At 38.2% G+C, this 144,179-nt stretch overlaps 1 long non-coding RNA gene and 2 other non-coding genes across 5 annotated transcripts; all 3 read left to right on the forward strand.

Moving 5' to 3' along the window:
* Positions 1-36,283: 36,283 nt before the first annotated feature.
* LOC102152940 lies at positions 36,284-102,729 on the forward strand. 3 transcript variants are annotated; one of them, XR_005361828.1, is made up of 5 exons: positions 36,284-36,511; positions 73,907-74,055; positions 83,749-83,834; positions 93,807-93,921; positions 97,597-102,729. It is a non-coding gene; the product is annotated as an uncharacterized LOC102152940 (long non-coding RNA). The 3 variants fall into 3 exon arrangements; XR_005361827.1 differs by lacking the exon at positions 83,749-83,834 and having other exon boundaries at positions 96,303-102,729; XR_005361826.1 differs by lacking the exon at positions 83,749-83,834.
* Positions 102,730-111,595: 8,866 nt separating this feature from the next.
* On the forward strand, positions 111,596-111,657 carry MIR181A-1 (microRNA mir-181a-1). The gene has a single exon (NR_049352.1). It is a non-coding gene; the product is annotated as a microRNA mir-181a-1 (primary transcript).
* A 124-nt stretch (positions 111,658-111,781) lies between these two features.
* Positions 111,782-111,843, forward strand: MIR181B-1 (microRNA mir-181b-1). Its single transcript, NR_049353.1, has one exon. It is a non-coding gene; the product is annotated as a microRNA mir-181b-1 (primary transcript).
* The last annotated feature ends 32,336 nt before the right edge of the window (positions 111,844-144,179 follow it).

Raw genomic sequence — 144,179 nt, forward strand, 5'->3', positions numbered from 1 at the left:
CCGTCCCGGTCGTGGAGCACTACAAACAAACTCAGAAACTCAGGGCTTGCCCACCCTAACTACTTATGGTTCACATCAGACTTTGATCTGGGGGGCGGGGGGTGCGCCATGTGTTTGCTTTTAGCCATGAATGAGGTTCAAAGGTGCTTCTTCTCACTTTTTATTTTGGTAATTCAGCTGCAGGAATCGCCTTCCTTGGCACGTGGTAGAGGGCACATGAGCAAGAGCGCTGGCAGGCACCTGCTATGCTTTGACCAGCTGCTGTAGCCCAGGGCCTGCATATGAGGAGACTATCACATCCACTCCCATCCAGTGGCCAAAACAAGTCACCAACACTAGTTGGAAGGATGTGCCTCATTTCCTTGGAAGGAGAGGAGTGAGTGAAAATTTGGGAAAAGCAATTCAATCTATTATAGGTATTTAGGAGGCAAATTCTTGGAAGTCCTATCATATATTTAATATTCATGGAAGCCAACAGGACTCCACATATTGATCCCCACATAACAGATCAAGGAACTGAGTCTCAAGTCCATTAAATGACTTGCTAAATGCCAGGGATTCCAACTAACTACCCCTTTCCATAAGAATATTCTTTCAATGTGCGCCATAGAGTCAATGGAATGCTCATTTTTGTATACCCTTTAGTACTTAGCACAGTCGCTTACTCATGGTGCCAATTAGACTTTATGAAATAAAGCTCATTCTCTCATTTAGCCATCAAATATTTATTGACAATTCATCGTGCCTAAGGTTCTCTGCTAGGTGCCAAGGGTAAATCTGTGAATAAGACAAAAACACTCCTTGCCTTTGTCGAGCATTAGGTGAAGTGGAAAATATTCCATTTCTAAAATACAGGATTTGGGGGCACCTGGGTGGCTCAGTGGTTGAGCGTCCACCTTGGGTTCAGGTGATGACCCCAGAGTTCCAGGATCAAGTCCCACATTGGGCTCCCTGCAGGGATCCTGCTTCTCCCTCTGCCTGTGTCTCTGCCTCTCTCTGTGTCTCTCATGAATAAATAAATAAGTAATCTTTAAAATTTTTTTAAATTAAAAAATAAAATACAGGATTTTATCACCATTCTTTTACTCATAATTTGAAGTTTCCTGATGAATTTACGTTAGCGTAAGTCTACTTTTAGGAATGCTGCTTACCATGTTATCATAGGGAATGATAAACAGGGTAAGAGCAGGATATAGAGTATGAGTCTTAGGTAAAGAGCATCATATTCTAGGATCCTCGGGGTTTCAACCTGCAGAGTCATTTTCCTAACCTATGATATTCCTCATGTCTCTCTAGCCCTTCCTATGTGAACCTTAGAAGTTTTAGTCTTTCCGGGAAAGGCGATTAGTATTTACTTCCAGATCGGGACACTTAAAATGGAAAATTAATGATCAATAAAGTAGTCAAATGTTGGCTGTGGTTTGCCTAGAAATATCGTGTCTGTCCTCAGGGAGGCAGCTGGAATCAATGGCTCAGAGCAAAGTGGAAACTCAGGTACTAATCATCACCTTGTTACTAAGGTGCCTCAGGGTCACTTGCTCCATTGTGGAATCCTTAAATTAGGAGGAAAGGAAAGGATGGAGCCCGTGTTAAAAAGATTGCTAAGGATTATGGGTAAAACAAATCACCTTTGTGTGTTTCTACCCTTTTGCACTGTCTTTGTATCACACATTTGCTCCTTTTACATATTTATTTTTACTGCATACTCGACTCCATACTTTGTGTGTATGTACACGCTCCAGAAAGACATTACTCACCTCCATACTTGGTTCTGGGTGGTTAAACCAGCATATTCAAAAATCTTACTAGGAATATTTTTAATAAATATTCAACTTAAGATAAAATGTCTAATAAATAGAGGCGCCTGGGTGGCTCAGTTGGTTAAGCATCTGACTCTTGATTTGGGCTCAAGTCATGATCTCAGGGTCCTGAGATGGAGCCCCGGGTCTGGCTCTGTGCTCAAAGCAGGGGGCTGCTTAAGATTCTCTGTCTCCTTTCTGTCCCTCCTCCCTGTGATCTCTCTCTCTCTCTCTCTCTCTCTCAAGTAAATAAATAAATCTTTTTTAAAAATGAGTAATAAAGAAAAATACCTCCTTTCAAACTCTGAGTAATGAAATAAAAATGTCAGGCAACTTTGAACTCGGTTAGGAGGAATTGGAGAAAAGGGAAGGGCAGTAAGATAGTCTGAAATTTGTTGTCCAAGTATCCCCCACGCGCCTGCAGAGAGCTGCAGCTACTCTCATCTTCCCCTCGCCCCAACCCCAAGGCTAAGGCCCCTCGAGTTCATGCCATGCTAGCCTCTCCACAGAGACTGGCACATTCCCATTCCCTCCTCTTTGCACAGGCCCTTCTCCTCCTTGGCAAGAAAATAAATGTGACCCAATCACTGTCATCCTTTTAAAAAATATGTAAAAAGAGGGAAATTTCAATCCTGCCCATGCCTCTAGTCTCAGTATATTCCTTTCGCATCCTCTTCAGTCCCCTGCAGCCCGGCCTCTCGCCTTGCCAGTCCCCCCTAACAGATCTCACTACTGTCGACAATGACCCTGTGCTCCAGGGGCCTTCACCCCTTCCCACAGAAGTGTGTGGTGCCAGGGATGCGTGCCCAATTACCCCTGGTGTTAGGAGAGGGTTTCCTGTGGCAGAAAGTTTTGCCTTATATTTTTCCCGAGAAGTAAATGGAACTTTTGCATTATACTTACACAGATATCTATGTTTACTTAAATAAAAAGATGATTCACACTCATTATAGAATGGAAAAATGCTGTTAACATTTATTCATCAGACGTAAAAATGCATTTTGAGAACCTACTTTGAACACTCCACTGGAGATTAAATAAAGAGCAACCTCCACCATGGGCTTTGCCTTCATGAAGCTTATCGTCGGTCATAGGGACAAAAATTGACTGATCATACGAGCATAAAATTGCAATTTTAATAAGTACATGAAGTGCTCTGCACAGTGCTATAAAAGCTGTGTCCTTGATAGAAGGTTCTGTGCACCAAAGAGTATTAGTGTGATGCTTTTTTAAGACTATAATTTGATATTAGTTATTACTTAAGCTTTTTAAGCTCATCCTTCAAATTTTATTCTATTTCCAAATCTAGCTAATTTGAAGAGGAATTTTAAACAGGGTCTAAATGAATGGTTTAATTTATGAACTTAATTAATTAAACTCATCTAAACAATTTAAACTCCATTTATGTTTATTGTATCCTACTTCCCTTTAAAGTAGTTCAATTGTATCACCCACAAAACCACAAACAAAATGCTCAAGCACTGAACAGTGTCTTTAAATATAATAAAAAGAGCCTATAAATGCAGTGAACTTTGTTTTCTTAAATGTTTTGATATTAAATAGGCACTTAAACAATTTAATTTTAAAATCCTGTGTCTAAATCAATATTCAATGATACATTTTAAATGGTTACCACAAATCTTTCTTGTTATAAAAATAAGGCTGAAAATTTTAAAATATTACAAGTACTTAAAAACATGTTTAGATGTTTTTTCTTTTAATATTTTGTTGCCCAAAATTAATATACTTGGTTGTGACTATATTCAGCTATTTATTTCTAGAGCAATTGGTGGGGGGGGGGGGATCATATCTACAGATAAGTGAATGCTCTCACCTAGCAGAACTCAGAGCTTGGAAGGCTCAGCAATCTTTTAGTTCTTTGGCTTTTTACCTGCCATGTAGCAAACAGACCAGACACCTAACAACCTATCCATACTTCCTTCTTTGTCTCCCTTTATGTATCTTAATTAATTTCTTGTTTCTTCTCCTTTATAATCTTTCCTTATTAATTCATTGTTTTCCTTGTAGTCTTTGTGATTTTTCTTACCCAAAATTTTATGATTGTACTGATGGTGATTGCCTTTATAATTCTGTATTTATTTTGTGGAATATTTTTTGATGTCTCATAGAATAAGAAAAAGCAAGCTTGTAAGATGGGTTGAGGATGCAGGGCAGGATACAAAATAGAAGAAAACTGTTCGAAGAAGAGATCTAGAGGTCTCCCTAGGAGTTTCTGATGTTCTGGTCCAGATGTTAACTGTGCATGAGCAGGGGGGAAAAATGTGAGGTCTGAAAAAGGATGTTGTGAACTGAACAGAGAGCTCAGAGACCTCACCATGTTGGGAGATGTCAGACTTCCAATGATCCAGCATGGGGGGAACACACGGAACCACCCACACATTTATCTGAGTTCCTAGAATATTTACATTTAACAAATAAGGCTACTCTATGTTTTCCCCAGATTTTATTTATTTATTCACTAGACACACACACACACAGAGGCAGAGACACAAGCAGAGGTAGAAGCAGGCTCCATGTAGGGAGCCCAGTGTGGGACTCGATCCCAGGACCCCGGGGTATGCCCACCCTGAGACGAAGGCAGACGTTCAACCACTGAGCCACAGGGGCCCCAAATAAGGCTACTTTAGTCCTAGAATGACATCTTCTGTAAAAAAAAAAACAAAAAACCTGACAAGCCTCTAAAAGATCTCAAAAAGATCAAGCTCACCTGCCAGTGTAGTAACTGCCTTCCAGAACTAAATTCAACACTCTGCTTGTCTGGAAAAGAAGACAATAATAGACTCTCAACAATGTGGCCACAGCACCAGGAAAAAGTTTTAAATTACTGGACATGAGAAGAAACAGTAAAATGTGAGTCTCTAGCAGGTAATGGTGTTAAAGCGATTTTTATAGTAAATTTAAAATATAAAGAAGAAGATATACATAACAAGCGAAAAGATGAGGAATCTAAATAGAGCTGCGTAAACCATAAAAATGAACCAAATGCAAGTCCTAGAACTGAAAAACACAATCACTGAAATGAAAAATTCACTAGGTGTGCTGAACAGCAGATTGACACTACCGAAGAAAAGATCACAATAGTAATTATGCAGCGCAGTAGTAATTATTCAAATTGAAACTCAGTGAGAAAAAAAAGGCTAAAAAAAGAAAATGAGCAGAGCCTTAATAACCTGTGGGACAATAACAAGCAGTTTAACATACATGAAATTGAATTCACAAAAGGAAAGAAAAGAGAGAATGGAGTGAGAATATTCAAAATATATAAAATATTTCATGTTTGGAATAGAAGTTGCAATAAAAGTCCCTTACCACTTCCTCTCTTGTTCTGTCCATTTTTCTTGGAATATCACCACCTCTTCCTTCCAGCGGAAAGCTTCTCCCTCTAGTTATTGTGGGTAAAGAATTGCCAGACAATGTACTAGGTTTTTTCCCCCTCTTTCCCTTTCTCTTTTGTTTCTCATCATGTGGGTCCTCCTCTCTGGCTCACTTGATAATCCTTGCTGAACTCCTGTTTTAATACACGTAAGGCCAACGTCTAATACAGTAACTGAAATTGCAGTTGCCATCTGATTAAATTTAAAATAGTCTATAACCCATTGCCATTTTCCAAAACTCATCTGTCTTTTTGTACTGGTTAAATCAGAGAATTCAAAATCGATGTGACAGGAATCCCCAACCGTGCATTTTTCAAGTCTCTGAGAGTGTCACTAATCTGTTATTTCCCGAGCTACAGAGAATTGCTTTTGGTTTAATAGTTTGGTGAAAAAAAAAAAAAATTAAAAAAAAAAAAAAAAAAAAAAAATAGTTTGGTGAAGTGTGGGGGTTCCAGAAGCTTCCCCTCAGCCTTGCATACATAACACAATATCCCTCAACCTATGGGTTAGAGAGCCAACGTGAGGATTCTGAAAATATTTCAATTGCTGAAAATATCTAGTTTAACTAAACACTGAAGAAATGAGGATGGGGCTCTTTGATGACCCAAGGAGCTTGCTATAATGTGAGCTCAGATCAAAAGTCCATCATTAAAGGGGCTTCAGAAGTACTGCTGCCTGGGACACGTGGGGGGCTCAGTGGTTGAGCATCTGTCTTCCCCTCAGGTAGTTGATCCTGGGGTCCTGGGATTGGGCCCCCCGCAGGGAACCTGCTTCTCCCTCGGCCTGTGTCTCTGCCTCTCTCTGTGTGTCTCTCATGAATAAATAAATAAAATTCAAAAAAAACTTGAAAAAGAAAGGGAAGAAGAAGTACCACCACCTGACTGAGAGCCCATGGAGGCATTCTGGGTCCTCAGTGATCAATACTATCTCTAGTTTCAATAATATCTGAAAATTTTAATATATTGGTTTTCCCTGTGCACAATTTTCCAGTAATAGATGCCAGTTCATTTGGGGGATACTTGGTGGAAAATCAAGAATATGCACTTTGAATATTATTGGTGGGTCTTCCTTCAGCGTATTTGACTCAAGGAGCTGTGTCCTGTGAATTGGTCTGGGAATGGGATGAGGCGTCCACAATTCTCTATGTTGGTGTCTCATGTCAGGCCTTTACCAAATGAATTTTCCCCTAATAAATAAAACAAAGAGTTTTTTTGTGTGTGTGTGGATTTCCTCATTTGACCCCAGAGACCCTCTAATCAGTTATCCTCTGCCAATGAGACCAGTCTGGTGAGCAGGCTCATCATGATGCCGATCCTGGTTGCCACTTTCACCTGGAATTAATGTCTCATTGTCACTACCTGGCATGACTAACTTCCTGTCTTCTCGCTGAAACCAACTATGGTGTCTATGGTCAACAACTTTGGTATATCAGAAATTTCCATTTAATTATTTTTCCGATATGACAATGCACTCCTCCCCATTTCTTGTCTCTCCTTTTTTTTTTTTTTTTCTTAAGGCTTCGATGAAGGAAAGAACATCGAGTTCTTTCAGGAGGGGATAGCCTCTAAAACCTTTACTCAATAAGTCTCTGGCATCTCAGCTGTATTGCATGTGGTCCACTTTTGGATCAACCCAAACTAGGAAACAATTCAACTACTCGCAACGGCTTGTGCTGTCACGACTGGATTCCCTGGTAAGCACACCAGAGCTCATAAATTCAGCCTTCTTTAAAATTAGTTCTCCCTTCCTCACTCTATCAACTCAAAATTCATTCTCACATGTATTCCTCTGAGATTTGCCTATATAAATCAGCAAGTTCTTGCATTTTTTCCCAAGAAGAACTGAAGACATGACACCGCCTATCAGCTTTAGCATCTACCCAATTTCTCTTCTACATCTTAAAGCCATAGGGTGTCAAAACCCCCAGATTGACACAAATATGTAGCTACAAATGTCAACTATGTCTATTCAGACCGTTTTACGTGCTCTGTCTTGAGACCTAAAGACTGATGCTGTAGGCCTTGCCAAATACACGGTCTGATGCGACATTTTACAGCTCCCTCTTTATAGTTATCAATTGAATAGTTGATCTGGTCTCTGTAAAGCATTTTAGGAGCTATTATTTATCACTATATAAACAGTATAATCACCGTTTTTAGTTTTTTCATGTTTTTATTACCTCAGAGTAAAACACACACACACACACACACACACACACACACACACCAATTTAATCCGGAGTTAAATTGCTCCAACACTGTTTTGCTCAGAAGGATCTATCTGACCAGAAGAGCAAGCGTTCAGAGCTTGTTCTCCCTTAGCCTTCACTCTTTTCTCCATCTTAGTTGAAATGATAAAATCCAACATCAGTGTTAAGACACATGCGTTTGCATCATTTGGGGAAGGCTGCCCTTCTCCGAATCTGGATTACCTCACATTCTTACCCTGTGCTCCAGCACACAGAGCTGCTTGCTGATTTAGGAAAGTCTCAGGCTGCTTCCTGCTTCCTCGCCTTTGAGCATGCTGCCTCAGCCCTCTGGGGACGGTGACGGCCTGTTCCCTTTAATAATCTTACATAACGACATCCCCTGACCACCTCTTAATGGGCAGGCGGCATTGAACACACTCCTTTTATGTAATGCCATGCTATATTTCAATGATTTTGTTTGCAGCTTTGATCTCTCCCAGGTAAGTGCCTATAAGGCTCTCAACATATAGGCATATAAAGAAGTGGCTTAGATAAAGTGGGAAAATAAGGCTAAAGCAAAATTCAATAGGAGAATGAGGATTCCAGCCCCTTGAGGTCTTAACATTATTACAATAAAACCCATCGAAGAAAAATTTCAAGTAGAGTTTACTGAACTTCGGCTCACTTTCAAATCCTGAGATGTGTTTTAGTCTCACTTCCGAAGCCCAGTTCAGCGGGACACAGGTATGTCGGTAAGGTCTTACTATGATGGTGCTTATTCTGTTTGCCCGAGCCCCAGAACCAGACTCTTCTTTCTGTGTAGGACCTTAGGAAGTTGACCTCTAGGTAAGGGCCTCGGGGTTGCTGATGCTTTATGTAGGATAGAACATATATCTATCCCCTTGTTGGCTACTCCCCGTGGGATTTAACCAATGGGCTCCACTGACCAGAGGTTGGAAACTGGAGGGGACACCAGGGTGTTTCTGGCCCTGTCTTGCTGATTCAGGCCATATTTACAGTCAGTGGCTGCGTCCTCCCAGATGACAGCTCTTGTCCAGTAGACTTTATCCCCCGACGTTAGAGTTCACCGGGGTGTTAACATGTCTTCTCCTCAATCCCGTAGGCCAAGGGTGATGAAGTCTTCTCACTTTTGCTAATCTCTGGCTGCTTCAACAAACACTGTTGGTCGTTTTAATTCTGTTCACACAACTTAGTAGAGTCTCTTTAACAATTTTAGGTGTGCTCCATCTCTAGCCTAGACCTTGACTGATACAGAGTGTTTCCAGTCTGCTTACTGCTTTGTGGTTTCAGCTTAGGCTAAAATAAAGGCTAAATATAAGCCTTTACTTGTACTTCCTTAACACTAAAATGCATTATTAATTTATCTCTTTGCTCCTGAAATGGGAGCAAATCTTAATGCAATTAATTTATTTATGATCTAGGGAGATATGAAAATAATTTATAACTTTTCCCAAAAAATCATGACATCTTTCTTGGGATAGGAGAAAATGTAGATGAAGCTTTTCAAAATAATGAATCATAACTTTAGAATGTATCTTTCAAAGCTTAAATCACGCTTCCTAAATCACTTTTTCTCAGTGTTCAGTTATGACATATTTTCCAATTAAACATGGTCAGTGAAGACTCCGTATGCTCTATTACCTCTGTTGATGTTGATCAGTGGCAGGCTCAGTTAATATTCATGTTTAAAAGTCTACATCAGTAATTGTCTTTAATTTTCCAAAATTAAAGTTCCAAAGCATATCAGAACTGTACCTTTTTAAAATAATTTTTTAAAGATTTTATTTATTTATGCATGAGAGACACACAGAGAGAGAGAGAGAGAGGCAGAGACACAGGCAGAGGGAGAAGCAGGCTCCATGCAGGGAGCCCGATGCGGGACTTGATCCCGGGACTCCAGGATCATGCCCTGGGCCGAAGGCAGGAGCTAAACCGCTGAGCCACCCAGGGATCCCCAGAACTGTACCTTTTTAAAAAATAATGTAAGTATGATTAGTGATCATTTAGAAACCACTCAGTACCTGCTACCTGATAAAATGTACTGAACTTGATTCTTGATCACTAGGATCAGGAAAGAAATTGGCACAAGGAGTCCTTGCTTTTCACAATAATGTGGGACCATAAAGACTCACAAACTGAAATTGTACCAAGTGATCTTAATAACCAATGGGAAAATTATGTGTTTTCCATGATGTTCAAACTTTTTTCCCTAAAATATTAAAACCTCTTACTATCAGTAATAAACCTCTTACTATTTCATATTTACTATAAATATAGAAATGAAAACAAATAGTAAGCTTAATATTTATTTAGAACACTGTAACATAAAACATTAGGAACATTGAGAATTTAAAGTATTTTGTTTCATTGTAAACATCTTATTAACAGTAGTTTGGACAGGGCTTGCCTCCTTCTCATAATGTCACGTATCATAATGGAAGATACAGGGTGAGCATCTTTTTTTTTCCTTAGTGAATTGTCCTATTCCTCTCTAAGTTTGGATCAACTTGCAACATTTGATATTTTGAATTTCCAAAATCACGAAATACCTCCAAGAATCCCTTTAATGTGAAGTTTCCTGCTGGTATCACATCTTCTCCCTCCCATCTCCCGACCCCCACCTCTGGTACATCTTTATCTTTTTTGTCATCCTTCTCAGCCTTTCCAATAATGTTGATAAATTCAGCCTATTAAGCTCCTCTGGATGCATGTGTAGAGTCTCTTCTCACAGGTATTTCTTGTATACTTCTGTGTATTCAAATTTCACCACAAGCATTATTATTTTTCTTTTTTTTTTTTAACTGAAATTTCATCTTTGTTGTCTAACTCCCTCTTTTGGTTATTTGTTTTGCAAAATGTTAGGTAAGTTTATCACTAGGAGACAAGGAAGTGGCACAACTGCACACTTTCCTGTCCGTGCATGAACAGAGTAACAAATCAGTGACAGACTGGAAGAGGTAGCATGTTTGGTCACTGAACATAATTCGCATCCATTATTTATGTAGTGACTTGTGAACTAGAGAGCCAGCAGCAAAGCGTGTACTTCATGCAATCATTCACAGTTAATATGCGGTGGTAACTGAAATTCGAACTGCGTCATTTGGAGGTGGATGTTACAACACTAAACCGTGATAACTGAGACCAGTGCATATTGGAACCTTGAAGAATAAGGACTGTCTAGATTAGTTTGAATTTTGTTAGGAGAGGACTCTGTCGCCATTTAACATTGTGTAAGTCCCTAATACCTACCGGGCACAGCTTAGTACAAAAATCACCATGATTTGTGATTTCAAAGAAAATCTCTTTTGAAATAAAAACTAATTAATATGTTTTCTTCCTCCAACCACAGATTTTAGCAGCCTATCCAATAGCTATTCCAACGATAGGCTCAATACCAGGGTAGAACCTTGGCCTCATTTCCTCAATCACTTGCTTTGGACATTAATATACATTTTAGGTGAAAACTAGATTTAAAAAATTGCAAGCATACTTTATTCTGTTCCATAATAATAAACTCAGGCTAAAGTTAGAACGCTCCAGTCACTTGCTAGAACACAGAGAACAATGACTCTCTAAATCCTGAATGGAGGAAAGAAATTTAGTAAGTTGTGAAATTAGGATCACATTCAATCTAGAGTAGGCAAATTAGCTATTCTTTATTGGTCGGACATAAATCATTAAAAATAAAAGCAGATTTCTAAATCAATTAAAGTATAAATGTATTAATTATACTCCCAAACATAATTTAAAACCTAGAACAATACAAAAAATAACTCAGTCAAGTATCAAAAACATTAAAATCCAAGAACAGATGTTGTAATGACATTTTACTTATCGGAGTACGACTATTACATTTTGTAGTTTCACACACTGCAGAAAGAAGTTGATTGCCTGAACCCTACCATCATTGCCGGTGGCTTGTGTTCATGCACGAAAAAGCCAGATGTTAATGAGAAAGTTTCTTCCTTCTTTTGTTAATTCATTCACTTGCTCTTCATTCATTCATTGATTCGTGTATTTATTCATTCCTTTAGCAAATATTGCTAATGCTAATATTCCACATGCCCAATACTGGGAATACAGTAATTTGTTAAAAATCCACAATTCTTGCCCTTCATGGAATGAATAGTCAAAAGAACAGGCAGTCATCTAGCAAGCAAATACACAGCAGTAAATACACAATTTCTAATTCATGTAGGGGGGAATAAAGAAGGAATGAAACAAGCTGAGGGAATAAAAGAGGGGAACAATTTTAAATAGGATATTCACTAAGACCCCTCTGAGAAAGAGACATGCTGAAACCTGAGGAAAGAATAGGACCTGCCTTAACAGTAGGGTGAAGTGCGGTCTGTGTAAGGAGAGCTACGTGAAATTACTAAGGAGAGATTTTAGTGCAGCTAAGAGTATGAAAGGCCAGTTGGCCAGAGGGTCATATGTAGGAGGTAGACTGCTATAATACGAGGAGGGAAAATGGGTCAGGAATCTGAGCTTTAAGAACCCTTGAAGTCATGGATTTAATCATATGATCAAAAGGAAGCCCCGGGTGGGGTGGGGGGTTTCATAAGGAGAATTAAATGCGCTGATTTACGCTGCAGTTACTGGCTCGAGTGCTTTGTAGGGGTGATCGAGAAGTGTAACAAGCATGTCCATACTGAGGAAAGAGGGGACAATGGGGTGCAGGGGACTATGAAGTTCATTCACTTTGGCAAATGTTGAGTTCCATGGGCCAGTGTGGTTTTAGTGGGGAGAGCGACGACGTTCATAATCATTGAATTCAAAACTGGGGACAGTGACCTTGTGCTGAGTTTCTGGGTACAGGTCACATTCTTGCTAGAAGGGAGGATCACTCAAGGTCTGGTCCCTTGTGTTTATCTCTAGATGTGCATGGACCATCAGGTGTAACATTCTCTTACTGTACTAATTGCGATCTATTACCGACTGCCATCTGTGACATCCCTCCCTGACTTGTTGGCCTGTTCCTGTGGATGTGCATGGATGTGCGTGCCTCCTGGACGAGAGCTCTTGCTTCCTGCGGCAGAGTCATGCCTCCCAGTGCCGAGCCCACCCCGGGGACTCTATTGCATCCAGCCTAGTCTTCTTTTTTTTTTTTTTTTTTTTTTAATTTTTTTTTTTATTTATGATAGTCACACAGAGAGAGAAAGAGAGGCAGAGACACAGGCAGAGGGAGAAGCAGGCTCCATGCACTGGGAGCCCGACGTGGGATTCGATCCCGGGTCTCCAGGATCGCGCCCTGGGCCAAAGGCAGGCGCCAAACCGCTGCGCCACCCAGGGATCCCCAGCCTAGTCTTCTTAACTCTTCAATCTGTCAGTCTTGCCAAGCTCTGTCCTCAATATTAGAATTCCCTGTTTTCCTGGATCCCTTCAGAAATATTTTGGTAGGAAGTTCAGCTCTTGCCATTGAACGCTTGGGCACGTTTGATTAAACCCCTTTTAGGAAAAATGTATATTAACCCTATGTACCTTTTGATAGGTCGGTCTCCATTTCTCTCTTTCTCTCTAAACTCTCTGTGGTGATCTTATACTTCTCTGTGGCTTTAAATAACACATAAATATAGATTTTTCAATTTGTTATCTCCAGCCGAGATAATTCTTCTAAGTGCCAGACTCATGTATCTCACTTGACATATCCTCATAAATGCCTCATAAGCATCTAAAAATTCACATGTTTATATTTGATCTTGCTCTCCCTCCAATCTCCCACTAAAAAAGCACCAACTTGTTCCCTCCTGAATTCTCTGTTTCAGAATATGACATCAACACAAGCTTAGATGTTCAGAAGTCAATTCCGACTCTTCCTTACCTTCAGATCCATCAAAGAAAAATTGGAAAAATCTTTTGATAGTAGCATCAGAAATAATCTAGAATTGACGTCTTTTTCACCTTCTCACTCTGGTGTCCTCATAATCTTCCATGGCTTCTTACTCTGTCACTCCAGTAACTTACTAGTTGATTTACCTGGTTACCAGTGGCTTCCCTCCACCAAATGCCAAAGAAGAGAGTGTACCTATGGTGTCAGATCTCCAGAGGCTCCAGCAATCAAACAAAGCAGGATTTCTATTTACATGTAATGCTTTCCTGTAGCTGATTCAAAATGTATTCAATGCTACAATTAATTCAGAGAGGAAGGAGCCACAAGGAGCCAAACTTGAAATTTCAACCATGTGGCCAGACATCCTGTGAGCCTATGAACATATAAACATTTTTACTTTTTTTTTTCCTTGAGTCTATCCAATACCGGCTGAAAGAGCTTCAAGCCCAAGCATAAAAATATTCTTAAAATTACTGCATTTCAATTCCCACATTTCTTACATTTTTGGTGTTTTCAGAGAAGAAAGTGATAAAGTTGAGTATTTTCATTTCCTATCTTCATAGTTTGAGTGAAGCCCCATGTATCTCTATATAAATAGCCAATGACAAAAAAAGGAGATATCTTTAATCTGGAGGCATTATTTGTGAAGATATAAAAATCCAATTATTTGTCATTTACCTGCTAAGTCACAAGCTAAATTTAACAAATCTAAAACCCTACCATCAAAGCCAGATTACTATAAATAAAATTTTAAGGAATAAATTATAATTGGTTAAAAAAGTGGGATAACAGGGGTATTTTAAGGAGATAGAAGAAACCGAGATGAGTCCAAATAAGAACTTGAGAAGTTATCCCCTTCATCTGACACAATAAAGGAAGTTTTTTTTTGTTTTTTTTTTCTGGAAGAGGAGGTGGTTTTATTAATATTTTAAAACATAAGCAGCAGTTCTCCAATTTCTGCTAAAACTCCAAGTGACTGGGTAATCATTACTCTTATAGCCCATTACATTTACAAATAACTCCAATTACTGGAACATTTCTCACCTTTTTTCCCACCTAAAGTTTGTCCAGGGATCTGCCCTCTGGAGCCACGTTGCAATCTGATTCCTCTTCCACATGATCCCTTTTGAGGAAAGCTCTCATTCTGTCCTATTGCACAACTTATCCACCTCAACCGAAGTTTTTCAGCTTCTTTTCGATCATTCCTTGCAGGATCCTTTCTCACTCTGTTTAACTCTTGCTAGGTATTTACTCTTGGCTGCTATCAGGAGCTCGCATCAAATTTGCAAGTCTGTAGTTTCCAGACTCATTTCATTATTTACCCTTCAAAAAATCTGCACCATTACATTTCTTCATTTGTATGGAAACATTTCCACTTTCTCTAATTTTTTCCAAAGTTTATGGAGTCATGTTTGAAAGTTATTTCAAAGCTTTTGTGTATAATTCTTTTTGTTATTTATAATTCTTTTGATCATAAAAATTTGAACTCATTTAAAGCAAGGAGAAACTCCTAATTTCTGTCATAATGCAATGTGAGTTCCAATTCTTCTGTAATGATATGCATCAGCCCTTTCCAGATGAATTTAGATGGATGAAAATCTGAAAGCACTCTGAAACAAAACACGCGCACACGCACACACACGCGCACACACCAAGCCTTTCAACAAGATCACTATCATTGTGCCCTTTGCCCAGCTGAAATTTGAGATATCGGGACAATCATTTTTCTCCTATTATTTTATAAGCTATTTTGCTAATTTGCCCTGCATGAAAATTATACAAGAATGCTGGAGTATTCCAAGTAAGCTGATCCCATTATCATACATTGTTTTCTCTCCAGAAACGAGTGTATGATTTCATAAAACGCATATCCAGATTTTCAAGTAGTTTGAATTGATCCATATTTGCATGGCCTCAACTGTATCCCATTAACAGTGGAAAAGGGGCAAGGCTATGAAATTCATATTAATCTGTAATTTATGACCCTTTCCCATCCTCCATAGAATGAAAACCTGAGATTTATTTTCTTACATGGTTGCAAGAGGTAAGGGAAGTAGCACCCCACAAGTGCAGGCTCATAGTGAATGTTTCACATCACTGGTTAGTAATGCTGCATATTAAATTTAACCACCTCATCTTCTTGGTACAGTCACTACGTGATAGTTTCAACGGTTTCTTTTTTCTTCCCCGTGCTCATTATGGAACAGATATTACAAGGGCTAAAAGGGGTCATACATTAACTGGATGAGATCCAATTATGGGAAAAACCAGAGCAGTACTCTTGGGCAAACTGAAGGCTGTACTAGAGTGATCACATGACTATACATTAAAAAGCATGAAAATGTTCCCTTTTTTTCAAGATAATTTAATATATGTATGTCAGTAAAATTATGATTAAAGAATCCACTCAGTCAGCTATAGATAGCAGGTGACTAGAATTCCTAGAAAAAGGGATTCTTGCAATTAAAAAAGAACCCTTTTCATATTCAATATTTGCTATAGAAATATACATTTGGGAAATGTGTAATTATTTGAAAATAATTGAAGGATGGTTTTTGGCTTTCCACCTATATTTAAAATATTTTAGAATTAAAGTTTCTATTGCTAGCTTCATGGGAAAACCATGTTCTCATACAAACTGTTAGCCCGAATTCATAGAATTTGAGTTTAAAAACTGCACATTGTTTCAGATAATTACCAATAGCTGAATAGCAAAAGAGATGCCCCAAAATATCGATATAAAGATGTATCTGCTTTTGGTAGCAGACACCAGGCATTATTTATATTTTAGGTTGGAAGATAGCATATGTCGAATATGTTATTTCAAGTATAGCATTTCTGAAGTATATTATTTGAAAAAAGTCTCATCGGAGGTAAGTTGTGCTTTACAAACACTATTGGAATCCTTTTATTATCTTTGACATTTCAGATTTTTTTTTCTAGAGTTTTATAGTCAAATAAACAAAACAAGTAGATATTTTCTGTCAGTTTAAAAAAAAATAAAATCTTCATTTTCAGTACTGATTTTGTTATATATCAGGGCGCTATAAATAATACCAAAATGTGTCCTAAGATGTACCTCTAAATTATTTCATTATAAACATTTTTACAAGGAAATCCGAAAGTATTAGGTTGCGACTCCAAAGCTGGTTGGAAATGCCACCTGATGTGATAAGTGAATAACCACAGCCAGATGCACCAAAGCGCTTGAATAAAGCATCTTCTTGGAGTAGATGGACCTGAAAATACCCGAATATGAAGTCGAATTCTCCAGCAGCACTTGGGAAATAGGAAACCCAACATGGGTCTGGGAGACTTCGTAACCACACGTGCATCCCATACCAGTCAGAGAAGATAAAGATACGTGATTACAAATGAAAATCAGGTTGGATAAATCAGTGTGTTCAGCTCACTAGGCGTTTTTGGGCAAACCTGCACCGACTCGATGATAGGATCTCCCTTCCCAGAGAATGCAAAACGTGGCCCTGACTCTGCTGGTCAACCTGAACAACGGCACGAAGAAGGGCTCTTCTGGGCATGAAGAGCTTGTCATGCTCTTCAGCGGGACGTGCCCGGGGTGGGGGAGGACACCTGCTTAGCCGTTCAGGGTCAGTGCAATCACTTGTGACAATGCACAGCCACCTTGCCCCCACATCTGTCGTGTTGGCTAAAATTAAACATGAATACCTGGAGAACATTACAATATGCTTCTAATTAGAGCAATATTGTGATTTCTACATAAAAGTGGTCCCAGTTGGGCAGTATCCTAATCTGTGCCATTGGCTTCCTCCCTAGGGGCAGTCATGTCATCACCTTTTCAAGTTTGGATTTAAGATGTGGGGGTGGGGTGACGAGGGCAGTAGATCCTGACTTGCCCCCCTCCTCATTTTCTCGTGGTATTTCCCAACTGGGAAGTCTATGGAGTGTAGGTCAATTTCAGCTTTTTGATCTCATGTTTTAAAAGCCAGATAATTCTGAACCCTTCCTCCTTTGCTTTGTTATATTCTCTCCATTCTTTTTGGTTATGAAGGAGCTTAAGTACCTGGGGTCTCCCCTGTGTTCCTTCTTTAGCTATATGTATTCTGTTGCTGTGATAAATCTACCAAATCCTTGTAGATGTTACTCAGGGTTTCATTCCGGAACCCTAACAGTGTCTTATTTGTACTAGTGTCTGTCACAACAAAGTACAGCAAAGAGGCAGTGTGTCAGGCCATCTTATTTACCTCCTTTATAAGTTCCGGGCCCCTAAGCCCTTGGCCACTGCTGTGTGTGGGCTCCTGGTTTCCCAGTTCCTCATGTGAGGAACTTAGGAGTCATCATTCTATCCAAGCAAGGAGTGAAAAGCTGAAGGGACTGAAAAATCAACAACTCTTCTTGGACCCATAAGAGCAGGGAGGACACGGTGAACTTCTGCCTCAAAGTTTGGAAAGACAGGTAAATGCAGGGAGTTGCAGCTCATAGAAGCAGGTGTTCACCCCCAGAAATCACCAGGGAACTAGAGCTGGGGTAGGAAACCCTGAACTGTAATTGATGAGCTGCTGGAGGCTCCATGCACCCCACACTCAAGAATCAAAAACTCCAGGGGGAGCTTAGTCATGGCTAGACCCTCAAAATATTGTGTGATTTAACTCCTGGACTTCCACCGGGTTCCCAGAGTAAATATGGAACAGAAATCACCTTGGGCTTCTAGCAGAGGGAAGGGGAGAGGGAACCACTTGAAATAATTCAGGATACCCTGTTCTCAACAAGGATGGCCTTCGGGGGAAACTACTTAACCAGAACTTAACCTGCTAGGGGTTATAGGTGCCTAGCTGACCAGGGAGGTGAAGTAAACAACTCCAGTCCACTCTAGCCATCCCAAAGATGGGGTTGGGAGAGAAAAAAAAAAAAAATCAAAACAGGAGAAACTTGTGAAGCTTACAGTCCAGAGTACAGATTCACCAAAAGGCTGAGACCTAATTATAGGACTATAGAGAGCTTTCTCTCCTCTCATCCTTCACCACCATATCACTATGGGCCTATTTACAGCAGTTCCTTTCACTCTGTACATTATGTCTGGCTATCAAGAAAAAAAAAAAATGACAAGTCATACCCAGGGTGAAAAGCACAATTTGAAGAGACAGAGCAAGCATCGGCAAAGGCATGGCAGGGACGTTAAAATCAGACCAGGAACTGAAAATAGCTATGATTAACATGCCAAGTGTTCTAATGAGAGAGGGAGATATCTAATGGGATAAGGGAGATAGTATGTAAGAACAGATGGGCCAGGTAAGCAGAGAGATGGAAATCCTAAGAAAACCGAAAAGAAATGCTAGAGACAAAAACACTGCATCACAAATGAAGAATGATTCTGATGGGCTCATTAGTAGACTGGACCCAGGTGAGGAAAGAACCACGGTGCTTGAGGATTCATCAATAAAAACCACCAAAATTAAAAAGCGAAGAGAACACTTGAGGAAAACAATTGAGGCAACCACAAGAGGTATGATGTATGCCTAAGGAGGACAACCAGGGGGAGGAGAAGAACAGAAGAAATATGTGAAACAATAATAACTGTGAATTTCCTTAAATTAATGTCAGACACCACACCACAGATGTAGAAAGCTCGTGGAACATGAAGCAGGATAAATGCAAAACCAAAACAAAAAGAAATGCTACCTCAGCATATCATTTTTGAGTTTGAGAATATCAAAGATACAGAAAGAAAAAAAAACAAAAAGAAAAAAAAACCTCTTCTAGAGGAACAAAGGTAAGAATTATATCCAACTTCTACTCAGAAGTCATCAAGTACATAGTGCAGTGACATATTCAAAGCTTCGAGGGAACAAATCCATCAAACTGGAATTCTGTATGCTGAAAAATCATAAGTAAAGGAGAGATAAAGACTTACTTAGACGAACAAAAATTGAGGGAATTTGTCGCCAGTAGATCTGCCTTAAAGGAAATGGTCAAAGAAATTCTTTGGAAAAAGGAAAATAAGTCAAGTCAGAAACTTAGATCTACAAAAAAAGGAAGGAGAACATTGAAGAAGGAACGAGTGAAGGTAAAATAAACCCTCGTTTTTCTCATTTTTAAGTATTCCAACATATTACAGTTGATGCAGAATAATTGCCAATGTGCTCAGTTATGTCTGCTTCCGTGTATATCTTATATACGTGTGTAGTATCTGCATATACCCATGCTGACGGGGCTACTTACATGTATGTAGGGGAAAGGAAGGAGAGTGTTGACACAAGGGGAAAGGAAGAAGGACCTAGGATTGTTTTGTTGTCGTAAGGTACTCGCACTACCTGTTTAGTAGTACAGTGTTATTTGAAAGTGGACGGGGATTAGTTGTAAATACAGGTTGAAAGCTCCAAGGTAACCACTAAAGAAAGTTTAAAAAAAAAAAGTATTACCAATACACCAAGAAAGGAGAAAAATTGGAAACACAAAATGCCCAAGCAAAGCCACGAAAGAGGAAGAGTGAGAGAAGCAATGTGGTTGGCAGGATTTGGTTATTCCTTCGTCATCACAGATGCACAGGTTTTGTTGGCTCGAGTGGCCCTCTCAACTGTATCTTGAAGCGATGACTTTAAGGGGGAGCCCAACTTAGACAACTCTGATGGGTGTACCTCCTCTGTCTTTACCGTCTGTATGCTCAGCACCCAGTGGTAAGGGGTACTTCTGCTTGTTGGAAGTAGTGTTCCTAAAACAGGCCCAACTTCTTCCTTTTAGTGAATCTGCAACTTCTGTCTCTACTGCTGGGTGACCGGAATGTCTGTGTGGGTGAACTTCTGCTTAACTGTGGGATGGGCCCCCAAATTCCCTTATCCGAGGAGGACTGGTCACCCTACATGGATGGAAGAGGGCCATGTGACTCCTTCCCATAGATACATGTGACCAGGACTTTACCTTAGAATGAGGGAGAACTTTCACAAGTGGCCTCATCCCTCTTCTTGTTAGCAGAGTTTTCTTTCCTCATTTTCCCTAGAATGGCTCACGCATCTATGCTCAGGAGCTCGGGCATTCTTCCTGTCATCCATAGGGCATGCGAGAGCTTCTCCAGTGCCTGTTCCACTCTGGTAATAAGCTGTCAGCCTCTTCCTCAAGCAAAGAATTTCCCCTGCTGCCTTCTTTATTGAAGTGAACATAAGCCAGGCTCCACCATTCCCTCCCCTTCCTAACCCACCTTTGGTTCACCTGATAAACCTGCTTTATCGCATGTGTTCCCACGCTCCAACATCACTGTCTACCCTGGAGCAGATAATAGCCGTTCCTGCCCTGGCTTTTCCCCTACCCAGCTACTATAATCTGGACTCTTTGCCCTACCAATTCAGAGGGAGGAGAGCCTGTAAAGCCACACGCTCACCATGGTTCTGTTGACTTACCACAGAAAAGAGATGAATTCAATCAGTTGAGGCGATGTATTCGTCACACAAAAGCAAACGTTCCTGTGGGTTTATGCAGGCAGTAGAGGGCCATCGTAGAGGACCTCTGAGTTTCCTTGACCGAACATTTTTATTTTAAATGAGTTCCAGGGGTCGTTTAGTCAACATTTAATATATATGAAATGTCCACTATGTCACAATACTTAAGAACTCTCCAGCTTAAGGTACCAAACCAGAAATAGAGCTTTCCAAAGGGTACGGACTAGTGTTTTTTCAAAGTAGGTCTGACAATGTCTACAATGCCTCACAACTACTCAGCCTAATACAATACTTCTTCCTACGCCAGCTTAACCTCCACATTGCCACCAGAGCTATTTCCCTAAAAATATGTCAGAAAACTTTGTTTGAATGTCTCCAAGTGCCACGCCCTTCATGCTCTTTATAAACTGCGATAACCTTTTCTCTCTTCTTTTGGATTTTTTTAATCCTGTAGACCTCAATGAAAGATGCCACTTACATGAAACCCTCGGTTAGTCTGCCTGGAAACTTGTCATTTCTTCCTCTGTGATGTCTTTTCAGACAAAAAAATAAACTAAGAATACAAAGTTTAGTTATTGAGTTGTTTTGACATTTAACTCTCTCTGCAAAGCTATATTTGGTCATATGCATTGCTGGAAATTTTTATAGCACATAGATAATTAGTCATAAAAACAGATAACTTGTATGAAAATAAACCCTGAATGTAAGCAACCACAGTAAGCACATTTGCAGAAATCTGTTTTGAAAGTCTAGTGTAAAAGTGAAAAATATCCAGTGGCTGGAATTGAAATTCAGCTGCATGGGCTTGCAAGAGCCAGTTGTGCACATCTTTCCCCAATGTGCTCAGTGATGTCACATCAGCCACATTCTCAGTGATGTCACATCAGCCACATTGGCTGTCTTTACATCATGGAAATCAGCAAATGTTCCAAATCAAGACTCCTTCCTATCTCCTCTTCACCCCCTCCCAAAGTAAAAAATTCACCACCACTCCACTGAAGTTTAAAAACCATCCTGCATCTGTGGTTTGTAATTAAACCTTCTTTATTATCCTGATTTTAAAATTTTTAGTCTTCTCAATCAGATTTTATTTTAAAAGCATATTTTTGCTTAGCGGTACATTTCATGGCAGCATTGTCTTTTGGGGTTATTTCCACAAGCCCTTGATAAGTTAGGCTCTGTAATTGACTCAATCTGATTGATAATGTAATTTTGAAATCAATATTTTATATCTTATTATGTGAGAATACTATGTAAAAAATTACAAATGATGTTGTCACCAAAGTTAAAGATTATTTCTAAGGATGAATGAATGATATAAATAAACTATGAGATATAATGTGATTCTTCGATAATTTTTAACTTGTTTTAAGTTTTCCTGATGCTTACATTCTGTTCCTTGCCTTTTCCAGCCCCTAGTGTCTGTTGGCATTCCTTGGCTTGTGGCCACATCACTCCATCCTCCACCTCCATCTTCACCTTGCCTTCTTTTCTGTGTGTGTGTGTGTGTGTGTGTATACCCCCCTCTTCTGTCTGTGTCAAATCTCCTTGCACCTCTGTTTTACCAGTGCAATGATAACATTGTTCCCCCCCCCCCGGATAATTTCAAGATATTCCCCATCTCCAAATATTTAATTACATCTTTTACTAGTTAAAGTAATTTTACAGATTCCAAAGATTAAAACTCAATATTAGCTCACCATATCACCAATCATATTTTTGAAAACACTATTCAATATTTGCAAAGTCTATTCCAAGGGAAGCTAGGTGTTTCAGCTGTTTTTCGGATGCTTGAACAAAGTTGTCTAGTATTACTAAGCATTCACTTAACCCTCGGGAATGGCTAAAATAAAGATACAAACTACCTACCTTATTAATATGTATATATTATTCTTATTATTTTTGAACTTCATCTCATGCATCTGTCATTTTAAAGTTTGTTGTGTGTGAAATATTTTATCTTTTCCTTTCATAGGTATAGTATAATCCCATGTTCATTTTTAAAGATGGGTTATGTATTCATGAACAAATATTTTTAATACTCATCTTGTATTAAGTATTTTTCAAATTTCTAACCTGAGGATTTTATGACAAGTGTTACCAATTATGTATTTTTTCATACGTTCCAATACACATAAATCAAATTAATTTGCCAAAATTCCTTATATTCACGATTCGAATCAACATTCCCCCTGAAAATGTTTTCATTGAATGCCAAGTATGTCTTCAGTATTTGATCATCTTCTCAGAAAAACAAAGAACCACAAACTACTCTTAAGGAATTAAGACTCTTGAGGAGTTTTAAGGAAACAGAGAGAAGTGATCTACTTCAGAAAGATTCAGAATCTCGCCAGCACAGCGGGGTTAAAACAAGGTATGAACTTATTGATACATATTATTTTACCCCTCCAGTGTTTCATGTTTACAGCCTCACTTAATACATGGAATTTAACCATGGAGAGACTTCATGTGATACAGGTGGAGTAGTTGGGTAAGGGGTAATGTTTTTGGATTCCGACATAGGTTGGTTTCTTGATTCTGGCTCATATGTAAGAGTGGACAAAGCATTATCTTGATGTATTCATTTATTCTAAATTATGGACATAGTGACTCTCCCCCCAGTATATGATAATGGCTACTAGAATAAATAAAATATAAAAGATCTATATTATATGGTTAGAGACTAAGTGTGCAGGAATTTTTTTTAAGTGACAATTATTTTTAAGGGAGTAAGAGAAGTCTTTAGGAAGGAGGGATTTCAGCCTTTAAAGACTGAAGAAAGGGATGAGGAAGAAAGGCATTACACACACACACACACACACACGGAGGATCGGAGGGAGAAGAGGATCAAGAGGAAGAAGATAATGTTATGGCGGATGAAACTAGCATGTATGTTTACATGACGGTGGGAAGCAGCCCTGAGTGCATTAGGGAGAATGTCGGGTAATACTAGAAAATAGTGTTACATAGTTAGAAGGCACAGATACCATAGATCCTGAAAATCAGGGGAAAATGGTTACATGTGATGAGAAAAGAGATAGAGAACCATTGAAGGTTTTTGAGCAGAGACTGACATAATGGAAATAGTTGATAATTTGCATATATAGTGAAAGAGTTTAAAGAATACTAATCAAATGAAATTGGGAACTGAGAAAAATATTTCTTCTGAAATAGACAATTTAATGGAAAATAGTGACAGTATCCAAGTAAATAACATAACAAGAAAAAGACTTTGCAGACTATTGATTTAATGCATCACTTAAGCAAGAGAATATCTCAAACCTGCATTATCTATGCTCTATTTCCTTGTACCTTGGACAGCTTATCTATTTACCTCTCTCCAAAGAGCAGGCACATTTTTCTACATGAATTGTTTGCTTATGATGTATAGTATTTAACAGTATGATAAACCGCAACTCACAGAGAATTCAGCACTTTTAGAAGTTATGTATTTGTTAATATGCCATGGGTTAAACGAATATCATAATAAAAATGACTAAAATTAAATTCAGACCAGCAGAGGATAACTGCCATCATCATCATCTGTTGAAAACATATCACTGCCAAAGAAATCACTTTCAATATGCACAAAAGTTTGTAAATTGCAATTTGACCCCATTGTATAAATTTCAATAGTCATCTGAAACATCAAAAGAACCCATTTAAAATAATTATGTTGATTCTAAATTGTACATTCAAATGATATGTTCAGTTCACAGATTGGGGATATGACAAGAACATATGCCACAAAACCAAGATGAAAAGTTGAAGTTAGTTATCAAGCCTATTGTTAATTTTTAGATGCAGGTATGGAAAATCTACCTGTTTAAATTAAGAGGACTCATCTGGAAAAAAACCAACAAACAGAAATTGTGTGGTTATGTCTATGTAGTTACCATATTAGAGATAAAATTAGCCTTTATTACAAGGAAAGCTCTGTGGGATTCTTTTAGGATAGGAAAATAAATGTCATTCCCCATTAAAATGAAGCAAATGCCTTATTTGGTCAAGGTAGCATGCATAATTTAATTAGATGCCTTAATATTCTGGAAAATGGCATGAAAGGGCATCTCAAATATATTTAGCTGTTCTGAATTTTAGAGATACTATAGCTAAAAGATGTGTATCCTTACGAATACTTTATGACAGCATCGCTTCTGCTCATGACTACAAAGGGGTCTTAGCAAATCTCTACTTCCCTAAGACGGCAGAGCACGATAGGAATAGGAATGAATGGATGTGAAAGTTGAGAGGCAGAGAGCTTCATGAATTTCATGACAAGGATCTGAAAAGATCAAGGTTTGTAGCAATCTGGAACTGGTACTACTGCCAAGGATGTGGTTTTAGGGAGCAAAGGGTAGAGAGCAAAAAGCCCTTGTAATTGAAATTCTTTGGGGGGGGGATGAGAAGTTTGATCTCACTTTTGTTTTCATGAATATAAGCAAATAAGAAAAGTGATATCTTATTATTTATAAAATCCTGACTATTTTGACAAACCTCTAATTTGGGGGTGGAAAGTCAAAATCAAATGAAATACATCAGTGTCATTTGCGATTTCCTCCCCTGGGAGTTGATATGACTCTAGTTCAAGGGGAGAATTAGTAAATGTGAAGTGATGGAGATGAACTCAAACACTGATAAAAAGCTCCCTCCCCCCAAGAACTTAATGAAAATCATACCCTTTACAGGCACCAGGGAACATCAAACATCAGAAGGAAACAGTTGTAAGAGAGATTTGCAGAGCAACGTTCTTGACAGCTCGAGAACATTAGTGTTCGTGTTTCAACTGGACTTTAACATCCTCGGTGTCAAGCTTATTGTCTTTTCTATGATTCTCATGTTTAGATTACATATATGGTACACTCTATATAATTCAATATATCAAAAGAAGCCTAAAAGTTTTAGATGCATTTCAATGATTCTATAGCTTATTCTCTCTTCCTGCAAGTAAGAAAAAGCATTATCCTCACTTTCATTTTCTCAACGGATGATAGTGCTAGAAAACAGTACATTCTCAATAAATATCTGTTGGCTGACTGATTCAGTCTTCCTATACGTATTATAAATGAAGAAAATGTTTGGGCTTCATCTGGTGCCTGAGGCAAACTTATGGACCACTTTGCCGTTGCTCCATGAGGCTGGAAGTGGCTCTCATAAAAGGGATATATCTTTTTCTATTAAAAATGCAATTTTTAAGCAGAGCAGAGGGAAAATGGGGTTTATTTGCATAGTATATGATGGTGATGCTCAGGCATTGCACCAAACCTGTCTAGAATGGATATCTTTTTCTGTGACCAGCCCATGTCTGATCAGAAGCAAAGGAATGTAAGTCATTGGGGATTGAAGGAAAGATGTCAGGAAACCCAAGGGCTGGAGCATAACCCACTGTTAAGACTGAGACCAGACTATGGCATAGTAGAAAATTCAAGAAGGACGCCATCCATATCTGTCTGCTCTTCTGCATCACTCCTCATTCTTGCTGAAGACTTTCCCTACTTCCTAGTCTAGAGTCTTGCTAAAAATGGACTGTCGATCCTTCTTAGTCTACGACTGAATGACTGAAGCTAAAATCTTTTAGTCACAAGTTCAAATTCCTGAGAAAAGAACTGAAATCAACTGAGCTCAGATAAAGTCCCATATCTAGGCCAAGGCATTGTGGGCTCGGTAATAGGACAGGACTGCTCCAGTAGAGTGTGTATCGCATGGAAAGCTGCGATGGGACTTGTTAGGATTCTGGGGAAACCATGCACCAGGCATCCACTCTATTCCTGTGTCCCCGTAGCTGCTGGCAGGGGTTCTGCTCTCCACAAGAGATACCTTAAATGCCTTTCCTCCTTGCCTTGGACTTTTATTTGATCTAATAGTTGTCAACCTAAGGACCAGTCTACAATCAATTTATCACGCCCACCTATTCCTGCTTTCTTTCACTCCTACCCAGGTCTGCGGCTCAGGTCCTAGCATGCTTCACAGTTGATTGTGCCCACTGTACAGTCCTTTCTGCCCCCACTAAGAAGCATATTTTCGTCATTTGCTTTTCATTCTCTGAGCCCATCTCTAGTGCTAAAGCTTAACCTGGAAATTTCCAATCTGACAATCATCTGTTAAAGCTGCCCACTGATATCAGTTACCATTCCCCTCGCCCCCCAAACCCGTATCAGTGGAAAAAAATAATCGGTCCAGGAGCGAGGGCAGAATGATTTCATTTTATTTCTAACTTTTCTTTCAATAGTTTTATTGCTCCAATTATAGACAAGTCCCTAAGAAGGATTTTTCCCCTATTTCTAATGTTTTTTAAAACAATATGTAAAAGAGTATATTCAACAACCCATTTTTCCAACTGATATTTTCACTGCTTATTCTGAAACTCTAAAATTTTAAGCTTCACTGGTAAAACTTTCAACATAAATTATTAATCCAATTTAATTTAAATTTTCATAAGTTATTAAAGAGGATTGCATGTGAGTAACCAATTTTCAGATTTAGTAGGTTCTAATTCAAGACAGCGCTAATGTGCAGCCTTTGGGTATTAGCTTTCCTTAAGTAAAGCATGAAATAATTTCTTTCATCCAAGACAAAATGTGGATGGCAGATGCTTTTCAAAGGGTTTAATTAATTATCTCAATTTTAGACCACCCAAGAGTTGGAAGTAGACTTGGAATCAAGTATATAGATTCAGCTCAAAAGCAATGTGATGTCTGGTAGGCCTAACAATTTTCATAATTGAAGATCTTGATAGATAATTTAGTGTGTCTGTGAAAGCCATGTACTTACCTTGGTTAAGAAACTGGAGTTGTAAAGTGAACTACTATTCTTTGTGCCTTCTTTATTTTATTTTCTAAGGTCAATAAGATAATTTCTTAAAGTTAATTGCCTATAAGATACTCCCTTTCATTACACAAAGTATCAACTCAGTCATTATCATGGTGTGAGGATCATTTTTGAAGATAAGTAAGAAATAACAGAAAAGCAACTTCCATTAAAGAGTCTTAGAAAGACTGAAAGAACATTCTGCAGAAGTTTCCATAAATATTTACAACTCCCTAAATAGGGGTAAAAGGTTCTTCAACCTTGACATTTCATTGTGTTACAACCATATGGTTACTCAATTGATACCAAGGAAACTAGAACAGTTTAATTTAAATTAATCATATGTGTGATATTAGAAGAAACAAATGCCAAACCGAGAATGCAGTAGATAACGCATCAATTAATGGTGTTACGTGAGGATCATCAAATAATCTCATCTTTTACCAAAATGTTTCCTCTCCAAGTATTTTTTGCCTAAAGTTTTCGCCACTGGATACCCAAATGGATAAATATCTTATCTAATTTGACTTATTCACACTGGTGCTGTCTAGTGGAATACCAACATTGGGGACTGTTCTTTAATAAAATCAGTCTAGCAAAACGCTGAGCAAACATTTCAGAAAAGCAGTAGATTATTTTCAAATTTGTTTTGTCATAAAAACATAACAAACACTAGGCAAAAATTAGTTATATTTTTAGGCCAAAAAAAAAAAAAGATCCAAGAGCTAAGTGAAATCAAGCTGTGGATTGAAGATGAATGTAAACTCTTGAATGGATATATAAGGTAGCAGGATTTTGCGTAGGAGCTGGGGCATGGTTCAGCAGACTTTCTATAAATTCTGTTTTGCTGGTGTGTGGCTGAGGATCAAATAAGGATTGCTGTGCCCCTTTGTAGAAGTATTCCCTGGAGTTTGGCAACTACAGGAGACATCATACGCCGACAAGTGATAGCAAAGTATGACGAGATGTGGAGACTTTGGGAGAGAACGGACAATAGAGGAGAAGGGGGAGGGGTAGGAAATGAGAGAAACTCTCCCACTGGAGCTAATCAGTAAGCTCTATTGAGTCGTTGGCCTCTATGCTAGGCTCTAATCTAATGCTTCTAAGTGGTTTCCACAGCTTTGCTAATAAAAGTGTCCTCAGCCGACCAGCAGCATCAGCCTCACAAGGGAGATTGTTGGACAGGCTGTATCTAAACCCATGCCTCCCACCTACAGAACCAGCTTCTGCATTTTACCCAAGTCCCAGGTAATTCATGTGCACATTAGTGTTAGAAAAGCTTTGCTGTTTGGTTGGTAGATATAAACACTCAAAAGATGTGCTGATAAGTGAAATTAAGACTCTAATGAAATCGTTGTTCTTCTACATAAATTGTGTTATTTTAGTCTGAGACAAGGTAATAATGATACCTTGTTTTGGTGAATTTCATTTTAGAAATTAGAGTCTCTGTTCACAAGTTGTAGGCTGTCTATGTAGCTTGTTTCCCTGTGATTGGAAGAAACAGAAAATACACTGTCTTTTATCATCGAAAGCATTAGGCATTGGGAGATTTTAGGCACCAGTAGGTCAGCCCACTTCTCCCACTTGTCCACATGATGCCAAAACAGCCACATGAAAAAATAACAAACCAAAATAGTGGGGTTTTGTAACTTTGTTTCACATTAATCACATACATATTTGGGGAAATCCTCCATGTCCGATTGTTAATTTTTACTTACTTGTAGGAGATGGGAACACCACACCCACGAGAGGATAATAAACTGAGACAAATCAAATGCCTTTCAGTCACTTAACGGTAAACACCTAAAGTTCATAAAAGGTTTGTCTTTTATGCAGTGCAAAAAAAGAAAAAGGAAAAAAAAATAAGAAGCAACCTTTTCAGCCTGTTTGGCCCAACTCCCTAAGATCTGACCACACATCCCAATGTGTGCTTATTATAAATTCAGAACAGTTGAGAAACTTCCTACTCAGATATCATTTTCATCTGATCCCAATTTCCCCACCCAAGTCTCAGACCACCCATGACAAACAAACAAAAGTACGACCAAGAGCTAATTTTGTAACAAAAACAGTTTGTATGTAAATGTGTGAAAAGCAGAAATTTCTATGTATCCTTTCTTTTTTAGAATACAAGTTTGAGGCCAAGTTAGAAGTCTGAACATAACCCAAATAATTCAGTACGTGCTTGTCTGAGCTACAGAGAACTCTGAACGTTTTCCCTGTCATCATAGCTTTAAGTGATGGGAGTGCAAAGACATGGTGCTCTTTCTATGCTGTGTTGCTTTTACAAGTCACGGAATTTCCCATATCTCAGTTCCTATGTAGTAGAGGGGATAACGATTCTACTTCACTACTTGCCTCGTTGAGTTATTGTAAATATCAAAGACAACAGTGGACCTTAAAGAGCTTTGAGAGATGAGATGTGCCAAGTACTGGATAAACACAAAAGACCATTACTGGTGTTTCTTGAAGACATTTTAGGAAATGGATTTATCATATGATATGTATTCTGGGCTTATTTAATCATATGCAATTTAAAAGGTCTAATTCAAATAAATAAATAAGTAAAAGGTCTAATTCTGCTATCGATGACGTTTATTCTTCAATAATTTTTTTCCTTCAGAAAGTTGAAAGTGGAAATTGACCTTTTTAATGTAGGGAGAATGTATCTATGGGACAAAAGCATAGAGACACTTTTTCTTTTTACTTTATTGACTGGACTTGAGTAATTACAAAAGCATATATATATACACAAATTTGAATGAGCAAAACATATAGTACAAAACTAATTTATTGGTGTTATTTTTATTTTCATCACTACTGCATTTGGGTATTTCATTCAATTTTATTTTCTCAACAAATTATTTTTTTAAAAAAGATTTTATTTATTTATTCATGAGAAACACAGAGAGGGAGAAGCAGAGACACAGGCAGAGGGAGAAGCAGGCTCCCTGAGGGGAGCCTAATGTGGGACTCGATCCCGGGACCAGGATCATGACCTGAGCCGAAGGCAGAGGCTCAACCACTGAGCCACCCAGATATTTCATCTCAACCAATTCTTTATGGCTGATTATACTAAATGGCTGTTGTACACTATATTTAGATTGTTTTAGCTCAAATTTTGAGCAATAAGCACAACAGATTTCAGAAAATTAGGCTCATACTCAGGTGGGGAGAGACATATAACAGACAAGTAAATTTGAAAAATGAGATTTTCTGATAGTAATAAGTTTAATGGGCAAAACCCCAAGTCAGACAATAAGTTAGATAGGATAATAGGTGGGTGTCATCCTACAAGAGAAGTTTCTCTGAGCAGCGTCATGTGAAGAGAAACAGAGATGATGAGAAGGATCCAGCAGGTGACGATCTAGGACAAAGGTGTTCTAGGCAATGGGCACAACTAATCAGACAGGAAAGTCTGAGACAAGGCAAGTGTGATTGCAGTGCAGGGAAAGAGGGGTGGATACGAGATGAGATCAGGGTGTTAGTAGGGACCGTAATAGGATGACGTTGGGTCTTCTAGGTCATAGTAATGGATAAGGAGGTTATTATAAATGTAGTGCGAAGCAATTGCAGAAGTCTAAACAAGAACGTGGCATGATATATTTTATATTTTAAAAGCTAGCTGCTCTGTGGAGAACATCCTGTGGTGTGAGTACACGTGTGGAGGCAGACGGACCAGATACAAGATGATTAGAATAATGCATGTGAGAGATAATAATAGTTTGGATGCGCATAACAGCAGAAGACATGGTGAGAGGTAATTGCGTTTACAGTCTCTTTCGAAGATAAGCCCCACAATATTCACTTATCAGTGGGCACATAAAGGAGAAAGAGGGGAATCAAGAGTGGTAGCTAGGTTTCAGACTCAGCAGTTTTTTGGGGTGGACGTGTTATTAGCTGAGTTAGAGTAAACTGGTCCATGAGCAGCATGTGAAAAAAAGAAGAGGATCAAGAAAAATTAAAAAGCATGTGGCTTGCCCAGCCTCTTAATTTCGATTAGTTCTTCTATGTTTAAGAAGCTCTCAATTTTATAGGGCCTTAGAAGGGGAGGGAGGTGTTTGATAATATTTAAGATTTCCTAAAACTCTACTGGGGTTTCTTTTCTTTTTAAGATTTTTATTTCTTTATTCGTGAGAGAGACACACACACACAGAGGCAGAGACCCAGGCAGAGGGAGAAGCAGGGTCCTTGCGGGGAGCCCCATGTGGGGGCTCCATCCCAGGACTCCAAGATCATGCCCTGAGCCAAAGGCAGATGCTCAACCACCGAGCGGCCCAGGTGTCCCTCTGTTGGAGTTTCAAGACAGATTTTTAAGCCAGGGGAAAGGAAACTAAGTCCCTCTGAATATGTGAGTGGGTTTTGAATCTTCCCTCAGAGGGAAGGTATTGAATCGACTCTGTCTTTATAATCTAGGGCTGGGCTGTTAGTTCCCCCCGGGAATTCTCCAAATCACTAAACAAATGTGGTGCTTTGCTGATTGCATCCATTTTACTTGAGGATTTCAACATCTTGGGAGGCCAAGTTTAAGACTCGTAATTCTATGTAACATGTAATACCACTTATAAACTATGGAGTAGAATTAAACATCTCCATGCATTTTTGTCGACTAAACATGAGGTTACAAAGCCAGGCACCTAAGGGCTCTTTAGGTTTTGCCTTATGGACAATGGAGGCCACTTAAAGGTTTTAAGAGGAGTAAAAGAATCAGCTTCCCTTTAGGAGGCTCATTTGGCTGCAGGTTTGAGAGAGGGCGGTTAGAGTAGTGAAGGTGGTGCAGTGGAGGCAAACAAGACTGGACACAAAGGAGACCCCTACCCTGAACTGTCACGCATCCCGAAGCACGTACACCAACAATGAGATGGAGTGAAACAGGCAGATTCAAGAGATCTCTAGGCATGACGATTAGTTGGATATGAAAGCCCAATATAGGAAAGGAAGATTTAAATATCAGGTCCAAGTTTTCTGTCTTTGGTCCCTGGTGTACTCCTCAGTGAGACAGGCAACAATGAAAGATGCGCAGGAGAGAGGAAAAGATGATGACTTTAGCGTCGGATGTATTGGGTTTGAGACATCCAAGGGAAAAGGTGCAATGGGATCTACAGTTCTGGTGCTCTGGAAAAAGACCAAAGTCTCAGAGGGAAGGTGGAAATCATCCGTGTTGAGTTGTCATTGAAGCCATAGAAGTAAACGAGGTGACTTCGAATCTGCTGAGTGAGAAGAGAATAGGGACTGAGAAGGGATCTGAAAAATACCAATATATTGGAAGCTAGAAGAGAAAAACCAATGGTTATAAAAGAGAATGAGAGGCACAAGAAAGAGAAAGAAAACCAGGAATAAATGCGGCCACGAGGAAAGAGCACTCCAAGAGAGAGAAAGTGATCAAATGCCTAAATATTTTCGAGAACACAAGTATTAAAAGGCCTGAGATTGTTCATGAGATTAAGCAGCACAAAGGTATTGGGTGGTCTTGCTATAAAAAATTATTTAAAAAATGAAAAAAGATGCCAAAAGACAGAAGCCAGATTGTAGCAGGTAGAGAAATGAGAGAAGAGAAAGTAGAAATAGTGAATGTCACTAAATTCCTGAAGAGGGTTTGCCCAGGAAGGACAGAACACAGGAAAGGGGGCCTGATATCAAAGGCAGGAATGTTTAAATATCGAAGACACAGGAGCTTCTTAAAATGCTAATAAAAAGACTTTGTAGACCAGGAGCTGCTGACAATTTGAGAAAGGTAGAAACATCTAAGACAAACATTTCTGAAAAGGCAGCGGTTACCTAATTGATTTGCCTTGAGCAGGTTGAGAAACTCTACTACTGTCATGAGAAGGATGAGTCTCCATTATGCCAAGCTTTTTGGTTCTCACCACCCCCTACCCCCACCCCTACCCCCCACCCTGGAGGATGGGAAGGCAATGCAATCTAGGGAGAACAAGAGAGTAGAGAGAGAAAAAAGGATTGGGTAAAATTGTGACAAATGAGAAAAAGCTAAGTGGGCAAACAGTTTTAGACAGCGTTGAGTTGTCAAATTTGGAGACCATGTGCTTATAGTAACACCTTTTACGGACGGGTTAAATTTTTACCCAGGAGCTCCTGGAAGCCCAGAATAGCCTAGAGGAGATCATCAGTTGGATGAATCCAAAACTGGGTTTTGCCTGGTGGGACTGACGGGACATCAGAAGGAAAACAAGGGCAAAAAAGTTGGATATCTTAACCAGATGCCGTAGGACATCCCGAAATAAGGGCTAGAATAGGGCGGGAAGTGTGAAAGGAAAGGGGATGGAACGTGGAAGAGGATGATAGATAGGAGACAATGAGGAACCCAGAAACTGGAGGTATCAAAAAGGCTGCAAAAGAGGTGTGGTAACAGAGGTGGAAGGATTGAAAGTGGTAGATAGACAGTCAGTGACTTGAGTTTAAAATATCAAGAGTAAACGTCTCCAATGTTCAGGGTGGGTGGCCACGTCATCAGAATTGATATTGATGAAGTGAGAGATTAGAGTGTTGAGTGGATCGCCCTCGTGAGCGTTGGAAGAAACCGGGGTGAGGGCATAACTAGAGATGAGCAGAAATCTGAGACCCAGGAGCCTGGGTCCAGTGAATGAGAAGGACCGAGGTAAAAGCTGGTTGGTGACAACAAGGAGGAGTTACGTAATCGTGTGCCCATCCTAGGACCGTTAGTTTGGGGGGGGGGGTGCGTGTCCTATATGGGTAATGTAGGCCAATATTGGGGAGGGTCTGTGGTCTCACAGTAGTGTCGCTGTTTGTCCTCCAGTGTCGGCTTCACGTATTTGGACTGTATTTTAAAATATACTTTTTAACATGCTTGCGTCATCAACCAGATTTTTTTGTGATCTGTCGGCTACCAGTGAGAGTCGGTCACTGCAAGACAGGAAAAAAAAATCGGCAAAAATTACTGTCATCTCTGTTATGACAGACATTATGAGGGATCAAAAAATAGTGAAATGCAATTCAGCCCCTTGAAATATTTACATCACAGTAGGGAAATCTAATGAAACTAGGATGACATGATACTATCACATGGATGTGGTAGGAGGAGGCAGGACTAGAAAAAATCTGGAAAGCTTGGGGCGATGACCATTTAGGGGAAACTAAGCACCACTCAATGAAGGAGAAATGTCTTTAAGAGGAGAGGGCTAGAAATTATCCTCTAATTCCGCTTAGGGCCTGCGTCAGCTATCCTAGCTAGGGCCTACTCTAAGAGACAGCAATGTGTCCTCTCGGTTGGGCAGGTGATGGGGACGCAATCAGGTTTCCTTCAGGAATTACCTCTAGTCTACAAATATCCCACACAGGGGTCAGGGGGGGTGTGGGGTGAGTGGGAGTTCCCTTTAATTTGTATGATCCTGGCTGCAGGAGGGACACATTCACAGAACTCCATGAGGGCTCTGGATAGTTCCCTACCAGAAATGGCATTTTTGGTGCCACGTTGGAAAGGATCCATGACTTGTCTGTTCCGTGGGTTTCAAGTTCTGAACCAGTTGTAGGGCTCCTTAAGCCCCAGACTAATGTTCTGGGGACAGTGCATTCCTTCCACAAACATGGGGACGTCTATCCCCGGCCGTCTCTGGGGGGATCCCCCGGGTACCCGGCCCTCGGGCTGTCCCCCCACCCGACCGTCTCTGGGGGGGATCCCCCGGGTACCCGGCCCTCGGGCTGCCCCCCAACCCGGCCATCTCTGGGGGGGATCCCCTGGGTACCGGGCCCTCGGGCTGCCCCCCACCTGGCCGTCTCTGGGGGGATCCCCTGGGTGCTTGTCCGCGGGGATGCTCCCCCCGGTCGTCTCTGGGGGGATCCCCTGGGTACCCGGCCCTTGGGCCGCCCCCTGCACCCGGCCGTCTCTGGGGGGGTTCCCCTCGGTGCCCGACCCTCGGGCTGCCTCCCGCACCCGGCGGTCTCTGGGGGATTCCCCTGGGCACCCGGCCCTCGGGCCGCCCTCCACACCCGGCCGTCTCTGGGCCCCCCCCCCCCCGTGCCCGTCCGCGCGGATGCCCCCCGGCCGTGGCCCAAGCGCAAGCTCTGCCGCCCGCGTGCGCGCGTGGCCGTCACGGGAGCCTCCGCGCGGGCCGGGGGCGACACCACCCACTCCCGCGTCCCCCGTGCCGGGCCGAAGCCCTTCCTTTGGACTTTCCCGGGCGGCCCCGGTCGCCTCTGCACGTCGTTGTCTCCAGAAGCCGTCGAGTGGCTCCTGCAGAAAGTCGGTCCCGGGCCTGGGTCACGGCCGATAACGGAGCGCGGCCCAGGGCCGCCGGGAGCCCCTCTGCGGGGAGCCCCTCTGCGGGACCCAACCCGGGCAATTCATCGTCGGGGCCCCCATGGAATGAATGAATGAATGAATGAATGAATGAATGAATAAACAAAGCCTTCGTGCTTCCGAACGTGGCTGAGCGCCACAAAGGAGGGAAGGGGGGGCTCGCTCCGTGTCACCTGCGGCGTCAGGTGGGCCAGCGAACAGGTGAGCGGCCGCGCCTCCCCGACGGGCACGCGAGGCGCATCCCGCAGGCGGCAAGGGGCGGGCGGGGACAGCGACGCCGCGGGCGGCGGGGAGCTCAGCGTCCGATGCCCGCCCCCGCCGCCGCCCCCGGCCCCCGGGAGGGAGGACCTCAGGCCCGAGCCCACTCCGAGCGGCCGCCGCGGCCCGCAGCCCCGCGGCGCGGAGGGGACGAGCGCGCGGGCGGAGCTCGGCGACGCTTTCAGTTTCAAGTCTTCGCCCCCGGAGCCGGGGGCGGGGCCCGGGCCGCGCGGCGGCCAATGGGGAGGCTCGCTGCGCCCACGTGACGCGCGCCCCGCCGCTCACACGGGCTGCGGCCGAGTTCAATTCAGAACTGCGGCGAGTCCGGCTTCCCCGGGAGCCGGGGCCGCCCGGGCGCCGGGGGCCGAGTTCCGAGGGACTTTGCAAAAGAGGCGCTCGCCTCCCTCCCTGCGCGCCTCCTCCGGGAGCACGGGGATGCTTGCACCTGCGCCGCCGGGGACCGCCTGGCCAGAGCCGCTGCTCCGCCCCCGGGGACGGGGGGACCTGCGCCCAGGAGCGCTTGGAAATTGTGAGTATGCCTGGCTCTCCGTGGAGCGAGTGCCCGAGAGGGGGTGCACGTCCGAGGGGCATCAGGTCTCGCAAGCTCTGTGCAGGGCCCCCGTCGGAGGTGCGTCCGGCCAGGTAACGCGGCGGGCAGGCCAGCGCCGCGGGGACAATTGTTGCATGCTTTCTGTGTGTGTGTGTGTGTGTGTGTGTGCGCGTGTGTGTGTGTGTGTGCGCGTGTGTGCGTGTGCGTGCGAGGGGAGGAATTGGAGCCCGAAGAGCGAGGCGTTCCGGAGAGGAGCTGAGCTGCAGGGGGCTGCACCCCGGAACGTCGCCCCTGTTCGCCGCTTTGTTCATAGGAGAAAAAGGAAGGCGCACGCAGATGCACTTTTAGTTCACTTCTTTTCCTTCTTTATGTCGGGATCAGATCTGATGGGTTCCCCGAGAAAGAAAGAAAGAAAATAAATAAATAAATAAATAAAAGGCAAACTTTGCAGACTCCACTGACAAGGGTGCCCTAGACTTCCCAGACATCTGACAGTTATTATAATTAGCTATGAAAGACTGCCGAGACACTGGGGGGGGGGGGGGGGCAAACAGCTCTTAAATTCTGAACAATGGCTTCAAGCCAGAGCTTTCTTTTTCTTTATGTTCTTTTTTCTTTCTTAAAAAAAAAAAAAAAAAAAACACCACTTTTTATTTCATGATGATGATAGAGGCTGAGCTGCTTTCTCGGCGTTGTAGCCCACAAAATGCGAAATAGAGTCCGGCCCAAGTGAAAGGTGACTGTGGAAAGTGGTCAGGGGAAAAGGCAGAAGGAAAAGACAAGCTGTCTGTATCAGGATCCAGCCTTCCATGGATAAAGATTTTTTTTTTTTTTTTTAAATTCCTAATAGGGTGGAGTGAGGATGTGGGGGTGGGGAGGAAGCATGCGGAAGCTTCTTTATAGAATGCTTGAAGAATAAAAGAATTTGGGATTTCTCCTTAGCAGAGGGCAAAAGATACACTTAGCATCTAACTTACATGCTTGGTAAGGTTTTTTTGATGGAGTTTCCAACGGAAGCGACCTGCAAAGCAGGGTTTGGTTGTTTTGTTGTGTTGTGTTGTGTATGTCTTTTTTTTTTTTTCTTTCTGATTTATAAAATAATTGGAAACAAATGGGGGAAGAATGATCCCTGCCTTCTCTTTACATTCAGCTAGAGCAATCTCGCAATGCATGACGCCTGTACTTCTAGAATCATCCAGATTCTTCAAAAGTTATAAGCCGAGTCTCCTAAGAAAATGAAAAGGCAAATCCAGTCGGTGCGATTGTGGCTTGATGAGGCTTTGGAACGACAAAGCCTCCCGCAAAAAGGAGAGTTTGCGCGAGAAAGCATTGCCCTCCTTATTTTTAGGAGAGAGTATCAACTCCCATCAATTATTGAAGGGAATTATTCCAAGGCTCCAGACATAACTAATTATGGCTTAAAGAGATCTGCCGGAGCCCAGCTCGTGTTCTAATTATAAAAGTCCAAGACGGTAGGATTCATTTTTTTTTTTTTTATTAAAGAGGACTTGGACACACATTTTCGCATGATCTTTTTAAAATACGCTGTTGTTGGTTTTTTTTTTTTTTCCCTTCTTTTTTTCCCTCCCCCGTCTTTGTCTGGCCTCACGTTATCTACACCTCCCCCACCGCCGCCCACTGGGTGCCGAGACACCTGAAGGCTAGACATAATGATCAACAGAGCTCCAGCCTGTCTGGACTCCAGCCAGGTTTTTTTCCCCCCTCGACAATCAAGGAGCTTGCACGCAATGCACGCCGAGCCTCTGCCCCTGCTCCGTGCAGATCCGGGATGGAAGTCTTACACATACTGCGGAAAGATTAAAGACAACAATATCCCCTTTCTTTTACCCCAGACAGCCTCGATTTTTAACCCTTTCATTCCCCCCCCACCTCCCCCTGAAACCAAGACGTCTCAGCCTTTCAAAGGCAGGCAGGTCCCCGGGGACCCTGCAACTCCTGCATCGCATTATTACCGATCCGCATGCCTCATTTGGTGGAGAAATCTCATCCCGGCACCTCCATCGGGGGGTGGTGGGGGGGATGCTTGGGGAGTCACCGTGGGCTGAGGACACAAAACCCCGTGTCCTCGTGCGGGAAGGGCGTTTTTGAATGAGCTGAAGCTGTAGGAAATCTGGAGAAAGTCAAAGGTCTGCGGAAAGATTCTTGCAAGCCTTGCAGGAGGTTAGAGCATTTCTGATGATGCTGTTCTTTAAGCATCTCCCTCCCTCTCTCCCTCCCTCCCTCTCCCTCCCTCCCTCTCTGTCTCTCTCTTTCTCTATCTCACACACACACACACACACACACATGCACATGCACGCACTCAAGAGACACATTCAGCCAGGCAATTATATCATTATATCACAGAGAAGCCCTGGTTTGCTGGTGATGTCATCACATATAAAATTTCGCCTTTGTGGGCGACGTTTTCAATCACCTAATCGCCAGTGTCTGTTGGGTGTGTGCCCATAGGAAGTTCACATGTTCGTGGGGTTAACCAACACCCACAGGGAAGGACTGTTTTATTTGCAGCTATGTCTCTCTTGAAGATGTGTTTATGGGGCAGTCTGGCATGTTTATCCAGGTATCTGTAGCCGGGCACAGTTTTCTGGGTCTGGGAAGCCTTACTCATAGGCTGGTCGAACATTTTTAGAGGTGGCCGCGTTTCAGTGATGTGGATAGGATGTGGAAATGGTGAACGTTTTTGCAGTCACTGGGATAAAAATGCTACGGTGCTGATAGGTGCTCTGACTCGGTGGAGCCTTACTTGCCATTTGCATTTTTGCAGACGTTAAATCGTTGCACTCTTAACTTGGTGGGTGAAGCAAGAATTGTCTACAGATGATTTAGAAGTGATGCTCCTTTCGTGTGCTCTGGGTTAGAGGATTATCGGGTTAAAATTTTGTGGGCTGGTGCAGTGTTTTCGTTTATCCTCAAGTTTATTTTATGGGGCTTCCACTAAACAGTTATCCGCCAAACAAGTGTATAGGTTTTTAATAATGTCTGTGTATTTAAATGTGCTGTTTTATTTTACTTAAGTCGAATGGAGCAAAGTTTAATGATTTTATGGAAACCTATGGCTATCTCTGAGACATAAATATGGAACAACTGTGTATACGTAATGTCCTGAATTACTAAGTTTTGATATGTAATTTAAGTTAATCCTCACTTCATATAGGACGGCCTGATATACACTTACCAGTTCCTATAATACCGAGTATTTGGAACATTATTTTTTTGAATTTTGGAATTTGCTCTTAGTACTTCTTCCTTGCATACTTAGAAAAGGATTAGTTTTGAAAGGATTTGCAAGACATATGTATACGAACAGCACTATTTATACACCAACATACAAATGAAGGAGATTAATTTTGCTGATGCATTGTACGATTGTTTTAAAACAAGAGGAAAAGTGTTCTGTTCTTTTTTGCTCTCATGTTACTTTTGTTGAGGAAAGTATATTGCTCAAAGAACAGACACATTTTGTACTTAGAAAAAACAAGCTGCACAAGTTAGGTGACATTCTGTGGGGTAAGACTCCAGTGTGTGAACTAATAAATAACTTTTTTGAGAAATTTTTGGGCCTGACTCCATAATTTTTACATAAGTAGTCCTTCCAGCATATAGTGGAGTTCTTGCCTGAGGATGAATTATATAATTGTTTTGTCAAATATAAAAAAAATGAACAAGCAGTTGGATTTAAATTTCACCTACTTTTCTAAAAACAAAACATGACATTGCCCACTGGGGATACAGGTTACTAAAAAGGCATCTTTCAAAGAAAAGAAGATAATGGACTTGATTGAAATAGTTGAACTACGTAACGCCAATTCAAGAACAAATGGGTTTTCAGAGCATAAAGGAGAAAGAACAATTTACTATAGTACAGTTTATTCTTCTTACACAATAGTAATGATTTATTTGAAATGGGCAGAACAAACATAGTAAATACACAAAAACAACCAATGACATCTTATGTCAGAGATATGTCAAGATTCTTGTGTTTCATATAGTAGAATATTCTGAATTGAGTTATTTATTTGAAGACTTTAGTGAAAACCCACCCTCTTGTGTAGCCTGTCTGTTGATACTATAATCATGTGTTTTCACACATGTGTGTGGATGGGATATATGCATATAAAATATATTTGAATATCGTTTTATGACCCCAAATAATTGTTGGTATGTTATTTATAACCAGAGGTTGGTTGGATTGTTTTTTGCTGCTCTTGGGTTAGAATATTAACGTATTTTAATACAATGACATTTGGATGGGGAGGTCAGCTAGCTCTGTCTGTGCTAGCAGAGGGACATACTCAGATCAATGGCCCAATGAACGTATTGATGATATAATTATTGCAAATGCCTCCTATCAAAACATATTTCAGTCACACCAAAAGATAGGACTCTAATGTGGCAAACAGTGTAAAATGGTATTAAAAAAAAACCAAAAACAACTGTTTCTTAACATCATGAGGATGATTTCTAAAAGTAGACTCACACTCATAATTTCTCTTCATGAAAAGACAGATTGGGTTTAAAAACAAAACAAAACGAAAAACCCAAACCTTAGTTTTTAGGCTTGAGACCTGAAATTATTTTGAGCAGATGCCGGAGCACTGCCCAGGGAATGCACAGGAATCTCAAGTCACAATGAGGAAAGAAGGAAAATTGGTGTGGTTGTGTCGTGCCTCCGACTTTATTCTTTTCAAGCCTACGTGCAGACAGCACTCAAAATTAATTTGAGTGAAAACTATCCAAGTTATTTCCACAATTTTCAAAAGGCCCACGGTCCTGTTGATCTCCCATTAAGGAGTAGTGTTCTAAGAGTGATTGAATGTTCCACGGCCTGAAACTCAAGTCAAGCTCAGTGAGGCGCTGGGGTCAAATGGGCTCATGAATCACAGATAGGAAATGAACTGTGTATTGCATATTTGGAGGTTGAAAAAGAAACATTTGGAATATTTTACCGTAAACAGATTTTGGGTTGATTTTTGGCACATCTTTTTAAACATCAAGCCTGCAGTTCAGCTGAAATAACTTTTTATATGTATAGCTAGGACCAGATGGCCACGTGCTCCTTTCTTATTTAGATGAGACTTTTCCTTTCAATAACATCTTTCTTCCTGACCTGCTTAAAAATTCCAGCGAATGAAATCAGCACAGGATTTTCAATTCTAATTGACCATGTGCAGAGGAAGGGGCAGTGGAGAAATCAGTGGAGGCATTGTAAGGCTCGCTGCCTCAGTTTTGTCTTTGTGTTTTCCCTTACCAGCCAATCTAAACTGATTGAAAACATTTAATTTTTATTAAAATTAATATAGCTGCAAGAGCAATCCTCGATGCAAATTATGTGAGTTGGCTCTTTGTGCCGTTTCATCGCAAGTAATCCAAAAAAAGTTATCCTGCACCTCCATCGTCTCTCAGCTAGCTGGTAATAAGCAAATGATTGGCTTAAAAAACATTAAAATATTGACATAATGTTTGAGTTAAGAAGAAGGAACGATGACATTAAATATATTTTGAACAAATCATCATTATTGGAACCTATATATATACTTTTAAACTTAACCTTGAGAATATCCACTATATAAAATCCTTGGTCTATTAATGTGTGTAGTCATTATATATATATATATATATATATATATATATATATATATATAACATTTCTGGAGATTTCATTTGGACTTGGCTTGCTAGAAGATAGCAAGCATTGAAGACAACCTATATAGTTAGTGCCTCACTTAGCAATCACATATGCTGTGACAGTGGGCATGTGAGTTTTCAGGTTTGTTTCTTTTGGACAAGTTCTTGACTCAAATAATTTTCTTCATAGTTTATGTACTACTTCAAAGAGTCAAAATGTTTTCTTTTTAAAAAAAATTTGGTTTTAGAATGATAAAAGTGTTAGATGAAAACAAGTTATCCTTCCGCTCCTGACATTATTTTGACTAATAAAGATAGAAACGTGTACCAAAGGTGCGTATTTTTGAAATCTGTGATAGAGATAAGAAAAACATCTGAATTAAACATCAGTGCCATTGAAAAATACTGGCCTCACAGCAACGTTGTCTCTGATTTGGAATTCTTTGCTCGTTCTTCTCCAGGTAACCTTTTATCTCAGGCAAATCCACTAGTTGTCAAAAAGTGGCATGCCTCATCAAAAGCCACGCTAGTGCAGTTGTTTGAAAAACGCATCTTATGATTGATAAGATCAATTAGGGTTTCGTTGCGTCACAAAAATTGAAATGTGATTGCCCATGGGCTTCACACCTATGAAGGCATGCTCTAAGCCACCAACATAGAAAGTCAATTCTTAATGAACCTCATAAAACTTAAATTTCTGAGATTGGCATATGTATGCTTATATAGAATATTACCAAAATACCAAAAAAAATCTCATTATGTCATTAAGTATATGGGTTGATTACTATGTCTCATATTTGATGATTCTCCTTCTGATGCATGAATTATACAAATCTATTAGAAAAAAAATATATGTGGCAGGGATTTAGCCCGTGTTTTGTTCTATTACCCTGAATGCATAAAATATATTTAGAACCTTGAGACATCAAAATATAAACAGAAAACCTAGGCACGATACAAAGTCTAAAAATCATACATACTTTCGGCTCGGTTTTACTTTGCAAATAACATTCTAACTGACAGTGAATCTAGCCGTTTAATGAAGGAGCTAATGGATCACGGGATCTTGAGGAAAATAATCAAAATGATATTGGTGCTGTAATTTCGGATGGTCGAGGCTGAAATGTTCAAAACGGATAGGTATAAACAAGGGACCCAACTCTTGAGTCACTCCCACTTCTCCTCCTTCCATGTTGTTCTGAAAAATAGACAGGTCTTGATTCTGCAGGATCACAAATAATCACGAATACTGAATGAGTTTTAATATTTTTATTTCTATGGGGCCATGGCTGGGGTTTGCTCGTCTGCTCTCCCGCATACCCTAAGTCTTTAGATGAACAGCACAGGAGCGATTGTGACCAGTTTGGGGAGCTCTGCAGCTGTGGGAAATGTCTGCCCCTCACTATCCCCCCTTTCCTGTTGTGCAAGACTGTGATCATCAGTCGGAGGCCGAGATCCCTGAGAAACCCGGGCCCCCCTTTCACTCTCCGGGGACACCATTTGTATCTCTTTGCACGTTCCTTCCAAAGAATCTTTCCCCAGACTCCAGCACACAGCTGAGCATTTGAGGCTTTCTCACCCAGTTGGCTATGCTCTCAGCCATCCCAGCTTAGGTAAGACTTTGCCTCCCCCTTAATTATGCAGCTACGGTTCACACTCAGAGCTGAAAAAGTTCTTTTTTTTTTTTTTTTACTTTTATATTTTTAAACTGTGAAGCGAGTGGAGCAAACAGGATATATGTGACATCAGAAGAATATATGTAGGGGGGACAGACGCAGACGTCTCTGGCATCCTGAAAATCTGCAGTGTTGTAAACAGAATAACAAGATTACCCTGAATTTGATTGGCCGGCTCTCGCTATCAGCGCCTGGGCCACAGGCCCACCGTGGGGTGCAAGGTTTCTCCCGAGTGATGCACTGGACGTGGACTCTTCATTCCCGCACTTCATACTTGATTGGGTATATTAACTGCAGGGAAATTTGCTGTTTTTAACTCCAAGGGCCTTACCTCTCCTGCAGCAAATGTTGAATAGAACAAAAAGTATTGAAAAGGGATTATATCCATAAGAAGAAGAGTGTGAACTGTACCAGAGAATCCTAAACGTGGCCACTATATCAAAAAGTTGATTCTAGTCGATTATAGTTTATCATGCATAGGGATTATCTAGAAATCTGTATGTAAATGTGGCCTCTGTGTGATGGGAATCAGGACCATACCAAAATTCCATTGCTTAGGAACATTTATAAAATAGACATAGTTCACTGATTTGTAGAGTCACCTGATTGCCCCGTTGCTCTTAGCCATCGCTGGGCTGTCAATGTTAAATGGGAGAAAATGAAACATTTGGCCACTGCTCTTCACAGAGTGCTTCCCCCCCCCTCCACCCCCCCAGCCCTAGAAGGACATAAAGATTTAAGCTGACAACAGTGACCAGGAAGAAATTCATTCTTTGGTTAGTCCGAGGCCAGAAAAGGGTTAATTTTTTTCCAATCTCTGTGAAGAGGGGGGTGAAAAAAAGAAAAAAAGAAAAAACCCTGGAAGATAAAAACCAAACCAAAGCCTAAGCTGCTAGTGATTTGGTTGTATTTATGGATTATACTACATCTTGAAAAGAAGAAAATCAGAGCTGTAAGATGACGCTGCAGGGGTCGTCTGGACTTTTCACTGAGTCTAAAGTCTGTTTAGTCAATGCTTATTAAGGCCTGGATTTGACCTTTGCTCTCGTCACTCCTCCTGTTCCAGGTGCAACATTTTTGCAAGTGCTTTACCATTATTGGACACTATGTGCAAGCCTCAAATTGTGAATGAACACAGTGTGCTTAGCATAAAAAGCAAGCCAGCAGTTATGATGCCCACATTAAAAAAAAAAAAAAAGAGGTTAAGAAGATTTGCAAACTTACATCCACTTTCTTTTATAATTAATAAACAGCGACAATAGGTGTTCTTCAAGATATAACTAAGGCGACTCTAGTGCAATTTGCATTTTAACCAGCTTGGTACATTTGCTGTTATGATGAATTTTTCTAAGAATATTTAAGGTAGTGATTTCTGTCTAAACAAGTTATCCTTGAAGTTAACATAGAAAATCACAGATAATGAATTTGTTTAATTTTTTACATGTACCCTCTTATGAAGCTCTTATGTTCTAGGTTTTGGTTTTGGGTTTTGTTTTTTTTTTTTTTCTTTTTCCTAGGGGATTAATTTTACTTCTAAAAAAGTACACTCACTAAGGGAAAAAAATACAAAATGCCCTACCATTTGATCCTGGAATACAGTAAAACTCATTTACTTCAACAATTCTATGAAATGTATTTCCATATTTACATAATGTTTGATAACTATGAGAGATAATCCACTGATACATATGCATTAATCGATATTTTGAATAAAATAGCCATGTTTATGCCTTTGAAATGTTAGCTAACATGCTCTCCATATCAAGTGGCTCAAAATTAATTACATAAACCAAAAAAGGGGAAAAGAAAGCTATTAGTATAGAATACATTAAAAGACTTAAAATTTTATCTTTCTGCTGAAAGTTTTGACAGTTCTCTAAATTACATAAATTTACTCATTTTAAATATATAGTTTTGAACTATGAAGAAAAGGAAATCTCTCACATACGAAGAAAGGTTTGAAAGTTTCACAAAAGAAGTCATGTATAAACTCATCTTTGTAAACTAGAATACAAAAAGTAGGAAAAATTCATTTTAAATTCAGAAATATTTCAGACTACACAGAAAGTATAATCAGTGTAAATACATTTTCATGTTTCTGCCACCAAGATCGACACTCTTTAGTATTTTTGTCTTCATTTACTCCAAGCTCTTAAGAAATAAGCTAGATCTAGTTGAAGACCCCAAACCCCTTTCTATTTTCTGATGTCCCTTTGGCTTTAGGAGTAATCACTATCTTTTACTTGCTAGATTGTCTTTCATATCTTCATTTTTAATCACCTAGTGATGTATCACAAACAATACAAAATGAATGAAATATCAAATACGAAGTTCCTGTATTCATTGCTTCTTTTTTTTTTTTTAATTTTTATTTATTTATGATAGTCACAGAGAGAGAGAGAGAGAGGCAGAGACACAGGCAGAGGGAGAAGCAGGCTCCATGCACCGGAAGCCCGACGTGGGATTCGATCCCGGGTCTCCAGGATCGTGCCCTGGGCCAAAGGCAGGCGCCAAACCGCTGTGCCACCCAGGGATCCCTGTTGCTTCTTAATTTAACTTTAACATTATTGAGAGATTTTTCAAGTGAACATATTCATTGGAAACCGTATTTATTCATTTCTAGTTAAAAAACCATAATGATGAATTAATATAAAGATTTAGGTTGTAAGATTTCTTTGCCCAACCACCACTAACTCCTTTGGTTGCAGAAATTGAGAAAATGTCTCCTGTCTCCCTTTTATTCACATTCTTTAGATTTTACTGTTTTCACGTTACATAAGGGATTGGTAATAGGACTAAAACTTTATATTTCAACCCAACAGTCATTGCTCTCATTGTATTGTTTTTTATAAAGGAGCAGATATTATAGGAGCTTCATGGATATTAGTTCTGATATTTTTACACTCATAATACCTCATACAGATGCTTATTTTAAAATATTCTAAAGAGCCACCGAGTTATGTTTGGTTTGATTTGATAAGAAAATGTCAGCAATATCATACTTAAAGAAATGAGCATTGACTTTAGGATTGTTTTTTGCCTCTTCATGTGGAGTCAGATTTCTTTTTAAAGAGGAGCAAATGCATTTCTGAAAAAAAGGTATTGAAACCGAGATCCTTATTTGAGCTCAGTATTGCTACGGATTTGCATAAGCTACGTGGTAAAGCATTGCCACATAGACGTCTCCTTGCTAATACCCCTCTGTGAGGGCATCCACAGGGGCATCAGAGTCCAAATCTGCATCAGAACCTTTACTGTTATGGGTTACCTTAAACATAATCTTCAGAGAGAAAACCTCAGAATTACATGAAGGTGGGTTTAAATTTATTCTTCCCTAGAGGTCCCTCACTAATTATTTGGGTAGCACTGTATCATGAGATACCTAAAGTCAATTTGAAACTTCAGTCAAGATCTTAATGCCTCCAGGGAAAAGATGCAACTAAAATACCTAGGTTAGAGACTTGAGCTCGCTCTCCAACAAAACTGTATTTTCAGCATTCATTTATGAGCTACCTTTATGTCAAGATTGGACAGTGGTAACCACTAGTAAATATGTACTCCACGTCATACATAGGCTGACAGTTTAAAGATGACAATAAATGAGTATGTAAGACTCCACCTTTTTTTTCAGGTTCACATCAGAGTATGTTGTAGCCCTCAATAAATGAGGCCCCTGATCTTTTAGGATAGGTATTAATAATAATAATAATAATAATAATAATAATACAATAATTTTGACTGCACCTTTTTTACAAGAACAAATTGCTATACAACATATTTAAAATTTATCTTTTTTTTAACATTTTATTTATTTATTCATGAGAGACACGGAGAGAGAGGCAGAGACACAGGCAGAGGGAGAAGCAGGCTCCATGCAGAGAGCCTGATGCAGGACTCGATCCCAGGACCTCGGGATCATGACCTGAGCCAAAGGCAGATGCTCAGCCACTGAGCCACCCAGGGGTCCCTAAAATTTATCTCTTCTATAGTGTTTGTATACCAAACCATTTATTCAAAGGTGTCACCTTTCTACTATAAAATGAATTCAAGAGTATGGAAAACTGGTCTTTTCTTCTCTTACAACATGGCCAAAAAGAACTACAAACATATTTATGAAATATTTCTGGAACTTTCTTTTCTTTTTTCTCAGCTGCCCATCATCTTCTTTAGCCTTTAAGCTACCTATATCCTTTCCCTCCAGATCATTTCATAGTCAGCGTTGCTCATTGGGGTCTTTTTTGTTCTTGTTTCTCCAAAACTTTGGTCAATTCATTAATATCTCTCAGTAATTTTATGTCTGTTTCTCATTATAGTCACACAGCAAATAAGAAGAGCACTGGATAAGGAATAAGAAGATATGTTACTAAGTGACTGGGTGACTCTTTTGGGACCTCAATTTCCCTGTCAGTAGTTTAGGGAATTAAGGCTCCTGGATCTCGAAGGTCCCATGACATACCTCTGCATGATTAGCTAAAATTGAGACTATTAACAGATTAATGAATTCTGTGCTTTCAAAATAATCTCAATATGTTACACAGGTGCCACGTGGTCCAGCCTATTGGAAATAGAGTAATAGTTCTACTTTTTTCAAGACTATTCCTTTCAAATGTCTAATTTTCACTTGTTAAATCCCTTCGTATATAAACTTTGATTCCTATATGTACCTTCTGAAGCATATTCTTCACCTGAGTCTGCTGATTTTCTGCATGAAATAGCATTTGTAAAACCAGATAGTTTGGGGAGACCTTAGATAATTCAGACAATGCATTTTACTGATGAAGCAAGTCAGGTCAGGAAACGATATGGTCACTTCTTCACAAAGACTTTGTGTGTGTGTGTGTGGGGGGGTGGGTGGGTGGATATTCTTTGCAAACGTTGTAATAATCTGGAACCACTGGGTTGGGTAACACAAGAAGGACTTCATTAGATCTTAACTGCTATTATTGCAATCCTATGATATGATGTGGGGGTTTCCCAGATGCTGATCTGGGCATTCATACTAAGAGTCACAAAATAGACCTCTTCAAGGTATCACCAAAGTTATACTTCAAGTTCACACTACCTCTATTTTTATTATAGGGAAGTTAATCATTGAAAGACTGTTGAGGAACTCTGACAACATTTTTACCCTGAATTTTAGCAATGCAAATTTACTCCGATTTCTTGTTTATGAACAATTTAGGAAAGTTATAAATTCTCTTGCTAATTCAGACAGACCATGCTTTAGGTGTAAATTAGTTTATAATTGTGGTATATGGTATATAGAACTTCCACAGGGAATAAGTGTGAGGAGTTGAATTTTCAGTTTCAAATGTCAGCAGCAGGGCTCATACTAAATAAAAGGTCCAAAACTCGGGAGTGCAGCACGAGTGGTGGGAGTCCATGGAGGAAAACGTCATGCCAAGTGAGTTAAATAATAAATGTGAAATGAATTATATAAAAAAACTGGAAATATAAAGAGTTATAACTACTGAGATCTTTGTCTACTAGAGTCTATACAAGAGATTTAATTTATCTTTTCAGGGAAGTGTGATCAACAGTTTAACAAGTATTCAGATTATGTCATAAATCAGACAATTGGAAACTGATTTCTTAAGCCTGTTGTCCACCAAAATTATCTCTGCCTCCAGGATATGGTGGAAACACAGAATAGATCCAAATTAAACTGCCTTTGTAGTTATCCACAGCATAAAAAATCAAGTGTCATAAAATTATGTATAATATGAAATTGTGGGGAAAGGTCTGTGATTTTCTTTAGCCCTCTTTTTTTTTTAAAGTCACTTTATTATTAAAAAAAAAAAAAAAAAATAAAGTCACTTTATTCAAATAATCATATAACCTAATCTTTAGAAAGGGAGAATGAAGGAGGAAAATAAAAGTACCATATTACATCTAGAAAGTATTTTCTTAGCTGAAAATGTGAATTATTTAATGAAAATCACGTAGACTTGCAGAAATAATTGCTTAGATCAGATTTGAATTTTGTCTGTCGTTCTGTAAAGCTGTGCTACATTGTACCATGTGCACCTATTAACAGACAATACATTATTAACGGTCACATTTGAACTTGGTAGGGAATACTTTAATTCCATGATTGCTGACAATGCTAAGTTGAATTTATGCATCTGAATTTCCATTATAACCTTTGTTTTTGTTTTTGTTTTTTGTTTTTTTTTTTGAAGTGAGATGCTAAACCAAAGGAAGTTGTGATCTAGGAAATATCAGTGCCTAAATGATATGCATAAAATGGAACATAACATTTTTCATGGCCACGGTGTGGATTTCTTTTCTTTGAATTTAGGGTGTTTATTTATTAGAGTCAAACTTCAGAGTTCATGACTTTGATTATCCAGTTTATGAAATGATATTAACTTTCAGTCAGAAAAGGTCCTTAGAGGTTACTAGTAGACAAAGAAACTGAGCCCTGAAAAGAGGAGTGAGTGAGTAATAATCAAAATTCATGGAGTGACTTATCCAGCATAAGATAGAATTCTTTCCATTTCTCAGGTGTCTCTCTAAAAATGACTGGATAAAAGAAAACACAGAGATGAAAGCACAACATTTCCATTTGCTTAATAACATTAGTTCTGATAAAAGCCCTGCTACAGATAAAGCTGAGTCAATTTGTTTTAATAAGAAGCCTCAGACCTCCTCCAGAAGCACTTAACCCCTTTGTTTTCAGCTTCTCATTTGTGAACAGTCTAACACACCCCCTTAGACATCCCATGACGCTAGGGATGCGTAGTAAGTGCTTACTGCCACTAAACCATGGTGCTACGTACAGTACATCTAATTCTCGTTAAAATGTCTATGATGCTAAATAAAAAAAAAAAAAAAAAAAAAAAAGGGATCCCTGGGTGGCGCAGCGGTTTAGCGCCTGTCTTTGGCCCAGGGCGCGATCCTGGAGACCCGGGATCGAATCCCACATCGGGCTCCCGGTGCATGGAGCCTGCTTCTCCTTCTGCCTATGTCTCTGCCTCTCTCTCTCTCTGTGTGTGACTATCATAAAAAAAAAAAAAAAAAAATGTCTATGATGCAAGTCCTATTATTATTCTTTTTGTGGAAATGAAGAAATTTAGCACTAGGATGGCTCCACAGTAAGTCCCAGTTGCCCCAATGCCTGTATAGTGGACTAGCATTTGAACCCAAAGACCAGACACTTCCCCTGTGCATCTAACTGCTTTTCTTCATGACTTTTCTTATATTATTGTTCTAAAATCTGGGATAATAGGTGGGAGGGGAACATCAGTGTAATAAAGCATTTTATAAATGCAAGATGGTATTAATTCTAGGAAGAATGCCTGTCTGATCTCACATTATCATGGGTAATCAATTCTTAGATGTGCAGGTCAAATCTCTAATGAGTTCCATTACAAGGAAGATTGAGACAGAACATATATAAGCACCATGGAAAAGCCCATTTATTTTACTTATTTATTTAAAATTCCTATATACCCAGTTCTCTTGAAAGTCACCATGATAACGTTTGACCTGTGTGGATAACACATCTTTTATTGTCACACCGATTATATTTGTTTTATGAAATCAATTTGTTCTCGTATTTCCCTATGGGCCATCAGTTTCCTGTTTTTGTCTCCTTTACCTAATCAACAGATTACATTCTGCTGTTCCATCTAAATAGCAGTAACGCTGCAAAAGAAGGACGTATCGGTATTGATTGCAAATTTTTAAAAATTAATCTCCTAGCATTTTAGTAAATGCACTGAACTCGGCTTTAAGACAATTTACAGTAGCACAGAAGTCAGCCTGCAGTGGCCTCCATCCAAATGAATGCAGCCACCAATGATCCTTACGAAACTACGAAATTACACCCACGGACAATGCTATCAAATTGTTACAATGTGGCCATTTCGTAATCAATCTAAAATGTTTACTGCATGTTAGCTCTAGGGAAGATATTGGACATCAGCACAGTTAATGTTCTCATGGTTTAAAAAAGGAAATCTGTAAACAATCTTAATCTTGGATCAGGGTTAATGGAGTCTGTCAAGAAATAAAAATATGTACTTAGAAATTCTAAAATCTCACACCTCTCAATTTTTTTCTGGCATTTTCTAGAATTTTTATAAACAACTAAAATTCGGTTTAGTTGGAGGCTTGGTTGGACTCACAAGACTTTCTTTCTCGTGATTTTTTACGTGTTATTCAACTGGATGTTTCTAGATGTGAAACTCTGAGTCAAATCAACTTCTCTCTTGGAGAAGAAATGTCAGTCACTGCCCGAAAATTTTCTTGGTGCTTCTCAGCTTTCTACCAAAAAAAAAAAAAGTTCTTGATTTCATGGCAGGTAGTGAAACTCATTACAGAAACTCATTCATTCCACAAACAACAGTAGAGCATTTTAAAAATATACTACATCTGAAAGAGTTTTTACTATATGTATCTTTCGTTGACTTGAAAATATCTTTGAAGGTATTCACTATTTTAAAACATGTATCTAGTGTATTTATGTGCAATCTCAGCCTACTGTTGTAAAACTTGTTTAAGGTCAACTGCAACATAATAGCAAGAGACTGGAAGCTGGTTTGGCAGTTTCCTGTCTGCAATATTGCTCTAAATTCTGAGAAATTCTACAATAAATTAAAAATTGTCTTCCATGTTCAGTGTCCTGAAAAAGTTCCATTATTTATCTCTGAAAAGTAACTACTCCCAATCAGTCTTCCAAGTGTTACTGAATAGTTATTGCAAAAAGCATTTCAAAAAAAAACAAAAACAAAAACAAAAAGCATTTCAAAAACTCTTAATAGAAAGTTTTATATTTAAGGACTTGCTCATTGTTTGCATCCAGTTTTCTCTTAAACCTTCATATTCATAAGTGATTTTCAAATCATTCAATAAAACATTTGTGTATTATCATGCATTTATTACCATATACATAAAGAGTAAAGTTAAACTCACATGGTGTCCCTGAAGAGTGGAGAGCAAAAGAGATGTTGACCAAATTGCCTAGATTCTGGTTACAGGGAAAGAGGCTGGATCCCTGTGCTACTTTAACTCAAAGCTTATTAATGGAGCTCTCGTTTATTCTAAATACTGGGCTACATAGGAAGACATCAAAAGCATGCGAAAAACAACTTATTCTCCATCCTCAAAGAGTTCATAATGAAGTTGATTCAAAATAAAATAAAAATACTCAAAGTAATTAACTATAAGCTGATTAAAAGACAACTCTTTATACATGGTTGTAGAAACATTTATGATAAAAATCTTAAATTTGAAATGTCTGGGTGGCTGAAGGGTTGAGCCTCTGCCTTTGGCTCAGGTTGGGATCCTGGAGTCCCAGGATCGAGTCCCATATTGGACTTCCCACAGGGAGCCTGCTTCTCCCTCTGCCTATGTCTCTGTCTCTCTGTGGCGCTCATGAATAAATAAATAAAATCTTCAAAAAAAAATCTTAAATTTGAGGATAGGAACCTCCTAAGTATGCACAATCCAAAATGAGCAGAAATTTCAAGGAATTACATTTTCAAAATCATCCTAATTTCAATAATTTTCACATAATTGAGCCTCATAATAAAGATCAGAAGAAATATCATAAGCTCAGAATTATAAAAACAAACATTGGATTATGTAAGGTATAATTTTGCGATAAAGTCTGTTCTTTGATTCCTACAATATCTGAAAATGGGAATTTAAGGATTAATCAAACGTATCGGTTCATTTTTCAGAAAAAAATGGATCTGTATTAATGTTTCTTGTTTCATGTAATTTGTGGGAGTATTTTTAATCAGATAATTGCTGCTTGTTTCGATCCTGAATAAAAAAGTGCTGTCAAGTCATTATTAATTGACTATAATCACACTCTCCCCTCTTCTGAGAGCAGGTACATGAAAGGATGATACCTTGCAGTGTGACCAAACAAGTAGCTTCTGCTGTAGGACATTTTTATTTTATTTTTCCAATAAATCTACAGGCGTTTGAAAGAACTCAGATACATTTCAAATAAACCTTGGGATTATTCAAGTTCATTCATGTCATTCTCTATGTTCCAGGGTTCATATTCATCAAACCAGTGGTAGTATTGAGAATGTATATGGCACGGCATTAGCACAGTTAGCAATAAACATTGACCACACGTGCCAAGTCCATTCAGTCTTACCTGTCACTGCTTCAAGAATCTTCAAAATTAAAACTGCCCTACTCCTGGGGCTTAAAAGTGTGACACTTATCTTTTCAGCAGACCTGGAACCCCATCCCCCCCAAAAAAAGTAGTGGTCTCAAAATAACTTCAGAGCAGTGGGATTGATAGAATAACATGGTGCTTGAGGAGTTAGACAGATGGAAACGAAATACTCCCATCAAACTACTTACTTTCTGGATTAATTTGGACTCTCCTAGCAAGAGTAGCTCATGGGATCATTGATTGTAGAGCCATTGGTCCATGCAATTGACAGGTGAGTTCTTGCCACTCATCACCTCAAAACTTGGGCTTAGATTTCTCAGATCCTTTATCTTATCAGTGAATCCTCATACTAATTCTATCCCATTCATCAGTATCGCCACAACCATCTTTCTACTCCTTTCTCTTTAGAGGACAAATGAGAAGGAGCTTATTTTGACTTTGACTCTCCCGTAATTCACCTTAAGGATATTTGAGCTAGAAGACAGAATCATACTTTCTAGAAATTGCCATGTCAACATCAGGGATTTTGATTCACTCTGGAGATGGACTTGGAGGGATATATGTCCAGTGGAACTGCTAAAGAGATTCTAAGTTGATTTGCGAGACAACATAGAATAGTTTCATGAAGAAAACACAATTCAAGGAGTTAGCAAGGGAGCATATGGTGAAGCCTGAGTGGAGATGATGGGGTGTTGCGACCAAGGAATCAAGTCGAAGCTCGTGAGGCATTCGGACACAGCAGCCACACTTCTGGTTTAGGGCATAGCGACTCTGGTGTGCAGGGCTACTTCCAAAGAGAGTTCAAGTGTCCTGATTGGTAGCCCCTGGCATTCTGTTCTCATCTCTTCTTCTTGTGGCAGTGACACTCCAGTGTCGAGTTCCCAGCCGCTGTGATGACAGCACCATGGTGTTCCCCCAGGAGTGTCCTCTCTTCCTGCTAACTCAGTTCATTGTCTCAGTGAACCTGTCAGGATGGATTTTGTTCTTTTTTTTTAAAAAAGAAGATTTTATGTATTTATTCCTGAGAGACACACAGAGAGAGAGGCAGAAATACAGACAGAGGGAGAAGCAGGCTCCACGCAGGGAGCCCGATGTGGGACTTGATCCCAGGAGCCCCCTGAATATTGTCCTTTATCAGCCACCTCTGATGTGTTGACTGCAACATACATAGAGTCTCAAATTATGTCCTTTAGGATAGGACTGTATCTGTTTGCCGCCCCCCCCCCCCCCGCCCCGGACAGCCAGTTTCAAGAGCTTTGACTACTTTGTCATAGCTTTTATATGGGTAAACATTATGATGCTGGAGTAGCATCCTACCTCTCTTGAAACCTCTATGGTTCCAATTGCTAAGAAAGAACTGAGAAGGGAGATTTTTACTTAGGCTCTTAGTTTTAATAGGTTTTCTTATTGGAGAGCAATGACACTTCTAAATGAATGGGAGCACCCAAGGAAAGAATAAAGAAATCATGATGTAGTAACAGGGCAGTCATCAACCTCTCTCTCGGCTCCTTGTGTGTCTAAACGTCATAAAGAATTAAAAGGTTTGTTATGGCAGTGCATGTCAGTTCCACAAAATAGCACAAGCTGTGGTAAAACATTAAAAAAAGAAAATCATGAAAGCTATTTGCTTTGTTTTGGGTCAAATTTACTCTCATGGAGCAAAGGAAGCTGTAATACAGGTGTTTGCCATCAAAAGTCTTCATCTGTATTCATTTGATTTATCCTAATTTAAGGACAGATTATCATTTCATTTCAGAGAAAATGAAGCGTCAGGACAACTAATTGAAGAAACTGAGTTAGTTTTTTTTTTTTTTTTTACCAGAAAAACACAAAATCTGTCAAATTGGGCCCTATTACGCACACAGTTCTGAGTCATAATTACAGAAAATAAAGAGGTTATCGTAATGACAGTATGAAGTATAGGTAAATATATGTTGGTGATGCTTCATCTTCATGCAGTAGACAAGGGTTTGTTTCAAACAATGCTCACATCGTCTGGATTCTCGAGGCACTCAAGGTATAGCACCCTTCTTCCCTGCTCAAGTCCTGAAATAAAAAGAAGACAGATGGAGACAGGCTATCACCTTTATTACTGCTGGAGCTAATCATCTTGAAAAAGTATGGCCTTACACCTTTGAACATGGGGGCTGAAGATGAGGGTATGGAGAAGGTCGTCCAAGAGCAGACACATTCTGCGGGCAGACCAGCCCTTCAGGGAGAGAAACTGAGAAAATAAAAGAGAGAAACACACACACACACCACACACGCACACACACACAAGGAGAGATGGGTATATGCTGGCTCACATTCACAGTTTCTCCTGCCACACTTTCCAATTAATGCCTGTCTGGAGGTGAGCGAAGAAGAATGAAGAGTATTCTTTCTGCTAGTGTGTTAGTGGAGTCAGGAGCAAGAGGAGGAACCTTTCCCCATGAAGATATGCCCACAAGAAATAAAAGGCAAAAAAAAATTTAAAAAAAAAGAAATAAAAGGTGGTGGACTATACAGTAGAGAAAAGAGTAAAATACAGCTTTGGAATTTAAAAAAAAAAACAACCATATTTGATTCTTGACCTAAATTAATCATCTTAAAGACAGCGAACAGATAACCAACACCTATGATAAGAAGGAGACAGTTCTAAACAGAGAAGCATCAGGACCAAAGGTTGAAGTGTTTGCCAGAAGTTTCCATTTAGAGCCATGGGTAAAGAATCCCCTGGAGGTTTGCACCACAGGCAAATTCCTTTTACTCCCCCCGCCCCCACCCCCCCCCCAGGGCTGAGATGTAGGATTCCAAACTGTAAGGAGTAAAGCAGATTGATCCCTCACCCAAGCCGGCCCCCAGAAAATTGCTTCTCAACTTCTCCCCACCCTTCCACCAACCATCCAGCTCTGGTTTCACCGTCAAATTGAACATGTCCTTTTCAATAAACGATTCCATTCAGGGTTCCTAAAACCACCTCGCTGTCTTGATGCTTAAAATAACAGGGCCTGGCAAATATCTACAAAAAATATATATTTTGTCATGTGAGAAACTTTGTTATCTGAGATTCATATTTGATAAAAATTCTTCCACAAATACTTAGCAATTGTAATCATAGGAAGAAAACCTCTCTAGCCAAGTCTTTTCACTATGTACTATTAATTAATTACTCATTGCAGGCATCGGAAACAGTTTGGCTCAAGATGTTGGTGGAGGTGCGGGATTCTCTCTTATTCCCCCCCCCCCCCCCCCCCCCCGCCCTTGCCTTCTATTCTCAGCCCTTCCACTGATCCCAGCCCTTTGCCTCCTGGGGCAGCGAACAGCAGGACGTGGCTTAGCAGAAATAACCTTCAAAGTTGCTGCTTTTCAGCACAGACATTGTAGAGATGTAATAGTGACTACTGGGATAGCCAGTCCTGCGTGTTGGAATAATTCTAGTACAAAGGTGAAGCCAATGCATCCAACAGATCTCTACTGACCTAGTTCTAAAATAATTCTAAGAGGGAAGTGTGTGACACGATTTGACGAGGAATTATACAGCGAAACCTACCTGGAGAGGCTGATTGGTATTCAGATAGCCATCTTTAAGACATCCATCCTTCCTATACCAGCCAGGGCTCTCCATAAAAATAGAACCAATATAGTATGCATGTATGTGAATGGTGTGTGTGTGTGTGTGTGTGTGTGTGTGTAGATAGAAAAAAAGAGAAAGATTGATTTTAAGGAATTGCTCATGCAACTGAGGAGGCTGACAAGTCCAAACTCTGGAATGTAGGCCAGCAGGCCGGACGGAGACCCCGGGAAGAGTTGCAGTTTGCATCTGAAGGCAGTTGGCTACAGAATTCCCACTAAACACCTTGGGTTCACAGAGGCATTGACTCACTCTACACATTGGGGGTACTTTCTTCTGGAAATCCCATGTAGCTCATTCATAATAAACACGTGGTTCCTTCCCATAGCCATGAAGCGCTTGCTACGCATCAGGTAATCAGGGGTCATTGGGTCGTTCGAGGATTACCAACAGAGTATGGCAGGCTCAGATTTGCATTTTAGAAGGCTAACTCGGGCGTCAGTTCAGATGAGGTGACGCTGTATTTGCCAAAAGTTAAATAATGAGCCAAGCATGAACTATCACGTGTGTTTTTCCCAGACGGGTTCACTCTCTAAACACAATACTAAAGCATGCAACCATTTATTTTCCTCTTTATTTTTGTGCCCATTTCCACATTTGGAGCTCACGCTTAAGTCAGTGTAGGTAGTTTCAGGCTAAATATAATTTTATTCTTGAAAGTGTAAAAAGCAAATGCAGCCCCCATACGGAAGGACTCTAGGTTGTCAATCCTTTTTTTTTTTTTTTTTTTTAGGTTGTCAATCCTAAGAGCGTGTGCCTGGTCACCAATGGGCTGATGGTGTTGAGGGCCTCCCAGTGTCCATGCAACTTCTCTCCCTTGCTCAATATCCACTTTGCACAGGAACATTGACATTTTTCATTTGAAAATGTTTCTATATAAAGTGTAAGATGCTTTCAGATGTGGAAAATGCACAGTGCTGACATTCTAACTGAAAGCAATATTCCCTTCCCTGCCACATATTTGCTCGTAATGCAATGGATCAGGAAAGCTATAGTGAAATTATAAATTGCACATGGAAGATAAAATGTTGACTCTCACGAGAAATACAAAAATGGAAGAACAGTATTACCCTAAGGTTTCTCAGCAAGTTTGCCATGTTTATATTCAGTACTTACACAAAACATGAAAACCGTCTCAACGTGCATATATAGGCATGCATCATGCCACACAAGCAAAGATCTGATCATATTAACACACTTATGATGTAACCTAATGTATGTGACACATTTCCTAATTACACTGCCTATAAAGAATGGTTTAAAAGTTTATGTAATTTTTTCCCTTATTTTTCTTTAAGTGCTCAAAGCTAGATAGGAGTCCTTGACCTGTGATAATATGTGATTATTACTTATGAATTTTCTAATTCACTGTGATCATTGAAAATTTCTTTTTGTTTCAAAACGTAAAACTAGGGAGAACAAGGGAAATTTTTAGTTTTTTTAAATGCATATTTTCAAGTGTGTATGCAAGTACATTTAAATGTAGGCCTTACTGGGCAGCCCGAGTGGCTCAGTGGTTTAGCGCCGCCTTTAGCCCAGGGTGTGATCCTGGGGTCCCGGGATCAAGTCCCACGTCGGGCTCCCTGCATGGAGCCTGCTTCTCCCTCTGCCTGTGTCTCTGCCTCTCTTTCTCTCTCTCTCTCTGTGTGTGTCTCATGAATAAATAAATAAAATCTTTTAAAAAAATGTAGGTCTTACTATATGTTAGAGTTACTGTATTCTCATGCAGAGAATTTAAGTGTATAAACAGTCATACCTCAAGGTTTCCCATTATTATGTGAACCTGTTGTTTTGTTTTCCATATATCTCCCAGCTCACTTATGCTATTTCCTCCTATTGAAAGGATTTTTCCCTACTCTTCTCCAAATGTCCAAATGTGGTCCGACTCACCACCTTGTCCAGTACACCTCCCTATCTATCGCTGCTGGGCATAATCTCTTGTTTAAACCCTAATAACCTCTCAGCTCTATCCCTTTCAGGGCATATAACACTTTGTTCCTTGTGTTATTGTCTTTTCATCCTTAGAAGACCAGTCCTTGAAGGCAGGACCGCAATCACTCAGCAGAGTGCTCTTAATCTAGTAGGTGCAAAGTGAATATTTGTTGAAATACTGAGTAGATGGGCAAGGACTTAGAAAAACCCTTGCGGAAAGCCAAGAACTGGTTCTAAGAATGAAATAGCGCTAGCAATTTTAAGAGTCTTAGATTTTCTCTGTCCAAATTGTAATAATCATATGGTCCCAGTTTTCTTTATAAGCTGAGTACAAAAACCTTAGGAATTCAGGGAATCAGACAGAAGTTATAGGATTTTATCAAATAAATTGCATTTCCTTTAATTCCCATGGCTTTACAAATCTGTGATCAATAAATGGCCTGAACTGAAGACAGTGGTTACTTTTACAGATTTTTTTTTTAAATCACAAATTTTTTTAAATTTTTTTTTAATTTTTATTTATTTATGATAGTCACACAGAGAGAGAGAGAGAGAGAGAGAGAGAGAGGCAGAGACACAGGCAGAGGGAGAAGCAGGCTCCATGCACCGAGAGCCCGACGTGGGACTCGATCCCGGGTCTCCAGGATCGTGCCCTGGGCCAAAGGCAGGCGCTAAACCACTGCGCCACCCAGGGATCCCGACTTTTACAGATTTTAATGAAACTATTCCCTAAGTATTAATCATTAAAAAGTACCGATAAAGAGCTCATCAAAGAATAAACAGTGAGAAATAAATGAATCACATAAATAGATACACCATTGTAAGATTAGAAGAGGTAACTACGGAATAAATACAAGAAATAGATAGCATCTTAAGAGATTTTATGGCTTATATACCTCTTAGATTGAATGCTACCCATTTATTCTATTATTCAACGTATGATTATTGAGTACTTATTTTTTTAAGTCTGATAGTCTTCTAGTTACTGAGAAGACAGTGGTAAACACATTCTCTGCTTACAGTAAATACATATCTGAAATCAGCAAGGTGGCAGCCAATAAGTGGGGTATGAAATTTTCTGTAAGGCTATCAGGGAAGACCTCTATGATGAGGTAGTATTTGAGCCAACTGTTGAATGAAAGAATGATGGGAGCAATATGAATATTCAAAGAAAGCTTTTCAGACCAGGACACAGTAAGAACAAACCCCCCTGGGGAAAGAGTGTGATTAAAGTGCTTGAGGAAGATTCAGAAAACCCATTAGAGTTAAAACAGAGTGACCAAGAGAATAGTGGCAGGAGATACTGTGAAGGTGTGGAGTGGGAGACCTTGTAGGGCCCTTGCAGGACATGGTTAAGAATTGGGAGTTTATTCAAAGTGAAATGGGAGAGTTTGAGCAGTGGACCTAATATGATTTGACTGAAAGAGCCACTTTGTCTTCTGTGTGAAGAGCATGTTAGGGTTAGGGTGGTGGTAATGTGTAAGGATGAAGCATGGCGACCAGTTAGGACACTATGGCAATAATCTGGGCAAGAGAGGCAGGTGCCTTGTATTAGGATGGTAGCAGTGGGAATGATGAGCAATAGCTGGATTTTGGATATATTTTAAGATAGAAGAATCTGGATCACATTATTTGTTCAGATTTGTACTAACAGATGTCCATAAAAGAAGTCTCTCTTCTAAGAGACCCCATGTTCTCATGTTTATTGTGGCAATCGTTTTCCCACTTACTCTTTGGGGAGTTAGGCTCAATCCCAGTTCTCAAAGAAGCCTGGTTGACAAGCTTGGTGTCAGATGTGACGCCAGATCCCAGATCTTTTCACTATATTTCACATTTTTCTGGTTTTCTTCTGCATACCCAAGACGAGTTTTGCTCTTAAAGGCCATATGTAAAGTATTTTTAGCATTAGGAAAAATTCTGAATATTGACTACATGGTTCACTTCATAAAAAACCATTAGCACTTTCTTTTCAAAAGATTATTGTAGTGATTTTTTTTATCAATGCTTTGGATTTTGTAGACCTAAGACAATGATGCAATAATTCATATTTGAGTGATTTTTAACAGGCACTCACTGTGGGATAATGCTTGCATTTGATTAGTGATTACTTTCTTTGTTGCCTTGTTTTTAATTATGTGTGTTTAAAATTTAAATGTTATTAAAAGCAGTTCTGAAGATACCATTTAGCAAACTATTTTTAAAAGTAAAAATGTAGGTTTTTCTTTCTGGTCTCAACTATGGACATAGTCTTATTGTGAAACATTAGCCAAGGACCTATTTATTTAAATTCTGAAAAATTGCTCAATCATCTGTGCATTGACTTGAAAATATTAACTAATGAGCTAACAGGTTTTATTGTAATGATACTATTGTACTAGGCAATACTTTTTACTGGACTGTTAGGGTTTTACCTCATTCTTTTTTTTTTTCATGTTCTTGAATAAGAGTTGAAGTATTCTTAGAGAGTCTTAGCTGCTATTATATTTAGATTGCTAGAGCATGATGCAAATGTCCATATTTTAATCAGGAAATATGGACATTGACATTAAAAAGTCTTCCCCCTCACATTCTTGTGAGTCATTTTTCCTCCACAAGATTCTTTTCTGCATATTTCTACTAGACCCACACCTGACTCAAATAAACTCTCAGCCTGGAGTCAAGCATTCATTTCTCTCTCTTCTCCATCCCCTTCCTCTGAAAACTCAAAGTTTAATGCATTGTGTATCTATGGATGGTCCATAAAACGCTTGCTATTCAGGCTAAGAGAGATGGGAAGTATAACAGAGAACTGGACACCACCTTTGCTTTCTGAAGACTTGACTCCTAAATAATCATTTTAAATGATCTAAGGAAAAGCTTGCCTTTCACCTTGAGAGGCTAAATGATTGATATCTGGTGACTACTCCTAGTTGCTTATTCTTAAAGGGGAGAAAAAAAGAAGATCATTTGGTCTGGTACCCAAAGAGAATTTTTAACCTTTCTGTGTCCCATCAAAGATAAGTTTCATCATCTCTTTTAAGATAGTTTCCCTTTGGATCCCTCTTTTTATTTTATTCCGCAATGTTGTGCTAACCCTTGATTATAGGAGAATTTGCAGATGTAAGTGCGACAGCTGAAGAGCATAAGAAACAGGAAATATCAACCATCTTCTCCCAGGGTCACTCATTCCATGCATATTTACTGGACTAAGGATATATTAAAATACAGAAAGGAACAGTGTTTGTTTATGCATCTACAGTCACCAGGGGCATTCAAGATGGCACTATAGATTGGTTAGGGAGAGTGTCTTGGTCAGGTGGTGTCTAAGTCCCCTTCCAATGAAACTCTTTCATGTTCCCACATAGATATTAAGGGGAACAAGTGATTTTTCCTGTCTTGGGAGATGCTATAGTAGATGCATGTAGATACACAGTAAGTAGGATAGAATAATTTATCCTCTCAGAGTCACTGATGCTCAACCCTATCTTTCTAAAAATTGGATTGATTGAAAGCCAGGCATGCTTAAACCCTGATTGCATATTTTAGATGTTTTCAAAAGATTATGTAAGAGTAGAAATTGGAGTGTATTATCCTCTGGGCCTTCTATTTAACGTTCTGTTCTGTTTTCAGTGAGCATACGGAATATGATGAAAGAGCATAATGAAATAGCTATTTGGTAGTTTTTTTAGGTTCCAGGGCCCAAAATTTTCTAATCCCATTAACAAAAAAATACATAGCCCCTCAGAGCCACAAATATCTCAAATATTTAAGTTTATGAAACTAATAATTAACATTAGAAATATTTTCTCATACACTTACAACATAACCAAATAATTTTTTCTTGAAATTTTACATGGAAACTTAGTAACATAATCTAAAAAATAAAGAAGTTCTCATTTTATACTATATTAGCAATATATTTCCTAATCTGCAGTATTAACTTTGTAAGAGCTCATTATAAAAATATTACTGCATTATATATAATTAACATTGTGTGTTCTGCTGAAAGAAAAGGAAGTGTTGAATGGCTTTGCTTAAAAACATTGTTAAAGGAGGAATTTTTATTATCTGAAATTCTCATTTAAGCTTGTGTAGCAAGTTTGGCTTGATCGCTGTATGCTGCCATAGAATTTATAAGAGAAAGTGCAAGACTTACCAAAAAGAAAAGAAAATCTATGGTTTTCCTATTCAATACACTTTTTCCTGAGACATATAAATGGCCGTTGATTCTCTTCCTACCCTGTGAAATGTGGAAGCCAATGAAGAAATAGGGGCCTCCAAATAAAAGGGCACACACCCTGTTTATATGAGCAATAAATACTTATTTAGGGAATGAAAAACAACAGAAACAAGCAGAGCTGATTTGTGTCCTATTCTCTATGTACAATTGGACATGCCTATTTATCACACTTCCATAAAAGTGAGCTGAAAACTTTAGGGATATTGTATCCTACACCGAATAGAAACGTAGACTTGAACAACATTGGTCCCTAAAAGTTGCACCCACATTGTTCTAGTTCCTTTTCATGGAGAATTTATGTACCAAGTTTTTAAAGTTTCAATAAACCTTTTATCTGGACGCAAATAAAATGGAACAAAATTCATGATGCATACTTTGGTTTTCTAAGTAATCTGTAAGAAAATTCATAGGTTCCTAAAACATCAGGAATTCTCTTGAAGCAACATCATTCAAATTTTTCATTTAAATGTTTAAAATGCAAATTATACTTTAAAGTTATTTTTATTCTTAAATATCCACAGATTTTGTAAAGCAGAACTAAATCAGCTTCTGAATTATGGATGAAATCTATTCTACCTGTTAAACTACCAAGACAAACTTTATGCTTTTACTTTCTAAAATTAAAATTTGTACACGCAATTTCCCCTCTCACAAAACAAATTTGGACTGCCTTGAAGGAGTACTACATGTAACCGGTAGGAAAAGAAAATGAAAGAAGAATAATAGGAATTAAATGGCCTAAGAGTTCATCATTTGCTCTTATCATTAGGCAAAAAAATTGTTTAAAAGTTGATTTTTTTTTTATGTCTCAAGCATACTCTATTGTTTATTACAGAAGAACCAGCATTCCTGGTAGCTATAACCCATGTACACGTCTGGTCCTGACCTCTATTTATACTACAAATACAATTCTAGTTGTTGTTTCGATGTAAGTGCCATCACAACCATCATTTATTGATACTTGGGTTTTTAAAAACAGCTCTTCATTCTTAACAGTTTCTGCTGGTAGCACATCATTAACAAAATCACATGTTTCCCATTCATGGGTTGGGCGTGTATGGCAGGGTGAATGTTTAGAAAGACGACAATGATGGGAAATATATTGAGGTGTGCAAACTCAAGCACACAAAAATGCAAGACGAAAAGAGCTCCAGAAACCTGGTTGGAGTTTGGAGGAGTTTCCTTGCTTTGAGAAGTATGGAGTAGTTTTAGAGTTTTGTTTGATGATAACAATGAGGCTGAAGGGGGAGCAGGGTGTTGAAGCTGCTAAATCCTCTGTTAGAGAATTGCACCCATACCCGGACTGTTTCCGAGCTCTTCAGCCAACGGTGTAAATGGAAATCACCCAGCTCACACCTGACAGTCACAGCAGAAATTTCCCAGCTCGTATTGGAAATTTGCTGGGTACCAGGTAGACCACAGGAGCTACTAGAGATGCTAGAAGACGAGAGTCACCAAGCAGTCAAGAAATAAATTTGCCACCTTCCATTCATATCGATGTTTTATCTCTTTGAAATACCTTTTAGAGAACATTTACAAAGGACTACATACATAAATAAGTACATACGTAAGTAAAAATAAAGAGAGGAAAAGGCGCAAGTCAGGAGATAGGTTTTCAGTGTTTCCTGAGGCAGGTTCCTAAAAAGCAAATAAAAGCTAGAAAACAGTGTGACAGAGAAGCCATCAAACATACATTTAGATGATGAACAAACAGGAGAGTGAGATTCACGTGCCATGCACACACCACTTGAACCAAAAGATGTTACTGCTAGAAAATTTACACACGTCTAACTTTGCTTTATCTATTTTAGCTCTTTGATCAAAATATTGCTCCAAGCCCAGTATAATACTGAGGTTCATATCCATAATATTTTTTTCCTTCCAGATCGCATTTTCAGGAAAGGAAATTTTAGTTAGTCCTCTCCTACATCAGCAAGATGATTTACTGACTCTGTGGCAATTATGTGTTGAGCTCATTGTTGTTCTCATAATAAACACGCCAAATTTTCCCCATCAGGTGCATCTAAAAACTAGTACATTGTGCTCTGATGGAGTCAAAGAAAGGAAAGGAAAGTTATTCTTGCCAGGCATTGGTAATTCTATTCAACCTCACCTACCTGAGAAGTAGGTGTAGCCAGGTGTTGGGTGGCTCTGGGATCATTTCTTTGAACAATGTGACTCATATCATCTCTGTGATCTTCAGGAAAAATCATTTCCAAGAACAGCTTTAAATGTTATGACATGAATGTGTGCAATAATGGATTTGCATGTGAACATGATTTTTTTTAAAGTTTTTCTCCATTGTTTCCATGTTGGCTTATGGTGAATAATTAAAAATTTGTAGTTTATACTTAAAAGTCTTCCAAGAAGACCCTTACCTAAAAATTTTGGAAGCATATTTTATATTTTTCAAAGCATCAATTTGCAAATGGCATAATCTAGTACAAAACATGCTGGGCTTTACTTTTCTAAGGATCTAACAAAAGAGAACTAAGATGACATTTCATGTAAATTTTTTACAAAAAATATTCTGAATAACAGGCATCCTCCTAATAATGTATGTATTCTGTCCTATACTTCATAAAAGTCCAAATAAATATGCTTTAAATTTAATCATTTTATAATTTTACATACTTTTCTTGCTCCTTTACAAATGTGTTGTTTTACATCTTAGAAAGTATCTTACTTGCACTTGTAATTAACAAAGCTTTACCCTGATAATAGTTTCATTTTTTTCTTTAAATTCAAGATACTCGTTTTCTGGGTTTCAAATTCCACAATGAATATGAGATTCTGGTGATAAAGTGTGGCATATTTACTTTTCCTCATCCATGTATATATAAAATATGAAAATTCACATTTATTTTTAATTAGACCAAATCAGCTCTGAGTCTTACCCCCCTGCTTTAAATTTATATTTACTGTAGATTTTGCTAAGAAAAAAATTAATTTGGCTTTTAGCTCCTAGTTCAGTTGCATGGGTGTATATTATACGTGGGCAAACACCTCTGACCCTGGTGCCCAGGGCACTTTCCATTCTCATTTTTCTAGTGTTAAGATGTCACTTATTAGGAGCTTACCAGGAAAGCACAAAACTCTGGCTGTATAACACAGTTTAGGTTTCTTTCACGAAAGTAATCAAAACACATCCTTTAATTTGCAATCTAGTACATCATGGAAACGTTTCCTCACTTTTGCCATCAAGCTTTATTTTCCTGTTCATCTTGCAAAAGCAGAAATAAACATTCGAGAATGCTTAATTTTGCATTTAACAGTTCTTGGATGGATAATTACCTTTAAAATGTAATAAAATATTGTCCCCTAAAGGATTGCCATTTATACCTAAAAATTAACTGCAAATTAAGTGGCTAATGCTGTTAAAAAAAAGAAAACACAAATCCAAACTGAGTTCAATGTTTCTAAGAAGCAGGGAAACCACATATCACATTCAGTTTGCTGCTTTCAAGGTCAGTACTAAGATCAGAGAGCCCCACTGTATGATACAATTGGAAGATAAAGACACATTACTTCCCTGGGAAGCTTTGTCTGAAGCTCCCAGCACAAGTGGGTCAAGTTCCCAGTGATCCTTTGCGCCCGTCTAATTAATGACTGTTGCATTTAGTTTGCCTGAGACTTTAGGATTATATCCCCTCGCCCACCCCAAATAAAACAACCCTGCACATACCCAAATCAACCTATTAGGTGTTCTCATTTCCAGAAATTTGCAGTAAGAAGAGCCTTTAAAAATCTCATAACAATTTTTTTAAAGTATCTTTCTTCATGTATACTTGATTGTCTAGAAAAATCTGTATTCCAAGAAATGGCCTAAATGTTAAATACACAAATAACCTAAGATCACTTCAAATCCTTAGTAGGCGAAATGATTGCACTCTACAAGCATGTGTTTAAATGGTCAGAATTTGCCTTGAAATGTAAAATTAATGATCATTTACTCTGCAGTTTTATGGGAGTATTGCATAAGTACGTGGAAATGGAGCCCCTCTGGTATAACTATACAATGCTGCATTGTTTCATTTCCCATGTTTCTGTGTATATGTTACTGTTTCAGTTTCATTTGTCAGCAAATGTCTGTTTACCCCGCTTCCTGTTATTAATTATGGGAAACAGGTTTTCTTGAAAAATATTAGAGACTCTTTTAACTCTTGTCCAGACACTTCAAGGCAAGATATTGATGATTCCTTTAATGTCTGTACAAAGCCGGAAACGGAGTTAAAATACATTGTTGTCTCACACAGCTTACAACTTCTTATCTCTCACAGAAAAAGAGAAAGAGAGAGAGAGAAATCATAAAAAAAAAAAAAAAAATCACAGCAGCTTCTAGCCCTATTACTAGACACTGAGATAACAGAGTTGGATACTATTTTCATCAGCCACAAGCGATTAAGTATCGTCACAGTGTGAATTCTGAACTCAAAAATGTTTCAAAGATCAACTTAAATAGGAAAGTGCTAGAAGACAATAAGATATAGTCTAAGGGAAGCGTATCCACAAAGGGACAAAATACCCACTGTAGTATTGGTGTATTACAAAGCATTTTATATAGAAACATATGGTCAGTCCATCTAGCTCTCTGTCTTTGAAATAGGAGCAAATATACTTGCATGCATTAAAAATCATAAAGGAGCCAAAACATCTGGAAGTTTTAGAAGAAAAGCAAAATAGTTATGGGAGGAAAGTTCAGATTAAAAAATGCAGATGTTTAATTGGGCTGTCAGTTATGTTACGAGGAAATAAGGGCAGAAATAACCAGAAGCCACTGGTGGAAAATTAAAATAGTTTCATGAACCATTGCCAAGCTAAAAGCAATGAAATCGGTAACATAATATGGACAGGGGCTTTCTAAACTGAGATCTGAAAATGTTACCATGTGCAATTTTATAAATTAGCCATTTCCAAAAAATCTTTTTCATTAAAGCACAATAAAAGTTTCTCAGACTCTCCTCTCTCTCTTCGGTCATTAACATCGGGCAGTTATTCGGAGTTTGGCTTTCATCAATGACAAGCTCTCCCCCCCACCCTCCTCAACCGGTTTCTAAGACCCTCTAATACTGCTGAGTGGCCAGAAATTACAGATGCAAGAAAAGCTGACAAATGCCTGCCAGGCCCCTCCCCCAGTGCCTCGATAGTCAAAGCCCCTGCCAGAACATGCCTGAAAGCAGCACACCGAGAGACAAAGACACAAAGATTCCATTTTCTCAGTGAAAATAGATTTCATGTGTAAAACACTAGTGAGAAAAAATTGAAAGCTGACACATATGTGCAATTTGAGAGAGAGGCAGGGCTGAATATTTCAAGAAGATTGAAATTGCATTTGATTGCATCAAAGCCTAACAAATGTTGTTTAACCTAAAAGTCTTTTCAGTCTGTAAAAAGACATTCAGTGGCAAGATATTTTATTTTTTTTAAGCACATGGTTAAAAAGAAAAAGGAATCTTGAGCTCAGTAGAGAGATGTTGATTACATACTACTGTTGCATAAAGAATTAACACTAGCTCACATCACAGGATCTACAAAATAAAGGGGGAAGTTAAGAAGAAGAAGAAGAAGAAGAAGAAGAAGAAGAAGAAGAAGAAGAAGAAGAAGAAGAAGAAGAAGAAGAACCACCACCACCCTATTGAATCAAAGGGTTCAGAAAGATAATATTAAATCCTTATGAGTATGTTTCCTATAAAAAGAATCCCCTCCCAGCAGCCCCAGGGTATCATTACTGGAGAGGCAGCGAGTGGTTTATTAGAGATTCAAGCCTTGGCATCTGAGCCTTGCCAAGCATGCAAGTTTTAGCTTGTGAGCCCAGGGCCCTTGGCTTGCACAGTCCCTTCTGGCATCTAACAGCGAGGGCCGTCTGGTTGGTCTCCACACGCCAGGCAGTGTGTGGGTGCAAAGGCTCAGACTGGGAGACAAAGGAAGATCATCGTTTGCTATGGAAGGTCATGCTTCGTGCTTTCCTTCCTACCGAAATTCGTATATGCCAGCATGACATTTAGGGATGAAAGGAGAAATGTGTGAGAAAAGAAGGCCCAATGAAATTCATCAGGGAATTAATCTACAACATATTATAAATAAATAGAGAGAGAGAGGGAGAGAGAGAAGGGAGAGAGAAAGTTTGGAGTTTTGATTTAAAAATGATCTTTTCCCAGAGTTGGGTGTCTCTCATGTTTTGTCACCCTCACTGGGAAATGAACAAGGGATAGTGGAAGGGTAGGTGGGCGGGGGGGCAGTTGGGGTGACTGGGTGATGGGCACTGAGGGGGACACTTGGCAGGATGAGCACTGGGTGTTATGCTATAACATGTTGGTAAATTGAACTCCAATAAAAAAAATTTTTTTAAAAATGATCTTTTCATGCAAGGGAAGAGCTTCTCCCACTGACCTACTGAGATTTTTTTTTAACTGTGGGGCATGTTTGTGTTTCTTTAACTTCATGTACCATCGTGAACTGCAAGGCCAATTCAGTTGTATATGAAAGTAACTGGGGTCACTTTTATTTATTTTTTAAAAAGTGTTCTTGAAGTATAGTTGACATACAATATCCCCTTAGTTTCAAGCGTCCCTCATAGGGGGTTGATATTTTCATACATTACGAAATAACCCCCACAATAAGTACACTCACCTTCTGTCAGCAGAGAAAAGTATCACGGTATCATCGACTCCTCCCTATGCTGTACGTCCCCGTGACTTCCTTATTTTGCGACTGTAATTTGTGTCTCTCAATCCCCTTCACCTACTCTGCTAACCTCCTCCACCCTCCTCACTCTTGTAACCAACAGTCTATTTCCTGTATTTCCGATGAGTCTGTTTCTGCTTTATTTTGTTTGTTTTTTAGCTTCTACATGTAAATGAAATCAAATACAGCATTTGGCTTCTCTGTCTGACTTATTTCACTTAGCGTCATACCCTGAAGGTCCATCCACGTTGTCACAAACGGCAAGGTCTCATTCTTTTTTATGGCTGCGTAGTATTCCATTGTGGAAATCCACCACACCTGTGTCTTTCATCTGTGGATGGGCACGGGTTGCTTCCATACCTTACCTGTTGTAAATAATGTCGCGATAACGAAGCGGTGCATATGTCTCTTCGAATTGGTGCTTTTATTTTCTTTAGATACTCACCCAGGAATGGAATTGCTGGATCATGTGTATTTCTATTTTCCATTTTTTGAGGACTCCCCACACTGTGGCTGCACCAATTGACATGTTCACCAGCAGCATATGAGGATTTCCTTTTCTCCTCAGCCTCGTCCACACTTGCTCTCTTTTGTCTTTTTCATGATAACCATTCTGACTGGTGTGAGGTGATGTCTCAGTGTGGTTTTGATTTGCATTTCCATCATAATTAGTGATGTTGAGCATCTTTTTATGTGTTTGTTTGGCGTCTGTATGTCTTCTCTGGGAAAAAAAGTTGTCTATCCAGGTTCTCTGCCCTTATTAAAATCAAGTTGTAGAGTCTTTTTAAAATATTAAGTTGTGCACATTCTCTATAATTTTGGATACTAACCTCTTATCAGATGTAGGATTTGCAAATACCTTGTCCCATTCACTACGTTGCCCTTTGGTTTTGTTGATGGTTTCCTTAGCATTGCAAAAACGTTTTGGTTTAATGTGATCCCATTTATTTATTTTAGCTTTCCTGCCCTTGCCTGAGGAGAGGGCCCCTGCAAAATATTTCCCTGACCGGTCAATGAGCTCACTGCCTCTGCTTTCTTCTCTCTCCAGTTGAGCCTGCTGCCATTCTGATCCCCATCCATCCAAGAGCATGCTGTCCTTGATAGATAGGCTCAATGCTTGCAGAATAGTCGAATGGGCTTAATATGTGTTGAAAAGTGTTAGACCATTTACAGGTTAAAACATAATGAATAGTAGCTGTCAGGGGTTATAGACCAAGAAAGCACGCCGGGAATACTTTAAAAAAAAATTATGGTAAAGTTTTTAGAAATTGAGAACACATTTTTGTACTTCGCCACTCCCTTTCAAGCCCCTGCAGTTCTTAAATTCCTTTAGTCACTAGGAATATCAGAGAGAGAGAGCAAAGAAACTGAGTGCTTCATAATCTTATAAGAGATGACTGAGAGGAAAGTGAGAATATTGGGTAAACCCTATGACCCCTGAAATGTTCTCCACAAACTCTCCATTCCCACAGCAATACTCATGGCAGGAGAGACCTTCTAGCTATCCTTTCCAGTCTAATCAAAATACCAGCCAGCGTTCTGAACAAGATATTTATAACATTAATTAATAAAGCTGCTATCTCAATTGGGTCATTAAAAATAACCTCAGTGCGCACAGCATCCCTCTATTTGCCATCGGAAGGGAGTGTCCCACATCTTGGAGAGTTGGGAGCACAACTGTTGATGCGTATTCAGTCACCGTTGGGTTGACTGAGCCTCAGTTTCCTTTTGCAGGATAGGGAATTTTGGAAACCGTGGGAAATTTGGGGAGGATTCACCCACACATTGGAGTCGCGTTAACTCCAAAATGCTAACATGTCTATGTGCACAGTGGGAAGAGGGCGCGACACTTGTGTCACCTTTTAAGACTTAAGAGTCTTTTTCTCCTTTCCCCTTTATTCCCTTTCACTATTTTTTATATTCCCCAAATGAGAAAAAATAAGTGGGAAATATCAGAAAGGGAGACGGAACATGGAAGATTCCTAACTCTGGGAAACTAGTAGGAACTAGGGGTGGTGGAAGGGGAGGTGGGCGGGGGGTGGGGGTGACTGGGTGGCAGGCACTGAGGGGGGCACTTGAAGGGATGAGCACTTATTCTGTATGTTGACAAATTGAACACCAATAAAAAATAAATTTATTAAAGAAAAATAAGACTTAAGAGTCTTAATACGAGGAGCAATCCCAGGGCATTCCTGGAGCTAGGAAGACTGGTGAATTCGATAAAATAAATCAGACCAAAGCTACATAATCACCACGCCACTGACCGGTTCCTTGATGTGTCTGCACACACTTCAGAACGTTTCTGGAACTCTGAGTCTGATGCCCTGTGATCTCTGATTTCTTAAAGTATACGTGACACCTTTATGCTAACTTCCTCCCTGTTGGTGGTGGCCACGTGTCTGCTAAGCGGCTGTGCACAGAGTGGCTGAGTGAGCCAAAGTGAAGGGGCATTCGTGTCCTAAGCCCCAAATTAAAAGAGGGGCTCCTGTAGGCCCCAGCCGACACTGCCGAGCCCACTGCCTTCACCTGGGAAGACTTGAGAACAGCAGCGGAGGGTGCGTGAGGTTGTGCAGTGCACGACCTGGCCGTGCAGCCAACAGGGTCACTCATGCCTCCTTAGACGCCCCTCCTTGGCAGTCCCTAGAGCCTCAGGAGCCGATGCACAAAGGAGAAAATTACGAGAAGAAATGATATTGTTGCGTGGAAGATATTGGGGAAAATACTGATTATCTTTTAACGGAAATAGATTCTCTAAGAGAGAATACCTCTGTCTACCCTAAGAAGATCAACAGACTTAGACATGCTAAACAGTGTTTCTTACGGTCATTTTTTTTTTTTTTAACTGGATACCAGGATTCCCTAATTTCAGAGTAAAAAGGAAAATAACAATGTGCTTGTGTTCATTTAACCTAATTGAAAGGGAGAAAACCACACTGCTTAGTCACATTCCATATTTTCTTTTTTTGAAAATTCAGCTGCTATCATAGGCTAGAATAATAGCATTGTGTTATTTAGAGGAATTAGTCTCTGTAGAGAAATTAGATGATGAAAAACAAAGCAAATATGTTTAATATGTCTGGGAATAAAATCTAGATTTATCTATCAATTGTACTAATGGTAGGTAATATTTTAAATCCTTTTTAAACATGGGAAATACATCCAAAGGAAAACGAATCCTTATAACCACTTAGCATAGCAGAGGGAGCCAACACTGTTTTAGCTTCTCAGAGGTTTCTGATTGTTACTTGACAAGACATTTTATGGTGGGGGAAACCCAGACAATGTTTTCTGGGGCCAAATTAGTAGCCCTAGAAAAGTAAAAATTTAGGACATGAGAAGTTGGCAGATCTCTATGGATTGTTGCATTGGGAAACATCCCATAAGAGGATAAAAATCTATTTTAGCTCATTTACTTAACATGGCTTGAGTTTCATGTACTATCACTTTTTGTTTTGTACAGGGATCTTGGCAAAATTAGCAACGAATCCATAAAGGAGACTAAAAGCCATTTGATCTCCCTCTTCAATGACAGTCCCACAAAAGTCGAAGAAATACATTATGTCTCCAATGAAGAGAGCAGTTGTACCCTAAAATTAGGACATGATTAAGGTATGACATTTCTTTTAGTTCAGTTGCAATGCTTTGTTCTATTACAGATCATTTCTTCTCCCTTTTTTATCCCAGTATCTCTCTCTCTCTCTCTCTCTTCCTTTTCTTCCTCTCATTAGCAGATTGTCTTTTATAATTGATGTTGTTCACCGCCCTTTCATCAGATATATGCCACATCTCTTAGGCGAGCCATCCAACAGGGCACCTAAATACACATTAGAAGGTACTAGGAGCCATGAGTCGCTTTGACCTCCTCCTCAGGGCAGTTATAATAAGCATCTTGATGCCACTGAATGCAATGCTGTATTCAAATAATAGCCTTCATCTTTACCCTCTTTAAATATAAAAGTAAACCTTGAAGCCTTTGAAGGACCTAACCAAACAACACACATGTGAAAATAGACCAGCGAGTCTTTGAAAAAAAAAAAAAAAAAAAAGACCTTATGTAAAATCTGTAAAGAATCTTGGCAGTTTTTCAAGAAAGACCTCCAGGTAAACGATGGCTGTGAACAAGATACGTGGCCGTCTAGTTATAGGGATCATTATTGTGGGCCCTCTGTGCCATTTTTGTTCCCAGCAGGATCTTTCTTTTCTCATCGAGTTTTCAGGGATATCTATCTACTGTTCTCTGTGTGTAAAGCATATTGAAGTGGTCCCACAAAGATGCACTAATTAAAAGAAACAAAACGTAGAAAAAAAAAAAAACCTAAAAGAAAAAAAAAACTTTGTCAAGTGGTCAGACAGAGTGGAACTAGAGGATTATAGGTAAGAGGGATAAAATGAAGGGTTGGAAGCTATAATTTCTATTTCTGTGGTGGCAACCGCATCAGCTATTGGAGTCAGGCAGTTAAAAGATATGGCTACTTAAGCACAGAGTCTGGGAAGAAGACACTTCAAAATATAACAGTGAATCAGGCCTCTGATGGCAAAGATGCACTAAATGATGGGGATCCCTTGCCGGGGTCCTTTTCCTAATTGTCTCGACTTCCTTCTTTCCCATACTCATGTCTTCCACTTTCCATTTGTTTCCATCCTTGTCTTGCACAAGTCCATCTAATACTTTCCTTCCTCCTAGAAAACAGAGAACATATTTTAAAAGGAGACCCTGCATCTCAAGGGACTTCTTCATTTTGCCAGAAAATAGTTCATTCTTGAACATGATCTGACTGTGGATTCTCAGGAAAAGCCCCCCTCCCTATAAATAGTTTTAAAGAGCATGTATGCACATATGGATGTCAGGCAATCAAATCTGTAGATAGAGTAATTTGAAGAATGAATTATTAGAGTGACAGGATCACTTAGAAAACATTGAGAAATACAGATAGCTGTCTAGCTTACATAATATTTACCATCATCTTGGGAGTTTCATCCTACCATTTGGCCTTATCCTTATATTTTTATTGGAATTAACAGAATCAGAGAGTTAGTAGAAAGCATAGAAATCTGTAATACAGTTTCTCGTATTGAAGTGAAGAAAATGAAGCCCAGAAAATAATCTAAGTCATCTTGCTTGTCTAAAATGCCATTGGTTTAATTTTAGTTTTGCATATACATAGACCAAGAAAATACTTTCCCAGAAACTGGTTACAAATGTCTGAGAAGAGACATAATCATTAAAATATACATGTAGTAAATATAATATCATTCAGTAGTTGCTAATATATATTGAAATTGCCTGGAGGTTTTATGCATTTAGGAAAACTTACTTTCATTGTTAATATAGCCTCTGACCTCTGTATATGTATAACATGTAAACAAGTTCAAATTTTCTATAAGTCAACTCTATTTTTGTTTACAAGTACAACCCCCTTTTGATTTTTTTTTTTTTTTGTCTTCTGATTATATATTACTCACAGTTCTGTAGTTTTAACCAGAACAAAAAGGATTGCCCGGAAGAAAAGAAGGTAAGTTATTTCCTAAGTTGGGTTGGAAATTCAGAAGTTCTTTTCCATCACCAGCATTGTATTCTTGAAAAAAAAAATAAGACAAACTCTAATTTTTTTTCACTTATGAGCTGTTCCCATAAAAACTGGCAGAGGGGGGTGGGGAGGAAATCCACTGTAGAGACACAGCTATACCCTATTATTAGAGGCATTGGTGGTATCCTATAGGAAATATAGTTTGTTCTTGAAGACAGAATAGGCTTAATGTCAAAAAAAAAACTAAAATATCACACATACCCCAAAAACATGTTTATAAAACAAAGCTTTTAAATTTTTAATTATACCACTAAGCTGGCTTTCTAGTTTTTCTAGGATATCAAGGCATTCAAAAAAAAAAAAAAAAAAAGAAAGAAAGAAAGAAAAGAAAGAAAGAAAAAAAGAAAGAGAAAGAAAGAAAGATTTACTCAGGTTAGTGTTGGAAACATCACATAGAAATATGTGTGGTGATGTTACTGGAAATGACTATTTTTGTAAAGTAAACAAGTAGAATGTCTGAGTTTTAAAAAGCCTGCCACACTGCCTTAAGGTTAAAGATGCAAGTCTAGATATATCTAAGAAATTGTAGTTTGTTTAACTTTTGGTTCTAAGTATTTTCTGATGCAAATATTTAAAAGATTGCTATGTCTTCAGTTAAAAATGAACATTTTGATCAAGTAGTAATACTTAGGTTGTTTTCAGTTTCTGTAATTAAATGCTACTTGCTACTTATTCGGGGCATAGGTTTCAGTTCCAAATCATTGAGGACACGGCTAAGTGACATAACCTAATTTTTTAAAAAGTCAAACAACAATTTTGTGGCAGTTTTCAACTATAACTTTAATTTGTGTTTTAGGGACTTCATATGTAGTTAAATAGCATCAGGATCTTAATTATCATAATTTAAATGATAATCTATAAAATATGGAACATGATAATATAATGAATGCAGACTTAAGGAAAAATTGCATCCCCTTAGCCAGAAAAGTACGGGAAATCAGAACCAATGAGGAACATAATTATTTTTCCTGATACTTCGATAGACTAATCTATAAAAGTTGGGTTTGATAGATCTTGTCTTATTGGTATATGAAGAAACCCACGGCTGACATCAGAGTTTGTGGGTGTGTGGCATGTATATTCTTAATAAAGATATCTATGATCAATATTGCAGAGATAATTAGGCTTCACATAAAACTACCTCTTTTAGAGTCTTCAAGGCCAAGGAACTGCAGCTGTGAATCACCTGCCTCTTCCACAGAGAGTGCCAAAGGGTCTAACTCCATGAAAATTCAACCAGAATGCACAAAAATACAATATTCCCAATCTGCTATTTATATTGCCACATAAATTATATATATGCACAACAATATTTGCCCATTGTTAATTTTTATGTTGCACAATTATACTAAATTTTGAATGGCATTTTTAACAAAAGAAGCCTAGAAGAAACATCCTTTGGCTAAACAAAGGACAAAGTCATCACGTATACCTGAGAAAACATTTTTAGATCTATTGTGGGGGTTGCTGAAAGATACACTGAAAGATGCTTATGGCTCAAGAACATATTTCATTTAGAAGCTGAGCTGTGCTTTCGTATTTTATCGACTTCATAAATACTGGATCGATAGGTTTTCAATCATAAAGGAAATTTAGAAAGAGAAGAAATGTAAGTGAAAAATCTTGTTAGGAGCAGTAGTTATATAGAGAAGTGACTGCTTATTTTTTCAAGATGAAGTCTCATTTTAAGTAAATAACATTTTCAGGAAAAGAAGTTGGTTAACAAAACAACGTTCACATGAGGCAATATGCCACATAACTCAAAGCCGGTGCAAAAATGTTAGCTTGTAAAAGGGGATTCAGTGCTGGTCAATAATCACAAGCTATATTTTCTCCACTGAAAAGAAGAGCTCTCTTCACATTTTGAGTATAAGTAAAGGGAATTTAGTTCATGTTCCACAGCTCTATGGCCATGATGGCAGGCTTTGATTTTTCAGTGGGTATCAATGGAAATTATAATAACTATGACCAACTTGTATTGACTAAATAGGACTTAATTTTTCTCTAGCCTGGGGTTCCTCAACAGAGGCACTATTGATATTTTGGACCAGATAACTACTAGGCATGGGAGATTGTACATTGTAGCATTGTGCATTGTTACATTTTTAGTCAACATCTTGGCATCTACTCACCAGATGCCGGTAGCATTCCTCTCTCACCACATTGGCATTAGCAGACATTGCCTTTGGTTGAGAAGCACCTGTCTAGACATTTTTCATTTCTTGTCTTATCTCAATGGAAAATAAGTTATGTTGGTTTTCTGCAGGATCTTTAATAGACATTTTCTATAGAACACTCTAAGTGAAGAAGTGGTCTACAATGCAAATGTTTCTGTAGGATACAAAAAAAGTAGGATACAAAAAATAGAATCTCAATAGTACATTCATTACTTGAAACATTAAATATTGTATTAAAATGACACAGATTTTAAGGGATATTGACTGTGAGCTCATATTTTGTGCCATACCTGAAAATTTGCCACATAAGCCAGGTAAATTAATGCAAAATATGTTTGCCTCTGATTGGACATGAAAAATTTTTTCATGTGTATTATAGCTAAATATAACAATACCTTTTCAGAGGTAGCTTTCTGCAGCAGAAAACAAACTAAGGATTCTTACCAGATAATTCTCCATGGAGCTGATTATAGCAGAAGAGTGGCCCTCGTGTGTGTTTTCTGTACATGTTGACTTTATCCATGTACTAGAGCACAGTTTCCCTGCAATGGCACACAAACTACTGAAAACAAAAGAAAACAATCTGCAGAGAACCTGGGAAATCATCATCAAAATGGGCTGATAACCATGTATTTAAAATATGGATTATCAGCTATTTTTTAACTAACAGTAATGAGATGGTAGAGAAGTTATTACCTTGATATGTCTTTGGGATTTGAGGGGTTTTAGTGGAAATATATGTAAGCAAGGGGAAAAAATAAGCTAATATGGAAGATTAAGAAGCAAGCGGTCAAAGAGAAATATGCAGGAAGCAAGGAATCCTGTTTTAGATGACAGGAAAAAATGTGTTGATAGTATTGATCCCTGGGCCTTCTAAAAACTTAAGCCAGTAAGTCTTAGCTTGATTTAACTTTAACACAAAAAGCTCCATGAATGATTTCAATATATTAAATAATGTTTTGCTTAGCTTTTGTATACAATTATAAATGTATTATGAGTGTGTGTGGCTTCCCCTGTGAGCATCCGGGAAAACTGAGTTGATTTGCCCTTCCTTCTTGAAGGCATTCATGAACTTTTTCAAAAGTTCTTTAAGATGACCTACTTACAGACCCACTACTAGATGATATGGAGGCATTAACATTTATATATAACCAATATTTATTTTTTTATTATATTTTTCAGACTTGAGATTTAACAAAAATCTCTGGATCCATGAAAGATAAAATAACAGGTTTGCCTTTTACAGAGCTTGATCTGTACACTAAGAATAGATATGGGCTGAGTTCCTTTCTAGCATGAATTGGATTATTAATGAACATATAGTCATGAATCTATAATGCCAAGAGTTAGGCATAAAACTTGGAAAGGCTTATAGCTCCAACTTGTAGTAATGAAATTATAAAATAGAGTTATGCTTATAGTTTTTTTCTTTATGAAGAACTCCGAGTAGCCATGCTTTATTTCTGCATGTGCTTTTTTTTTTTTTTTTTTTTTTTTTTTAATGACAGTGAAGTCTTTCCTTGTTAACATGTAAGAGGAAAAATGGATATAAGGACTTATCATTGCTACTGAGTTTTGAAAGTAATAAAGCATTTTTATAGAAAATATGTAGAAATTGAAAATAGAATTTCTTTTCCTGATGTACTATGCCACTATTTCTTGAAACTTAATTACTAAAGGGTGATTTTGATTATCACACTTTTCTAGGTCAAAATTTCCCAAACTTTTGCTATATCAGAATTACTTGGAAGGCATGTTAAAATATAGATTGCTGGGTTTCATGACCAGTGTTTCTGATTCAATAGGTGAGGCCCAAGAACTGCATTTCTTGCAAGTGCTCAGGCCGTCCGGGTCCTGAAAGCCTCACTGCTCTAGACATATTTTTAGTCCCATCTAGCCTTTTAGTGTGGTTGGTAACTTCCTCTTTGTTGAAAATGGGAAAGGCTGCATAAATATAAATATGTTAAAGAAGTTGTATAAATTTTAGTTCACTCATCTGCAATAGACCAAATCAGCTTTGTTCCTGGGAAGAATGACTTATGACAGTGGATGTTTTTAATAAGAGTCTTCACATAGCATTGAAAGACAGGAAACCTTAAAAGGAAAAGAAAACTGATAAAACTACTCCCAAACAGGGATTTAAATGAGCTAAAAACCTCTTTTTTTTTTAAATGCCGCTTACAAAGTAAAAGTTCATTTTCCCACACTAGCAAACACTTAGTTATCAATATTTTGTTCATATTTTTTCCTTAGTCATCCTTTTTCCACTTGCCAGAAAAAAAATTAATCATTCTCCCCATTCACTGCCCCTCTCCCAAGGTATGCAATTGTTCTTGCCCTTACATATTTTACAGCTTACTTGTACAGCAAGACCCTACTAATGCAATATTTTTTATTTAAACTTTGGCAAAGTCCTATTAAATCTAAGATGTCATTAAACTGCAGGACATCTAATATATTGAATAGATCGTTCGGGATTCAAAACAATCTTTTCAAAGGTATGCAGGGCTGTCACCTATGGCTATAGATGCTGTGCACTGCATAACTCCAAGAGGTACCATTGATCTGGATGATGATGTAAATTCTCCCTGTAATTGTGCAATCAGGTGTTCCTTGGTCAAAAATAATAGGCCGAGTGTAATAAGATGGACATATAGTGCTTGTCTTCACTCCAAAATTCTTGGAGAAGGGGGGACGTATAGCAGAAGAATCGCACATGTGATTTACGTCTGATTTAGTTGACTGCTATTAGCTCACTATGAGTCAATAATAATATACAACTGCTCACACAAACCATGAGAAGCTTAGTGTTTCAGTGGGTTGGTTTTCTGGGGTGAGGGAAATGAGAAATCTCTTAGCTTTGTAGCTGGTTAGAATGAATCCAGAGTTGACCACTTCTCAGACACTATTTTCAATCTTGCCTTGCTTGTAAGTAAACCAAGGCACCAATTGTTAATGTTCATTTACAGAGAACACTCAACAAATGTTCTACACTCAGCATAATCACTGAGAACCTTTGACAGACAAGCAAGAAATTGTTGAATTTTTTTTCAATTAATCTTAATGACCTGTGAACAAATATGTACTGGTTTTGCCAGTGAGGTATGCCAAAATTGAATAGTCTTTCAAATTTCCTTATGGAAATACTGCACCTTGATTCTGGCTTTGGAATAAAAGTTTATGGGTTTTTTTTTGATAACTTCTAACCTTTGACAACACAGCAGGAGAAGCTGAGAAAGGAGCTATTTTTAGCTGAATACTGGAAAATCATCATCCAGTTTCCTCTGCTCAGTCACTAATAATTGCAGACAGCCTTAAATAGAATTGTTGATTAATTCATCTGGGTCCAAACATTTTATTTCTTTTTTTTTTTTTTTATTAATGTAGTGGGTAAACTGTGGTTCTGGAACACTTACTGTGGTTCTGGTAAATCTTGTTGTTTGGTTCTCCTGATAAGACCAACTTTAGTTGACAATGCCCATTAACGCTCTACAGATGCTTTGTACAACCAGCAATATGATGCTTGGAGAGTGCTCACTCTTTGTTTCCCACACATTTTAATAATTCTGGCATATCCTTTGCCACAGAAGCAAGTGTACAAATGCTGAGACACTTCTACATGAAGACCTAGTTCATGATGTGCATATCCAAAACATTGACATTGATGCCGTATCCATGCTTTTCAAAGGGGAGGGAGATCTGTGATAACAAAATTGTATCCCTTCCTTCCTGCAATTACCTCACTATCCTTCCAGCCTTGACATCTGGAAACCCACGGCTACAGTAGCAGCTGTGATTCCTGTTCTTACAGCAGGAAGTTGACTACGCATTCCAAAGTGCCCTAATTGTTTTGATATTTTATGGCTGCTTAAGGAGCTTGGATATCGGAGAACACACTATTTCGTATCAACCGCATTTTGGAACCATACACCAAAGTATTCCTTGACACCTAGAGGTATTGCAGGTGGTCTTTCTTCAGGATGTATACCTGTTCATTGTGGTCAGATTCTAAAGTTAGCCATGTTAAACACCGCACGCTTTATTAGAGAATTAAACCAGGTTTTGCTCAATATCACGCTGTTTTTCATAATTTATTTGGTGGTTTCACCTCTGCTGTTATTTTCTCAAGTAATTAGTACGGAAGAAGGCTTATCCAGAGGCATACTCTTATCTAAATACTTGGAAGAGAATTGACTACTTTAAGTTAGAAATTGATTCTCATAGTATTGAGAGAATCATTATGCTTTGAGTTTGCTTACAGAGTGCCTCTTAACAGAGATTTTCAGATCCTTCTCGGTTTCTAGATCTCCAAAAGAAGTGCAGAATGATTAGTATTGCGCATACACGATTGTATTTTGTCCTCACTAAATTGTCTGAAACTATTTTGGGATTTGAGCCAATAAAACCTATAATATTGTTTATTCAGAATGCTTTTATTCCTTAAAATGAATCAAAAGGAATAACTACTGTGTTTTACTGTTAATTTATCTTTAAAATGGCTACAAATAATAGTTATCTTCATTATAAGAGCATTAGTGCTTTTTTCATCATCAAATTAAGAATGAAATGGGTTTCAGTAACACCCTACAATTACCTTATTAATCAAAATTATTACCAGTGATCTCCTCGAAGCTAAACTGGTTTGCTGCAGAACAGGTTGAGGATTGCTGTGATTGAGAGCATAACTCTGCAAAAATACATTGACATGATTTTTATTTAATTTACAGATTTTATCAAGATTTTCCTCTTTCTAATATTTTCCCCAAATATAACCATATCCCCCATTGTATATTTTTATTTGCCTTAATCTCCAATTTAATTTAATTTTTCTTTTTGCTTAATTACATCTGGAATTTTATATTCATAAGTGGTTAAATCTCAATCTCTCGCTCTCTCATAATTAAATAGTTGATTTAAAACAATTATTTATGTCTTCTAGTGACTATAATCTCTGATATTCCCTTCTGGTTAGAAATATTTTTACACTAGATTTATGATGTGTTTCCTGTGATACTGATTCTGTGTATGCTTAAACATTTTTTATCAGTATTATCCAACTGTTCCTATGATAACCAGAAGTTATTGCGCTTTCTCCTAGTATCTTAATACTCCAGTGTATACTGAGTGTTTAAACAACCATAAAAGCAATATTTGTTTGCATAGTTATTGGTTTGTTTACCTTCACTGCTCCAGAAAATCTTGCTAGGCAATCTGCCTGGGGCTGATACTTATAACCATTAGCAGTTATGGATTCTAGAAAGCTACTGACATGAACTTTAAAAAAAAAAAATACCTGAAAAACAGATACAAAATATGCAGTGTATTCCTAGGGTAGATTTTGTTGCCATTCATGCCCTTGCCCTTCTTGTTATCTTAACTCTAATTAACTTTTTCATTAGGAAGCCCTGACTAATAGGAAATCTGTTTCAATCTTGGGTTCTTCCTAGACATTCATAGACAGATGCATAATTTTCAAAACTAATAAAGCAGAGTTATTTTATATGATGATGTCTTTACACATCATTTATGTTTTGCAGGGGTTTGGGTAGTATGCCCGTGATGTACTTTTCATTGTCAAGGAATCTCATCTACACAAAAGAGGCGTGGGTGCACCATCCAGCAGGTGGGGACTGCTGTCATCTGACATATGTACTGAGCTCTGGGGTGGGTGGGGGGATACGAGGAAGAATGCATGGGACACTGCTTTCAGGGAGGTTACACTCTAGAGTCTGTACTAATAATATGCCACCAACAGGCAACAACAAAAGCCAGGCAAAGATTTTGACAGAAACCTCTCCAATTAGTCCCCACGCTGGGACAGGCAACCAAAGAAGCCTCCGTTTCTACTGAATCCAAACCATTTTCTGAAATATTTAGAAGAACAGCCTTAACAAAGAGGTCAGTTACAGGCTTTGGTTTTGATTTTGTTTCCTTATTGTTGAGTGTCTTGCAGAAAAGCCTGATGCATTTGAATTGTTGTACTTTGAGCTTGATCTGGGCCAGAAATTGTGCTGAATAAGTTTTTTTTTCCTTTTTCTTTCATTTTTAAAAACAATTTTCTAAAAAACTGTCAAACAGAAAGTTGACTCTTAGAATTTCATCATGTCACGATAGAAAAAATGTATCAAGGAAGAAAAAAAATCCTACTTAGGCATATGACCTTTCACCTTTAAACTGTTTCAAACCTGACTTTGGTAGTTTATTATCAAGATTTTAGTAACTTATTGTCAAGATACTTTAAATTTGGCAGGATAAAAAATATGATTTTTGGTCTTTAAATATACTGCTTCAATCATCCCCCAAATTTCACCTAGAAAAGAAACTGGAAATACTTCCTAAGTGTGAGAATAGAGAACAGAAACAAATATTTACTTATATCGGACTCAACCTCGGCAAAAATATCCTTAACTTGGTATCTATTTCTTTTAAATTTATCTCTCAGTTTTTAAAATTAAAAAAGAATCCCGATATGAATGCCTAAGACCTAAAGTTTACTGGATTCTGGAAACTATCATGGCATACTGTGGTGTAAAAACAATATTTGTTTTTGACATGAATTTGCAATGAGCTATCAAGACTGTGCAAATCACAATGAGTGATTCCTTTTGTCAGATTTTCCAAAGAACAAGACATAATGAATCTATTATGAATGTCTCCCACATCGTTATTTCCCCTTAAATGTAACATACGCATTTACAATTTAAAGCTAAAAAAATTGTTAACATATCACAACTTTTCAATTATTAAGAGACTTCGAGAATTCGCTGTGATTTTGCAAATAGTCGTAGCATACATTTTATTACAGATTATTATCTAGTGAGGTGCCTCACTAGATAATAGAGGTCAAATGTATGTTTATGTTCTGCTGAGTCTTATAAGCCAAACCCGTCCTTACTCTTTAAGAAAAGAGACGAAAACAACAATGTTCTTAATTCCTAAGATACAAAAGCCAGTAAACTGTACACATCAAGACATTCGGAATTAGTCTAGTCACTTTAAACCCAGATGTGTGTATTTTGAGCACATTTTTTTGAGCACTACATAGTCATAAAGTAACCTAAAATAACAATGAAAGAAAACTAAGCTCTGCTGATAAAATACACTTCACTTTTTATGTGGTGTTAACAAAATGACTTAGATGGAAAATGAAATCTGTCTTAGCTTAAGACAGAAGCACAAAGACATTTCCCTTCTGGACAACAGACTTTGGCATTGAAAGATCAAAGGAACAATTTTATCTGCATTGTGACTACAGACCAAAAAATTTTACAGTATTCCTGTCTCCATGCTAGAGCTTATGTGTCTTTAATGGCATTTAAATTATAGCCCTTCTGCAGTCAAGCAGTCAAAACACCACGTCATCTGATGAGACACCACATTATAATCTGTCAGTATGTCTCATTTAAAAATTCTCCTATACTGTACTTGCCCTCATTTTTCTCTTTTGCTAGAAAAATTGAGCAAATTGTTTTTTAAACTGGATTTATGAGTTGACCTAATCAAGCCAGACAAAAGACATACTTTGGTTTATATTATTTTAACTTAATTAACTTAAACCAATTTGTAGATTTTTTTTTCCTTTTTATTGTGATAACCCCTGTTCACATTTTTTGCTTGTTTGGTTTTAGGGTTTTAATCATTTTCATATATAAAAGGATACATGGTTTATTATAGACAAATGCTAAATGAAAATCAAGAATGTGTGTCCATTAGAGAGTAGTAGTAGCTAAAATATTTTGTTCTTAAAGCAAAGTATTTTATGTAATATATCTAATATAAAATAGAGTGATTATTATATATAAGTAGAAGGAGCTGTTATTCTCTGAGTATGTGTATCACACAATATAATGATGTTTCAACTGTCACTGGAGAGACAGGTTCGGAATGTGCTCTTTTAAGGTAGTGTTTATTATACTGATTAAGCAATCAAAACTTTCTGATAATGAGTATTCCACTTAAGTGTTCCTGCAGATAGGAAAATAAGATGCTACATTTTCTACAGAAACAGTGACTTTTTTTCAAAAATATAAAAAATTTAGGAACTTTATTAAAAAGATAGCAAGACTATGAAATCAATGATTATATACCGTAATACTATCTAATATTAAATATATTTATAAATGGTTATAACAGATAATTTAAAAAGCAAAATTTATTTTGTCTAGAAATGTATTAGATTAGTAACTGATGTGATAACTTTGTTTTTAGGTTTCAAAAATATGAGGATTCATGGATTTTCAGCTACTTACCTAGGTTTTTTAAAAAATGAGTTTTTAAATCACATTAAGATTGAGATCCAAGATACTTGTTGACAGTAAGTGGCTTTAACATGCCATGGGAGGCATTTATTTATCTTTTTAAATTAAAGTGACTCTACCTTAGATAAGCTTCAACTGGAAATATTTCTTTTAGTTTATGTCCACCTGTTTTGGAAAGAGCCAACTTTAACAAGTAAATTGGTAAATTTTCACAAAATTTTGAACTTTTATATCTAATAATTTTGTGTAGAAAATCACAGCAGAGTATGCTGTGTGCTACATATTGAGTAGGGTTGATGGACATCACCAGACATACAGTAGGTTTGAAGAGTTGGGTCTTTTTCCCAAAGCAGAAATGTCAGGGATCCCTCAATATATTTTACCTACCTGAGGAGCTGCAGAAGATACTTACTGAGCATGGGGCAAATTTAGTATATCACTTTTTCATGGGATCAGGATTGGGTATCTCCACACTTAGTTGACAGTTGACAAGAAATCATGACAAGTATTTTATGCTCAGAATTTGACGTAGCTAAATAGGGCCCTATAGTGCAATATTTTGATTTAAGATATGTATTTGGGGGAAGTGCAAAAAAGCAGTGATTTTTTAGGGATGAAAGAATAGAGTAGAATAAAAAATTCTCCATGTATGGAAAATAGTTGATTTTATATCTCTGCTCTCTTCTATCCTAAAACCCAAGATATATCCTAGAACTATTTCTGGGAGTCTATTATTTGATAAATACAAAAAATTCATATGCAATGTAATGAATACTTATAAATCTATTACACAATTTAAGAATTAGAACCATACCAAGAGGATTGCTTCTCCCCTCTCAACCTTCTTCCTTCGAAGTTATAGTTACCAAGGCCAAAGTAGTGCAAAGTGTGTACTTTACAAATGTGCAAGATGTGTACTTTCGTGTCTAGCTGGGCCTCATCTGAATGATGCCCCTTTGAAATGTGCAGTGTAACCCACACAGATTTTCACAGTGACTCTGCCACTTTTGTGACTTGTTTTGCTATTATCTTTTTATATATGTATGATACTTTTGCTTGTTTAAGACCCTGGAAAAATGACATTTTCTAATAGCCTTACTAGAACTAGCTTTTTTCACTAAATATTATATTGCTAGGGGTCATAGACATCGTTGCATATAATGATATGTTCGTTTACCTCCCTGCTATATAGTATTCAATTGTGCAAATACTCTCAATTTATTTTTCTATGCTTTTCTTTGACATCTGAGTTATTGTCTGCTTTGCAATTGCACTTGCTGCTGCTATAAATATCCTTGCATATGTCCTCTGGTGCACACGGGCAAGAAATGTTCTAATGGACTAGCCTAGGAATTTCTGAACCTTGAAGCTTATGGATGGGGTAAGGGAGTATGTGAAGAGTAAAATTTTAAAGCTCTGATGAGGGTATATAAAGAATATGATGATAGTTGGCTACAGAAGACTTTCTTTAGAAGACCCAATTGTAAATACTTGCAGCATTTGTATAAATACTATTTGTGTGTCGACCTCAGTTCCATTTATAGATAGTTATTTGGGTGGTTCTATAAAATGCCTGCCTTGCTAAATCAATCAATCATTCTAGCCCAAAGCCATTAGCTAGAAAAGAAAGCAAATCCAGGAGCCATTTTGGTTATCTTAACATGGATTAAATGAATTTATTTTAAACTCAGAAAATGGGGATTAGAATGAGATGATTCAGCCAAAGCAAAAATGATCAATTTTACTCCCCTTTCCACATCCCATTCAAATTATTTTTGGAAATACTGAATACACACCAAAAACTGAAGATTGTGATTATGATTCTAAGGAGACAGAAAAATGTACAGACAATTATTAGATAGGGAGTTTTTTTAGGGTGAAAAATACACACAACATAAAATTAAGACCACTTTAGAGTGTCCAGTCCGGTGGCATCAAATACATTCACATCACTGCGTAGCCATCACCACCATCCATCTCTGGAACTTTTTTCATCTACTTAAACTGAAACTCCATACCCATTAAACAACAACGTGGCATTCCATCTGTCCCCCTATCCCCAGGCCCCACCAGCCCTGGCAATCACCAGTCTACCTTCTGTGTCTACGAATTTGACTATTCTAGGTACATCAAATGGAATCATATGCTGTTTGTCCTCTTGTGATTGGCTTATTTTACTTAGCCTCTTCAAGGTTCATCAGTGTTGTAACAGAACTTCCTCATCTTTTAAGGCTGAATGATATTCCATTGTATGTATAAAGCACATTTTGTTAATTCATTCATCTGATAGAAAGTGGGTGGCTTCCATCTTTTGGGTTCTGTCAATAGTGCCGCTACGAACATGGGTGTCCAAGTATCAGTTCGAGTCCCTGTTTTCTCTCCTCTTTAGGTATGAAGATTTTTTAGAACTCCTATAAGTCAGCATCCTGAGCAGCTACTCCCCTAGATGTCAAAAGAAAACCCCAAAATACTTTCTTAAGAGCGACAGAAGGAAGGATAGAGACCATATATTTTTTTATACTTTTTTTTACAGTGTTTTCCTCTTAATTGAATGGATTCACTTCTTTCAGGAATTATAATTAGATATTGATATAATATCCTACTTGCTATTCTCTGACTTAAATAATATGTAATTGCTTGAGAATCTTAACTTTAGACCTGAAGGTTTTCCTTTAAAAAACACATTTAAGAAATACCATTTTTCTCATGCTATTTCCATTAATAATGGAGTTATATTTGCATGGAATACTACTCTCCAAAATGCTTTCTTCTACTTTATTCATATTTGCCAGCACTAACAATGTGATGATTACTTAATAAGTATATAGGGAGATAGGTAGAAAGACAGATGATAGATAAGTAAATAGATGGATGATAGAGAGACAGATAAGTAGTCAGTCTGGCTCAACTTTTTTTATACCCATAGGAGGGGAAACTGAGATTTTGAAAGATTAAGTGTAAAAGGCCCTTTAATTAGAAAGTGGCAAAAGTCAAAGTTCAAACTTGGTCTTCCTCATACCAAAACCCATTTTAACCATTATAGATTTTGTTCTCCCTTAGCTAAGCTAATCCTCACCACAGCATCATGAAGTTGATGGGGAAGTTGAGAGCTATTCATTTTCTCTTGACGAATGGAGTTCTGAAAGATTACATCATTTATTTAAGATTTCATAGCTGCTGGTGCTACAGCACAAACTCAGGTCTTCTGTCCCATTCTTTATACTTTCCCCATAACCCATGCAGCCATGACTGCCATTGGTTTTTGTTGACGTTAAATATTGTATCCCAAAAGCAAAAGTCTGAACTATCTAAGTATTCCATGCTCACGGACTGGAAGTACTTTAAATATGTATATTTAAAAATAGGCAAAGTATGTAACGTTCCCCATGCCATACTTCTTTTATCAATAGAATAAGCATAACATTTTAGATTTGTTGAGTTTAAAAATAATTCTCCATCATCTGGACCTTAATCTCATTACACTTAGGAAGAATTACTGTGAGAAACTTTCCTAAATATAAACTTGGAGTGCATTTATGCTTTTGTAGTATTAAAAATACTTTAGAGCTTCGACGCAAATCCTACTAGTCCTGACCTGATATGACAGGAATTGCGCAGGTACTTCAAAACGGGATCCTTCAAAGGGTTCCCACCTAAGCTTGTCTTTATAGCTAACTGTGGATCATTAGCACTATTAAGAATCTTCCAGCGTGCTAGTTTTTAACCTATAGAAAATTTCAGTAATTATTGCTAGAACTATTTGCAACCTAGCTGTCTTTGAATTTTATTAAATAGAAATGTTATTTGTGCATTTAGCACGCAGGGAAGAGGGTATCCTCTAAAGGTACTTACTCATTATTTTTTGGATTAATCCAGTTTTGTGTCCAAGAACTGGACTATAGTTTCCACACGCTCCTATGCAAGTAAGTACAAATGTAACAAATTTGTTTTTCTTTTCATATAGCCTAAAAAAATCACCCTCTAGTCACCTCATCAAAATATCTTTGCACCTTTTATTGTAATGTCTTTTCAGACAGAAGGGGGGAGAAATGCATTGTAAGTGTTAAGAAACAGAACTATGTGAATGAAGTGCTTTTTAAAAATCCAGACCCAAACCCCTTTTAGGTTTCTATTAAGAAAACAGTTATTACATCCTCTTATTACAAGTGTGATTGTTATCACCTCTCCCACTGCTGGGCTTCATTTCCACCTGGAGACATCTGTATGCCAATCCCAGGAGAAATGCCTATGCTATACCCCGTCAAAGCTCACATGGCCCCTCTGCCCCGGAGAATGTATTATTAGGTAATCTCTCCCTTTATCCAATTGATTTCACTTCTAACACATTTCAATGTCATTAGCATAAAACCGAACAGAGCTTAATGATCACTTAAAACTAAAATCAAGGAAAGGAAAAAAGTACTTTGTTGTAAAAGATGGTTGGTAATAATATTAGAATATTTTCGGATGCAAGCAAAGTGTAGAGTTCTCTACAGAAAACTGGAAACATACCTACATTTATACTTTGAATAGAGACATGATTTTAAAAATGCAAACACTCTGAAATATTTGTATGACACAGTTTCATTTCCAAAGGAGAATGGTTATTTGTCCTCGTTTCCCCATTTACATGAATAAACTTTGTCTTTCTTATGACAGATTAGCTAACTGAAGAGATTTTTTTTTCCCCCCACACAAAGTATAAATAGCTGTCTCCCAGACATCAACTTTTCAAAAAGCCTACCATTGACAGCTGATGTAGTCATGTATGTTTGGAGGAGCTGTGTTCTGAGTCTCAAAAGATACTTTACCAGAGTCCATTTGTTTTCAAGTTTGTGAGGTGGCCCTTCTCTAATGATACTCTTCCTGTCACATCCAAATGTTCACTCTACAAAGGTCCACAAAAAGTGAGACCCAGAATGTTCTTTTAAACTCTGAATAATTTGAAGGTAAGACATGGTCTAAAAAAAATACATGGGGAGAGATGAGTAAAAGAAGGCACTAACTAAAACAAAATAAAATTTTAAAAAATGAAATAAAATATGGATGGTAGTCAAAAAGGCAGAGAAAGGGAAGTGATTTGGAGACCTAATGAGGGAATTCTAAGGTTGTCACTGCTTCCAAAATATTGAGGAGGAAATAAAGTTTTAGATGGCCTATTAATTTACTTCTAAAACAACTCCCTACTTAAAGCAAAGATATTATTTTAAAAATATAAATGTATCTGCATGTTACTAAAATATAGATATATGTGGTACACACACAACAAAATTATCTTTGGTTTCTTAGAAACAGACACTATGATACACATGAATTTCATATTTTGAATTCAGTGTACTGGTAAGCACTGTAGTCCTTTCTAGAATCCAGTCACTCTTCTTTATGGGGATACTTGGGTTTGGCTTCGGTTTTATCAGTTCAGTATGTGTTAGTAATTAGATTTGAAAGTGGCTAGAATTTTCTAATTCCAAAATCCCGAGTACCTATCTTTTTTTTTTTTTTTTTTTTTGCATCTGTGTTATATATAACAACTTAACCGAACAACTGAACTGTTCAGAAATGGATTTCTACTAAATTTTCTTAAGTGCCTTTGACACGTTATTGCTGAAAAAAATATATATTATTTTTTAGTGGCCTCTACTGTAGATGTACTAATGTGCTACCAGCCATGCGAATTATATATGACTCTAGGAGACAAACACCATCTCCAGTTACACATGAAGGGCACACATGGGTTATCCAACATGTGAGTCATCAAGAAATGCAATACTGTGCAAAGACTGGTGAATCACACAGTCTGTAAAGGCAGCTTTTTGAGCTTTTCACGCAGATGGCTGTTGCAAAGCATAACAAGGAATAGGAGGAGGAGGTAGGGGAAAGGACAGGAGGGGAAAAGAAGTGGTGTGGAGGGGCTCTCTGTAATCAGTTTTTCTTGTTTCTTAGTCTCTTGACCACTGAACCAACCACAGAAAGGAAACTTACAACTCTTTTTTTACAATTACCATTCTCAGGTACACAGTGACATTTGAAAATTCTAGAAGTGACCATATTCAATTTAGAATTATTCTTGAAGTGTCACACCCTATATACTCTAAGGTGGCCCGAGGAGTACCTTCCCGTGTTGTTTATTTAATGTTGTCTTCCGCCCTGTGATAAGCTACGTGAGGACACGGACCATATGCCTCGACAGTTTACAGCGGTTGAGGATACGAAAGAAAGAATGGAGAAAGGAAGGTCTTCTAATGTTATTTTGGCATCTGTGAAATGTATTCATTTTTTAAAGCTCCGTCTCTTCCCTGTCCTCCTTGTCTTGAAACAATTCATGTCAAAGAAAGCATCTTAGCACACACACACACACAAAAAAAAGACATTAATTGTTGCTGTGGCCCATAATGTCGATGTACCACTAACCATATGAAAAAATAAACAACATGTAAGGAAACTGTCCACGCATTCAATTACCCTTCGACTAGGATCCAAACACCTTACCACAGTGCTGAAAACTCTTCATATTCTAAGCTTAGAAACGGCATCTTCAGACGTCCCCCTTGCCTCTCTCCTCACCCTGTTTCAGCCTTGTCTGTCTACTATCTGTATACTATTTCCCTCACACATGAATTTTGTTAGGCCCTGTTGCCTTCTCTTTAAAACTCTTTCCCCTTGGAGTGCCTCTGTATGTACATTTTCCTTCACAGATAATTTCTACTTGTCTCTTCGTGGACTTGCAGAACGTTCCAGAATATTTTCATGGATTTTGTATTTAGAGAAAAGAGAACATTAAAGCAGAAGGGGATTTAGGGATTGCCTAGCCCAACCTTTCTATTTTGCAGCTGAGGAAACTGAGGCACAGAGAGAGGCCACTGCACAAAGTCACACACAAATGAACAATAAGCCGAGGCGAACTACCCATCCCTTGGCCGGTCTCTTCAGTGGTGATCATTATCTGCTTTCAATTCAGACAATTCTGGAATTAACCTTGGGGAATGTGTTAACTTTTCTGAGTCTAAACTTAAAATCTGACATACATATAGGTAATCTAGGATAGTTTTTTACTCTCCTTCTTTTTCTTTGGTGACAGTTGAGCCATTTAAGCTGCAGACCACATGGACTTTCTTATTTTCAGGGAGACCTGGGATAGAGCAGCAGAAGATAGTAGTTAGCATATAGACGATGGGGTTAGATTTTTTTTTTTTTTTTTTTTTGGTTCAAATCTTAATCCACCTGGTACTTTGGGCAAGGTACTTAATGGCCGTGCCTCGATTTTCTTATTTGTAAACTGAGAATGATTAACTTACTGAATTCATTCAAACATGCTTAGCCAGAGCTTTCTGTTCTAGGCTTTGAGGATTTGGCAGTGAACCACACACGTAGAAGCTCTAACGGAGGTTCCATTCCAAGGGAGAGATAATCAACTGATAAAATATACGCGCCCTCCCCTTCCTCCAACCCACAGTAAGTGCTCTTTCTTCTGCCTGGAGCTTCCTTCCTGTAGCTGTCTACAGGGCTAGCTTCCTCCCAGCATTCAGGTGCTTATGATCCCCTTCCCTGGGCACCTACTTTAAGTTTCAGTCCCACCCGTGTCACAGCTAAATTCCCCTTCCTACTCTATTTCTAAAAATAATGATTCCTTGTTACTGTCTAACATGCCGTATGTTTTTATTAATTTGTCTAGTTTATGTTGCATCTTGCTTACTCAAATATAAACCCCACGAGGATAGGGACGTTTGTCTATTTTATTCTCTGCTCTCTCCGAAGAACCTAGGCTCACTTCAGTATGCGCCTGCTGTGGGCCTGGGATTATCAAGTACTCACTATCTATTTGTTAAATGGCTGCATTAATATCCAGTATAATGTCCTATGGTGATACTTGCAATTAAGCAAAGTAAAACAGAGTTAAATTTGTAGAGAGAAAGATCCAGGGACTAGTTTAGGTAAGGTGGTGAAGGTAGGCCTTACAAAGAGAGAACGTAAAGACTGCTAACTCTGGGAAACGAACTAGGGGTGGTAGAAGGGGAGGAGGGCGGGGGGTGGGAGTGAATGGGTGACGGGCACTGGGGTTATTCTGTATGTTAGTAAATTGAACACCAATAAAAAATAAATTAAAAAAAAAAAAGAGGGTAACCTTTGACTAGAGACATGAATTAAGGGAGGAAAATAAGCCATGAGGATAACTGATGGTTGAACATTCCAGATAACAGGAACAGCTGTGCAAAGGTCTTGAGCCTAATTCATATTTGACATGCTCTGTTAATGGCAAGAAGACCCAAGTGACTAGAGCAGAGTGAGTGAGGAGAAGAAAGGTAGGAGACAAAGTGAGAGAAACCATTCAGACCATTCATGTAAACCCTAGTGAGGACTGTGGATTTGATGATAAGATAAGAGAGGCAACCAGGGGCACCTGGGTGGCTCAGTCAGTTAAGTGTCTGCCTTCAGCTCAGGTCACGATCCCGGGGTCCTGGGAAGGAGCCCTGTGGGGGTCGGCTCCCTACTCAGTGGGGAGCTTGCTACTGCCTCTCCCCTGCACGTGCTCTTTTTCTCTTTCAAATAAATAAATAAAATCTTAAAAAAAAGAGAGAGCCAACCAAGTTGAGGTGTAGAGAGATGTTAAGAGAGTTGAAGCCAAATATCTGAGGTGTACACATATTCAATACAAGTTGGTTGCTGTATACCAGGGATTGAGTCACAGTTCTAAATTACAAAGGAAGGCAATGAAAAGAACAAAGAAATGAACGCTGAATTTCCTTCCCTGTCTATACCCTTTATGACAACAACAACAAAATGCACAGACGGCAACTTAGGATAGAAAGGGACATCTGGAAAATTCTACTGAAAAAAATATATATATAAAGATTGGGTCTCTCTCTATATAAAATGGGTTATAGTCTGATTTTTAAAAAGACATATCACATGTAGCAGTCACACTCATAGAACCTGAAACAGTTTGGTCCTAGTCTGTGTTAATGGATTTTTCTGCACTTCGTATTCTTAAACTATACAGCTGTATTTTATCAAATAATCAGTTAATGAAATGATGATGGTTTCCTGTCACATAATTTGTTTATTCCAAACTACTGTTTGATCTCACAAACACACCAACACATGACCAGCCAGACCATTTAACCTCTTTAAAATATTACCCCCCCGCCCCCCGGAGGAAATGAGTTTTTACTATTGACAATGTCAACCCAAATTCTGTACGTGTTTACATTCATCCTAAAGCAAGTACATGGTAACATTGAAGATCATGCTTTATGATATGCCTTATTGATCAAGATTTTGTATTAATTATTTTCTGCCTTCAGCACGGTTTCTGGAATCTTCGATAAATGCGACTGTATTTCCGAAGAGAAAAATTTCGAATCACCTAATAATTAATTCATTGTCAAGGTGGCAATAGATCAATAGATTCAGTGTAACAGCAAAGCATGTTCTTTCAACCTCACCAGAGAAAGAGGGAACTGCTTTCTTAAAAGACTCAGAAAGGGAGTCTTTGAGGGTTTTTGAAATGAAGGGCCACGCTTATACTTCATTATTTAGTCCAGTTCTTGTGTAATAGTGAGCATCTAATCCATTTAGCAGATTTTATTTGTCAAGCTAAAAAGGCATATGCTATATTTAGTTCCAGCAAGAGTTGTAGAAATCAGATGAAAAAATTCACATACAGTTGGTAGAACATGTAGGCTTTTAATTATTTTACTTGTCCAAAGGGCACAGCAATTGGGCAGACTGCCTACTATATATTATAAATTAATTCCATTTGTCCTGAAAACTTGTTCATTATTTCAGTACTTTGAATTTTGGCTACCCTAATTAATCTCTGTTTTGTAATCCAGGCACTTGAACCTCTGCAAAGGCTGCGTTTTTCCAGCCAGTAATCACACTCTCAACAGACAGCCAAGTGCTGGAGACAATGGTTCCTCCACCCTCTCAGCTCTACCTCGGCTTCCGTGGAGACAGACTTTCTGTCTCTGATTTATGTGCTGAGTCCTCCTTGAGAGAAATGCCGGGGTGGGGAAATGCACGACCCTAAAGCAGATGACTTGCCTCCCATCATTGCTCCTACCCCCTGCACACTGTCACTAGAGCACGGGTCAGGAGCCAAGAGGCATCTTGGAATATTCCCTAGAAGATACGAACCCACCTCACAAGTGCCTTCTCGGGTTACGTCTGCTTTCTTTTAAATCCATGCACTGTGAGGTGTGTTGGACTTGGGGGTCTTGGTGCTGTGCTTCCTCACCATGGAGAGGAGCCCAGAGCAACGGGACTCTGGCCTTGGTAGCATAAAGGGTCAGCAGGTACCATCTTGCATTCACTCCCAGCGTTCTCTTGCCAAACACAGCTGCTCTTTTTAAATGAATGGGAAACTATTTTTAACGTCAGTCATTGTTCATTTAGAATGAAAAAAAAATGTGTTTCATCTGACCTTTTCTAATTATTTTCCTTTTTACTTCATATAATGATGCAGGAAAATTCCTTACAATGAACTCTGTGTTCAAACCAACCAACTAACCAACCAACAAAAACCCCCAATTTACTGGTCACCTAGTTCTTCATTTATTCCTTGAAAAATCTACTCCCTAAACCTTATCAAGGAGTCATAGAGGAAAGCTAGCACATTGTTTTGCTTATTGAGTCTACTGGTATTTGTAGAGGTAAGAATAGCGCCATGACTGTCGCAGATAAGGACGGGAGTCAAGGATGGCTCTTGATGCCTGACCATACAGAAGATTGCTTTGTTCCTGGTCAGACAAGGCTTCAGAAAATTTGGGGTTTCCCATTTGTTTGGACTTCCCACTTACCACTTTCTATATTTTTCTGTATTATTAGAATAGTTTTATATTCTAAGCATCTGATTATATTTTGGTGAGTTTAGATTGGGTTAGGAAAAGGCAAGAGACAAAGCCATAAATAGCCAAATTCAAACTAGTGTAATAATTAATCCATAACCTAAATAACTCTATTAATAATACAGGTTGGTAAATGTCTCTCACAACGTATTTTAAAATTATTTCTCACAGAGAGCAAGTATAACTTGAACTGTATAGTATTTGTTTTTTAGAAAATCAATTCAATAATGGGAAAATATACCAAGAAAACTATTTCAAGATCCAATGTCTAATTCTGCAGGTAATGTATTCTTTTGTTTATGAGTTATACTTCACCCTTCTTCATTTCAAATATTGAAACATGAGGTGGCTATTTTTGAAGAAGAAGAAGGAGAAGAAGATGGAGGAAAAGAAGGAGAGGAAGAAGAAGAAGAAAAAGGAGGAGGAGGAGGGGGAGGAGGAGGAAGGAGAAAGAGGAGCAGGAGGAAGAAAGAAGACCAAGTATCTAGGGCTTTAAGAATTAGATTTAAAAAAATTATTTATTACAAAACATAAAGCATTCAAGTTCTTGTTCCAAGGGAAAATAACAAAGGAAATAAATCCATTAAACATTCTTGCTCTTCAAAAACAAAATGAATGGAAGTGTGTTTCATGACATTTTGAGGTCATACATGTTTCCTCGTGGCTTCTTAGGAGATGGGAGGGAAGGTCTAAATGGAGAGATTGCCTGTCCATGTGGCATGTGGCACCAGTGTGATGACACTAATGTGAAGGAACTAGAAGTTCTAGATTCTTAAATGCATTTTTTAAAAAAAGAAAAAAAATGAGCTTAAAAAACAATTTGAATAGGAGGCAAATGATATTAGAATTAAAGATCTAAAATTCTAAGTGTCATCAAAAAAATCTCAAAGAGATATTTTATGAGAGTGTATGTTTTTAAGTGAATGTGATGTAATCCAAATTTATATTCACTTTCAGCTAGTAATCTATACTCAAAGGAGTAGTGCCTATCTGTTTATTTAAGGTAGAAACTATGCTGTATTTGGTGTCAAGTCCTCCTACTGATACTCTCTGACATTAAAACATAGACTCTGAGAATTTTAAATTTTACAAAGGAAAACCAAGATAAAGCAACTTTTAGAAAGATTCTTTGTTTCTCTTTTTCTTAAGATAAAGCTTTTGTTCAAGCATGCCAGTTTAAAAATCTTTCCTTTTCCTCCCTCCCTCCTTCCTTCCCTTCCTTCTTTTTTTTTTTTTTTTCTTTTTTGTGGTGCATTTGACTAAGAAAAAAAATTATGGTAGCTTTAGACGGAAAAATATTTTGTTTATATGTGGAGCTTCGATGCACAGTCACTAAATTAACAATAGAAGCAGAGCATTTGATTTTCATGTTTGTTTCTAGACATTAGCAAAAATGGATTATTTCTGTTTGGAATTTTGAACTTGGGGCTCCTGCAGACTTGCCTTACGTTTGCAAGGTTTTGTAACAAGTACCTGAACACGCTCTACTGAGAATTCCAAAACAAACTTTATAAAGTCAGAAAGTAAGAAAATGGATGCAGCTTCCAAATTCAGCCTATTCCTGTAGAAAGATATTTGAAAACAGCTCTGGCATACATTTTTATGCACCAATCTCTGAAATCGTTAAAAATATAAAAAGAAAAGGAATGAGTGCTGAGCAAATGTTTCATAGGACATATACGAAAGCATGAAAAGTAAGTCAGCTTAAAGCAAATTACCAATCTTTATTCTTTCAAATATTCCTCCAGATGGAAATGTCTTACTGCACTTGGATTAATTGTAAAGACTCAAACTTAGGAAGTGTCATTAAGTACAGAACTTCGAATAAAATATATTTTTCCTTTCCTACCCCCATCATCCTGAAGACACACAAATTGTCCTCAAGAAAAAATGTCATGTTTGGGGAAAATATACTGTTTATAAGTATGTAAATATACTGAATTTCAGGAGACATGTATTAAGAATTTCTCGGTGGGCTATATATATATATTTTTTTTAATTCCATTATTTCTCCTAAAGTATTCCAAATTTGTAATAATGGACATACATCTAATTTTAAATTTTACTACCCATTCCAGTAAGATATCTTTAGTAACTATAGAAACTCATGAAAATTGTACTTTTAATGTAATATTGATTTTAAGTGAGGTAAAATGTTATATTTTAACGGCTGTAGGAAAACTGAAGCCCTTGCCATTATTCCTGCCATGTGCCTCAGGCTTTTTCCCATAATAGAAAGGAAAGCATGTTTGTTGATATCTTTTGTCTCCAATAGATATTTTTAGTTTTTTGATACTAATTTTATATCCCAAAGAAAAGATAATATTTCTCTGGAGTGCCTTTGAATGTTTCCCGTAGAGGATGGGAAAACTGTGGTAACTTAAAAGTGCTCATTGAAAAACATTTCATGAAGCCAATCTTGTTTATTAGAGTTACAGTCTTGTTGTTTGTGTCCATAGGACTGTGTGCTTTTATGGTTGTTTTTAAATTGGTATAAGTTAGCATAATTTTGTATCATTCAGGTGATCTTAACAAAACTGGGCAGAGTGTAGAATTGAGAATGTGAAAGGAACTATTTTTAAGTGAACACTTAGGTCAAAACTCCGTCTCGTAAAAATATTTTTGTTACCCTAAAACAACAAAAAGATTTGAGGGGACTCTTTGACAAGTTATTGCCAAAATTATTTTTCCTTTTTTTTGCCAGAAAATAAAAGCTGAAAATAGACTGAAGCATAATATATTTTTATAGCTCTCTCTCCAGAATGACAGAATTTTCTGTAAATCTCATTATGTAAAATATGCCTTCCCTGTGGTAAGTATGAGGTATGGGGAGAAACTAATTGGATTGCTCAAATTAGTCAATATGTCTGAAACTATTTCGGGGATGCTTATCCTTTTCGGTAACTACGTAATTCAATTTGTTGCTTTCTTGTGAGAATTCTTTTGAGCAACAAGCAGAAATCCAGGATAACATTAAGAAATGAGATTTTAGGCACAGGACGATGACCACAGATGACCACAATGTACACAGGCATCTCAAAGAGCATGATGTCCTGAAAAATAAGACAAGATTGGTAGCATGACAATGAATGACCGTCAACTTTTTGGACATTGATGTAAGCTGAATTTAATAAAAACAAAAGAAATGTTAGAGAAAGAAGACTATAGAGTAACGTATGATTTTGTTAAGGTCTTTCTAATGGTATCTTCTGGGGAAAATATCTTCTAGCTAAAATGATTTTTTAATTAAAAAAAATTCTAAAAGGCTAGAACATTTTCCCTTGAGGATATTATAATTGACAGGATCTTAACTATTAGTAAATAAGTCCTTGTGTTGCTGTAAATCAGCCGTGGAATAAATATTTCACTTGCTGAGACTTTTTTATAAATATCAATATTTATGTTAATGTGACTGATTTCTGGGTAAACATAGTCCTATATACACATCTGAACTCCATTGGCCCCTTGGAGTTAATTGCCTTGGAAGGTGGTGCCACAGGCCAGGGACTCCGCCATTGGTCACAACTTTTGGGGGATTGCCTTTAAATCCAACTCCATTTATTTTTAAACTCCATTTTTTAAAAAAGGTTTTATTTATTTATTCACAAGAGACACGCGGAGAGAGGCAGAGACACAGGCAGAGGGAGAAGCAGGCTCCCTGCGGGGAGCCCAATGAGGGTCTCGAGATCGAGACCCCAGGGTCACTCCCTGAGCCAAAGGCAGATGCTCAACCACTGAGCCACCCCGGTGTCTCTAAACCCCATTTTTAAAAGATACTGAAAGAAGACAAGTCTCCATCCTTTGAGGGTGATTCAGTTTTCAAGAATATAGCTGGAAAACCCCTGTGACATTTGGTGCATAAAGTAGTTTGATCATTGATACACAAGGACTGAAATAAAACAACTAATCTAATCTGTGCTGAATGAAATCCCTCTAAAGTTCATTGTGGTGGACAGAACCAGATTATTTGGATATTTGTTCTGAACACCCACCTGGAGGAAATACTAAAAAGGGATCAGAAAATAATCTTTACTGGACCTCAAGGAGGGAACAGTATGTGGTTAATATAGTTAGAGGGCATGCAACTCATTCCTCAAGGTATGTTTTGGTAAGAACAGAATTAGATAAAGAGGAACTTTTATCTAACCAGAGCACTCCGCTCCCCCCCTCCCCTGCTGTCCTTTATATATATATATGACTATTTACTAAACAAAACATGGGGACAGTTAAAGCATACAGTGTTGAATCGGTCCCCAAATTGTTATCCTTTCCGCGGTACCCACGTCTTGTTCAATCGAGATAATACAGACATGTTTTCAAAAATGAAAATATTATCAGAAGAAGTATATAGTCTACCAAGAGGTATTTGGGGCTTGGACACCTGTTTATGATTGCAAGGTTTAAACACACGGTTACCTTTGTTCACGTCACCTGAAGACAACATATGGCCTATTGCACAGAAGAGTAAAATTCATCATTTCATCAGATGCTATATTAAAGAGAAAGAATTATTTGTTGGAAAATTAACCCTGTGCGTTGCTCTCTATCAATTGTTCGGATAACAGTTGGCCAAGATCCCCGATGAGCTTTATTTAACCTGTTCACGCTTTTCCACAGCAGAACCTTTGAGAATGATTAGCTTCTGGGATTTAGACTTTAGATTCCAGATCGTCCAGATGTGTGGGGCCCCTGCATGGAAGTTAGCTGCTTCTCTGTGGTTTTACAGAGTCAGGAAAAGGAGGAATAGATGGGACATGGACTCTGTTTGAGCAGTTAGATATTCTAGATAGATGTGTGCCAGAGAATTAAGGAGGAGGCGACAAGCACACGCTGATCACCAACTATGTTCAAGGAAATATGTTAGGTCCTCTGGTCCACAGATGAGTGAGAAACAGTTCCCGACCTCAAGGATCTCCCTGTCTAGTGGGGAAAATAGACAAAGTAAGAGAAGTATACGAAAAAGGGGGGGGGGTTCATAAAATTATCTGCGTATCCATTTTTCATTTTTAGAGTCCATTTCACAGAGAAAATATATATAATGTTGAAACTAGAAGTCTGTGTCTCCTCAGTGTACATGTCTTTAGTTCATTGTATTTCGTTATTCTCTCATTTTAAAATTCAGTAGGCAACATTAATTGGCCTTTAAAAGTCTTGGGGTATAGAACATTATGTTATCTTCTTGCACGATTAAAAAATAATTCTTAGCTAATAATCATGCAGCAAAAAGGTATTTAAAATAGATTCTAAGTAATTATATAGAGAGAATTTGATAAGGAGGCGAGATGGGTGGTAACCATAGAATTCCGTCATTCATTGATAGCTTGTCTCAAATTCTCTAGCGTTTTTGAATCTCTGTGTTAATTGAGTATATAATTTAATACTTTTTAGAGAATAAATATTTGTCTTTATCCTATGGCTCTATGATGTTTTTTTATTTGTACAATAATCATCATCTTTTCCATAAAACATTTATGGTACTGTGGGCATATCTCTAGTCTTATGTCTAAAATTCTTTGAACATCTAAGTATTTTCTCCCCAAATGTATGCCTTTTAGACCCTTTTGCAGAAGAAATTTAACTGTATTTGCATTTGTGTAATTTACTCATCGCTAGCTTCATGGTTGGAATGTTGCAGCTGTTTAACAGCTTCGAGGCAACACTAAAAACTAGTTTTAAGACAGGAAACTGGGAAGAGTAGTGTATTTAATTGGAGTTTCAGAGGGGATATAAAAAAGGCACGTAAATTGACTTTGATCCAAGATTATCTAATTAATACCTTCACTGATTAAAAATTATGAGCTATACCCAGCCACTGCATTATTATTAATAGCAGATAACTATTGTTAAAAACAGTTGTATAGATATGTCATTGTGTCAGTTTCCCTTGGTATTAATCTCCAGTAAACATTTAGGAATAATACAGGAGAGAGGGTGTTCATTCATAAGTCCAAAAGGAATAATTTCAAAAAATATAGTACAATTATATCATATCTTTGCCATAAACTAAGAGTTTGCTAGCTGGATTAGTGTTAGTGGGAGGGTGTCTTTTCTGGATTGCAAATAATTCATAAAGATTGCTTAAATCAAATCACAATTTTCCACTTGAACCTTATAACATCAAAGATGGCTTACCTCCATGTCTGATAGACTTTCATATAGAAAGTCTATATAGTTTCATATAGACATTTTTGCAAACTTAAGCCATCCAATTTTCTGCAAATATGTAAATATGAGAGGAAAGCAACCCAAAAGTGAAGATTTGGATGGGAAGGAAACCTTCTTGCTATGAAGTCACTTTCTTATTTTTCTTTCTCTCCCAATCTCAAAATGTATTTTAACGCAATAATTTCCATGTAACTTTTTTTTGGGGGGGTGGGGGGAGAAGGAACAGTTATAAAGAATATAACTAGCAGTATAAAATTGTCAATGTATTTGGATTATTGCTACACATTTAATAAGGAACATTCTTACATTGGTACAAACGTGAAGTAACCTCTGAATGAGGTCTTTTGTCTTTCCTTTCTTCAGTTATGATTTCAGTGATTGTGTTGCCACATGGTCTTATTGTTCAAGAAACAAACTGATCTATTAATATTTCTAAGAAGAGAAAAAAAACACTGTGAATGGTTAACTGTCGGGTTGTTACCTGTTTATTCTTTTAAAGCGCACAGTGTAAGAAATATTAATTAAGCCCAATAGGAATTATTCTCTTTGACTAAGAAAAATCTAAAAATAGAATAAAAACTGTAAGAATCACAGAATCTTAGGTCTAGACAAGGTCATTTTTCAGGGTTCAAATCAATGCACAAGTCCTTTCGACAATTAATCCAAATATGTCATATGGCATATATTTGATGAATAGCTTGTGCTAAGGCATTTCATTTTCATAAGATTTATTGAGCAATATGATATTTAACTGTAATGGACTCTTGACTTGTGGCTGGAATCCTTTCTCAGCCTAGAAGTCACCTGTGGAGAGAACATAGCAACCTGCTGATTGTATTAGGTAAAGTTCCTGCTTGTTCAAGTTTACTTTAAATTACTCATTCATAAAGGATGAATTCTTATAAAGGTGATTTTGATGGAGTAAAACAAAATCCATGTAATGCATATCAGAGCTTAATATCAAAAAATTTTATGAACTTTCATAGTTTCCAAGTAGGGTATTTTGCAGAACATTAGAACCGTAAGCAATAACCTTTTAATAGAGATTTAGCTTTGTAGTTAAAATTGTCAAGTTCTGCTAATCTCATTAATTTTAAATTTCTGTGTAGAAGAGAAACCTCGAAAGCTACTTTTATACCATAAGTTCTTTTTAAAAATGTTCTATTTTTAGTCTGTTTATCCTATTCTACTTATTAGATTTTTTAAAAATCTTCACAGATTGTACTGTGTAATACATTTTTTACTATTTTTTATCCCCTTTCCACCATCCTAATCTCCAAATCATTCAAACATTTTTTTACTACCAAGTCAGTGCTTACTAAAAGCTCATGGGAAATAAAATTGTATTATATACATTGTTTCACACAGATTGATGTAAAAAACATTTGGTATCCTGTTGATTGAAAGAACAGATGCCTGTATAATTTATGAAGCCAGAAATACCTTCACAATATCTTCCAAAAATAGTAAGGTATTTTAATAACATAGTTAATGGTGAATGAAGTCAAAAGCTTGGAAGAATTTAAATTGTAGACTGAATTTTGAATGGAACAGAGACAATTTGGAAGATGTTATCGATACTCAAAAAATATTTGTAATCATGTGTAACATAATAAATCACAACTTAATATTTGATCATTTCACATGAAAAAAAGTTTTATAAAGAGTTTTACTTATTTATTCATGATAGACAAAGAGAGAGAGGCAGAGACACAGACAGAGGGAGAAGCAGGCTCCATGCAGGGAGCCTGACGTGGGACTTGATCCCGGGTCTCCAGGATCACGCCCTGGCCAAAGGTGGCACCAAACCGCTGAGCCACCCAGGCTGCCGTGAAAATTTTTTTTAAAAACCTAGCTTTTTTTTTTTTTTTTTTTTGATTATGTATCTCTGGTCTCCTCCTATGACAAATTTTAAGCAATCTGTATAAGCAAAGTATACTTCTTCTCAAAAACTGATGTTTTTTCCTAGAAAAAGCTTATTTTCTGTAATCCATGTGTTATTCTTAATTTTCCACAATGAATCTACATGCTTAAGAATATCAGCATAATAAGACAAATTGTGTAACTAACATGGTATGTTTACTGGGGGTGAATTCTCAAATTATTTTAAGTATCAGTCAACATGTCTATTCTTTCCAAACTGAGGGATTAATCAACCATTCCTGCAAAGTCATAGATCAAAGGCACTATATTTCCTTGCTAAAAATAAACACTGCTGACCATGGCATTGACACAGTTTGTGGAAGTCATGATGGCTATACTATTGGCATAATGAATCTTCATTATGAAAAAAATATGTTTTAGCTTCAGTTACAATTTAAATTTTTCATTTTATTCAGTTCACTCCAAACTTCACACTCTTCTAAAAAAAAAAAAGTGTTTTATTCTAGTAAAAAGAAAAAACCACTTTTTTTGGTAATTTGATTATTTACATGATTGATTATTCATAAAGGGATAGTTTAAAAGTCCATATAATTTAATTACAAAATATGCTCATGAGTTTTGGAGAAATGAAGAGAGTAATATGTATATTTTCTTTCCTTTTCTTTTTCTTTCTTTCATTCTTTCTTTTTTTGCTTCAGGAAGAAGCTTAAATTTCAGAGCAAAGGAACACTGAAGTATTTTTCCAGTAGACAAACTTTCAAACATTAAAAAATATGAAGGTTTGATGAATGTTTAAAAATCCAGTGAATACTTAAACACTAATTTAATTCAATGGATAGCCAATTACATGCTTAATGTGTTTTAAAATAATTTATGACATAACCTAAAAAACAAGAAATCATGTTGAAAGATGAAAAGTCATGCTAAATACACCAGAATCCCCACACTGTGCTAATAATGTTGGACATTAAGACAGGATGCATTAGGTCAATCAAGGGCTCCTGACGTCAGGAGAGGTTAAGATTAATTGTAACTTTTAAGACATCAATCCTCTTTAAAACTCTCTGTCTTGGAAGAATTTTCCCTGCCTGTTGGTCAGTACCTCCTACCAGGTAAGGAAGGAACACAGCTGAGTGCTGATCTTACTGGGAATGTTATTGTGCTGTTTTAAGTGATGTATCTTGAAGCTATTTAGAAATCTAACATTTCTTTTTCTTCATCTTGCAAGTGGGAAAGCAGCTGTTTTTAAAGGGAAGAAGCATTAGAATCTTGGCAGACCTAGATACAAATCTCCATCCTTTAAAAAAAAAAAGGAATATTATGCTATCCTTTGCAGAGTATCTATTCTAAAGGGTTATTTGAAAATAAATTGAACTAGTAGAGTGTGGACGATTTTTTTCTCCAGATTTTATCTAGAAAACTAAAACTCAGAGAAGTTATGTAACCGAGCCAGTGAGGGGCAGATCCCAGTCCATTGACCCAGTTTTGTTGCTGTTCACTTATCCTCCTGTACCGTCCAATGCCTTTCAAATTGCTACAACATCCATACACGGAAGGCCTTTTTACATGTAAACATAGTTTGTATACATTCTCTGCGGAAAAAAAAAAAGTTGTAATCCAGTTTGTGATAACCAATGATTAATATAAGGAAAATAAGTAAAGCAAAAAATATCACTAATGCTAGGCTGTTCTTAAAAGTGGCATTCATGTTGGAGTTACGGGGGTTCTTTTTTCTAACCTTCTCTGTTAGATTAAACTTTGATTTGAGATAGTATATGTGTTTTAAACAAACACACCAATATTTATGTCTATGAACGCTTCCAAGAACAAACACCAAGGAGATGGCTAGTTTGTAGATTTCCAAATCTTTCCAGAAAATAAAATTTCCTTTTAAAATTATAAGGACTCAATAAGGGTCAATTGGACTGATTTGTCTGTGAAAAATATCTTTTTATTGTGGAACATATACACTATGTAGGAGATATATATATATATAATCATTTTTTTAAATTCAATTGCTAGTAGTGTTGCCAGATAGCACAGAGGTTATGCTGGAAACGCTTCTCTTCTCCAAAGCAAATTCATAAGCCATTTTACAAAGTGAGTAGTGTGGAATTATTTCCACAGTTTTGGGAGGGAAGGAAAACCAGAAACGTTCAGGCCGTTTGCTGTCACCAGGGGTTAACAGCTATCAGGCATTACAAAGCTGTTGGAAAGCAAAATTATAGGCCCCTCTGGGTTGTCAGTATTTCAGTAGTAAAAGAGGTCTAATCTAAGCCAAGCTCTGGCATGACTTGCCCTGATTTTTCTGCTTTCTCAGTGAAGAGCCAGGTCTAAGTATTCAACTTGGCTCTCTCTGAATTGAGTCAGTTTGTGACCTCTTTGATGCTTTCACTCTTTCTACTGAAGCAGCCAGAGGTCCCAATAATTGCAATTATAATTACCAAGAATGAGCATTTCTGCAATAGGCACTTTAACTGCATAATTGGGAAGGTGAAAATGTTAGTGCTGAAACATTTTATGAGAGTTCATATCCTGAATAGAGGAAGAAATCTTCCAAGAAAATGGATATGAACCCAAGAAAGGAATCTAGGGGGCCCCCCAAATACCACCTAAGCTGACACCTCATTTATTCTGGGTTTCAGACATGGTGTCCCTTTCTTCCAGGGGAACGGGAAGGAAAATGCAATGGCAATTTTTCTAACGCGACATCTTCACTCTTTATGTTTCGAAACAGAGATTCATTTCCATCAACAGAAAATAAAACTGATTAAAATCTAAGTCTATTCGTGGATATGTGCTGTCCCTAAAGTGTTCAAACCAACTAGAATTAATAAAACTCATGTGGTAGCAAAATCTCATTCGCTTTCATTTGTCCAGATCAATGCCCACATGCTCAATTTAGGTCAAGGCATCAGGCAGAGGAAAGGACTGGAGACTGACATTGAGATGCTCTATTTCACACACTTGCCCTCTGGAAGGACTGGCAAAGGCAGTCACTTAAATTAAATACAGGTCATCAGACAAGATATATAATCTATTCTTAAAACAGACAACTTCAGCCTCCCAAATCCCTATGGCCTTTTGCTGAGGCACATCACACTACTTCTTCATGTTCCTCTGTCAATTCATGTTAGGGTCTGCTGTGTTTAAAAGTGGTATTTCATGTATTCTGTGACCCTCTTGCTCAAAGCAAAGAAATTGCTTTGGTTTATTTATGACCTACTAACCTTAAGCAAAACTGAAATATTTAATGTTCTCGCAAGCCTAGAGACGAGAAATAAAGGCTAAAATAAATCTGGCCTTTTGCAAGTTGGTCTTATTCTGTCCACACAACTCTCCAAAATTATGAGGAGGTGGACAGAAAGATATCGATCCATAAGTGACCTACTGCTGTGACTCCTCTTGTTCAAGGAAAGCTATGCGGGTATGCAGATTGCTACTGTCAACCTCAGAATTCTGGAATTACATACACTGCAGAGAAGTGTCACTGCACATTTTCTTACAGAAATTGTAAAATTTTGGTACTGTTGAAGCTCAGTGTTTCACAGATCAGTGATTTATAGCCAAGGATTAAGTCATGAAAATAAAGATGTGGAAGAGAGAGATTTAAAATGGAAAGCACACATGAATTAGCAGAAAATTAGGTTAACCAGCAAGTAGAACATTTTTTTTCCATATGGAACGAAAATAATCTAAAATGTATTCTCTTGTCCAACACAAGGGAACCTACAAGTCAGAATGCAGACATCTTATTTCCAGTTTGGGAACATGTATGTGGCTCGGAGATGAGATTTTTACCTTCAACAAACTAGAACTTTATGAAGCATGTATCTAGTTTATCCCAAGGAAAGAAGAAATTAATCACTATATTTATCATTGCTATTTTGTATATGACAAGACATCTAATGTAATTTCTTTCTTCGTCTTCTTGGCTTCGTGTTGTCGGGCGGGCGGCATGGTGGGGGGGGCGTGGGATTCGTCTGGCGGGAGTGGCGGGCTGGCTTATGTTCTTGTCGGGAGGTAGGGGCTTTGTCGTGTATGTTCTTTTGTCTTTTACTGTTTCTTTTCTTTTTTTTCTTTTCTTTCTTTTCTTTGTTCTTTCTTCTGTTTCTTTTCTTTTCTTTTTTTCTTTTTTCTTTTCTTTCTTTTCTTTTCTTTTTTTCTTTTCTTTTCTTTTCTTTTCTTTTCTTTTCTTTTAGATTTTAGGGCAACCCCGGGTGGCTCAGCGGTTTAGTGCTGCCTGCAACCCAGGGTGTGATCCTGGAGACCCGGGATCGAGTCCCATGTCGGGCTCCCTGCATGGAGCCTGCTTTTCCCTCTGCCTGTGTCTCTGCCTCTCTCTCTCTCTCTCTCTCTCTCTCAGTGTGTGTCTCTCATGAATGAATGAATAAAATCTAAATAAAATAAAATATTTTATTCATTCATGAGAGACACAGAGAGAGGCAGAGATACAGGCAAAAGGAGAAGCAGGCTCCATGCAGAAAGCCTGACGTAGGACTCGATCCCAGGACACCAGGACCACTCCCTGAGCCGAAGGCAGACGCTCAGCCCCTGAGCCACCCGGGCATCCCAAATGTAGTTTCTTATTGTTAGAAGTGAATCAATTTTATAGTTAGGAATTTTAAGTTAATTATATTCTATTAAGGGCTTGTAGAAAAATATTTTGGAAAATAAGAAGGTAGTTAAGCCTTGCAATTAATTTTAACTGCCTTAGAGTCTTGCTTATTAGTAAGCTAAATGCACATTTCGTGTTAATGCAAAATACACAAGTTAGAGTCTTTTATTATAGCATCCCTATTATGCAAATATTAGCACACGTAGCTGGAGAGGAATAGGCGTGGAATAAGATGGTTGTATGTTGACTTGACACGAATATTGTAACAGACAGGCAACATCCAGTTGTAATTGATAATACAAACAAACAAATCCCCAGGGCTTTGATAATATCCAGCAGCAACACAGAAACACCTACTGATAAAGCATTTTCCTAAAAAGTTTTAGTTTGTAGGAAAAGTTTGGTTGTTTCAAAAGAATGAACACTGCAAAATTCACATTAACCACCATCTTATATTCTAAGACTGTCACTCAGGAGATTACTAATCATTTTTCCCCTTAAAAAGTCAGTTTCCACATAAACATTTTATCTAGAAGTCACTAAACAATCAGTGGCTTTAACATAGTCTACGTGAGTGAAATATTAGAATATATAACCATTTAGAGTACATATTTCACAAACAATTGCCTTGATTGAACAGACGATGGTCACCTTCAAAGCACTATTCTAAATTATTGTGGGTTGTCTCACCCACAGATAATTATAATCACGCTAGGTGCCAATTAAGCATATGAAATAGTGACTTCCTATCCTGGTTTTGACACAAACAAAGTGACTTTTTAAAAACTGATGATAAAAAAATATATATTGAAAATGGTTCTAAAAATATGTTGAGTAGAGTTTGTAATGATGTAAAAATAAGCATAAGTCACAAAGCACTCCTGGATAAAAGGAATATGAAAAGACCTCCCAAAAAGTGTTAGGGTTTTTGTATCCAAAATGGTTAGAAACGAATGATGTTGTAGCATACCTTGATTATTTATACCTTTAATGGTTTTAATGAAATCTTTATGCCATAAGCTAAGAAAAACGTGTTGAGCTGGTTTCTTCACTTATTTGTCCAGTAGTTCTGAATAAGAATTTTTCAGAGAATGTACTAATTTTATAGCCTTTTAAAATTTTATTTTTCTATAATCCTTAGGAAAACAATACTAAATATAAAAAGATAACACTAACAATTTGATTTTAGGAAATTTATGAAAATTCCATTTAATTTGTATAATCTAAATACCACATGTTTACCTACTATAAGCGTAGCAATATTTAAATTATAAGATATTGTTTTGATTTGCTACTTCAAGCTCCTTTGAATAACAAATCCTCCCTGTCATTAGGAGTGAGATAATTTCATCTCTGGAACTAAGCCAAAATAGGCATTTTTTTTTTTTTAACTCAATGAAACAGATCCTTTCCTTTCACATAATGTGATGTGGAGGTTTGCCAAGCTCTTGGTTGGAAGAATCACATTCTTCTTTCATATTCTTTTGAAATGGCTTAAAAATGCATAGATGTCTGACTAACGTTACCGTGTTGTTTCTGTCTCCCGCCCCCTTCCGATGCTTACAGATCCTATACAGTCAGCAGAGTTCTGAGTTTAGAGGTTGCTTCAGTGAACATTCAACGCTGTCGGTGAGTTTGGAATTAAAATCAAAACCATCGACCGTTGATTGTACCCTATAGCTAACCATCATCTACTACTCCATGGCTTTCAGAACTTGCAGAAGACGGAAAACTGAAGCAGAACCCACCAGGATGTTCTCTTCTCCACGCAGAGATTATTTTTTCAAAGGTCACAATCAACATTCATTGCTGTCGGTGGGTTGAACTGTGTGGACAAGCTCACTGAACAATGAATGCAACTGTGGCCCGCTTTTTGCAGACACAATCCAGAGATCTCTCACCTTTGAAAGACGTATTGAATGTCGTAATATTGATCCTAACTTTTTTCCTCCCATCAGCAGCATCTTCAGGTTTATTTATTCAGTTTTTATCGTAATGATCAGATTTAGAGGAAACAGCACCGAGTTTAAGCAAGAATGATACTTCCCTACATTTCTGAATGGTACAGAGCACTTAAAAAAAAAAAAAAAAGGTAACCTGTTTTATTCATGGAATCTGTAAGATAATAGTCTAAGTTAGCACACCTTCCTACTGTCGCAGTGTGGGTGGAAGAGAAGACATGAAGAAACACACCAGCACCCGTGCCATCTGGCACCAGTGTCCTTAATAACAGCACTTAAAAATACCATTCTATCTTTTATTAGATTTCTTGGTCAAATTAAGACAGAAACACCTGGTAATTTTACATTTCTGTTGCTCTGGGTGGGGACTGGCTCAAGTAATCCTTCCTCTTGCTATGGTATTTGCTAAGGAAGAAAAAATAATGTATAAATAACTACGGAACTATCAGGACACTTGTGAGAGTCATATGGTAGATTGATTTCTCTAATTAAACCCAACTTTAAGATAAAACGTTACCCCTGCTCTTTGTGCTTTGCCTTCCAAGGTGCTGATCTATGTTATTAAACTTACAACCGTGACCCATTAATGGCCTCACATTACTCATCTGACTTCTTCACAAAAACGGCTACGGATGTCATGGTTTTTCTGAACTAGTTCGGCTGTTTTACACTGAATATTGTCACTGAATTATCCCACAGCAGTTTTAAGCTTGTCATTTGAGATAATGATTGTTACGTTGTTATTTGTAGTAATAGTAATGATAATAATGTAAATCCTTTGAGATTGCCTACGTTTGGAATATTTGGAAGGCTTGGATATTCATATTTTAAAATCTGTCAAATATATTATTCTTCCCCCGCCCTTGTCAATTCTATTTTCCTTCAAGTCCCCTTGCAGAAACCCATTTCTGGGACCCCTGGGACCCGGCTCCAGGTCTCATCATGACTATCAAATATTTCAGCACATCCAAGATCTAAACTGTGGTGTCTTACTCTCTGCCTAGCATTTCCTACCATTCTGGTTTCTCACTCTATTATCCACAAAGCGACTGTCCTTTCAATTTTGATGTCACTGGGGGAAAAAAAATGCCACCCAACTATATGGACGTGTGTTAGTACAAATCCATGGGCTTCCAAATTCCTTGATCCCTCAACTCTGACCTAGCATTTTACCCCACCCACCCCGCCGTGGTCAACCCAGATGTTTTCCTCTTCCTCAACTACTTCTCTCCACCATTCCATTTCCAATGGATGAACCGACCTCTAGTTTTCACTGAGTCGCTCTAGTCCATCTAGTTGCTCCCTCCATTTCCTCAGCTGTAGGCTCCAGGCCCATAGTTAACTTACTCCCTCTGCTTTGCTCAGGACATATCTTCTTCTATGATTTCCCTCTCCTCATTCACTGTATTGGCTCTTTCCATTTAATCTGTGTATTCGCTCTTTCCATTTAACCTGTGACAAGATTGGAACACCTGGGTGGCTCAGTCGGTTAAGCATCCGACTCTTGATTTTGGCTCAGGTCATGATTCTGGGGTGGTGAGACAGAGCCCCCTGTCTGGCTCTGTGCTCAGTGGGGTATCTGCTTCTCTCTCTGTTGCTCTCTCTCTGCTCCTTCCCCTGCTCATGCACTCTGTGTCTCTCAAACAGATAAATAAATCTTTTTTTAAAAAAAACCAAACCTCTGAGGTTTAGCTCTCAAGCAAAAAAAAAAAAAAGGACATTTAAGAAGAATCTTCTCTGTACTTGCTTCATCCATTTGTTTCATCCTCTTTATTTATTTTTAATCTCTTTATTTTTAAAAAAAGATTTTTATTTATTCATGAGAGACACACAGAGAGACAGAGACACAGGCAGAGGGAGAAGCAGGCTCCCTGTGGGTAGCCTGATGCGGGACTTGATCCCAGGACCCTGGGATCACACCCTGAGCTGAAGGCAGACACTCAACCACTGAGCCCCCCAGGTGTCCCTGTTTCATTTTCTTTAAAGCTGAGACTTTGAAAATAGTGTGCAGCACTGTCTAAATTCGTTGGCTTCCTATTTTCACCTCAACTATCTATAATTTGCCTTCTTCTTCCATTCCTCTCTCCACTCATGTATGCTATTTTCCACTGAAAATACTTTTGACCAAATCATGTTTTCCTGCTTGGGATTCCCTTGATGTCTGTCAGAATGGACACTCTTTCTTTAAAGTCCAGTCTTCAGGGGTGTCTGAGTGGCTCAGTTGGTTAAGCACCTTCCTTTGGCTCGGGTTGTGATCCCAGGGTCCTGGGATCAAGCCCCACGTTAGAATCCCTCCTCTGCAGCGACTCTACTTCTCCCTATACCCCTGCCCCCTGCTTGAGCACTCTCTCTGTCTCTCTCTCTCTCAAATAAATAAATCAAATCTTAAAAAAATAAATAAATTGCAGTCTCCATTGACTTATGTGACCCTAATCTCATTTGAATTTTTCTGTCTTTCTAACAGTGATGTCTTTTTTTCTTTTTTTGCTACCTATCTTCATCTGTTCAGTCTACCCTTATGTTTTCTTGCGAGCTTATTATTGACTGACATTTCAGTTTCTTCTCGTCTCATGCTTCACAATCTTTGAAGGAATCTCAGCATATGTATGATGTTTACATATACTTAGAAGCTGTTGATACTGAAATCTTGATCTCCAGTCCAGATATCCCAGATCTGCACATCGATTTGTCTTCTGCTCTTTCCCCAGACTGAAATCCATCCCTGTCCACAGCAAATTCATCATCTTTTCCTCAAGGGATAACACCTTTCATCTACTTAACAGTCAAAGCCAAAAATCTTTATATCATTACATCCTCCATCTCTGACTTTCTATTCTCTTCTGCACATATAGTCACAATTTCCTATAGATGCACACTTCTTGGGGCACCTGGCTGGCCCAACTGGAAGAGCACATAACTCTTGATCTCAGAGTCATGAGTTTAAGCTCCACATTGGGCATAGAGATTACTTAAATAAAATAAATAAAACTTAAAGAAATGCTCATTTGTTATGAACCAAGATTCTAATTGTTCTGTGTATTTCTATTACCTAGTTTAGAAACACACGTCTTACTTAGACCATTCCAACAGTCTCCTAATTAATTCCTGTCTATAATCAACCATCTGTTCAATATTTTCTCTACAGTATTTTTTTAAATTAAAAACTTGATTAGGTTGTAGAACTCTTTAATGCACTCCGAGTAAAGTTTTCTAATATGTTTAATAGATGGACTGTTACAATGGAAAAAAGGTGAATATTAGCTAAATAGGGAAAAAAATGAAATTTTACATAGAATTTCACCTAATTCCTCAAGATTTAGTTCAGAACATTAAGGAATTAATTGAAAGAGTAAAGATTTTTCTAAAGTTAATGTAGTTCAAGATTTACTAATTTTGAAATAGTGAAGAACTTTTTTGGTGCTAACACATTCAAAGCAAAAAAAAAAAAAAAAAATCATGGCAAGATCTTAATCTTCAATCTGTAGCCTGTCCCTTGAACAACAACAACAACAACAACAACAAAAAAAAATACAGTAAAAAAACAAGTGTCCAAATGGAAAGAAGATGATCAGTAAACAACACAATTGAATAATGTGTTTAATTCATAAAAATTTAAAGGTGTTCTTAATGTAGACAAAGCAATGAGGCAAAAATTAACACCTCGAGATAAATGAACAACGAGACCCAACAGAAGGCACAGAAGAAATTCAAATGAGTGTGTAAATTTTACATATTTTATGTAAACTTCACTAATGAAGATTCAAACTTAAAACATTGAGAAGTAATTTATCATCAGTAAAGCTAATTGATGAAGAAAATGACGAGCTGTTAATGCTGAAATTACAAGCTTGATCTTACCGCCTTTTTTAAGCATGTGATCTCCCCAGCAGTGCCTGATTGGGCCAGGGGTATGCAACTGTCCCCTGGGGAACCAATTCATAGGCTTGGCAGAAACATATTTCTTTCTTAGGAAGTTGAGCTAAAATACACTAAATCAGTCAGGAAGTAATAGGTGTGTACAAGATCTATAATGTCACAAAGATAAGCGGTGGATTGACATTTTACCCTGCTCCTGTGTCAGTAAATCAGAAGTAGAAGGTGGTCAATGAAGAGCAACAATAAGAAGCAGGTGTGAGACATTGTACAGTTCCTGAAAGATGGATGGGGCAACTTTAGTTCACGCAAATTTCCAAGTCTAGACCTCATTTTCCCAGCTGTCCTTGCTGGGTTTTGGTGGCTTTTAGATGTCTATAAAGTGATCAAAGCCTTGAAATTAACCCTAGTTTATTTGTTAGCTAAGGCTGGTATCTATTTGCCTTCAGAAACCATACAATACTCATGAGAGTTTGAACTGATACCAACTTTATGGAAACAATTTGGCATTATTTATCAAGAACTGTAAAATGTTCATAAACTGAATAACTCTATTTCCAGGATTCTCTTTAATATGTGTACATATGAAGATATTCAAAGCAAAATTATTTTTAGAAATTTAATAATGGAAGCAAGCAACATGTCCAACAGTAGAGAATGGGGCAATGAATTATGACAGGGATAGGATAGGAAATAATAATAACTAAAAAAATTTTAATAAATGGGGAGCCCTGCTCATAATTAAGTAAAACTCAGAGTGAAGATTAAATCCCAGTTCTAAAGGAGAAGCCATGAAGAAATTAGTTAGTCTTCCTAAACCTCAATTTTCTCAGCTTTATAGTTGGTATAAAATATTTCCTACCTGGTAGTATTGTTTTGAGGATAAATAAAATAATTCATGTAATGACTTTAGAATAATTTCTGACAATAAATATTTAATAGTAGCAGTAGTTAATAGTAAACTCTATCTTATGTATGACACATTATTTTTATTTAACTTTTAGTGCTGAAAGTTTGATGATTTTTCTTTTCAAATGCATTTTATCTTCTTTTTTTTGCTTTGTTACTGTTTGCTTTGTTATTTTTTGTTTTATTTTATTTTGTTTTGTTTCAAGCTGGTAACGCATACTTCTTCGCTGTCCTAAAAGACAGTAAGTCTTGGGGCATCTGGGTGGCTTAGTTGGTGAAGCACCCAACTCTTGAATTTGGCTCAGGTCATGATCTCAAGATCATGAGATCAAGACCCAGGCAGGCTTCTGCTGAGCATGGAGCATGCTTAAGATTCTCTGTCTCCCTCTTTTTTTTTTTTTTTTTTTTAATTTTTATTTATTTATGATAGTCACAGAGAGAGAGAGAGAGGCAGAGACACAGGCAGAGGGAGAAGCAGGCTCCATGCACCGGGAGCCCGACGTGGGATTCGATCCCGGGTCTCCAGGATCGCGCCCTGGGCCAAAGGCAGGCGCCAAACCGCTGCGCCACCCAGGGATCCCTCTGTCTCCCTCTTATCTCTCTCCTTCTCCCTCCACTGCCCTCCTCTCCTGCTCAAATGCATGCTTTCTCTTAAAAAAAAAAAAAAAAAGAAAAATTTTATTTATTTTTTATTTTTTTAGGAAAAAAATTTAAAAGGCAGTAGGTCTTGGTCAATTGCAAAAAGAAATAAAATTGAATTACCATTACTTTATTGAATTTACACAATGATCTGTGTTCTTCAATCTTCACAAGAACTATCTGAGGAAAAAAACCCTATTTTTGAAGGTGAGGGCAAGACAAGTAATATGACTACTGTCACAGAACTAATTGAGGGATGGCTCTAAATTATACCACCTAGTTTAAATACAAATTTTGAGAACCTAGCCTTCAATGAATAACTATTTCTGAGAAAGAATAGTATATTCCTTTCAAAACAATAGGTGACCAAAATTAACTTTTGGGATTTACATAAAATATAAAGGCATGACCTGAGAATAAGTTATGCGCTCCCAGACTCCTAATTTGGAAAGATGGTACTATAGTCCAAGTGATTTAAGATCTGTTTCCTTCTTGTTCATCAGAGAAAATAATCTCTAAAATTCAGAGCCTTTACCTGTTTTGTTTGTTGCTCCAACTTGGCATCAAGAGCATGATAAGAGCTCTATAAATATTAGCTGAATGAATGAGTCATGAATGTGACTACTCAGCAAGCAGCACCTCAGATGACTGACTCATATGATATAATAATACTTTAGACTGGATGCTATGAGTCAAAGTTGAGTCTCTTTGAAAAGTAGTTTTTTCAGAAGACTATATACAGAAGTGGCTTTATTTGTAGCCTCTAGAGTGGAGTCCCAACATTTACTTATGAATTTTCCACATATCAATTTAACTACCGTATTTCCTCCAATCTAACAGACAATTAATGACAAGACAAACAATCACTGTCTAAAGTAATAAGAAAGAGCAAAAAGACAGAAAAGAGAAGAATAAACAGAAAAAAAAAAGAACAGAAAAGAAAGGAAAACAAAAGAAAAGAGACCTTATAGAATGCCCTAAACTCTTTTATCACATGAGGACACAATAAGAAGGCCCTGGCTTGAACCAGGAAGAGGGGTCCCATCAGAATGCCACCCTGCTGGCACCTTGATCTTGGACTTCCCAAACTCCAAAACTGTGAGAAATACATTTCTGATGTTTATAAGCCACCTAATATTGGGTATTTGCAACCTAAATGAAGACAGACAGATGATTCAACCTTGATTAGCAATGTAATGAAAGAGCACCCAGTTATCAGGACATAGAATGGAGTAGAACTTAAAATCCACCTGAGTAAGACATCATTAGTTTATCAAAGCTATTCCCTGATTCACATGAAAATTCAGAACACTGAAGATAAAGAGAACATTCTAAAGTGACATTCTACAGTGACATCAGCTGACCTCTAGGGGTCTGGAATTTAAATGACATCAGACTTCTCAGCAACAATTCTGAAAGTCATAAAACAATGGAAAATTGTTTTCAAAATCTTGAAGGAAAATGATCCATCTAGAATTCTATATTCCTAAAACTATCATTAAGAGGAAGGGCCAAATAATAATATTTAGTGGAAGCCAGCCTCTTTGTAAGTAGTCCAACTGCCCTGAGGGTGCCATGTTGTGAAGAAGACCAAACTAGACCATAGAGAGACCAAATGGACAGGCCCTGAAACTACATAAAGAGAAATGCCTGACCAGCCCTCCCAACTACTATAAACCTCCTGTGGCTCTAATCTAAATGCAACCTCAGTGAAAGACTGGTCACAAGTAACCAGCTGAGCTTTTCTTAAATTTCTATATTACAGAAAACAAGAGGTAACAGATATTGTAGCCTACTGTTTCTAAGCTTTGAGGTGGTTTGTAACATAGCAATAGCAATTGGAAGTTGTAACTCAAAATTTTTTACAACATGAATTTTGGTCCCCCAAAATGAGGATCTAAACCAAGAAAAAGAAGAACTTTAGAGGCTCCAAACGCAAGTTTGGAAAGCTGGGCTTGCAGACCTAGAGGGCTGCTGGTCCAAATTGAAGCAAAAAGTCAGAAGATTCTAGGAGAGAGAAGGCTGAGAAGGAAACAAAGCTAAGAGAATATAAGCTATCTTCACTCATCCGATAAGGATTTAAGTGACTTCTTTATGCCAGAAATGATACTACACACTAGAGATACAAAAGAAAACAAGTGTCTGTTCTCAGAAACTTGCATTTCAGTGGAGGATGAGACATAATAAAAGAATAAACTAATAAATTTATGAATCTATCCAAAAAAGAAAGAAGCAAGGAACAAACCCTGATCATTATAATCTTAAAGTATCGTCAAATATAAAACACATCTCAATTTCAGATATGTTAAAATGAAAAAAAAAAAAGATGCACCTTAGAGTCAATGATACACAGTAATTATCCTCAGCCCTCCACCATTGATGGGTCGCATTCCTTACATTAAACAACAGATACAAATAAATCTGAAAAGATAATGCAAATTAAAAAAATGGTGGAGAAGTTTTGGGAATGATGTCAATTTATTCCCACTAGTGACTGCAAATGCAACACACGTGATTTGGACTATATATGTGTTTTAAGAATTTTCAAGAATTGTTTTACGTATACGTGATTTTTATTATAGATGCTAACTTTAAAATCTAACGTTCCCCTTGACTTTAAAGTAAAACTAAATCCTGGCTTATGAACAGCTTTTTCTTAATTTCTAATAGTATAAACTATAGCCTTATGTGGCAGCCAGATTTGTATTGTACAAATCCTCTCTTGCTTTACACAATACCATTACAATTCAGTATAATTTTAACAGGTCTTAATCAACATTTCCAAGTCACTCCCCATCCTCTTGAGATAAATTCACTATTGTTTCTGCTCCCTCTAAGAAAGCAATTGTGAATACCTTCAGACTCCTTAAGCCACCCCTTCTTATGCCAATTTTTCCTGAAAAATCAACACCAAGTAATAAGAATAAAAGATTCCACTATATTCACTGCCTGAATCTCTCTCAACCCTGGACAGACAGATTGGACCCATGCACGCGAAGCCTTAGCTAGTGGCGCCAAATCACACAAAGCCATTTTTAAGATGCCTGGTCTATGCTATCAATCCTCTTACCTTAGGCAACCCCCTCCTGCTGGTTAAGTGCTAACACATGCTTTACAACTGCAGGAAGGGATATGGTTTACAGATTAAAATTAGATGCAGAATTAAATTGCTTGAACACAGCAAAAAAGAAGGGGATAGTAGAAAGGGTGGAGAAGACAATTTGGACATGCCAATACTCACACACACTTAATTCCAAGACTTGTATTTCCATGAATTTCCATTAGAATTCTTGGGTTCAGGTTCTACTTTCATTACTGAGAGTCATTTTCAGAGCAATAATACAGAGGATCTGTCAAAGAATATGCAGCCCCATGAAAATGCATGTTCAAAATGTGGAATTTACGGTCATAAGAGATCTCTGAGTCAAATACCAGAGCTCCTTTTAGAAAGCCAAGTCGAGTAATTTAATGACTACTAATGACATTTGTAACTTTTCAGGCTACTATAATAAGAGTAATCAGATCTCAGGCTTCAGGGTGAAACATGATCACCTGTGCTTTTCAGAAAGGAATTTCTGTGCACATGGACAGCGCTGCACAGCTGGCCAAGCACATTATTGGTAATGTCAGAAGGAAGAGGAAGAGAGATCACCTTCTCCAAATCATTACACGCCTTTTGCAACTGGTAAACACAAGCTAACAAGCAGTTAAGATAGATGTGTCTTTATTAAATTCTTAAAAAATGGCAGTTGTTGCCTAAAAATCTAAGACCTAAGCAACTAAAAAAGAGAGAGAGAGAGAAAACGAAGTTCACAGTATGTACTTTCTTGGTTTACAATAAACGGCCATAAAATGAAAGTTATTTATTCATCCGCTAGACAAATATGTGTTGGGAGCCTATTTATTTACTGGGATTTTGCTAGGTGCTGGGGGATACCATGGTAAACACAGTTACTACTTCCTAGGAAACTGAGGTCTAGTGGCAGAGAAAGATATTCATTACATACTTGCATAATTAGAGAGCTCTAATTAAGTAAAGGGCTAGACAATAAAAGGGAGACCACCAAAACTTAAACAAAAAAAAAAAAGAAAGAAAAGAAAACAAGAGCAAGGTTGCATCTTATTTAACTTACAAAGCAAGAGAAGAGATATCAGTGAAGAAATTCACTAGGTCATTCACCCCCATGGAAAAGTTACACGATTTTAAGTGCTAGACTGGGATATTCTTAGTGATGTACTAGGTAAAGCTTGAAGACTAGCTCTCTGAATAAGAAGATGAATGAATCCAAGGTCTATACATGGTCAGGAAGACAAAAACAAAAAAACAAACCAAAAAACCCTCATAGTTTGTTGGTCAGTAATGGATCTTCAGTTAGGTTAAATAAGGGTTTGGAGCAGCAAGGTCATTCAAAGTTTATGATTTTTATAAGCTTCAGCTGGTTTGAGCTAGTTATGATGAAATTTAATGTTGGTGTCTCTTGGGCAAGTGCTGCTCTGGTGGAAAAATTTCCATTTACAGATGTAACAGATAATTGGTAAAGGAGTTGGAGTAGGGGGCCAGGGAAGAAGATGGAGCATCCCAGGCAGAGAGAATGACATGTGCAGACACGAATCGTGGGATAAGACAGTTCAAGGAAAGGTTAGAGGCCAGTGCTGCGTGGCTGGAACAGAGCTTACGGGGAGACTGCTGTCACTTGAGGTTGAGGAGGAGAGCTATGGAAAGGCTGTATAAAATATATAAGCCATGTTAAAAATTTTGGTCAACTGTCCTAAAAATAATTGGAGTCTACTGAAGGATCTTTAAAATAAGGGGGCTGGAGGGTAGCGGATGATCCAACTTGTACTTTAAAAAAATCACTAGTTGTGGTACGAAAGATGAATGGAAGCATTTGCTAGTTGAGCTGTTTCTATAGCACTTAGGAAGTAATCAATACTGTCCAGAACAGAGATGATGGAATTTAAAACAGAGAGGGTTCTGGCAAACATGGATGACTCCAACAATGAAAGAGAATGATAGCATGAGGGGAAATGATTAGGACACCCATATCCCACTGCCCTATTATTCAACCACATAATGCCTAACCCCTGATCCAACCATCTCTCTGTCTTAGAGACTGTGACTTGCAGCTTCTCAAAATGGGCCACAAAGATCTTCATCAACTGATATATATATCTGATATATGTAAGTTTGGGTTGGACCTAGTGACTTAACTCTAACCAATTGAATGTGGTGGAGGTAGTGGAGGTGGTGGAGTCGCTTCCAAGATTAGGGTTACAAAAAAAAAAAAAAAAAACATGTGGTTTCTGCCTCAGTTGCTCTCTTTTTCTTTCTCCTGGATCACTGTGTGGGAAAAACCACTTGCCCCATCACAAAATAGTCTCATGGAAAGATTCCTGTGTGTGTGTTGGGGGGGGGGGGGTGGATTGAAGACTAGCAGTAGCCACTTGAGTGAGCTTGCCAGGGGATCCTCTTGTAGTCAAATCTTGAGATTACTGAAGCTGGTGGACATCTTGATCATGGCCTTACAAATGACCCTGCACTACAAGGAACCCAGCCAAGTCATGTCAGATCCCTGACTCGGGAAACTGTTAGATAATGTCTTTTAAGCTGTGAAGGTTTGGGGTGCTTTGTTACACAGCGATAGATGATTAACATTAAGCAAGCAATTTGCCCTTCTTATGTCACTTTCATTAAAAAAACAAAAACAAAAACAAAACTTCCAGGTACACTTCTTTACACTCCAGTATTTCATTCCTTATCACTTTTCTTCCTGAATCTTCTTAAAATATTGTTTTTTACTGAACTCAGTGTACAGACATGATAGAAAATTTGAAATAGTTTTTTTTAATAAAGAATGATAAAAGAGAAAAGACTAGGAATGTGCTATATTTATAAACTTAACTCTATTATAAGGCTAGGAGGTATCCTGCCTCAGTATATTTGGCACCCTCAAAGAATAAACTGAAAGAACACAAAGTGCATTTATCTCCTCTGGTTTGTTAAATTTTAGTTATTTTTAGTAAAATTCTGGTTGTACGAATTAAGTAAAAATAACCGCCTTCCATTTTTTGCTGTAATTATATAATGATAGGAGAAAGACCTCTCCCGTGTTTTGTTCATAGCATTGGCTACAACGAAATAAGAATGAACTTTGGGCATTTATAGAATATGAAATTAAGTTATTTGCATGAAAGTCTTGCCCTCTGGACACTGCAGGACTTGTCTTCAGTAATTCCTTCCCCATCTCCAGCCCTACCTCCAAAGATTTCATGGACGTTCTAGATTTCACAAACCCAATCAAGCCTTCTGTGGTACAACCCCATCATCCTTCACTCCTCCTTTCTGTGGAATTATAACCATTCCTATTTAGCATCGCTGTTCTTTTGGCTGCGTGTAGTCACACCCGGCAGACACTGCTTTCTCCTGCTGACAGAGCAATCTCATTGGGTAACAACAACTTGGCTGCCAAGTTCTTCCCTTTCTGGGTACCACCTCTCCCCTGCAGTGCTGACTCAAGCTGCCAAAGCTTCACGACATGGAGAGCTAGAGACTCTCTTTCATTTCTCAGTGTAACACTGTGGTGAAATGTTACCAAAGATCTGCATTTTTTCCAGAACCACATGAAGCTGTGACGGAGTAGTTCTTTCTGTTTATTCAGAGTCTCAAGTATAAATGCATAAGGTGAAGCCAACAGACTCATCTACATCCATGTCAAGCATCTTGGTAAATTCAGAACTGTCTTCCGTGTAAGTCTAAATCTGAGGTCGAGGTGTGATGATTGGGTCAACCCTAAAAATTATTATTATTTTTTTTGTTCCCCTTCTTAGAATGAAGCTGTCTGTAAGGAAGTTCCTCAGCTCTTCATAGAATAGATTCCTGGGAAAGCATAGCGAGAATCGTCTGAATCACAGCAAAGGCAACTACTGGGCCTCACACTGGCCTCCAAAGGTGACTACCTGACCTCAGAGTGGTTCCATAAAACACTAGTTAAGTAGTTCTTTACTCTTTAGTTTTTCCTGTTAACAACAACAACTACAATGACAACAGGAATAATAAACATCTCAAGATTTCTCTTGAACGCTGGATTAAGAAATTGGGAGATTTGCTTCAGCCCAACTCTACCATGAACTACTTCTTTGATGCAAATCAGACTATTTTTCCAGAATCTTCTGTGCCAAATGATTTCCTCATTTTTAAAGAAAATTTCTGGAATGGAAGATATCAAAAGTCCCTTGCAACTCTAAATCTCTACAACTGAATTGAGGGGGAAAAAAAAAGAGTAATTTAGAAAAATTATTTAGCCAGACAATTATATATCTTAGAAACTTTGTTTTGCATTTGTCTTTATTGATATCAGGATTTTTAAAAATGTTCATCAATTTTAAACCACTTTGTTTGTTTGTTTTGAGAAAGAGAGAGAAAGAATCCCACTTACGCCATTTGTTTGTGTGTTTATTTTGAGAGAGAGAGAGAGAGAGAGAATCCCAGAATCCCAAGCAGGCTTTTGGGGCTCAATCCAATGACTCTGAGATCATGCCCTGAGCCAAAATCAAGAGTTGGGCACTTAGTTGACTGAGCCACCCAGGCACCCTTTATGCCCTTTATTCAACCGAGATGTATAGAGAGGAGATAGTATTTGCTGGTTTGCATCAATAATCAGACTGATCACTTTAAAATATGTAGATAAGATTTTTTTTTTTTGCCTCAAAACTTCAAAGAAAATCAAATAGAGAAATATTTATTAAAGCAGGGCAAGTATAAGGAGGTATGAAAACAATGACAATTAAGAACAAAGGGAGCAGAGATAACCCCAAAGTTTCCATTTTGGCTTTGATTTCATTTCCACACTTTGAGGAAGTTAGCAGCAGGTTATAGTTTTTGCTGTTTTCTCACACTTGAGATTCCCAGTGTGGTTGAAATCTCATTCCAGGCTAACTGGAAAAGGAGGAATGATTCAGACTCTGGGTTTCAAGCCTGGGTATCCAACCTCATTCACAAAGCTTTTGTTATTAACTAACTTATATTCTACCAAGAGCACCCCTCAATGTAAACAAAACTTGTCAAATAATTATACATGTAAATTATCAAGAAGTACAATTTCATTGTTAAATATTTACTTGATCTTGTTAGTATTTGCATGGCTACACAAGCTCTCCCTGGGTAATAGAAACACTATGTGTCTCCTATTCTATTAAACTCAGTGCCATCAAGAAAATGTCAGGTACTGGGGGAAAATTTGGCACATTAATTCCACAAGAGTAACTTGCTCCTCCTTGAAAATCTTTACTGAAATGTCCAAAAGTAAATAAGAGCAGAGCACAATTGAAAAAATAGGAAAAGATGCTATTCATACTCCAAAATTTGTGAAGAATTCTTTCATTAAATTAAGAATACAGGCCAGTGAGCTTAGACTGAGGGAAAGACTGGCACCCTCAAATATTACAGATGGGAATGCAAAATAGTACAACCCCAAAGAAAGAGAATTTGTCAACATCTGATAGAGTGATATATGCATTACATATAATTAAAATACTTAAGAAACAGTTCACAAACTAAAAATGAACTGAAATGAATCAAGCTAATTGCATATACAGTTCGTAGAAAAAATAATTATTTCCTAATGACTTGATATACTACATGATAATATGACAGTACCACCTTTGTGGAATATATTTTATGCAGAGATACAGAACTGTAAGCAAGTGTTAAATTTCACTCAGTAGTTTAATTCTTCGGCAATTTGGAATCAGAGAACATTTTATGTAAATTATACAATAATATAAACCATTACAATAATACATAACATGTTAATCTTATTAGAACCAAGATTTTCAGCATAAAAGGAAAGAGATAAAAACATAAAATCAAAGAATTTTATTAAAAATTATGTATGCTATATTTTAATTGGAACTATTAGTATAAACACGTCTTAAAAGCCAAACAAACGTGTTCTCCCAAATTTTGTCCACCACAAAGCCTAGAAGTAGCAATAATCTTGGTAAATCTCATTATTTGTTCAAACCTTCATCTGTCTGTTTCTGCTAGAGCCATTCCTGCAGGAGCCGTCTCAGGCACGCCTTCCTATCAGGAAGCAAACTTTCCAGGAAGAGCGCAATCACAGCTTGGAGAAATGCCTACATGATGTGCAAGGTATTCAGCCCAAAAGGAGGAGGCAAGGTCAGTAGATGGCCCCAACAACTCAGGGACCCAATTTAAATGTGAAGGGATAATATATAAAGGGGAAAAGAAGAAGAGCTGGGAAAGACATTTAAATTTTTCCAGAAAAAAACTGGGCTTTCCCCACTTAAGATTTTATTTATTTATTCAGAGAGACACAGAGAGAGAGAGAGGCAGAGACACAGGCAGAGGGAGAAGCAGGCTCCATGCAGGGAGCGCGATGTGGGACTCGATCCCAGGTCTCCAGGATCATGCCCTGGGCCAAAGACAGGGGCTAAACCAATGAACCCACCAGGGGTCACCTTCCCCCCCATCCCCAGTTACAGTTTCTGAGGAGAGAGTGTGTGTGTAGGATGGATTTACTCTCAAGGTGTGGGAGAGATGGGAGTCCTCATTCACCCCTTGATGAGAGGGTTTTCCTAGCTGAGCTTTATGATCATAGCTGGTAAACTCTGATCAAAAGACATTGATATTTCTCTTTTCTGATTTTTCTCTTTCCCATTTCTTTGCATTTAACATGAATTCTCTCCTGGGATTATGACTAAATTCAAGTTGTACTAAATGATGTACTGGTATTATATATAGCACAGCAAAGCATGTTCACTTGAGCTCTGGGTATAGCATATTTACTCAGTAAATATTACTTAGGGAATTGGTAGTTAAATTTTGAATAGCTGCCGTGTCATCTTTGTTACGAGGATTTAACTGTGTTTTCAGACTGTTGGGCAACTAGGAAAGGTTCTGTGGATCTTTTCAGGCTCTGGAGCACAGGGGTACCTGAGAACTGAAAAAATATTGAAAGAACAACCCCCATCCCAGTGGAAAGTAACTGCGACTGCATCTGCTGACAAAGAAAACCAGAACTCACTTAGGCATCTCAGATAAAATTCTTTAAATGAGGACAAAGAGAGGAAGAATAAGTTAATGAAAGGAGATGATTTTGCACATACTGTTGTATTTTTACACCCTAGTTATAAAAATAAGGGCATCTGAGTGGCTCAGTCGGTTAGGCATCTGCTTTTGGCTCAGGTCATGCTCCCGGGGTCCCAGGACGGAGCCCCACATCAGGCTCCCTGCTCGATGGGGATTCTGTTTCTCCCTCTCTCTCTGTCCCTCCCTCTCAAGTAATAAATAAAATCTTTTACAAAATAGAGATTAATTTTATCAGATATTTAGACTTTGTTAAAATGAGAAATATATCCCAAATACAAGTTGATCCAGATCCCCTTTTTTTTGGCAGCAAAGCAGTCCTCAAGATGTGTTTGAACTATTTTAAATATATAAAAAAATTAAGTGACTAAAAAGGCTCTATTGAAAATATGTAATTTATTTTTTAAAATCATATATTCTGCATTTTTATGAAACACTAACATTCTAAGATACAGATTTTCTGTAGACAACTTTGGGAAATGTCTCACTAAAGGAATGTCTTCTGCTCAGGGGAGATGAAGGGTGAACTATTAAGGGCCCATATGACACACCAGCCTGACACCTTTCTATGGCATATTATTAAACTTCCCAATCTGCAAAATCAAAGAAGATCATGGTGAAGCCTTAAAGCTCAAGCTTTAAGCTCTCTTGGTAATTATATCTCACTATCTTAAAACATTGACTATTTTAAATTAGGGTTGGATTTCAATATAGTAGACAGAGCACAGACCACAAATGTGTTGGAACAACTAGATCCATGGGCAAGACAATGAACCCAGACGCAGACCTTACATCCTTCACAACAAATAACTTAAAATGCAACACTGGCCTAAATATAAAATAAAAAATTATTAAAGTCCTAGAAGATAACATAGGAGATAATCTAGAGGAACGTGGTCATGGTGGTGGCATTTTAGAAACAACACTAGAGGCATGATCTATGAAGAAAGAACTGATAAGCTGGGCTTTATGAAAATGAAAAATCTCATGAAAATTTTGCTTTGCAAAACACTGTCAAGTGAATGAATAGATAAGCCACAGACTGGGAGAAAATACTTGCAAAAAAATACATCTGATAAGAACTGTTACCCAAAATAAACAAAGAACTTAAAAATCAACTATGAAAAGGGGAAAAAACATTAAAAAATAGGCCTCACAGAAGAGATTTATGGTTTGCAAATAAGCACATGAAAATATGCTCCACAATATATGTCATGAGGGAAATGCAAATTAAAACAACAATGACATATCACATCATATCTGTCAGAATGGCCAAAATCCAGAACGCTGACAGTACCAAGTGCTGACAAGGATATGGAGCAACAGGAACTCTTATTCATTGTTGGTGGGAATGAAACATGGTAGCTGCTTTGGAAGATACTTTGGCAGTTTCTTACAAAACTAATCATACTTTTCCCATACAACCCAGCCATCAGGCTCCTTGGTATCACCCAAAGAAGGTAAAAACTTAATACCATGCAAGAACCTGCACATGGATTATAGCAGCTTTATTCATAATTGCCAAAACTTGGAAGCAACCGAGAGATATCCTCAAGTAGGCAAGTGAATTAATAAACTGTGGCACATCCAGATGATGGAATATTATTCAGCCCTAAAAATGAATGAGCTGTCAAGCCATGAAAAGACACAGAGTAGCTCAAAATCCATATAAGTGAAAAGAAGCCAATCTGAGTGAATAGGTAGTGAATGGAGAATTTATAGGGCAGTGAAAATGCTCTGCTTTATAATTATGGGTACAAACCATCACACATTAATCCAAACCCATAGAATGTGTAACACGAAGAATGAACTATAATCTAACCTATGGACTTTGCATGATAATAATGTATCAGTGTAGCTTCATCAGTTTAACAAATGCACTACTCTGGTGGGGGCGGTAATGAGGCAGGCTATGCATGTTTAGGGGCAGGGAGTGTATGGGATAGCTCTGTATCTTCCTCTCATTTTTGCTTTAAACCTAAAACTGATCTAAAAAAAAAGTCTTAAAATCCATGAAAATTAATCTAACACTCAAGTTCTTATCAACACAAGATACCAGAAAGGAGTGGAAACAATACCTTCATGATACGGGAGGAAAAATACATTTTTCAATCTTAATTTCCAAACTCAGACAAACTTATCGACAATAAATTAAATATAAGACTACATACAAGACATTTTCAGGAGCTGAGGACCAGACATTCACTTCCCACATACTTTCTAAAATGATCTATAGGAATCATTGGATCCAAAACAGAACAACTATTCTAGGCAGGGAAGGCAGATAGAGACTGTAGAGAGAAGGAGGGTCTGAATAACAACAAAAATGATGTTGTAGGAGAGAATTTGGAGTATTCTAATCTTTTAAATTGAATTCTGGGGGGGGGGGAATCTGAGTTTGTAAAGGCACAGAATATAGGAAAGAAAAACAGTATAAAGGAGAAACTCAAGTGAGTTTTTGTTTAATGCTCTAAATATGACATAACCAGCTCAGAATGGAACAAGCATTCAAAGTCTTCAGAACAAGACTTTTACAAGAACATTCTATTAAGTAGGTGGAATTAACAAGATACTGGAAAATAATACGGATGTGGTCCAGTGTATATGCTAACACACACACACACACACACAATCTTCCAGCCTAGAAACAAATAAGAATAAAGACAAAGAAGGATGGTGATCAGATTTTGTAGTAACAACAGAATCGGTAAAAGAAAGATCTGTTGAAAAATTAAACATTTGTCATGATTTTGAGCAATTGGTAGACCGCAGGAATGGAGGATCCATATGGTTGTTTTCCTTAGAGAATACCTGAGAACAATGGAAAGGGGTCATCATAGTCTATTCTACCACTGGATTCCAACTAAAATAGTACTAATAGATTCATAGTGATACAAACGTTATTTTTGGCTTTGGGGCCAATGCATGTAAGGTTCATCTGGGTTTCCAGAACCTTTAAGAGATATACGTCACCATCTTTGAGGACCTGAAAGTAGCAGTAAACCTGCCAGAATGTGGGAGGCATAAGAAAAGTTAGAGAAGACAAATGTGGAGGCATTTATATCTGTATTTGAGGAAGTGGGGGGTTATGATATACTGTCAATAACGATGGAGGAAGAAACAGCCGTATATTACTGAAAGCCACAGATCACCAGTAGGGGGGCCATATACTAAAAAAATGTGGAGAGGAAGGCATTGGAGAGAATCCTAAGAAGAAATAAATAAATTATGCTCAAGGTGGGTAACTCGGTAAGTAATTACGTAAAGATACCATTGAAAAATAAAGACAATGAAAATCTTAAAAATAATTATTTCTGAGCAGTGAACCTTGGGGAGGTTGATACTGTCTTACCTATGAACGCTTCTATACAATTTAATCTTTTTGAAACCATGATTTATATCATTTTATGAAAAAATATGTTTAAATATATAAAATATATGTTAAAATATATATAAAATGAAATTGCACTGGTTCAGTTGTGTTTTACTCGTCCCGGATGGAACTGACGTGTCACACGGGTTTCAGTAAGTCATGCTCGTGTGACATTGTCGCCATTCACTAAAGGAGCTCTTCCACCACCACCGCCTTACTGCTCTCCATCCCAAAACTTCACAAAATTATTTCTGGGAGTCTCTGAGATATTTCACCCTATTCCAGTAACAATTATGTCCTCGTTCTCTCTGACCCCTGCCGTCAGTATCAACTCCGAAGGTTCTGGTGTCCTTCCAATGGTACCGTTGCCAAAGCCACTAATGACCTGACTCTGACTTGGCAAATTGGTGCAAAACAGATGCCATATGGTTCTTGGGACTAACTGGGGTGGCTGCCCCTCTTTCCCACCCCCTCACACTCACAACTCAAGGTTTCAGAATTCTCCCCATAAAAAGAAAATTCTCTCAGCTTCTGGCCACAGGTTTTCTCCATATAAAACTGAGGGAGGGATGGATCTCGGGAGTCTAGCAGGAGACTCTCTGGGGCAGGCACTGCTCCCTGCTCTGCATCCTGCTGCCAACTGGTAGGACGACAAGGGTGTGTCTCACTCCATTCATTTGAAAGAAGCCAAAATCCATCCACCAATTCCCTCATCCCAGAATATCTTTTCAGATTGGTTTTATTTTTTTCAGACATAAGTTCTCTGCATGGTTGAGAACGTTGTGACCTCAGAGCTTCCCAAACTTACCTCTCCCAGCTTTGCAAACAGAATGGGACTAAGAGGGACTCGTAATGTCCCCAACTTTGAAAATCTTAGGATAGGATTCTTGCAGAATCAGGCAATTGAGGCCAAACAACAATCACAACGTGGGGGGCTTAGGAGGCAGTCATGTAAGTCCGTTGACAGTTCCAACAGAAAGCCTGTAATCACCAGTGTGGGGAAGACCATTTTCCAGAAGAACGGGAGGGAGGGGGCGGTGTCGGTTCTCGGCCAACGAGAAGCTACACTGAGGTACAGGAAACATCTCAGTTGCAAATGGGACAATGAACAATTCGGGAACCTATGTTGAGCGGTTTATGAATTAAGTGCTTTGAGGAGATGAGCTTCCTCACAGAGAGCAGATACCTGGCTCAGATAGTGTAATTTGAGATCGGCAAAATCAGAACTACATCCATCCTCAATCTTATCCTGGAGCCTATATTTTCCACGGCTATTTTGTGTTTGGTTTAGGTAAAGGTTCTTCTCAAATGTAATAAAGGGTGAGTGCAAAGTAGGGGAATCATACATCATCCCATTATAAATATTAATAACTTCCCTCATATTGGTTTCTTAGATTAGCTATGTAGTCAAGGAAAGGCTCGGATGGAATGAGTCACATCGCAAGAGTTATAATGCCTATTTTTGTGATGCGATGCTTAGAGAAAATATCAAAGTACGAAGTCCTATAAAAAAACAAAACTATTATCCTTAGAAAGAAGTAACTCAGAAAACATGAAGCATGTGGTAGGGCTCAGGAGGAACAGGACTGTTCCCACATGCACATGCTGGTTAAATGTCAGTCTTTCGAATTAGAATATCAGATTTGAAATTCCAGTGATGAGAGCTCGAGCAAGTTCCTTCACACTCTTGCTTTGGTTTCCTCACTTCTGAGCTACAAGTGCTTTTAAAACTAACCTCACGAGGCTGTGGTGAATTTAAATAAAGAATATGTGAAAAAAAAAAAAAAAGAATATGTGGAAAACACAGAGTGGTGCCTCGCATATAATAAGCCTTGAAAAGTATTAGCTGTTACCATTAGCAGGAGCCAGGGGCTCTGAAGCAGCAGTGGAGGCAAAGAATTCGAGAGTCTGAGAGGCACCGATGTGATGTTTTCCTCCAGGCTCCATTCCTGTGGCAAACCCTGGGGGTGACTGGAGAATTGGATTGGGCCCTATGGTGCCCAGAGCTTCCCACACGAATTTTGAGATGGACTTTTGGGGGTTTGGCAATGCAGAGGGGGCAATGCCTTATGAGACAGTACAGTGCAGAAGTCATAGGTTCATGGAACTTGGATACTTTTTCTCCTGAGTTTATTCAATAGCTGCTTTTAACTGAAGTCTAAACGTGGATGTTACTTACTTAGCCAATCAGTGAGAATTTTATATGCATCTTTTAAAAGAAGAAAAATGTAGGGTCTCTCTGCACTTCTCCATAAAGTTGGTAAGAAAGTGGTATAGACACACACACACACACACACACACACACACACGCTGGATTTGGAATCCTAAGGTTGAACCGAGTTTCAGTCCAACCATAAATAGCCATGATATTGCACGAGCCATAGAACTTCTGGGTCCTCGTTTTTCTTTTTTTTTATTGGTAAAATAACAAATTGGATTCGTAAAAAAAATGTTTGTGGGGCTCCTTAGGAAAAAAAAAGAGGTCCTAGAGTCCTGAAAATGCAGATCTCCTCAAGCCCTTGCTGTTTCTAGTCAAGTATTTCAACTAGATTACCCACTTCTCTGAAGTTAAGTTCTGTTAGTGCGCCATAGATATTCTTTGCCACATCTTTCACCTTCTCTGTTCTCTACTGTATATTTTATCTCTTCTCCACTTTAAGGCTGCTTAAAATATATTTTTAAATGTGTTTTAGTTGATTTTAAATAGAATTATCAGTGAGCCACGATCAGAAACCATTTTAACATATGATAAAAGTACAAAAAGTGTTCATATTAGGTAATCTCATCATATTAGGTAATCTCACTAATCAGTGAATTGTCTCAGTTTTCCGACCTAAATTTGGCTTGAATTTCTTTTTGCAGAAAACACTTCTCTCTTGCAACTCATGTTCGTAGCTTTTGAAAATGGGGATACCAAATATAGCTTACACTCTAGGCATCTAGTGTTTGGAGAAAAACACCTGGAACTGAGTCAAAGAGCTGGTTTTAAACCCAGGATCTACTAACTCCTAATTCTATAAAATTTAATGTAATTGTTAAACTTTTTGAGCCACGTGTATAGATAGTGTTCTTCGTTGCATTGAGTTTACTTTGAGAATACCATCCTTCCCTGGTTATCTTCATGTTTTAACCTCCTATCTCCCTCCAGGCCTCTTTGATGATTCCTCTCTTTTTTTTTTTTTTTCTTACCTCTCGTCCTTGTAGGGCCCCGGGGTTCAGATCTTGGTCATATGCTTTATTTGTGGGATTCACTTGATGATCTCAACCAGACTCAAGAATCTGAATAATATCTATATTCCAGTGATTCCCAGACCAGTGTTTATCTCCAGCCCGGGCTTTCTCCTCTCTCCAGACTTGTATGTTCAACTGCATCCATGGAATTTCTAACAGATATCATACTTTTGACATGTCCAAAACCAAAGTCCTTGATTTTCACTTCTAAATCTGTTCCTTGGACGAGTTTTCCCAGCTCAGTTCAAACAACTATGTCATGATAGTGGTTTAGGTCAAAACCTAAAATCAGCCTTGATGCCACTTTTCATCCTTGAAATCAAGTCAGGCATGGAATCCTATTAGCTAGTCCTTACAAAGGCTACCACTCTGGTAGGGGCCACCCTCATTTCTGCATGAATCGTGATATCTTCTAACCTCCTCTCTCTGTCTCCCTGTTTCATTTGGCTCCCTATCTGTATTCTCCTCTTTATAAGGTAAAGAGAGGAATCTTTTTTAAATGTAAATCTGATTAAGTTCCTCCTGTCCTGAAAAGCCAGCAACTGTGCCCCATTTTACCCAGAAAGAAAGTCCCTATAATGGCAGACAAGACCCTAAGTGGGATTCTAACTTCACCTCTCATTGCTCCTCACATTGTTTACTTCCCTCCAGTCATACTGGACATCGTGCTGTGATGCTTACAGGACAAGTTATACTTTTAAGATCTTTTGTGAGCTATGCCCTGTACCCATAGCAACTTCCCACAGATGATCTTATAGCTAACAACTTCCTGATCTTTTTCAAGTCTTTGACAAATATCAACTTCTCAATGAAATCTATTGTGATCATGCTATTTTATTGGCAAACTATTTCCTACTCTACCTTCCAAATTCCCCTTACTTATATTTTTCTCTTTTCCATTCATCTAGCCCTTCTTAATATGTTACATAACTTATGTATATCACATATACTTATTGAATATTTTCTCTCTTCCACCACTAGAATGTAAGCTCCTTGAGTGCAGAAATATTTGCTTTCTCACTGATACACACTAACGAGAGTAGTACTTGCTGCCTCGGAGGAAATGAATAAAATCTTGGTTGACTGATTGAACAATGAACGAATAAATAAATAAATACATATTTTGCTGTGATTTTGTGAGGCTTAAATAAAATACTGTATCTCACAGCACCTATCACAGTCCCTGGCACGGAGAAAACACTGATAGATTTTTTTTGTTCTTAAGCAATTTGCTCAGAATAAATCCTGTGGTCATTGAGACATTGAAACTATTTTCCTCACATAGAATAAGGTTCCTATGTAAAGTTTTATATGAATCCTGAAAATGATTGGATTTCAATGAAGAACTTTAATTTGAGGGATTTTTGTTTATCAAATCTCATGCTTGTTTACATGATGATAAAATTTTGGTTGTAAAAAGACTTTCCATGAGCACTTTCTCAATGCAAGATTGGTGGCGCTATAATTTTTTCTGCCCGGGGGTGAGTAGCACATCATTTTAGCTGTCTTGCAAGCTGTCTTTATCCGAACTCATTTAAAAGACAATATATCTTTTTAAAAAATCACATTTTATTTTGAAGACTTTGAAGAAGTAACTGTCACATTTCTTACATGCATTTGATTAGGAGACGAACAAAGGAAAGAATTTCACATTTTGCCAATTTGAAAAAAGGAAAGATTTTCTTCACGTCAAGCCAACCATTCAGTTCCTGAATATTTGTGACAGGTAAGGCTTATCAGATCATAGGAATCCTAACCAGCGCTTCTGGAGTTTTACAGGCCTTTGGTTTCCCTCTTGGAATAAAGAAGATAAAGAACATTTGCATGGGAAAGAGAACAATTGGAAAATTCCTCTGTGTAGGTGATCCCAGAACTGGTATAGTCTGTGTTATTTGCAGCATTTCAGGCATGTTTATAAGTGCTTAGAAAAAGTACCCCTCTCCCAGGAGTCGTTTTACAAGAGGGACTGGGGGAAACCTTGTGGGCAGAAAAATATGGTAAAGGAGAGGCCACCCTACCGGAGGCTCCGCTGTGGGGAGAGGATCTAAATCTCAGGTCTGTCAGTTTCCTTCTCTTCCCTGGCCTGTGTAAGACTCTTCAGAATGAATCAAATTCCCATGTTTATTTTAGGTATTAATTTAATATGGACCAGGCCGATAAAAGTTATAAATCTTTGCAGCTACAATAAAAAGACACGCACAAAAAGCAACTCACTCTGGCTTTTCTATGGTTATAGATACTTCGAGCTGATAGCACAGATGGAATCAACACGTGGAAAATAAGATTCTGATCTAAAACACCTTATAAAAAAAAAGAGCATTTATCATCGGTTTAAAGATTAGTGAGTTAACAAGGCTCCAGTGTGAACACCGCCTGACCGTGGGGGAGAAGGTTTATAGCCAGTGTCACTTCCAGCTGCCAGCAGGTGCTGCTCTGGATGTCAGTCCAAAGACCCGATTCATTAAGTCGTGCCACTCCAGTACTGTACTCTTTATGACAAGAAAAACAAGAAGGAACAGTGAGTCTCTTATAGTTAACCCATAAAACTTCACACTCTGACCTCAACCATATAAACCAGAAGTGAAAGAGGCAATTGCAAATCTGACCAATAAAACTGGTAAAGCACTTACATGCTGGGATTAAAAGACTGTATGTCTAGGTACATGGGGAAAAGAACAATTTGCAAATTCCTCTGTGTAGGTGATCCCAGAACCAGCAGAGTCTGTGTTCTTCGCAGCATTTCAGGCATGTCTGTGCATCCTTCCTTGCTTGGCTGCCACGTGGCACCCCCAGGAGCGGGTTTCCACGAGGAACTGGGCAAGCCTCTTGTGTAGAAAGCCACGGGGAGGAAAAGGCCACCCCGCCAAGCCTCTGTTGTGAGGACAAGGTAGGATATCACATCTGTCAGTTTTCTTCTCCATTTTTAGATGAATCAAAAAGACACCTATGTATTCTAGAAAGAGAGAGGCTTCCAAGTAGAAATGAGAGAACTGGTTTATAGGAAAGTGCAGACATAGGTCACGAGGCAATGCTACTGGGGACACGATAGAGCACCAGGATATAGAGATGAACTTTCCAGGCCTCTCTCAAACATGAGGCTTTGGTGCACGAGGGCTTCAGCTTGCGCTGCTCCACTTAGACGCTGGTGGGACTGATTGTGAGTTTCTCTACATGGAAGAAAACAGACAAATCTACTATGTCTAGTGCTTTGCTGTATGCAGAGCTAGAATAAATGTTTTTGAAAAAAACACTTTCTATATTCCGCTGGAGGTAAGGGCAGGGAGGAGACCATTGCTGAGAATGAGGACTCTTTTGCTAAAGAAAGCTCCAGAATGTGTGCCTGGGTAACTTTGGATAATTTGGGTAGGCAGTAAACTGTGACCTTGTCATCGTCGTCATCTTCCTCCTCCTCCTCCTCCTCCTTCTCTCCTTCTCTCCTTCTCCTTCTCCTTCTCCTTCTCCTTCTCCTTCTCCTTCTCCTTCTCCTCCTTCTCCTTCTTCTTCTTCCTCTTCTTTAGTTGTAGAGAAGGAATGAACAAGAGAGAGAAAGCAGGAGCAGAGGGAGAGTGAGAAGAAGACTCCCTAGCTGAGCAGGGAGCCTATGCGGGGCTTGATCCCAGGACCCCAGGATCATGGCTCCAGCCAAAGGCAGACATTTAACCAACTCAACCACCCAGGCATCCCTGTGACTTTGTCTTCTAAAGAAGTCATAGACAGCTAGAGATGGAAGAAGGAAAAAAAAAAAAAGTCTTTAAGAAGAAGAACTGACCCTGAGAAGATGGTCATGAACCAACTATCAGGACTTGACTGGGAGGAAAGTTTATTATTTTCTCATCTTTATTTAAATTTCTTTTGTATTTATTATGCTCTGATATAATCTCATACTAATACCCTAACTGAAAGTAAAGTGCGCTGCATACAATAGTTTTTTATTTGCTATACTATTGATGAATTTGGGACAAAGTAGTGTGAGGGAGAGGTAAGTGGAGCCTAGGGGCCCAGGAGAAGTAGGCAATGAGAGCTGAAGTAAGCCTCCTCAAAATACCTTGGGTGGTAAACAGCATTTTAAAATGACCCCCCCCCCCCCCCCGTGGGTTTGATAAAGTGTCACTATCCTGATTATATTACATGGCAAAGTAATTTTAGAGATACAAATAAGGTTGTTAAGCAGTTGACCTTAAGATAGGGAGAGTCTCTAGACTAGCCCAATCTGATTACGTGAGATTTCAAAAACAGAAAGAAGTTTTCTCCAGCTGGTGGTAGAAGAGGAAGTCAGGGAGATTTAAAGTTTAAGATGGATTTGACAAAAGAGAGATTCATTGCAGAGCTGGGTTGGGGGAATGGAGGCATAAGGATCTGTAAGCAGATTTTGGGGAATTAAAGTGACCTTTGGCTAATAGCTAGAAAGAAGGCTAGAACCTCAGCCCTACAACCACAAGGAACTAAATTCTGCCAACAATTTGAGAGAGTTTGGAAGTGGATTTTTCCCCAGAGCTTGCAGATAAGAGACTAATCTGGCCAATATTTTGATTTCGGGTTTATGAGACCCCATACAGAGAGCCCAGTTGAGCCCTCCTAGGTGTCTGACCTAATAATGATGAGGCAGTAAGTGGATATCACCTTAAGGTACTAAGGTTGTGCTAATTTTTATGCAGCACTAGAAAACTCACATTCCTTTAAGCAGTGGCAGATCCTACTTCTGATCCCGTTGGCAGGACAGGTTGAATCAAAACACCACCAGCAATGCCAGAAGACCAGGAGTCAAAGAGGAAGATCAAGCACAAGCATTTGCCCTCGTGCTAGAGCCCAGTTGGTAGTAACTCTGGTGTAGATGCCAAATGGGTCAAAATGACATCTCAGGAGAGGGAGAATGGCTCTTTGGCTGGACTACCTCAGCTGCTAGTCCTGTTGGAGGGAAAGAAGAAAGAAATTATGATGAGGAGGGCTTAGATTTTTATTTTCTTTAAAATATTGTCCCATAGAAAATTGAACCCAATTTGTGAGTTGGAAACTGACCAATCTATCAAAAGCCTCCTCCTTGGGGAGGAAGTCAGCAGAGACGGGAGCATAGGGAAGCCTTGAGCTCTTTCCCCTGGGAGTCAGTTGTCTAGCTTGAGGTCTCCAAGGCATCAGCAGTCCCAGCATGGATGTTTCAGGTGGCATCGTCAGAAGACAGGAATCTGTGAGGAACCTCAGTCGGTTTTCCTCTGACCCACTATAGTGTTAACGTGAGAGGCTCTCACCCTAGCAAGCCGAGCAATGTCAAGAAGATACCTCCCACCTCAGAGGTCCTGGTCTGGAGAGGGGGAAGTTGGCAAATACGGGAGGATAGGTAGTAGGTAGTACTGGACACACACGACTCACCCTAGGAACACTTCGGCCAGACCAAACAACAATTTAAAGGCAACCCAAAGTCCCGAAGCAGTGGATGGGGGTTAAAACTAGGGTTACAGGAATTATTCTTCATTTTAATGATCCTTGGTAGACATAGATGTGTTTATCGGCTCATAAATATATTTGAATTTCATGAATCTCACACTTGAAAACAAACTCAGTAAATACACTTTCAAGTACTTACTCCTCAGTTCAACACAGGCACATTAATCAAGGCAGGATCCTTGGAGTGAGAAACGCAGCACAAACTTGGTGCTTCCTTCCTCCCTTCAGATCTAGTTGGAATTCAGACCTCCTTCCTAAGATGGTAATTCCTATGTTTTCCAATGATATGTATGCATTAAACACTGATTTGGCAACTGCTTTCATTTTATCAGTCGCAAGTACACTTTATACAAATATTTCCAAGTGGTAAGTGTTTTTGAAGATGAGATTTTTTTTTAACTGAATTCTATGCCCAATTCTGAGAGAAATGCACCACATTGAACCATTTTATTTCACGGGATTTTTCTTTCTTGGCCCCTGGTCCTAATTTCCTTATCTTGAGGAGAGAGGAAGAGTCAGAGGGATATGAGAGAGTGGAACCTGTGCCAAGATGTAGAGTTAAGAACTGGTACCATCAATTATGGGCTGCGTGAACTTAGAGTTTGTCCATCCTTCTCAGCCTCAATTTTCCCCATTTGTGTAGCTGTGAAGATTAAATATTACGAGTTGAATGACAGGTTAGTACACCACAAATGTTAGTTTCTATGATTTAAAGAAAAGCACCTCTATAGCTAAATGACTAATTATTTCATTATTCAACTGTTATTTTCTGGGAAACTACAATATTCTATTTAATTCATTTTATAAAAATTGTATGTTTTGACTTTACAACCTATAAAAATTTTTTTAATGAGGGGAAATGAAACTATGTTGACTTTATCCTAGAATTTGTTTCTGAAAATCATTTGCCTTAAAATTATTGGCATCTCTAAAGTGTCTTAATTTTAACTTTAAAACAATAACTGAGGTTGAAGTGTCATTATAAAAGAAAGTCAGATTTTTAAAGTATCAGCCAATTTTTAGCATCATGTCTTTGTATTAAAATGGCATTTCTCTTTACTCCAGGGAGAGGGAGGGGGGTTTCATATACTACAGTTGCCAAAACTAGTGAATTATAAATTAATAGGAGACCTACTGAAAATACACTTTGGGGTGCCTGGTTGGCTCAAACAACTGACTCCTGATCTTGGCTCAGGTCATGATCTCAGGGACATGGGTTTGAGCCCCGCATTGGGCTCTGGACTCAGCAGGGAGTCTGCTTGAGATTGTCTCCCTGGCCCTCTGCACTTCTTCCCCTCCACCGTGCATGTGCTCATGGACTCTCTCTCTCTCTCTTTCTCTCTCTCTCTCTCTCTCATTCAAAATAAATAAATAAATAAATCTTTAAGAAAAATACCGAGAAAATGAGAGACCCAAATTCATCTCTTAAACTCAAGCCAGAAGACACTCATTTCCCAGAAACTCTTCAGCATATTATCTGATTAAGCCCAGTGAGGGCAAGTACATTATTTGGAGAATAAAAGTCCACCGTCGAAGACGGTTTTCTAGTATGTTCTTACCAATATATATTTGAAATAATATGTGAAAACACAATCATAACCATGGGGAACAAGAAACTTTGATTTGGAGACTAGATCAAGGCTTCGGGACCTGGGAGATCCACAAAATCAAATTTGATATAACTAGAGACCTCCAGACACATCGTTAAACCTGAGTTGACATCTACTGTCACTGTCGTTCACTTTCACGAGGAATCAACTTGGAGGCAAGGAAAGAGCACTGGCTTTGCAATAGGGTGCAAATCACAGCTCTGCCATTTGCCCTTGTGTTACCCCCTGGAATTCGGTGTTGGTGTGCCTCACTTTGAAAGCAAAGTGGGTAATACACATGAGAAAGTGTGACATAGAATTAAGGGTGACCAGTCTCCATGTTTCAGGTAACGCTGTTCTTTCTGATACCACTTTGACAGTTCTTCAGTCAACTCTCATTGATGGCAGTGGGGTTAGTTTCAGAGGCCAGGAAGACAGGGCAGGCAGGAAAACCTGAGTGACTGAAACTGGTTGAAACCTCAAGATTCTCTAGAGCCTGCTTTCTCCTAGGCCTTAATAGAGAAGCCAAAACAAACAAACAAATGAACCCCAAACAAAACAAAACAAAAAAAACCCAAGCCTGATTCTTTTGTGTCCGGTTTGTATTTATTCCACTTCTGGAGACACCAAAGCACAGTCAGGGTCACTAGCAAAAACAGAAACAAAACGACACCCAAAACTAAGAGACAAGGATAGTCTGAAGTGAAAAAAAAAGATCAGAGTGTGTATAATTCACAAACTGATTATTAATACCAGACATTTGAGCATTGACTATATTGATATGATTAAATGATGCCAGAAGGCTAAGAGGGTCCCCCTAATGTAAAGCAAGTCATATACAGTTTGCCAGTTTTTAGGGGGAGTCAAGGGAGAGAATTCAACTGCATGATTTCCCTCCACAGTGTTACGTATGTGATAGGATTGTTTAATTGTAAGACAGTAAAATCATTTTATGAGTTTCGATTTCATGTTTGTACGAAAGCCAGCGTACTCAGTAGGGATGACTGGGTATTATACATTCCTGTACAGAAGAAGCTATAAAGAAATTGAAACTCATTTTCTTCTCGTTTCTTTCTTAAGCACGAAAAGACATTTGGTTGGAACTGACTGTTTGTGTTTTAGGGTTTTGTAATAGAGTTATGATAAAGATAAAAGCTCCTTGTCTCTTCCTTTTAGGTGTTTTTTAAATATTTTTATTTACTGTTTGAGCAATTCCAGGAACTACTCACCTTTGGTTCATGGTATTGACAAGTCTTCATAATGCAGCCCAATTTTCAGGGTGATTGTGAAGCTTTTGTAATTTTCTGGGAAATCTCTGCTCTCATGGTAGGGGTGGAAGACTGTCCTGCTCTGTTTGATACTCATAAAAGAAACCTGCCAATTGCAATATAACAGCAAGCACTCAAAAAGACATGTGGAAATAAGAAGGAAAATATTTGAGCTAACAGATTTTGTACAAAAATGATGCATAGGAACGTTTAGTGGGATGGATGATTATGTGGTGCCCACCCTGAGGCTGCCTCTGATCCAGCCTGAGCCTCTCCACACATATATATCTGAGCTCAGAGGAGGGAATCTAACTGCACAAGAGCTATCTTTCTCAATCTCACAACTGTGGGAGGCCTGGTAGTGATTATTGAACTCAGCACTTTTGTTGGTGAGCTCAATAAGGATTAAGAAATTTTGCAAACCACTATCAATCCATGGCAATCGGACTTTCAATAAATTGTGAAGATTTAATGCTCTTCTGAGATTAGGATAATCTTTATAATATAAACAATGACTAGGCCATCTTTTATTTGGTCCACATATAGAATGAAAAGTAGATTCGGGGCTAATTTGAAGGTAGGACCAGATTTTGAAATGAATAGTGATATATCCTTCTCTCATAGTTTGTTATATCTGGCTGAGCTATCCAGCAGACCCATACTGGTGGTGTTGAATCCTCATTTGCTGATTTTTTGGGGGTGTAATCTGTACATGCACGGATTTATCTACTCCCACCTACTCCACTTCGGTCTCTCTGGGCTTTCGAACACTTGCGAAACTCATTTGGCACCACCAGGGAACCAATGTGCTGTGATTTTTCTTTTAATTGAGGTATAATTGACATATAACATCATATTAGTTTCAGGTGTACAACATAATGGCTCGACATTTGTGTGTAGTAGGAAATGATCACCACAAGAGATCCAGTCATAAGTCCCCTCTTATCAACCATAGCCGCCATGCTGCATCTTACCTCCCCACGACTTACCTATTTTATGACCAGAAGCTTGTACCTGTTGACTACCTTCTCCGGTTTTGCCTACGCCCCACAACCTGCCCTCCTGGCAATGACTCATCTGTTCGGCCCATCTGAGTTTGGTTTGTTTTATTTTGTTTGTTTTGCTTTTTAAATTCCACGCAAAAGTGAAATCATACAGTATTTATCTTTTCTCTCCTCTCTGACTTATTTCACTTAGCATAATACTATCTACATAGTCCTAAATAGCAAGATTTAATTCTTTTTTTTTATGGCTGAGTAGTATTCCTTATTATATATGAATGTATATGTGTATCGTCCACTGATGGGTACTTCACTTATTTCCGCAGCTTAGCTGCATGAATAATGCTGCAATGAACATAAGGAACATACATCTTTTGGAATTAGTGTTTTTGTGTTCTCTGCATAAATACTCAGAAGCAGAATTGCTGGATCATAAAGTAAGTCTGTTTTTAGTTTTTTGAGCAAGCTCCATAGTGTTTTCCATGTTGAGGCACCTAGGATAAAAACCTCAGCGCTGTCTCTATCTTCTTATCTTTCATGTGACATTTGTTGGCTGATTCTGGTATCTCATCTCCTCCTCCTCTATCACCTTTCTGACCATATGCCCAGCTTCACTGCTTATCATTGCTCATGTGCATGATGTATTAGTCTACTCGTGGGACTACTTGCATGCAAATTAATTAATTTGTTTAGTCACTGCCCCCTCTATTAAGGGTGAATTAGCTCAATGGTAGAAACCATGTTTTAGTCATATTTTTACATTGGTTCTGCGATGTCTGATAAAGCCCACTGCTTAGCATATGTA

This window comes from Canis lupus, chromosome 7 (genome assembly GCF_011100685.1).
Source record: "Canis lupus familiaris isolate Mischka breed German Shepherd chromosome 7, alternate assembly UU_Cfam_GSD_1.0, whole genome shotgun sequence".
Classification (NCBI taxonomy): domain Eukaryota; kingdom Metazoa; phylum Chordata; class Mammalia; order Carnivora; family Canidae; genus Canis; species Canis lupus.